General features: G+C 41.2%; 3 protein-coding genes across 5 annotated transcripts in view; all 3 read right to left on the bottom strand.

The window, feature by feature from the left end:
- Positions 1-56,873: 56,873 nt before the first annotated feature.
- Positions 56,874-104,219, bottom strand: LOC311039915 (liprin-beta-1-like). 2 transcript variants are annotated; one of them, XM_084049929.1, is made up of 26 exons: positions 104,070-104,219; positions 89,894-89,970; positions 87,572-87,777; positions 86,050-86,139; positions 85,689-85,802; positions 84,890-85,000; positions 83,516-83,608; positions 79,466-79,574; positions 76,514-76,575; positions 76,291-76,357; positions 75,900-76,036; positions 74,852-74,925; positions 74,018-74,075; positions 72,032-72,185; positions 71,383-71,415; positions 68,713-68,842; positions 67,949-68,077; positions 67,051-67,201; positions 66,328-66,439; positions 65,250-65,338; positions 63,624-63,746; positions 63,402-63,527; positions 62,534-62,722; positions 61,414-61,572; positions 58,248-58,313; positions 56,874-57,598 (listed from the first exon to the last, which is right to left on the bottom strand). In XM_084049929.1, the coding sequence occupies exons 2-26, from the start codon at positions 89,955-89,957 to the stop codon at positions 57,512-57,514; spliced, it is 2,733 nt and encodes a 910-aa protein (XP_083906055.1). In that variant the 5' UTR covers positions 89,958-89,970; positions 104,070-104,219; the 3' UTR covers positions 56,874-57,511. The 2 variants fall into 2 exon arrangements, with proteins under 2 accessions (XP_083906055.1, XP_083906056.1); XM_084049930.1 differs by lacking the exon at positions 71,383-71,415.
- Positions 104,220-111,044: 6,825 nt separating this feature from the next.
- LOC311039602 (hyaluronidase-1-like) lies at positions 111,045-119,852 on the bottom strand (the record flags this gene model as incomplete). The annotated part of the gene is made up of 10 exons (XM_084049542.1): positions 111,045-111,514; positions 112,690-112,779; positions 114,593-114,757; positions 115,903-116,121; positions 116,916-117,084; positions 118,099-118,265; positions 118,673-118,850; positions 119,035-119,111; positions 119,286-119,670; positions 119,836-119,852. The coding sequence occupies 10 exons, from the start codon at positions 119,850-119,852 to the stop codon at positions 111,068-111,070; spliced, it is 1,914 nt and encodes a 637-aa protein (XP_083905668.1). The 3' UTR covers positions 111,045-111,067.
- Positions 119,853-125,507: 5,655 nt separating this feature from the next.
- The window catches only part of LOC311040154 (uncharacterized protein), a 7,433-nt gene continuing 2,777 nt past the window's right edge, over positions 125,508-130,163 (bottom strand). For both annotated transcript variants that reach the window (XM_084050250.1, XM_084050249.1), the window contains 5 exons: positions 129,982-130,080; positions 128,980-129,153; positions 128,056-128,343; positions 127,674-127,763; positions 125,508-126,902 (listed from right to left, as the gene is read on the bottom strand). In XM_084050250.1, the coding sequence (XP_083906376.1) occupies positions 126,202-126,902; positions 127,674-127,763; positions 128,056-128,343; positions 128,980-129,153; positions 129,982-130,080 (1,352 nt within the window). In that variant the 3' untranslated portion in view covers positions 125,508-126,201. The remainder of the gene's footprint in view (positions 126,903-127,673; positions 127,764-128,055; positions 128,344-128,979; positions 129,154-129,981; positions 130,081-130,163) is intronic.

Genomic DNA, 130,163 nt, shown 5'->3' on the forward strand with positions numbered 1-130,163 from the left:
CATTTTTCTTTTCACCATTGTGTCACTACCGAAACGAAAGTTGGTCACTACCGAAACGAAAGTTAAATACGAAAAAAACGCTAAGTGTGGACGCCAAAATTGTCCCCCCAAAAACCTGTTAGGAGTACTTGTGCCACTTCAAAACTTCACACGTTACTGTTCTTTCCCTGAAAGTGCCCTGAAAAGGCATGTTTTCCTCCCTGTTCTGCCCTTAAAAACGCACTGTTTTGCCCCTGAAAAGACGTTGTCACTCCTCGACACTACCAGCAGAGGTGCTCACGTTCAGAGAATGGGTGAACACTAACTAAAAGAGAGAGAGGGAGAGATAGAGAGAGAGAGATGTGGGGACAGACCAGATAGAAAAAATATATATATTTTACCGAAACGAAAGTTAAATCCGAAAAAATCACTAAGTGTGGAAGCCAAAATCGTCCCCCCAAAAACCTGTTAGGAGTACGTTTCAGGCAATTTAGAGTTGATTGGTAGTACTTTGTAGTGACTTTTTTTTTTCACCATTGTGTCACTACCGAAACGAAAGTTTGTCACTACCGAAACGAAAGTTAAATCCGAAAAAATCACTAAGTGTGGAGGCCAAAATCGTCCCCCCAAAAACCTGTTAGGAGTACGTTTCAGGCAATTTAGAGTTGATTGGTAGTACTTTGTAGTGACTTTTTTTTTCACCATTGTGTCACTACCGAAACGAAAGTTTGTCACTACCGAAACGAAAGTTAAATCCGAAAAAGTGTGGAGGCCAAAATCGTCCCCCCAAAAACCTGTTAGGAGTACGTTTCAGGCAATTTAGAGTTGATTGGTAGTACTTTGTAGTGACTTTCTTTTTTTTCACCATTGTGTCACTACCGAAACGAAAGTTAAATCCGAAAAAATCACTAAGTGTGGAGGCCAAAATCGTCCCCCCAAAAACCTGTTAGGAGTACGTTTCAGGCAATTTAGAGCTGATTGGTAGTACTTTGTAGTGACTTTTTTTTTTTCACCATTGTGTCACTACCGAAACGAAAGTTTGTCACTACCGAAACGAAAGTTAAATCCGAAAAAAATCACTAAGTGTGGAGGCCAAAATCGTCCCCCCAAAAACATGTTAGGAGTACGTTTCAGGCAATTTAGAGTTGATTGGTAATTTTCGTTTCGGTAAAATTTATTTTACCGAAACAAAAGTTAAATCCGAAAAAATCACTAAGTGTGGAGGCCAAAATCGTCCCCCCAGAAACCTGTTAGGAGTACGTTTCAGGCAATTTAGAGTTGATTGGTAATTTTCGTTTCGGTAAAATTTATTTTACCGAAACGAAAGTTAAATCCGAAAAAATCACTAAGTGTAGATGCCAAAATCGTCCCCCCAAAAACCTGTTAGGAGTACGTTTCAGGCAATTTAGAGTTGATTGGTAGTACTTTGTAGTGACTTTTTTTTTCACCATTGTGTCACTACCGAAACGAAAGTTTGTCACTACCGAAACGAAAGTTAAATCCGAAAAAATCACTAAGTGTGGAGGCCAAAATCGTCCCCCCAAAAACCTGTTAGGAGTACGTTTCAGGCAATTTAGAGTTGATTGGTAATTTTCGTTTCGGTAAAATGTATTTTACCGAAACGAAAGTTAAATCCGAAAAAATCACTAAGAGTGGAGGCCAAAATCGTCCCCCCAAAAACCTGTTAGGAGTACGTTTCAGGCAATTTAGAGTTGATTGGTAGTACTGTATCTTCTTCACCCTGAAGAAGCAAACAAGCGAAACGCGTTAATGCAAATAAAGAAAGCAAACTCAGTCCTGGAGTTGTGCGGTCCCTTCTTTTGAAGGTTTTTCCTTTTAGTTAGATACATCTCTTGCACTGACCTGCACCTCCAGTCGAGGTCTTACAAAGATGTGCACGAGTCTTATTTAGTTCATATATATATATATATATATATATATATATATATATATATATATATATATATATATATATATATATATATATATATATATATATATATATATATACATAAATATATGTTTTTTTTTGTTTACGTAGAAACTCATGTACATTCTGGGTTAAAATGGTTAATTTAATTATTGAATAAATAGCATTAAAAAATACATAATGTTAAAAGGTTTATATATTACAAAAAATGCTGTGCCCATTGCTGAGAGGATTTACAGTAATTGGGCAAAGAGTCACATGGTCAGAGTGAAGCTGTCAATCACAGTCAGAAGCAAGCAGAGTTGACACAAAAAATGCTGTGCCCATTGCTGAGAGGATTTACAGTAATTGGGCAAAGAGTCACATGGTCAGAGTGAAGCTGTCAATCACAGTCAGAAGCAAGCAGAGTTGACACAGAGAGGTCTCTCTCTCTCTACGTCGTCCTCAGGCGAGCCGGTGGCAGTGGCCGGCTAGTCTCACCCTCCTGAGTCATGTTTAAGAGAAACGTCAGAGAGAGAGAATAATATCGCTACAGTTCATGGTAAATGTGTGTCTGTTACATATTGGTCTGTGGATATGTAATGTGTTGGGAACAGGAGTAGAAGACTAGTAGCATAGATTAGATTAGATGTCTTTATTGTCCACAAGGGAAAATTGTTTTGCTCAGGTCAATGCATACATTCAACAAGACAATACATAAATAAACACCACAATTAAAACACCTAGCAAAGTACTTCAATTCTATAATAAAAGATAAAAAGTTCTAAAAATGTAAAAGAGACTTTAAAAGAAAGCAATGTCCTCTCCACACTTGTGGAGCACCCACCCCATAGGTCCAACACACAATACCTCGCAGCGCAATGCGAGGCGTTGTGTGCTTGTAGATCTGCTATTTTGGCTAATGTCCCCCTCCGAATAGAGATGCTAGGGTTCAAATAGTTAATGCAAAATAAAATAGTTCCCTATCACACAAATATTTGGAGGCCCCCCTCTAGTAACTCTGAGGACCCACTAGGGGTCCCGGACCCCCCGTTGAAGACCCCTGGTATAGAAGGTAAAGCCGGTCTGTTACCTTGTTGTCGCGTGCGCTCCAGAACCCAAGAAGCTTTGTTGGAGCAAAGAAAGAAACTATTATTCCTTCATTTATTTATTCATTAATTCTTATTCTATTTTATTTTATTGTGTATAGCACACAATATCCAGTTGAAACAAAGTCACAGCTATCTAACTTTGACTTGCCTATAATAGTGCGGTGGCTTATTTTGTCTTATTTTACTTACTGAATTGTCTTCGTTTGCTAGAACTGAACTAAACTTTGTTCAATTAAAACAAAAAGTATTTCTCTCGGTCGTTATTTATTACTCAACAGGTGTGCTTGCTTAACGTGTCAGACGGTCCCTAGAAGAAGGTGCTGTTTTCATCCAGGCTGTAAATAAGGTACCAGCTGAATGACAGTGTTACTTTAAAGCACCTTACATTTATGTCATATCATATACTCTATACTAAACATACTCTAAACGTCGTTTAACCACTTAGACCCCAGCATTTTCTGGGGGGAACATTAGCCAAAAAATGTACAATCTACAAGCTCACAACGCGTCGCAAGGCGACGCGTTGTGAGCTTGTAGATCGGCTATTTTTGTCAAAGAGATTTGTTGTACAGTAGATGGAAAAAGAACGCAGTGAGGTGAAGTGGTGAAACTGAAGTGATATTGATGAATTCCAAGTATTATCAAAGTATTCTGCAGCACCCCTGGCCCGGCACCCTAGGGTGCAACGGGGGGGGGGGGGGGGGGGGACTACTTTAAGGAACCCTGCTCTGGAATTGCTCCATACTCCCTAGGACAGTGGTTCTCAACATTTTCAGGCCGCGACCCCCGGAAATAATCATATTTGGACTGGGGACCCCCTGAAATAATCATATTTGGACTGGGGACCCCCCACAATAATCATATTTAAACTGGGGACCCCCCACCCTGACAAGCACTTGGAATTGTAGGAGTTGAGGCATTACATTTAGTTTGACTCGGTTCCACAGATAAATATTGTGAAAATAGCAGATCTACAAGCTCACAACACCTCACAAAGCAAGGCGTTGTGAGCTTGTAGATCGGCTATTTTGAAAAAGTTTGCCTCTGTCTTTATTCTATATTCTTTGACAATTTGGCCAATGATATGTTTGACTAGTTTATATAGTTTGTTGATTACTTTTGATGTAATAATGGTGTTTTTATTTTCTTTCTTACTTTGTTTGGTATTAACAAGGTCTTTAAAGTCCTTAAATTGTCACTTCACTGACATCTGGGACCCCCCCGCCTAAAAAATAAATAATCATGTGGGGACCCCCCTCGGGGTCCCGACCCACAGGTTGAGAACCACTGCCCTAGGAAGCAGGGAGGGGCGGGGCTATTTAAGTCCTCTAGTTGTCGCCCCTCCCCCTCTCTCACACCCCTACCAGCAAACACAAATGTTTGTGGTCCAGACATTGTGTTTGTGTGTAAAAACAAACAGACTTATAGTGAAATAAACAACTTATAATGTAACATTACTCTACATGGGCGTTAAGTTCTCAGTGTTTTAGCAGGCTGGTGAAACAAGCTGCTACTAAAACACTGTGGAAACATTTCCACCCATCCAGACCAGACAGGTGAGTTTTCTACTGTGTGTTACTGTAGCTACTTAGCTAATTAACTGCTCAGTATTAAGGAATTGATGAAATTGCGTGTAATTTCACTTTTATTTGACTTGGTAAAAAGCAGCAACTGGTCAGATTTCAATTATAAAGTGCTTACCTCATGATCACGGATGTTATAATTATGTACGGGTTCTCATAAGTACCTGTATATTCCGTATTGTTCAATAAAAAGCATTTTAATCCGATCGGTGGCCATTTTCTCCGTCTTTTTGCCATGTGCTTCAAACCTCGCTAACCTATCGGTTGGGAGGTGTATTGCACTCTGCTACAATATAACTCTATGAGGAAAATGGCCACTGATCAGATTAAAATGCTTTTTATTGAACCACACGGAAGATACGGGTACTTATGAGGACCCGTACATTATTATAACATCCGTGGCCATGAGGTCAGCACTTTATATTATAAATATGAACGTTTATGTAGATGTACGGGTTGTAAATAGAGAAAGTGCAAACACCAGGTTGAAGTTACTCCATGACGGTCGTGATGCTGACAGTCCATGTAGGCCTAGTCAGTGGTGTAAAGTAACTAAGTACATGTACTCAAGTACTGTACTTGAGTACAATTTTGAGGAACTTTTACTTAACTGGAGTTCCAATTTTCAATGCTTTTACTTCTACTCCACTACAATCATATGAAAACTTTATATATATATATATATATATATATATATATATATATATATATATATATATATATCTCAAAAATAGCAGATCTACAAGCTCACAACGTGAGCACGGTCTGAGCTATTGTCACAATATTTGTATACATTTTGGAAACTTTAAAAGAGACATTTCTGCATAATGAGTACCCTTACTTTGGCACTTTGAGTATATTTTTGATGCCAATACTTTTGTACTTTGACTCAAGTATGTTTTTAATAGCCTACAGTGCTTTTACTTGTATTTCTACATTGTGGTATTGATACTTTTACTTAAAACATGCAAGTACTTTTTCCATCACTGGAAGTTGGAGTGTCTGTCTGTTTAGTTGTAGATGGAGGTTGAGTGAACAGTAGATGAAATGTCTATTGAATAGTATCCATATGTTCTGAGTGTTTTTAACTACTTTGTTAGTGCTGTGGTTTGTCATGTTTAGAGGTAGTGAGGAAGACAGCAGTGCTGGCAGTGATGATGAGTTACATTTTTTTTTTACTTAAAGGGCAAGACCACTTTGGTAGAGGTTTGGGTTGTGTAGTTACCTTGCCATGATGTAACTCCAAAGGTGGGCAAGAAATAAAAAAATAATTGCTCCATTGATTAGAAATTGATAATTCAAAATATGCTCCTCATTGACTTACATTGTACGGTAAAACTGCTCTCAAAGTCACTCTTTTAGCACAAAAACGAACGCAAACAAAGTTGATTCAGACAATATAGAACATCACCAAACCCAGTACTGTTTTTTTTTTTTTATATAAATGTCAACTTCCTGTTGATTTTGCCATTTTTAGTAGTAGAAAACCCGTACTGGATCGGCGGATCTGGATCCAGATCTTCAAATTGTAAAATCAACAGGAAGTTGACATTTTTATTTAAAAAAAAAACAGTACTGGGTTTGGTGATGCTCTATATTGTCTGAATCAGCCACGTTTGGGTTCATTTATGTGCTAAAAGAGTGACTTTGAGAGCTGTTTTACCATACAATGTAAGTCAATGAGGAGCACATTTTGAATTATCAATTTCTAATCAATGGAGCAATTTTTTTTTATTTCTTGCCCACCTTTGGAGTTACATCATGGCAAGGTAACTACACAACCCAAACCTCTACTAAAGTGGTCTTACCCTTTAAGTACAAGTATCAATACTGCAATATAGAACTATTTTATAAGTCCGGAATTAAAAATGTACAAAAGTATTGGCATTAAAATGTACCAAAAGTAAAGTACTCATTGTGCAGAATGTCCCATTTCAAGTTCTCAAATGTATAACAATCTCTTGAAAGACCTACAAGCTCACAATGCATATGTAGCAGGATGGGCGTTGGTTCCCACTCTGCTCACGGCCTATCCTCCGCCCACTCATCAGTGGGCTGATTGGCAACAGTATTAAAGCAACGCACCTCCAAACACAGTTAGCTGTCTGTCTGTCTCCACCTGGTCACACTATTCATGCCAGGCTGGCCTGTTGGGCTCGCCTGTGTGTCTGCATCGCGCATCAGCGCAGGTATGTCTCTCCGTCTTGCTGTTTATGCTATTGTCTTATACTGCGTAGTGTATGGTCTTGAACTTGGTCTTGAACTTGACCATGACCATTTGTGTTCTTTGTAGCCCTGTTGTGTCTACCCCTCCCGTTTGCGCCGAGGAGCGTGTGTTGCTTCACACTGCACAACGGGTACGTTGGTGGTACTTCCTCTCCACAGTATAACAAGTAATATATATAATTTTATGTCAGGCAGACACTATAATAATTATGGCCTTTATTATTACTATAGTTATTCCTACCGGTGTCCGCCGCTGCAAGCGGGCCATGGTGGCTTCCGCCTTTGCTGCACCGCGGTACGTGACTGTTTGTCTCTCTCTGCTCCTGTCTTAGTGAACATTAGTATTATAAATTGGTAGAATGACACGGCCATTTATCGTTTCAGGCACCGTGATACCTGCTGCTGCTTTGCTGCTTTTGAATTACCCACGCCTTACGAATCTTTCACACTGACTGACGCTCCACGCTGAGGTTCTCCTCCCCCCCGTTCCTAAACGGCTGTGGAACAACTTGGTTCAGCTGAGCTCACGCCCTTATATGGGTTAAACGTATCATTTTCTGACTCATTGGTCCACAAACTCAGGCTCACTGCCAGCCTTTTGGTTTATTTTGTTATTTCGCATTCTTGTTTCTGTTATTTGCTTATTATTTATTTTGTGTTATTGCTTATTTTGTTTGGTTTATTTTGGTGAGACTAGGCCTAACAGGCGGCATTCTATTATGATATATTATATATATTATTATATTATCTAATACAAGTTAAATTAGTCTATTTTCTCTGCATTACCTAAAACCCTATTTCCTGTCTTACAGGCCTGTAGCTGGGGACTCCTCGGTGTGAGAGAGCAGGTGGCGGCCGCCCAGTTGGGTTGTGGTAATCCCCCCCCCCCCTTTGCTGTGCTTTTATTGTGATAGTGTTTAATTCTGCTTGTTGTGCTATACTGGGGTGCCCTTCCTCTGGGTCGGACGGCCTGCTCCTCCTCCCCCTTAAACCCCCAGCACTGGCCCCATAGGCTGATAGGTTTTATCATTAAGTGCATTGCCTGATTGCTTTTAGCTTATTAAATGTTTGATACTTTTATTATTGATGAAATTAACTCGTTATTATACAATAAAGCTTTTTGTAACTTGATCTAAAACACTGTTTCTGCCTTTTAATCATTTATTGTACAACGAACTTGTGTAAGGAGTAATATATGTTCAGGTGGTTGTTTAACACTATAAATATTTCCTGGGGTGCAACTCCCCAGGTGGCGTAGTTGGCTACATTATATAATTAAATATACCGCCCTGCTACAAATTGGCGTGGGTCGGCAGGACGTACAGATTAAAGGCAGAGACGTGTTTAGTTTTATTTTTGTATTTTTCACTGTGTTGTATTTTTCTGTAGGAACTGTATGTGGGGAGTGGTTGCGTTGCAGTGCATTTCTTTTGTTAACTTGTGTTTCTTTTGGGTTTAAGGCAGAGCAGCAGTGGGTATCAGTGGACGTGAAAGGACTCATTGGTCGCCTAGACGGGCTCCCTGGTCTCCACTTCAGGACCTGGGTTGTGTTCTCAATTTGGTCTTAAGTGTGGAAGTTATCTGTCCCCGCTATGGAGGCTGAGCTTCAGGAGCTCAGAGAGCTAGTGGCTCAGCTAAGGGCAGATAATTGTTCATTAAGACAGGAGCAGAGAGATACACAGCCAGGTGCTAGTATAGTTCCCTCTGACGTGTCAGTCCCACCTCCTCCTGCACCGCCGTTGGGTGGGGCCAGGGTTATTTCACCAGAAAGATTGGTCTTTGTGCCGCGAGATAGAAAGTGCCCTAATTTCAGTGGCAAGTCTGATGTAAGTATAAATGAATGGGTGGAGGAGGCACAGGCTTGCATGCGCACTCGCTATCTCTCGGCCTTAGACCAAGCTTTCTTCCTATTTGATCATCTAGAGGGACAGGCACGAGAGGAGATAAAATATCGCCCTGCTGCGGAGAGGGAGGATCCCAATAACATCATTGGCATTCTAAAAGACCTGTATGGGTGTTCACAGTCCTACGTAGTTTTACAGGAGGCATTTTATAGCAGAAAACAGCAGGATGGAGAGACATTGCAAGAATTCTCTCTCGCTCTGATGAGCTTGATGGAGAAAGTCAAACAGCGGGCTCCGGCCAGCATGTTTAATGCAGAGGTTGTGTTGCGGGATCAATTCACAGAGCACGTCATGGATCGAGCCCTTCGACGGGAGCTGAAGCAGCTGATACGCGGTCGTCCCACCATGACTCTGCTGGAAATTAGAGAGGAGGCTGTTCATTGGGAACGGGCAGGCAGGCCCCTTGGTACAAAGCGTGGTAACGATTCCGTTCCATCGACGTATGGTACTCAGCATGTGATTCACGGCAGGGCACACCCGGCGAGCGGTGACTCGCCGCAGGGTCCAGAGTTAGGGGCCATAACAGAGATGCTAAAAGGGCAACAGGATCAATTGAACCAGCTAATGCAGGTTGTGGCTCTCTTACCAAGTACTCGTCACTTCCCCCGTGCTGGTCCTGTAATCTGCTGGAGGTGTCAGCAACCCGGCCATATAGCTAGGAAGTGTAGGGGTCGACGGGTTCCCCTCTACCCTGTACAGATAGCAGTTCCACCAGAGCCAGCAACTCTGGCTACGCAGGCCACCATTATAGCATTGCCAGGTCATAGCTTGTCTGACTTGAAGAACTTACAGACTGCAGATGTGGTCCTCCAAGAGGTTCTGGGGTATTGGAGGCAGGGGACACGTCCAAACCCTACGGAACGTAAACGGCTGTCCAAGACAGCGTTAACACTACTTGGTCAATGGGACCGCTTGGTTGCGAGGGAAGGGGTACTCTACCGTAGGGTTTTCCGCCCGGATGGAGCGGAAGAGTCATTCCAATTGGTCTTGCCTATTGTCCTGAAGGACAATGTCTTGACGCAGTTACATCAGGAACATGGGCATCAGGCAGTCGAGCGCACCACCGAGTTAGTGCGTCAGCGGTGCTATTGGCCCGGTATGTCCGCTGATGTGTCCCGCTGGTGCCTGGAATGCGAGCGGTGTCAGGTGGCAAAGGACACCCGACCGCCTGCAAGAAGTCACATGGGTCCCTTACTTGCTTCCCGGCCCAACGAGATTGTGGCTGTTGATTTCACAGTGTTAGAACATTCTCGGACAGAGTTCGAGAATGTTTTGGTTATAACCGACGTGTTCAGTAAATACACTTTGGCAATCCCCATTAGGGATCAACAGGCATCCACTGTTGCCCAGGTCCTTGTAAAAGAATGGTTCTATAAATTGGGAGTCCCTGGGCGCATCCATTCTAGTTGGGGCCGAAATTTCGACGCGTCCCTATTCCAACAGCTGTGTAGCCTTTATGGAATTGAAAGATCCTCCACTACTTCGTACCACCCTGCTGGTAACGGTCAGGGCGAGCGCTTCAATCGAACTCTACATAATCTCTTACGCACTCTGCCCTCTTTCCGTAAGAGGGACTGGGTCGATTATCTTCCCCAGATGCTATTCTGCTATACCGGAGGGACGTCCTGTTGGGGAGGGTCCCGGTAGCGGGTAGTGTAAATGCCTGGGTCATTGAACATCAGACCCGGCTTCAGATAGCTTTTGAGGGGGCCCGGGACCGGTTGAAGGTTGCGGCAGACTGCCGAGAAGCACATCATGGCCGCAGGGTAGTCAGAGCTCCCAAGCCCGGTGGCGCTATGTACACCATGGCACCGGTGAGCGAACCAAGCAGAGTGAAGCATGTTCATCGCACCAAACAACGGGTTGGGCGAGAGTCTCCGGTCGGGACTTCCCCAAATAACCAACGGGTCGAGAGGTCACCACCCTTGGTGGACGAAGACCAGAACGAGGGTGACTGGTTTGTTCTTCCTTCAAAAATGCCCCAGTCCCATCTGGCTTTGCCTGCAGATCCACTTCTAGCGGGGTCTCCCCTGCATCCTTCTGGCCAACCAGACTACGCCTCGGTTGGGCCTGTGACCCCGGATGAACACCCTACTGCACTAGTAGTCTTACCTTCAGAATCCTCCGTTTCTCGGTTGGATGAACCGCCCGGCAACCGAGACAGTGATCCACAGATGAGTCCAGAGTGTGGGGAATCTTACGATGATGATTCGGTCCCCATTGTGCTGGTGGCTCTCCACCCATCTGCGGTGGTGCCGGTGGACTCGTACACCCCTGGTCAAAGGGACCGTCCCTTGATCATACCTTCCATCTTAGTCGAGTCCAGCATGGTACTGCCACTCTCTACATCACTGGTCTCTCAACCTGATGACACACCCGGTAGTAGTGAAGTTGTCCAACGGAGAACCTCGAGGTCTACAGCTGGCCACCATTCCAACCCTTACCATCTCCCTCCAGCAGTAGAAAGGGGGCTTCATGATTCCCCTAGTTTGGCATTGAATGCGGTCTCGGCCTTGTATAGACCCTGGAATCAAGTTTCGGATGTAACTTGTGTGAGTCATCGTCGGGCCGACGATGCAATTGGTGGGGATGGATTGTAGCAGGATGGGCGTTGGTTCCCACTCTGCTCACGGCCTATCCTCCGCCCACTCATCAGTGGGCTGATTGGCAACAGTATTAAAGCAACGCACCTCCAAACACAGTTAGCTGTCTGTCTGTCTCCACCTGGTCACACTATTCATGCCAGGCTGGCCTGTTGGGCTCGCCTGTGTGTCTGCATCGCGCATCAGCGCAGGTATGTCTCTCCGTCTTGCTGTTTATGCTATTGTCTTATACTGCGTAGTGTATGGTCTTGAACTTGGTCTTGAACTTGACCATGACCATTTGTGTTCTTTGTAGCCCTGTTGTGTCTACCCCTCCCGTTTGCGCCGAGGAGCGTGTGTTGCTTCACACTGCACAACGGGTACGTTGGTGGTACTTCCTCTCCACAGTATAACAAGTAATATATATAATTTTATGTCAGGCAGACACTATAATAATTATGGCCTTTATTATTACTATAGTTATTCCTACCGGTGTCCGCCGCTGCAAGCGGGCCATGGTGGCTTCCGCCTTTGCTGCACCGCGGTACGTGACTGTTTGTCTCTCTCTGCTCCTGTCTTAGTGAACATTAGTATTATAAATTGGTAGAATGACACGGCCATTTATCGTTTCAGGCACCGTGATACCTGCTGCTGCTTTGCTGCTTTTGAATTACCCACGCCTTACGAATCTTTCACACTGACTGACGCTCCACGCTGAGGTTCTCCTCCCCCCCGTTCCTAAACGGCTGTGGAACAACTTGGTTCAGCTGAGCTCACGCCCTTATATGGGTTAAACGTATCATTTTCTGACTCATTGGTCCACAAACTCAGGCTCACTGCCAGCCTTTTGGTTTATTTTGTTATTTCGCATTCTTGTTTCTGTTATTTGCTTATTATTTATTTTGTGTTATTGCTTATTTTGTTTGGTTTATTTTGGTGAGACTAGGCCTAACAGGCGGCATTCTATTATGATATATTATATATATTATTATATTATCTAATACAAGTTAAATTAGTCTATTTTCTCTGCATTACCTAAAACCCTATTTCCTGTCTTACAGGCCTGTAGCTGGGGACTCCTCGGTGTGAGAGAGCAGGTGGCGGCCGCCCAGTTGGGTTGTGGTAATCCCCCCCCCCCCTTTGCTGTGCTTTTATTGTGATAGTGTTTAATTCTGCTTGTTGTGCTATACTGGGGTGCCCTTCCTCTGGGTCGGACGGCCTGCTCCTCCTCCCCCTTAAACCCCCAGCACTGGCCCCATAGGCTGATAGGTTTTATCATTAAGTGCATTGCCTGATTGCTTTTAGCTTATTAAATGTTTGATACTTTTATTATTGATGAAATTAACTCGTTATTATACAATAAAGCTTTTTGTAACTTGATCTAAAACACTGTTTCTGCCTTTTAATCATTTATTGTACAACGAACTTGTGTAAGGAGTAATATATGTTCAGGTGGTTGTTTAACACTATAAATATTTCCTGGGGTGCAACTCCCCAGGTGGCGTAGTTGGCTACATTATATAATTAAATATACCGCCCTGCTACACATAGCGATGCGACTCATTGTGAGCTTGTAGATCGGCTATTTTCAAATGGCCGAAATGTATATAGGGCTGAAGTTGGATGTATGTTTTGTAATAATTAAATGAAAGCTAAAGTAAAGTGTTTTTTGTCAATATATCATCTGCTTTTAGAAGCAATTGAAAATACAAATTACAAATAATGTTGAGTACTTTGTTGACGCCCCCTAGTGGCCAAGTTGAATATTTGCCAGCTCTCCATGATGATCAGAAGCCTAAGACTTAATGACACTTTAGTTAATCCACTTGGAATGAGATTTTTTTTTTTACTTTTCAAAGAATGTTAATTAATCTTAAGGAATAATCAGAAAATGACAGTTGATAAAACCCAAAGTTTCTATTGTAACGCTGGGGTACTATTACACATGTGTGTCCTGTTGCTTTGATTGAGGGAGGTGTCACTGATTTGGGGGTTGGCTACACGTGTGCCGGGGAGGTAAAAGAGTTAAAAGAGAATTTTGGACTAAGGTTTTCTTACCTTTTCTATGATGTTATGATATCTTAGGATGAATGGTACAGTAGAAAAATAATTTGTAAACTTTGTTGAGGTGTGAATTTAAAGTAGTTTTAAATCTATGTGTGTGTTCCTGGTCAAATAGGTTCCTGCACGGCGTGCAAGACGCCGCTGGAAGGCTCAACCAGAGGATGCCCGTAGAGATGGAGAATCTCTCTCTATCCATGGATTTGTCTGCATGGGGAGGATTCCTCCGCGCCGATGGCCTGGGTCTTCGGTGGTTCTGAGACAGTTTTTAAGTTGCTTGATTCAGTATTTAGATATTTGATATTCATTTAATCAGACACGCCCCCTTCCTATACAAACCCATTGTGACTTCAAACTCCATTTTAACCATGTTAGATTCATCAGAAACACCCGTCCTTGGTTCTGGTGACTGATATTGACCTTCTAGTGTGTGAGTAGACTGGGTTTTTGCAATAAGTTTTTTCATTTATTTCTTTTTTTTAACCGTTTTATTCATTTACTCCAAAAGATTTTGTAAATAAATAAAAAAAGTAATTGAAAAAACACGGTCCCACACTTTAGAAGGTTCACATCAGTCACCAGAACCAAGGACGGGTGTTTTCAATGAATGTAACATGGTTACAATGGAGTTTGAAGTTAACGATGGGTTTGTATTGGAAGGGGGCGTGTCTGATACAATGTATATCATCAAATATCTAAATACTGAATCAAGCAATTTAAAGTGTCTGAGGTGAATCACAAAAGCAGAGTGGACGTTAAAATGAACTCAAACAAGTTCGTAAGTGAAATATCCCTTTACGGTTATTTGTCATGTGCAATTTACAAAATACATCATCATTTTGGGGGTCCTTCACATGGAAAAGTTAGGATTTAGAAAACATTTTTTGATATGTATTTGGCCAGGGACCCCCATCTCAGAATGTTTTGTTCCAGACACCCCCAGAAGCAAAGATTTGAGTTACAGATGTTAAAAAACATGTATATATTCAAAGATTTGAACACATTTTCAGGATTTTTCAAAAATAGCAGATCTACAAGCTCATAGCGCTTGTATATCTGCTATTTTTGAATAGCCAAATAAATCTTACAATGACACAGATGCGTTCCCGGTCTTAAAGGGTAATAGTTCACCCCCAAAATAACTTATTTCTAACGATCAGTCACCCCTGAAGGCTTGAATTTATGGATATTTTGTTGTTTTTGTCTCATTCCTAAGCCAATCATTTGATGACCTGAATTTGATGGCAGCGGTTCCGGTAGGATACACAAAGAGTCTCCTTTGTTTCTCCTACCGGAACCGCTGCCTACCAGTCCGCTGGTCATCAAATTATTGTCTTAGGAATGAGACAAAAACTAAAAGATATCCATGAATTCAAGTCTCCATGGGGTGACTAATTGATAGACTATCCCTTTAATGGATTAATGTGCTGCCTGCTATTGCCACTGAGTATGCTGTGTAGGACAGGCTATAGGGCTGTGTCACCGTTATGTGTCACTGCTATGCTGTGTAGGACAGGCTATAGGGCTGTGTCACCGTAATGTGTCACTGCTATGCTGTGTAGGACAGGCTATAGGGCTGTGTCACCGTTATGTGTCACTGCTATGCTGTGTAGGACAGGCTATAGGGCTGTGTCACCTTCTCCGTTCTCTGCACTGGCTCCCCGTAGCAGCTCGCATTCAGTTTAAAACCCTGGTGCTAGCCTATAGGGCAGTGAAAGGAACAGCTCCTTCTTACCTCCGGGTTTTGGTCAATGCCCACACCCCTGCCCGACCACTCCGGTCTGCCACCTCGGGGCGACTGATTCCCTCGCCACTTAGTCTCGCGTCACCAGACAACTATTCCACAATCTCTGAATGCTAAAATAGAGTCTGGGACTACACTTCCCGAAAGCTGTGTAACGGAAGTTGTTCAGACCGGAAAAACATTCGACCAATCACGACGCGGTGCCCGCGGACCTGTAGTCCTAGTGGAAACAGAACCGAGGCGGAAGCATAGTCATAGGAGCGGTAGATTCATGTTATTTGTGCGAGGATTGTTTATCACAGAAAACTGAGAAAGGTATCATGGAATTAACGCCGAAAAAACTGTGAAAGAAGACACTAGTAGACATAAACGATATTTATGAGATTCGTTGATTCCAGTCGGACTCATTTGCGCCACTGCACAATGCTGAAACGGATGTGGGTAGGGGAGGGGCATCCGCTTTCCCCTTACACATGATCAGAGCTTCCGAGTCCCAGACTGTATGTCGGAAACATTTGTAAATTGTGGGAGGCAACAGTCTGGTGACGCGAGACTACTCGCCACTCAACGGTCCTTCTGGTCGATCGACACGGTCACGACTTTTTTCTGTTCTGGCCCCACAGTGGTGGAATGAACTCCCCACTGATGTCAGGACAGCAGAGTCACTGATGTCAGGACAGCAGAGTCACTGATGTCAGGACAGCAGGGTCACTGCCCATCTTTCGCCGCTAGCTGAAAACCCACCTCTTCAGGAAACACTACCCTTCCTCTTTGCCTGGCCTACTTGTTAACTAGTTGTACGAACTCTTGTTTTATTTTTGTATTGTTTTATTGGATCTTGTTTACTCGATACACTTATTTGTTTTAGCTCTTGCTCATTTGATTTTGCCATTTTTGTCTCATCTGTTTAAGAAAGTAGGTAGCTGATATATTGCACTTTTACCTTAGCGCTAGGTATACTCTTGGTTGCTTGTTTTTGCAGGAAATGCACTTAAAACTTCTGGTGATTAGTAGTTTTCGTTCCCTACCTATGTTGAATGCACTTATTGTAAGTCGCTTTGGATAAAAGCGTCTGCTAAATGACTGTAATGTAATGTATGTGTCACTGCTATGCTGTGTAGGACAGGCTATAGGGCTGTGTCACCGTTATGTGTCACTGCTATGCTGTGTAGGACAGGCTATAGGGCTGTGTCACCGTTATGTGTCACTGCTATGCTGTGTAGGACAGGCTATAGGGCTGTGTCACCGTTATGTGTCACTGCTATGCTGTGTAGGGCAGGCTATAGGGCTGTGTCACCGTTATGTGTCACTGCTATGCTGTGTAGGACAGGCTATAGGGCTGTGTCACCGTTATGTGTCACTGCTATGCTGTGTAGGACAGGCTATAGGGCTGTGTCACCGTTGCAAAACTTACGTTGACGATTGGTTGTCATACAAGTAATTGTGATTAACCATGAATTGTGTTTTTGACATTGAACATATGAATACAATGCCTTTCAGGCACACTGTGTATGAGGATACATTATACGTATACTAGGCTGTGTATGAGGATACAGTATACGTATACTAGGCTGTGTATGAGGATACAGTATACGTATACTAGGCTGTGTATGAGGATACAGTATACGTATACTAGGCTGTGTATGAGGATACAGTATACGTATACTAGGCTGTGTATGAGGATACAGTATACGTATCCTATATGTGGCTCTCGGTCACTTGAATAAATCTTTGTTTCTTTGTTTCTTTCAGATACTCAAGAATACATCCTGGCAGAGGTTCTTCACCCTCCTGTGAAACTACCCAGCCTGCACCCTCCAGTGACTCGTCTAAGCCTGCCTCCGCCACTGTCTACACGAGTCTTTCAAAGAGCTTCTGTCTACAAAGTCTTTCGAAGAGCCGCTGTCTACAAAGTCTTTTCGAAGAGGAGCCGCTGTCTACAAAGTTTTTCGAAGAGCCGCTGTCTACAAAGTCTTTCGAAGGGGAGCCGCTGTCTACAAAACAGCGGCTCCTCTTCGAAAGACTTTGTAGACAGGAGCTCTTCAAAAGATTGTAGACAGCAGCTCTTTCGAAGAGCCGCTGTCTACAAAGTCTTTCGAAGAGCCGCTGTCTACAAAGTCTTTCGAAGAGCCGCTGTCTACAAAGTCTTTCGAAGAGCCGCTGTCTACAAAGTCTTTTGAAGATCCGCTGTCTACAAAGTCTTTCTAAGAGGAGCCGCTGTCTACAAAGTCTTTCGAAGATCCGCTGTCTACAAAGTCTTTCTAAGAGGAGCCGCTGTCTACAAAGTCTTTCGAAGATCCGCTGTCTACAAAGTCTTTCTAAGAGGAATACAAAGTCTTTCGAAGATCCGCTGTCTACAAAGTCTTTCTAAGAGGAATACAAAGTCTTTCGAAGATCCGCTGTCTACAGAGTGGTGGTCTCCACTGGTGGAATTATTTGTACAAAGACCTTGGCCCGCCGGGGGTTTCCTCTGAAGACGCCTCAGGGTAGGAACCTCTTTAGGGCTGTCACGATTATGATTAACTTGAATGCTTGATTAATTGTCGCTCAAATAATTGCGTCGTAGTAACCTTTTTGAATACAACTTTTGTCTGAATTTGTGAACAAAAGCCGAACTACAAGCTCAAAACGCATCACGTCGTGATGCGTTTTGAGCGTGTAGTTTGGCTATTTCGACGATTATAACTATTATCCCCAAAATAGTATTGCGATTATCGCAAATACTTGCGATTATGTTATAATTGTGACGGTCCTAATTACTAACCCTAACCTGCTGCTTTTTTTTCAGGTTTTTAGACATAGGCCTCTGTAAATCCGGGCCCCTACCTGGTCATTTGAAAAGGTCCAAAAGACCTGGTCATTTGAAAGGTCACTTTTTGGTAGGTCCCAAAGGTGACCTTTTTTGGGTGTAAAGTCGGGGTGGGGGGAACTATGTAGTTCACACTAATCACATAATCTAAGTTTTTCATTTAAAAGTTTAATTTCTTGCCCAAAGAAGAACAAGAAAGAAGAACAAGAATCACATGAAGCTGCTACATTTTAATGAAGATGATCTGCGTTTTTCCATTTAAAAGTTTAATTCAATTTTAATTTCTTGCCCGAAGAAGAACAAGAACAAGATCAAGAACATCATGTCGATGTGTCCCAACATACCTGAACTGAGTCAACAAGATGTACATTTTTAATGATAAATTTCTAAGCAATGGAGCAAGTATTTTTGATTTCTCACCCACCTTTGGAGTTCCATCATCGCAAGGTAACTACACAATCCAATAGCTATACAAGTGATCAGCAGTCTACTCAAGCATACTGTGCTGTCTACCAGGACCCACTTCTTCATGTATGTTTTGAAGTGTCTAACCCCAGTACGCAGTCTGTTCAGCTAGGTCAATTTCCGGCATCGCAGATCTCCCTCCTTTGATGCCGTCTCCTGGGTCCCAGATGTAGCGGTGACAACGTCTGGGCCCATGCAGAAGACTCCCCACTCCTGCTTCCAGGATGCCTCCAGCCATGCCTTTGTAGACAGGTCCTCAGGGATGGAACTGAGCATCTCTTGTTGAATGGGCGGCGGGGCTCGAGTCAGTTTGGAGGCAATGCTGTCATAGTGTTGTCATGGAGGATATGCCAATCATGTTTCTGGGCTTTCCTTGGGGCCAGGATGCGAGGGTAGCAGCCTCTCGTTGGAGGCCGGTTGAGGCAATTCCTGCTAGGATTGGTAAGTAGAACATAGGGGTGGGATTCAGGCAACCAGTTATAATCCGGAGAACATTGTTAATGGCAGCATCAACGTTTTTGGCATGTGGGCTTCTACACCAGGCTGAGGCACAGTGTTTGGCTGCAGCGAAGACCAGGGCTTGCCTGGGGATTCGTAGTACTTTGGCAGAGGAATCCTAGGACGTACCAGCGAGACATCAGATTGGCGAGACCCTTGATGACACTTTGGCCTCTGGGTGTTGCTTAGAAGACAGTGTCCTATCCACGTACCTTGGGGCTTGCTGGAACTCCAGGTGATTGTGGTCCATGAACACGTCTAGTTCCCGTTTTGCTTCGCTGTTGTTGAGGGGATATGCTGCCAACACCGTCTTCCCAATGCTGAGCTGCAATTGCCACCTACGAAGGTAGGCTGCTAAGATGTCCATGTGGACATGATGGAGGTCATTGGGGTAGAGCGGATGAGTTGGATTTGACAGACCAGGAGTGTTGGTATAGGTAGAGGCATGGCCGAAGAGCTTTGCCCATCACTCACTTCTTGCTGATGCCGAAGTAAAAACACAGTATTTACCTCATTGTGATAGCTGTATAAGTCTGCAGTACACCTGACTGGTGGCAATAGCCTGGTCGTGATGCGTAGATGTGATCAATCAGGGTGTGCTCTTTGGTCGTTCACAAATAAATCACCACAAAATGCCTCAAAATTGTTTAAAAAGACCACAAATGCCGCAACAAATAACTCAACTGTCACAATACATTTCAAAGAACGCCATTAAAAAGTCACAAAGAAGCCACAAATAATTCCCCCAAAACATGACAATGACCACAAAATAATTCACGAAACCTCCACAAAATGCCACAAAAGAAAAGTCACCTAAAATAAAAAATATCACCAAAAAATCGCAAATACCAAATATGACACAAAATGTCACAAAAATGCCAAATAACAAATACACACATTAAAAACATGTCACAAAAAATGTCAAATGACACAAAAACTGTCAAATGAATGCCACAAAAATGTCAAATGCCACAAAAACTGTCAAATGCCACAAAAATATCAAATGCCACGCAAAAAAAATGCAACAACAAATTAGCTTATCTCCACTGCAACGACCAAAGAGCTTACCCTGATTGATCACATCTACGCATCAAAACCAGGCAATTGCCACCAGTCAGGTGTACTGCAGACATACAGCTATCACAATAAGGTATATACTGTGTTTTGACTTCGGCGTCAGCAAGAAGTGAGTGATGGGCAAAGCTCTTCAGCCATGCCTCTACCTATACCAACACTCCTGGTCTGTCAAATCCAACTAAGCCGCTCTACCCCAATGACCTCCATCATGTCCACATGGACATCTTAGCAGCCTACCTTCGTAGGTGGCGCCTGCAGCTCAGCATTGGCAAGACGGTGTTGGCAGCTTATCACCTCAACAACAGCGAAGCAGAAAGGGAACCGGATGTGTTCATGGACAACCACCTGGAGTTCCAGCAAGCCCCAAGGTATCTGGATAGGACACTGTCTTTTAAGCAACACCCAGAGGCCAAAGTGTCATCAAGGGTCTCGCCAATCTGATGTCTCGCTGGTACGTCCTGAGATTCCTCTTCCAAGGTACTACGAATCCCCTAGCAAGCCCTGGTCTTCGCTGCAGCCAAACACTGTGCCTCAGCCTGGTGTAGGAGCCCACATGCCAAAAAGGTTGATGCTGCCATTTAGCAACGTTCTCCGGATCATAACTGGTTGCCTGAATCCCACCTGAATGTTCTAATTCCCAATCTTAGCAGGAATCGCCTCAACCGGCCTCCAACAAGACGCTGCTTACCCTCACATCCTCGCCCTAAGGAAAGCCCAGAAACATGATTGGCATATCCTGCATGACACCTCTATGACAGCGTGCCTCCAAACTGACTCAAGTCCCGCCGCCCATTCAACAAGAGATGCTCAGTTCTATCCCTGAGGACCTGTCTACAAAGGCATGGATGGAGGCATCCTGGAAGCAGGAGTGGGGAGTCTTCTGCATGGGCCCGCACGTTGTCACCACTACATCTGGGACCCAGGAGACAGCATCAAAGGAGGAAGATCTGCCACACCGGCAATTGACCTAGCTGAACCAACTGCGTGCTGGAGTTCAACACTTCAAAACATGCATGGAGAGTGGGGCCTGGCAGACAGCACAGTATGCTTGAGCAGACAGCTGACCACTTAATCACCTCTCTGTGTCCTCTACAGATCACCATCGGAGGCCGGTCTCTTTGATGTGGGACCGTTGCTGCACGTCATTGAGCTGGACATATGATGATGATGATACACGAAAGAAGAAGACGCCCAAGTCTCGTACAATTATGTAATATCTGTTTGCTTATGTTTGTAATAAATGTTTCATGTTGTCTTGTCCCAATTGTTGATCCCCTCCCCCCCACCTTTGTGGGGGGGAGGGGGTGTCCCCACTCTCGGCCTGCACCTTGTCGTGGTGAGTGGGCTTTAAACCAAGACAGGCCATTTAACCACAGTTGTAAGGTAACTAAGTACTTTTACTCAAGTACTGTACTTAAGTAAAATGTAGGTATTTTTTACTGGAGCGCAATTTTCACTACCTTTACTTCTACTCCACTACATCTCAAATGTAAATATTATATTTCTACTTCACTGCAATTATTTGAAAACTTTAGATACTTGTTACTTTGTAGATTTTGAGCATTACGAAACATACATTAACCACTTCAGCCCTATATACATTTCGGCCATTTGAAAATAGACGATCTACAAGCTCAATACGCATTGTGAGCTTCGGTGTCATTTTGATTTTATTTATATATATATATATATATATATATATATATATATATATATATATATATATATATATATATATATATATATATAATTCAAACCACCTCTTTCCACCACCAGAAAACTCACAACGTGTCGAATCGCGCCGCGTTGTGAGTTTGTAGATCTGCTATTTTCAAATAGCCAAAATGTATATAGGGCTGAAGTGGATTATGTATGTTTTGTAATAATAATCAAAATTTACAAAGTAACTAAAGTTTTAAAATGCGTGCAGTGGAGTAAAAGTACAATATTTGCCTCTGAGATGTAGGGAGTAGAAGTAAAAGTATTGAAAATTGGAAATACTCCACAAGTAAAAAATACCTCAACATTGTACTTAAGTAAATGTACTTTACACCACTGCAGCTATGCAACACAAGCAGGTTACCGATGGCTCGTTGAGCCTGTGCATTTGACCCTGATTTGACCGCATAGGCAATCAACAGCAACTAATTAATGGCAGCAGTAACCGCTTGTGTTTTGTCTGTGTCTTGTGTGTATGTGTGTAGGCCAGTGGTTCTCAACCAGTGGTCCGGGGACCACCAGTGGTTCTTGAGGGGGTTCCAGGTGGTCCCCAGCTAAATAATGGAGAGTTGGTAACCAAATGGACCCTTATAGATCTGTAACTCTTGAGAGCGTAAAATGATACCAAATGGTCTATCCAACTGAATTGACTTCTAAGTTCCACTTCTCCTCAAAAGGACAACTTTAGTTTCCATCCTCAATGACAAGCCTAATATTATTATTTCATTTTGGCTATATGCAATAACTGCAAGCCAATGTTCAGAGGCATGTTCAGTATTTGGCTTATTTTCTTGAATTCCTATTTATTTTGTTGCCAATAATTCAACTGTAAGCCAGTGTTTTTGAGACATATTGTCTTTGATTGCTACACAATAAATAGTAAAAAGAAATTCTAAATAATAAGAATGAATAAAAATACAAAAGAAAATAATAATAAAATCAAATGAATGCAATTATTGTCTCCGCCAGGCCGAAAGGCATGGAGAGAGAGTATGTTTTGCATACACAAAATGACACACGAACGGGCGGACAGACAGGGGGTACAACATACTCTCGCCATACCTTCGGCCTGGTGGAGACAACAAACCAAAACAAAAGGCACTGGTCTGGTTCTCCTGGTTTTACTAAGACAGGGTTCAAATCCCTGTGGTGCCCTGCTCATGGTTTGTGTTGCATTTACATTTCCTTGGTTTATATGCACTCTATAGTTGATTGGTTACATTGTTACAGTTGGTGCCTACTGAGTTTGTCGTTTCTCACGCGACACATTTTTATCCGGCGGTGGGGGGGGGCAGCACTTCTTTGGGCTCTATCATCAGTGGCACGGATCACTGTCGGAGAACCGTCAACTTCTCTGTCTGTCTGTCAGCCGATGACGGATGGAGGGGGGGGGGGGAGTGGGGTGACGGGAGGGGTCGTTTCAGACAGGGAGGGTTGATGCGGGGGTTCTCACTGAGGGTTGATGCGATATTCTCTTACATAAAAACGCTAATAAACGGCTGACATTTGGGGAAAGCTAAAAACGGGCTTCGGTGTTCCGTGCACATGGTAATGTGTGTGTGTATGTGTAACAAATGGTAATGGTCAATGGCTGTGTGCAAATGCAGAGCAATTGCTCCAGCCACTGAACCGGGCAGAAGAGATTTTGGGCTCACCGCACAGAGCTTCGTAGAATTATAGGAGGATATAGGATTTTATCTAAACTATTCTGTTTGTTTTAATTTGTCTTTAGATTAGGGGTTGTAATATTATTCATTTTAACCCATTAAGACCTGGAACGTATCTCTGTCATTTTTTATTTGAGCTAAAAAGCATTATTTTACACTTTGGCTATTCAAAAATAGCAGATATAAAGCTTGTAGTGCGGCACCGAGTGCCGCGCTACGAGCTTGTATATCTACTATTTTTGAAAAATTGTGTGTGTGAGAAAGCACTATACTGTTTGTTGACAGTGAGAAAGCACTATACTGTTTGTTGACAGTGAGAAAGCACTATATTGTTTGTTGAGTCGGTTAATGTCATTAGATTGGGAGTTAACTGGGCTATTGGGATAGAGCTGTGCTGTCACGGTAAAAAGATAATCATTTTGAATGTTTACACACCATATGAGTGCTATCAAAATGAGGATGAATATCTCAGTAGATTGGCATTCATTGTGTCTTTTATTCAGGACAATCCTTCCACCTGCATATATGTGGTCGGTGACATGAATGCAGATGTAACTGATGCTAAATCGTTATTTGGTAAACATTTAATGGATTTCTGTTCAGACAGTGGATTGATTTTATCTAGCAAGGTTTGTCTACCAGAGAATAGTTATACCTATATCAGCGAGGCTTGGCACACGACGTCCTGGCTTGATCACTGCCTCTGTACAGTGGATGCTCACGACTCGATTGATACAATAGACATTGTTTATGATTTGGCTACCACAGACCACATACCCTTTCGTGTGGTGTTAAAAACAGGCAACTTACCTGTGTTGCCTGTGGATAACAGCATGAGTGCTGGGAAAATAGATTGGTCTAAATTAACCAAAAAAGATCTGGATAAATACTTGAGGCATTCTGATGCCTTACTGGGTAATATTGAAATTTCAAAAGATGTGGTCATGTGTCGGGATATGAACTGCAAGAACCCACAACACTGTGATTTATTACGTTCCCTGTATGAAGCTATTGTGGAGTCTCTGTGTATCTCCAGCAGGACTCTCTATAAGCACAGGGCAAAAGTGTTTAATGCTAAGCCAGGGTGGAATGACCATGTTGAAGAGCTTCATGCAGAGGCTAGAAATGCTTTTAAAATGTGGGCTGAGTCGGGCAAAGGTAGACATGGACCTCTGTTTGAAAAGAAAAAACGCACTAATGCTGATTTTAAATATGAACTTTATCAAAAGAAATGAAAACACTATGAGGTCAGATTTTCTAGCAAGAAAGTTGCATAAGAATAATGTAAATGACTTCTGGAAGGAGATAAAAAATATGAATAATTGCAAAACATGTCTCCCATAGATGGTGTGAGTGGGTCCGAAGCAAATCTCACAATTATGGCAGAATCAGTATTTTGAACTGTTTAACTGTGTGAAAAGTAACCTGTTTGTAGTGGATCAGGTAGATTTCAATGATGATGTGATTGTCACTCCTGGTGAGGTCCATGAAGCTATTCTGAAGCTTGGTGATAATAAGGCCTGTGGGCTGGACAATATAACCGCTGAACATGTTACATTTTCCAGTAAGAAACTGTGTCCTGTAATTGCGATGTGTTTTACAGGTTTCTTTGTTCACAGGTTTTTACCTGATTCTATGCTCTCTGTTAGCTAAACAGCTCAGACAACTATAGGCCTATAGCCCTAGCCAGCGTGTTGTCCAAACTTATGGAGACAATTATTCTGAGTAGACTTGAGAAGTACATCAAGTCTATTGACAACCAATTTGGCTTCAAACGTAAGCATGGCACTGATATGTGTATTTTTGCACTAACAAACATTGATTGATTGAAACCTTTATTTCAGGGAAATCCATTGAGACCAGGGTCTCTTTTTCAATGGTGCCCTGTGTACAAAAATACATTTACAACAGTGGTTTTACAGATGTGACAAGGACAACAATGTACATATAAAAATAAAAAAGGTTGCAAAAGTTGTATATTAAAACCATCTATTACACCAAGCAGGTGCATAGATCTTCTTCCAATATAAGGTCAGCTAAAAATCTTTTAAAAATAGCATAAGAAACAAGGGCCTCTAACTACAGCTTTTCTTGACATTCGTTCCATGTATATGGAGCATATACACTGAAGGCTGTATCTCCCAGTTTAGTACTGGTTGTGGGCACCTTCAGCAAAATGTTATTATCTTGAGATCTGGTACCATGACTTGAGGTATTGGGCTCTAACAGGTTTGTCAAATACAGGGGCAGTTTGCCAAGTATTGCCTTGTATGTAAACAGGGTGACATGTTGCTTCCTTCTAAGAGCCAGGGAAGACCATCCTACTGAGGTGTACAATGTACAGTGATGAGTCCTGAAACCTGCACCTGTAATAAAGCGGAGTGCACTGTGATTGCGTCCAAGGGTTTTAAAGTGCTGTCTGCGGCATGCATATATAAAATATCTCCATAGTCAAGTATTGATGTATTGATTGATTGATGTACTTTATTTAGTAAGACATGAGAACAGTACATGACAGTACATAACAGTACATGGAAGTACAAATTCACAATACAAGGTCTACCAAACTGGAAAGCTCAGTAAGCACTAAGCTTGTTTAAGATGAGATCCCCACGCACACAAATCATGATGACATATAAGAGACAGACAGATATACACTCTACTATACAGAATGTCATACAATCAGTTTACAGGTTACTGGTATGAAGAGTGAAAAATATGTACAAGAGAAGGAGAGAGGGGGGGTTAGGGGGGGTAGGTTAGGTTAGGACATGGGGTAGGTTAGGACTTGGACAGGGGCCATTTTTGAATTGCAGCCTCCTGAAGGTGTATCTTTAGGGCAGTTTTGAAAGTGAGTAGGGTTTTACACTCCTTTACTCCTTTTGGTAGGGCATTCCACATTTTTGATGAATAGCATGAGAACGAGTTAATTCCCTTTGTTGAGCCAAATCTGGGTTGAACATGATTTGTGGAGCTGCCTCTGGTGTTATGATCATGGACTTGATTAACATTTTGGAAGTATTTTGACAAATACAGGGGGATGCTGTACTCTGTCCTCAACCCTAAGCCATCCAATCCTAGCAAAATGAGCAGGGGTTAGATGGGTTTTGTGATTGAGGCCAAGAAGTAGCCTTACAAGTTTGTTTTGGGATGTTTGGAGCCTTGTTTTTAAGGCCTTGGAGGTGTTGTGATACCATGAAGTGCATGCATAATCATAATGACCTTGTATGAGGGCCCCTGCAAGAATCTTCAGAGTATTCTTACTGACTAGACGATCAATCCTCCACAAATAGCGTGTTGTTTTGTTGACCTTTTTGGTCACTCTTTCTGCGTTTTTGTTACCGGAGAGGTTTGCCTCCATTGGCATGATTGTAGCTTGAATGACCCTATTTCTGTTTTCTTGAGAAAAGCAAGATCTATTTCGGTAGAGGAAGCCAATTTTAGGCTTAATTTTCTTAGCTAGATTTGCTAAATGAGTTTTAAAAGAAAAGTCCTCATCTAGCCAAACCCCTAAATACTTATAAGATGAGACTTGCTCAATCTGTTCCCCGCTCAGGGACAATATAGGGTCACTTGTTTCCACCTCATAAACTTTGTCTTACCTATATTTAAAGACGGTTTAAGACCAGCTAGAGCTTGCTGAATAATATTGAAAGCAGATTGTAACCTTGTTATAGTTTGGCTGCTGGTTGGTGCTGAGGTGCAAAGTATTGTGTCATCAGCATAGAAATGTGTTTTGCAATGTTTTATATTCTTAGAGATATCATTTATGTAGATGGTAAATAAGATGGGTCCAAGTATAGATCCTTGGGGGACTCCTTTTCTGGCTTCTAAGAAGTTGGACTTAGTATCTCCAACCATGATAGCCTGGGTCCTGTTGGACAGGTAGTCGAGTCAATATCACCATAAGGTACATTTGGGACTTAGCTTTTTTTTTTTTTTTAAACTGTGATTTTCCATTTAACTTTTTACTCATTGTATTACGTGGATGTTGTACAGTTAGAAATGCATGTTGGTCAAGCTCCCACACTTTTTATGAATTAACTGTAATATATGTCAACATTAAATTATGTCCACCCTGTCAGGAAAAATTCAAAGGGTGGACAATGACAGGGTTGGGTCAGGGTTGGGTCAGTTTTAGGATTTCATTGGCACATGCTGGACCTTCTGTTAGCAACTTAGCTCAGTTAGCAAGGTGACTCTATACTTTTTAACAGATATATTTCAAATTTCAGAAAAGTTTTTATATTCATTGATATTTCAGTATGACAGAGTGGACATGCTAAGCTTGACAACATACAACTACACACATAAACTATGAAAAATACAATATATATAAGTGTAAATATTTACTGGCAACTTGCCACAGCTTCAGCCTCCATTGAAGTAAGACAGGAAGAAGACAACAAGGGAACTTAAACTTAAGTAAGTTTCTTAAAGGGCCAGTTTACCCCCAAATGACAGGGTGGACAGCAATGTCAGGGACACACAAAAAATGTTCAATATGATTATAAAAACAGACTATATCATATGATTTAAGATCAAAATGACTTGTTTTATCAAATAAGGTGTTGTGGACAATCAAACTATGTAAAAAATAAAAATAAGAATAAAAACATTAACCACTTATTAGACACACTGTAGTTAGCAGAGTGGTGTGTGGGACATGCCAAAACCATATACATCCAATGTTACAGATCTGTATAAAATGAAGGAAACACATTTCCAGAGACTCATCATTGTACTGATAAGTGTGTAAATGTTTGGCCATTCATAATAAGACCTCAGAGTTTCATTATTTTGTTACATTTTCATGATATTTGAGTGATTGTGGTGAGGACACCCAAATGTACCTTATGGTGATATTGACTCAGTCCTGGAACCATGAACAGGCCATGCCATCTAGTCCAATGACCAGGTAGATAAATATAATAGGCAAAATTCTACAATGTTTATGTGTTTTATTGATGCGTCACGAGCGTTTGACCTCATTAATCATGAGAAATTATTTTAAAAATTGTCACAAAGAGGGGTCCCTAGTTTTCTAGTCAGAATCCTGGTCTTCTGGTATACTCACCAGACGATGCGAGTGAAATGGGGGAGGTCAACCTCTGCTCCCTTTCGTGTGAACAATGGGGTACGCCAGGGGGGGATTTTGTCCCCTTTTCTCTTCAACGTTTATATGGATGATTTATCTTTGATTTTAAACACATGTGATACAGGGTGTAGGGTTGGCAATTCGCTAATTAATCACCTTATGTATGCGGATGACCTGGTCATCTTTAGTCCTTATAGTGCTGGTCTTCAACAGCTTCTGAGTGCATGCTCACAGCATGGTGTTGATTTTGACTTTTGATTAAAGTGCAATGCTAAAAAGAGTAAGATAATGTTTGTCCGAAGCAGAGAAGACAGACAGTCAACTTTTCCTGACTTCTATCTCTCAGGCACTGCTATGGGGGTACTGTATACTGCCCACCTGTGGTGTCGCTACAAGCAAGGCAGCATCAGACGACTCACAGTGGCTTATAATGACTGTATGCGGCTGCTGCTGAGAGCTCCAAGAAGCTCCAGTGCAAGCCAGATGTTTGTCAGTGTTGGGGTACCCACCTGCTCTGCTGTGCTACGCAATCTTATGTATAGATTTATGTGTAGGGCATCTGAGTCAGTAAATGACATAATTTCTGTCATAAGTAACCTGTTACGTAGTTCTGTCAGGTTCTCTACACTGTGGAACCATTGGCGCACTTGTCTGTATGTTCGAAACTGAACATGGTGGAATTCTTTTTATTGTATTTCTTTTTCTATTATTGTTATATTTTGTATGGTGTTTTTATGTGTGATATAGATCGCCCTTGGGTCTGAAATAAAGATAGAATTGAATTGAATTACCATCAAGGACTCCATTCGACCCCTCTGCGACAATTCCAGCCTCTATGCATATGTCCTTTAAACCAGCATCCCAAAATTGCTTTCCTAGTATGGATAAGGCATTACATATGGTATGGAATGCCCCCATCCTGAGAACAATGTTTGAGAATCGCTCTTTGTGCTTCCAGGCAATTTCAGTGGCTTTTGCATAGAGTGCTTGATCCATGACTACCACAACTGCTTCTAGATGCAGTTCCTTCCTAATTAGCTCTGATTGGTTCAGGATTTCAAATACTGTGGTCAACTCTGTGGCTGGTGACTTGATGGTTGGCAGATACCCAACAATATCTTGTAAGATTGGTTCTTGGTCCCTAGTGAGAATATTAAAGCCAGTCCAGCTTGGGATTGCCTGATTGTCTGAATCAGTTTGCGTTGCAAGTGTCCACACCAGGTTCTTCTTGCAGGCACACAGAGAAGCTTCCTTCATTCCCTGGACACAGTGTTCCCTGGTTGGGAGAGGCTGTGGGCCCACACGTGCACCTGCTACATATACTTCCAGTGCTTGGCCCTCAATGGTGACTTACGTTTCTCATATGTGGAAGCTCTGCTCTTGGCAGATGTGGTCCATAGACATCTGCCTGCACCACAGTGCCATTGACTCTATGTGATGTATCCTTTCCAGTGAAAGTTTCCTCTAGTCTATCAATATTGTCCCATGCACGATTGGTGAAGACTTGAGGCTTGATGGAGGCTGGAAGGACAACTCTGGGTGGATACTGCTGCTAGCTTTTGGAGACATAGAGCAGTGTCATTCTCTTCAAATTGGGAGTAAGACACCCCATGCCCAAACCTATTCAGTGTCTGGATTAGCTCAGTGTTACCTGTCAGTGTTTTAACTGCATAAGGAAGTAGAAGGTGCTTTGGTGGCTTATGTTGACCACAGGTCAAAGCATATATTATGTCCTTACTAAATGACTGAACCAGAACAATGACCCTCTGTGTCTGAGTCTTGCTGTCAGGATTTCCAGTAAGCAGTTGCAGTAGATCTGGTATGGAGATATAGTATGATCACTATCTTTCACATCAGATGAATGGAATGGCCAGGGAGTCACAGTCATCTCCTGTCTAATGATTGATCTGATATGTGATGTGATGAAGTCTGATCTATGATCTTGTTAACATTGGTTGACTCAGCCCTCCAAACTTTGACTTCCCTCTGGAGAGTTTGATTTTCCAAGACAACATCCCTTAATGATACACTTTGTGGTACCATCAACAACCTTCTTGTTTCATCTGGAAATATATCAACTACATTGCCCAGCTCAGATTCAGGATTCCTGCGAATATTCTTCCTTGTATAATCTCGCAAGAGTGTAACTCCACCAGAAACATGAAATGTGACCACATTTGACTGGGAGACAGTCATCTAGCATTTTTTTTCAGTTTCATTTTTTGATGTCATATGAAAGCAGGGAATCATAGCAAAATAATGATATATTGGTTAATAAGATTGAGTGAATAGTTTTGAAACTACAGCTTATAGAACTGAAGTCAAGTTAAAACTCTTCAGAAAAGACCAGTTGAATGGATCTCATTCAAAGATAGTAAACAGGGCTATCAATCCCATCATGCATAGTGGGATTAACATATCCTTTGTTTAATGGTTTAGGGTTAGGCTCTCTTTGTTATGTATGCTCTCTGAGACCAAGTGTTTGCCACTGCCCCCTGCTGGAACCGGCTGGTTCCAGTGGGTGCAATACGTTAGTCCGACAGCGCATTCCTCCGACAGCGCAGTGCTCCGACATTAAACAGTAAACCCGAACCAAACCCGCACCCTAACCCTAACCGCACGCGGATGCCACATAGTCGGAGAAAAGGTCTGTCGGATTAACGCATGCCTCCCAGTTCCAGTGACCAGGAGGACTTAACCAAGATATATTTTCACAACAGTTTTAACAAAATATGATTGTTTATACATCTTTATTTGACATTCTCATTAGACACAAGCCAACAAACTAGTGATACCTTTCAAAATGATTGGGTAGAAATAGAGGATTTTACCGCGATTTCGCGATGTTTGGATGGAAATTGAGGATTTTGTTAGCAATGCTAGCACATGCTAGGTCTAACCTTATATTTTAATACATGTTTATGCATTTATTTCATATTTACATGTCGATTTAAGCTCTGAAATGTATGTCAGACATACTCTGGTATGTGAGTCTAACTGGGCCATAAAATCATTTTGTGTAAAAAAAGAAAAAAGTTTTTCTCCTTTCCTGAACAATGGGCACCAGCAAGATGACTGTCCTCCAGTCAAAAATGGTCACAAATGTTCAAGTTTCGTGACCAAAGAAGTGACTTGTACAATGTTCTTATTGTCTCCGCCAGGAGACTATGTTTTCACTTTCCGTCCCCCGTCCCCCTCGGCCAAGCTAACATTGGTCAAGCCTCACGTGACACGTGACAATACATTGAAAGAGTGTGCTCTGATTGGCTAGTGAGACGCATGACGTATAGCGGCCTATAAATAGATGTGTCACTTTGAAAGAGTCTTCGCCTCTTTCAAAGTGAGGTAAGACAGGAATAATCACGAAATGGCTGAGAAATGGCGGAGCAATACATTATGTAGACACACTGGTGTCATCACAATATGTAATATAAATAGCTTAGACAGGATTAATCAAGAACAGTACATTCCAGTACAAACTGAGATCACAGTTGATGACACAGTGCAACTATGGGCTAACAACTTATTACTGGATGCCATACCCCGAGAACTGCAGGATTTGCACCCGTTAGAGGAAAGGTTGATAAGTCAACGTATTGCCTTCATGAAACTTGTTGGCTTGCCAAGAAGTTGCCAACAAGTTCAAGGCAATCCACGGTAATGCAGTCAATGTGCCATCTGACGTACACACTATAATCAAAGTTCCAATCTTGAGCAAATATTGGAATAAATTCCAATATTTGCTGGCGGAGACTTGTGCTCCGAGGAGCACATTTTCTAGTTGGGTATGATATCAGTTCTGATATATTTCAAAAGATCACTATAGGCTTCCCTTTCAATCCTTTTATACAGTTCATCACCATCTGTTTCCTCATCCTTATTTTTGTACACCTGGTCCTTTTTCTTGATTCTTGTATAAGACACATGATAGTGGGCCTCTGCAGCAACTATGTCTCTGCTTGTTACTGCTAGAAGGATTGGTCAGCTCTGAGTTGTACAGCTTGTGTAAGGTTGACTCAGGCCAGGTGTGACTAGGTAAATCAGTAATACCCCACCCCCCACTGATATTCATGTCTGATAAAATACAATATATTTAGCCTATGCATTAGTTACACTATATTTTATTTATTAAAATATTTAGGTTAAGTACAAAGTGAACCTTTGTGTTACATCTTTCATGAAAACCCAAGTACATCTTATGCCATATACAGTCACTATGTTGTCACTGCCTGTAATAGAAAAAATAAATCTAGATATGCTAATTTTAACAACCTTTCTGAACAGTATATAGTCTGAGCCTTATCCCAACAATGTTTCAAAGAGAGAGGGTCAATAAGGTGTTCACTCTCCATTCCGACATCTCACCACTCCGACTAGTGGCTTTCGCGTGCGGTTAGGGTTAGGGTTAGGGTTAGGTATAGGGTTCGTCAACGTCGGAAAGGCGACATGTCGGAAAGGAGAAATGCACCCGGTCAATAATAAGGGAGAACCATCAGTTTGAAGAAGAATGCTTCATTCGGATTTTGAAAACTGTTTTGGCATGTGTTTAACGGAGTGATAACACACAGAAAGTTACCACCGATGCAAGGCTATCACATTTTTCCTAGCACTAGGGGTGTATACCTACTCAAAAATCACTATGAGAATTATTCCCCCCAGATGATACTGATGACCCCGTATTTGGGGTCCTGGCTCACGGACTCATTTGGGGGTCCTTGTTTCAAGAACATTTTAAAATAGTGAAAATAGCCGATCTACAAGCTCACAACACGTCTCATCGGAGTGTCTCTAGGTAAAAGTTGAAATATAAATGAGTGTGAACGTTAATATGTGATTTATTGAGCCTGTAAATGAGTCAAAGAGGTAAAAGACACTGGTACGGTTCACTCCTGGCTCACTAGGACAGGGTTCAAGTCCCTGCGATGTCCTGCTGATTGCATGTATTTATAGGCGTCACTTGGTGCCGTGCTATGAGCTTGTAGATCTGCTATTTTTGAATAGCCGACGGTAACATCTAAAATGACAGATGTTTTCCCGGTTTTAAATATGTGATTAAATATGTGATAAATATTTGCATAGTAGGCCTTTATACATACAGTACGTTTCAGGCAATTTAGAGTTGATTGGTAGTACTTTGTAGTGACATTTTTTTTTCACCATTGTGTCACTACCGAAACGAAAGTTGGTCACTACCGAAACGAAAGTTAAATCCGAAAAAATCATTAAGTGTGGAGGCTAAAATCGTCCCCCCAAAAACCTGTTAGGAGTACGCTTCAGGCAATTTAGAGTTGATTGGTAGTACTTTGTAGTGACATTTTTTTTGGTAGCACTTTACAATAATGACCCGTTATAAAGCATTTATAAACGTTTATAAGTAGTTTGTAGACTATTAACAAATCATTAACAACCTGTTTGTTGACATTCGTAAATGATTACTAAAACCTTTATAACTACAGTTACAAATCATTTGTAAAGTATTAGTAAGTAGTGAACTATTCATGAATAAGCCATTTATATACATCTGTAAAAGATTATTAAATCATTTGTAACGACCCATTCTAAAGCATTTATAAACGTTTATAAGCAGTTTGTAGACTATTAACAAATCATTAACAACCTGTTTATTGTCATTCATAAATGATTACTAAAACCTTTATAACTACGGTTACAAATCATCTATAAAGGTATTAGTAACTATTCATGAATAAGCCATGTATAATACATCTGTAAATGATTATTAAATCATTTGTAACTGATGTTACATAATATATACAAGCTTGTTCATGTTTAACATATGCTTTGTTAAACATTCCTAAAGTATCTATAAATCCTTAGTACATGTTATTATGTGCCCTATAGTAAAGTGAAGACAGTTCATCATTTACAACTGTCTGTTAATGTGTTTGTTCATGTTTAACATGCTTTGTAAAACATTCCTAAAATATCTATAAATCCTTTGTACATGTTATTATGTGCCCTACAGTAAAGTGAAGACATCATTTATGACTGTCTGTTAATGTGTACTTTCTCCTTACCTGTTGCAAACTACCTGGCTTTCATGAATGCAGACACCAAACAATTACTAGAATTATCATTCATGTTAAGCAAATGATGCGTAAGACATTCGTAAAGAGTATGTAAACCATTTGTGGTGTTAGGGACCAAAAAAGTCACTACAAAGTACTACCAATCAACTCTAAATTGCCTGAAACGTACTCCTAACAGGTTTTTGGGGGGACGATTTTGGCCTCCACACTTAGTGATTATTTCGGATTTAACTTTCGTTTCGGCGGTGACCAACTTTCGTTTCGGTAGTTTGATTACAAAATGTAAGTTGTGTAAAAAATAATCTGACTATACTAAGTTGTTATTTGTTTGTTTAAGTCAGGCTATACTCTACTCAGAGTCATACGTTTACAAAATGTACTAAAGTACAGTGAACGTCTGTGCGGTTTGTCTTCATCACTGAAAATAACGTACATGTAAACTGACGTCATGTGCAGTTGGGGTGAAGAAACACAACCATTTCACTCCTAATAATACCAATTTGATTTGACATCCTGACTTGCTGCTGTAGCTGAGGCTTGAACCTGTTACCTGCGGCTCACTAGTCAGTGACTCTATCCATTCACCTACAGCTGTTTCCTTGGAATCTGTGGTTCTGAAACGTTTTGTTGTCAACCCCCCAAATTGACATGTATTTGGGCAGTGGACCCCAATGTGAAAAGATGTAGTGTCAGGGCCCCCCATGAAAAAGATTTATATTTATGTTGTAACACATTTTTTTAAAGTTATTTGTCTTGTTTGTTGTTCAAGTCAAAGCACCAGGAAGGCTGTACTTGTCAGCCATCTGTTAGCTCAATGGGTTGAGACGCAGTATTCATGATCCAGAGGCCATGAGTTCAAATCCCATTGATGTCTTTCCTATGATTCTTTCCTTTGCAGACTGGCTTCCAGAAGATCAACTGAAAACTACCAGGAAGGCTATATTTGTCATCCAACTGTTAGCTCAATGGGTTGAGACGCAGTATACATGATCCAGAGGCCATGAGTTCAAATCCCATTGATGTCTATCCTATGATTCTATCCTTTGCAGACTGGCTTCCAGAAGATCAACTGAAAACTACCAGGAAGGCTGTACTTGTCAGCCATCTGTTAGCTCAATGGGTTGAGACGCAGTATTCATGATCCAGAGGCCATGAGTTCAAATCCCATTGATGTCTTTCCTATGATTCTTTCCTTTGCAGACTGGCTTCCAGAAGATCAACTGAAAACTACCAGGAAGGCTGTACTTGTCTGCCATCTGTTAGCTCAATGGGTTGAGACGCAGTTTACATGATCCAGAGGCCATGAGTTCAAATCCCACTGGTGTCTTTACTGTGATGCTTTCCTTTGCAGACTAACTTCTAGAAAAACAAGTTAAAACCACCAGGAAACCTGTAACTCTCAGCCAACAGCTTAGCTCAACTGGTAGAGCGTCTGTCCAATAACATGACTTGACCTGACTTGAGTGGGTTCGATTCCCACTCCGAGTCATGTGTCCCCGGTAACTTAGTGGGAATCGAACCCAGGACCGCTCGGTCCTGGGTTGTACTGGATTTGAACCAGCACACTCCTACAAGTTATTCTACGGATATCAGTCAATTTATCCGTTGCCCCAAGTTACCTGGGACACTTGACTCGAGTGGGAATCGAACCCAGTCAAGTCAAGTCAAGTCAAGTCATGTTATTGGACAGACGCTCTACCAGTCGAGCTATGCTGTTGGCTGAGAGTTACAGGTTTCCTGGTGGTTTTAACTTGTTTTCTAGAAGTTAGTCTGCAAAGGGAAGCATCACTAAGGATATCAGTCAATTTATCCGTTGCCCCAAGATACCGGGGACACTTGACTCAAGTGGGAATCGAACCCACTCAAGTCAAGTCAAGTCTTGTTATTGGACAGACGCTCTACCAGTTGAGCTAAGCTGTAGGCTGAGAGTTACAGGTTTCCTGGTGGTTTTAACTTGTTTTTCTAGAAGTTAGTCTGCAAAGGGAAGCATCACTAAGGATATCAGTCAATTTATCCGTTGCCCCAAGTTACCGGGGACACTTGACTCGAGTGGGAATCGAACCCAATCAAGTCAAGTCTTGTTATTGGACAGACGCTCTACCAGTTGAGCTATGCTGTTGGCTGAGAGTTACAGGTTTCCTGGTGGTTTTAACTTGTTTTTCTAGAAGTTAGTCTGCAAAGGGAAGCATCACTAAGGATATCAGTCAATTTATCCGTTGCCCCAAGTTACCGGGGACACTTGACTCGAGTGGGAATCGAACCCACTCAAGTCAAGTCAAGTCATGTTATTGGACAGACGCTCTACCCGTTGAGCTATGCTGTTGGCTGAGAGTTACAGGTTTTCTGGTGGTTTTAACTTGTTTTTCTAGAAGTTAGTCTGCAAAGGGAAGCATCACAGTAAAGACACCAGTGGGATTTGAACTCATGGCCTCTGGATCATGTATACTGCGTCTCAACCCATTGAGCTAACAGATGGCTGACAAGTACAGCCTTCCTGGTAGTTTTCAGTTGATCTTCTGGAAGCCAGTCTGCAAAGGAAAGAATCATAGGAAAGACATCAATGGGATTTGAACTCATGGCCTCTGGATCATGTATACTGCGTCTCAACCCATTGAGCTAACAGATGGCTGACAAGTACAGCCTTCCTGGTAGTTTTCAGTTGATCTTCTGGAAGCCAGTCTGCAAAGGAAAGAATCATAGGAAAGACATCAATGGGATTTGAACTCATGGCCTCTGGATCATGAATACTGCGTCTCAACCCATTGAGCTAACAGATGGCTGACAAGTACAGCCTTCCTGGTAGATTTCAGTTGATCTTCTGGAAGACAGTCTGCAAAGGAAAGAATCATAGGAAAGACATCAATGGGATTTGAACTCATGGCCTCTGGATCATGAATACTGCGTCTCAACCCATTGAGCTAACAGATGGCTGACAAGTATAGCCTTCCTGGTGGTTTTCACTTGATCTTCTGGAAGCCAGTCTGCAAAGGAAAGAATCATAGGAAAGACATCAATGGGATTTGAACTCATGGCCTCTGGATCATGTATACTGCGTCTCAACCCATTGAGCTAACAGTTGGATGACAAATATAGCCTTCCTGGTAGTTTTCAGTTGATCTTCTGGAAGCCAGTCTGTAAAGGAAAGACTCATAGGAAAGACATCAATGGGATTTGAACTCATGGCCTCTGGATCATGAATACTGCGTCTCAACCCATTGAGCTAACAGATGGCTGACAAGTACAGCCTTCCTGGTGCTTTGACTTGAACAACAAACAAGACAAATAACTTTAAAAAAATGTGTTACAGCATAAATATAAATCTTTTTCATGGGGGGCCCTGACACTACATCTTTTCACATTGGTGTCCACTGCCCAAATACATGTCAATTTGAGGGGTTGACAACAAAACGTTTCAGAACCACAGATTCCAAGGAAACAGCTGTAGGTGAATGAATAGAGTCACTGACTAGTGAGCCGCAGGTAACAGGTTCAAGCCTCAGCTACAGCAGCAAGTCAGGATGTCAAATCAAATAGGTATTATTAGGAGTGAAATGGTTGTGTTTCTTCACCCCAACTGCACATGATATCAGTTTACATGTACGTTATTTTCAGTGATGAAGACAAACCGCACAGACGTTCATTGTACTTTAGTACATTTTGTAAACTTATGACTCTGAGTAGAGTATAGCCTGACTTAAACAAACAAATAACAACTTAGTATAGTCAGATTATTTTTTACACAACTTACATTTTGTAATCAAACTACCGAAACGAAAGTTGGTCACCACCGAAGCGAAAATTAAATCCGAAATAATCACTAAGTGTGGAGGCCAAAATCGTCCCCCCAAAGACCTGTTAGGAGTACGTTTCAGGCAATTTAGAGTTGATTGGTAGTACTTTGTAGTGACTTTTTTAGTCCCTAACACCACAAATGGTTTACATACTCTTTACGAATGTCTTACGCATCATTTGCTTAACATGAATGATAATTCTAGTAATTGTTTGGTGTCTGCATTCATGAAAGCCAGGTAGTTTGCAACAGGTAAGGAGAAAGTCCACATTAACAGACAGTCATAAATGATGAACTGTCTTCACTTTACTGTAGGGCACATAATAACATGTACAAAGGATTTATAGATATTTTAGGAATGTTTTACAAAGCATGTTAAACATGAACAAACACATTAACAGACAGTTGTAAATGATGAACTGTCTTCACTTTACTATAGGGCACATAAACTTATGACTTATGACCCCAAGCTACCAATAGCTTGTATATATTATGTAACATCAGTTACAAATGATTTAATAATCATTTACAGATGTATTATACATGGCTTATTCATGAATAGTTACTAATACCTTTATAGATGATTTGTAACCGTAGTTATAAAGGTTTTAGTAATCATTTACGAATGTCAATAAACAGGTTGTTAATGATTTGTTAATAGTCTACAAACTGCTTATAAACGTTTATAAATGCTTTAGAATGGGTCGTTACAAATGATTTAATAATCTTTTACAGATGTATATAAATGGCTTATTCATGAATAGTTCACTACTTACTAATACTTTACAAATGATTTGTAACTGTAGTTATAAAGGTTTTAGTAATCATTTACGAATGTCAACAAACAGGTTGTTAATGATTTGTTAATAGTTTACAAACTACTTATAAACGTTTATAAATGCTTTTTAAAGGGTCATTATTGTAAAGTGCTACCTTTTATTTCACCATTGTGTCACTACCGAAACGAAAGTTGGTCACTACCGAAACGAAAGTTAAATCCGAAAAAATCACTAAGTGTGGAGGCTAAAATCGTCCCCCCAAAACCTGCTAGGAGTACGTTTCAGGCAATTTAGAGTTGATTGGTAGTACTTTGTAGTGACATTTTTTTTTCACCATTGTGTCACTACCGAAACGAAAGTTGGTCACTACCGAAACGAAAGTTAAATCCGAAAAAATCACTAAGTGTGGAGGCCAAAATCGTCCCCCCAAAAACCTGTTAGGAGTACGTTTCAGGCAATTTAGAGTTGATTGGTAGTACTTTGTAGTGACTTTTTTTTTCCACCATTGTGTCACTACCGAAACGAAAGTTGGTCACTACCGAAACGAAAGTTAAATCCGAAAAAATCACTAACATTGGAGGCCAAAATCGTCCCCCCAAAACCTGCTAGGAGTACGTTTCAGGCAATTTAGAGTTGATTGGTAGTACTTTGTAGTGACATTTTTTTTTCCACCATTGTGTCACTACCGAAACAAAAGTTGGTCACTACCGAAACGAAAGTCAAATCCGAAAAAATCACTAAGTGTGGAGGCTACAATTGTCCCCCCAAAACCTGCTAGGAGTACGTTTCAGGCAATTTAGAGTTGATTGGTAGTACTTTGTAGTGACATTTTTTTTTTCACCATTGTGTCACTACCGAAACGAAAGTTGGTCTCTACCGAAACGAAAGTTAAATCCGAAAAAATCACTAAGTGTGGAGGCCAAAATCGTCCCCCCAAAAACCTGTTAGGACTACGTTTCAGGCAATTTAGAGTTGATTGGTAGTACTTTGTAGTGACATTTTTTTTTCACCATTGTGTCACTACCGAAACAAAAGTTGGTCACTACTGAAACGAAAGTTAAATCCGAAAAAATCACTAAGTGTGGAGGCCAAAATCGTCCCCCCAAAAACCTGTTAGGATTATGTTTCAGGCAATTTAGAGTTGATTGGTAGTACTTTGTAGTGACATTTTTTTTTTCACCATTGTGTCACTACCGAAACGAAAGTTGGTCACTACCGAAACGAAAGTTAAATCCGAAAAAATCATTAAGTGTGGAGGCTAAAATCGCCCCCCCAAAAACCTGCTAGGAGTACGTTTCAGGCAATTTAGAGTTGATTGGTAGTACTTTGTAGTGACATTTTTTTTTCCACCATTGTGTCACTACCGAAACAAAAGTTGGTCACTACCGAAACGAAAGTCAAATCCGAAAAAATCACTAAGTGTGGAGGCCAAAATCGTCCCCCCAAAAACCTGTTAGGAGTACGTTTCAGGCAATTTAGAGTTGATTGGTAGTACTTTGTAGTGACTTTTTTTTCCACCATTGTGTCACTACCGAAACGAAAGTTGGTCACTACCGAAACGAAAGTTAAATCCGAAAAAATCAGTAAGTGTGGAGGCTAAAATCGTCCCCCCAAAACCTGCTAGGAGTACGTTTCAGGCAATTTAGAGTTGATTGGTAGTACTTTGTAGTGACATTTTTTTTTCACCATTGTGTCACTACCGAAACGAAAGTTGGTCACTACCGAAACGAAAGTTGGTCACTACCGAAACGAAAGTTAAATCAGAAAAAATCACTAAGTGTGGAGGCCAAAATCGTCCCCCGAAAAACCTGTTAGGAGTACGTTTCAGGCAATTTAGAGTTGATTGGTAGTACTTTGTAGTGACATTTTTTTTTTCACCATTGTGTCACTACCGAAACGAAAGTTGGTCACTACCGAAACGAAAGTTAAATCCGAAAAAATCACTAAGTGTGGAGGCTAAAATCTTCCCCCCAAAACCTGCTAGGAGTACGTTTCAGGCAATTTAGAGCTGATTGGTAGTACTTTGTAGTGACTTTTTTTTTCCACCATTGTGTCACTACCCAAACGAAAGTTGGTCACTACCGAAACGAAAGTTAAATACGAAAAAATCGCTAAGTGTGGAGGCCAAAATCGTCCCCCAAAAAACCTGTTAGGAGTACGTTTCAGGCAATTTAGAGTTGATTAGTAGTACTTTGTAGTGACATTCTTTTTTTTCACCATTGTGTCACTACCGAAACGAAAGTTGGTCACTAAAGAAACGAAAGTTGGTCACTACCGAAACGAAAGTTAAATCCGAAAAAATCACTAAGTTTGGAGGCCAAAATCGTCCCCCCAAAACCTGCTAGGAGTACGTTTCAGGCAATTTAGAGTTGATTGGTAGTACTTTGTAGTGACATTTTTTTTTCCACCATTGTGTCACTACCGACACAAAAGTTGGTCACTACCGAAACGAAAGTCAAATCCGAAAAAATCACTAAGTGTGGAGGCAACAATCGTCCCCCCAAAACCTGCTAGGAGTACGTTTCAGGCAATTTAGAGTTGATTGGTAGCACTTTGTAGTGACATTTTTTTTTCACCATTGTGTCACTACCGAAACGAAAGTTGGTCACTACCGAAACGAAAGTTAAATACGAAAAAATCGCCAAGTGTGGAGGCCAAAATCGTCCCCCCAAAAACCTGTTAGGAGTACGTTTCAGGCAATTTAGAGTTGATTCGTAGTACTTTGTAGTGACATTCTTTTTTTTCACCATTGTGTCACTACCGAAACGAAAGTTGGTCACTACCGAAACGAAAGTTAAATCCGAAAAAATCACTAAGTTTGGATGCCAAAATCGTCCCCCCAAAACCTGCTAGGAGTACGTTTCAGGCAATTTAGAGTTGATTGGTAGTACTTTGTAGTGACATTTTTTTTCCGCCATTGTGTCACTACCGAAACAAAAGTTGGTCACAACCGAAACTAAAGTCAAATCCGAAAAAATCACTAAGTTTGGAGGCCAAAATCGTCCCCCCAAAAACCTGTTAGGAGTATGTTTCAGGCAATTTAGAGTTGATTGGTAGTACTTTGTAGTGACTTTTTTTTTTCACCATTGTGTCACTACCGAAACGAAAGTTGGTCACTACCGAAACGAAAGTTAAATCCGAAAAAATCACTAAGTGTGGAGGCCAAAATCATCCCCCCAAAAACCTGTTAGGAGTACGTTTCAGGCAATTTAGAGTTGATTGGTAGTACTTTGTAGTGACTTTTTTTTCACCATTGTGTCACTACCGAAACAAAAGTTGGTCACTACCGAAACGAAAGTTGGTCACTACCGAAACGAAAGTTAAATCCGAAAAAATCACTAAGTGTGGAGGCTAAAATCGTCCCCCCAAAACCTGCTAGGAGTACGTTTTAGGCAATTTAGAGTTGATTGGTAGTACTTTGTAGTGACATTTTTTTTTTCACCATTGTGTCACTACCGAAACGAAAGTTGGTCACTACCGAAACGAAAGTTAAATCAGAAAAAATCACTACGTGTGGAGGCCAAAATCGTCCCCCGAAACACCTGTTAGGAGTACGTTTCAGGCAATTTAGAGTTGATTGGTAGTACTTTGTAGTGACATTTTTTTTTTCACCATTGTGTCACTACCGAAACGAAAGTTGGTCACTACCGAAACGAAAGTTAAATCCGAAAAAATCACTAAGTGTGGAGGCTAAAATCGTCCCCCCAAAACCTGCTAGGAGTACGTTTCAGGCAATTTAGAGCTGATTGGTAGTACTTTGTAGTGACTTTTTTTTTCACCATTGTGTCACTACCCAAACGAAAGTTGGTCACTACCGAAACGAAAGTTAAATCCGAAAAAATCATTAAGTGTGGAGGCCAAAATCGTCCCCCCAAAAACCTGTTAGGAGTACGTTTCAGGCAATTTAGAGTTGATTGGTAGTACTTTGTAGTGACATTTATTTTTTCACCATTGTGTCATTACCGAAACGAAAGTTGGTCACTACCGAAACGAAAGTTAAATCCGAAAAAATCACTAAGTGTCGAGGCTAAAATTGTCCCCCCAAAAACCTGTTAGGAGTACGTTTCAGGCAATTTAGAGTTGATTGGTAGTACTTTGTAGTGACATTTTTTTTTCACCATTGCGTCACTACCGAAACGAAAGTTAAATACGAAAAAATCACTAAGTGTGGAGGCCAAAATCGTCCCCCCAAAAACCTGTTAGGAGTACGTTTCAGGTCATTTAGAGTTGATTGGTAGTCCTTTGTAGTGACTTTTTTTGGTCCCTAACATTCATCGAGCTCTGGACTTAGTACATTTCACCATTGTGTCACTACCGAAACGAAAGTTGGTCACTACCGAAACGAAAGATAAATCCGAAAAAATCACGAAGTGTTTGGTCCCTAACATTCATCGAGCTCTGGACTTAGTAAATTTATTTTTTCACCATTAATTATGTTACGACCCCCTGTCTAGGGTAGGGGAGGTGACATAATAATGGAGAACAAAGTCGCTTTCAAAAATGAATTGATTTTATTTTCCTTTTTTTATGCAGAGATTTCAAACTCTTTTTGTCTTTTTTTGTAAAATACAGAAGCTTCAGGGTGCCGGTTTACATTTGCGAAAACTTCTACCTAATAAATAAAATTACCCCCTAACCTAAACCTAACCAAAGAAAAATATACATTTACTAAACTTACTTACCTAACTAAAGAATGTACAAAAACAAAGTGGTTAAACCAAACAAAAAGACCAAACACCCCTACAAGGCGAGTGAATAGATAAATACAATAATTAATGGAAATGGACAAATAGATACAAGATAATTCTTAACTCAAAATAATACTGGGCAAAAAGCAACAAGTTTAACTATAATGTAATTATAGATTAAACTTAGAAACTGAAATAAGTATAACTGAAGGGCAAACCAAAAATAGCTAAAGAACAAACAAAATAACTGATTGAATCAAAAGTCACTGATGGACAAATGAACAAACAGAAGGCAAAGAAAACAGAACACAACAGAACAGAAAGGCTACATGGGTTCGGAGAGACAGAGGGATTGAATCTCTGCAGCTCTTTCAAATGAGAGCAACCAGTCCCCCTGACAGACAGAGCAGAATGAGCTTTTGTAGGTGAGCTTCAGAGAACAGCCAGCCCTGGTTAGGGCGGAGACAAAGGGGCGACGAATGGGAGCAGGAGAACAGGGCCAGAGGCTGGACCTGTCAATCTGGACAGCTGGAAGTCAATCACTCACTCACTCATACCAGCACCACACCCAGACTCAGACTCACAGCTTCCACCACCACTCATGACCTATGGAACACAGAAAGACAACAATATAACACAAGCCACAAATAATACCACAATATTCCAAAACTTCATAATTATACCAAAATAAACCAAATACAAATATATAATAATAAATACAAATACGGCTGGCCGTAACAGTGTCACTACCCAAACGAAAGTTGGTCACGACCGAAACGAAAGTTAAATCCGAAAAAATCACTAAGTGTGGAGGCCAAAATCGTCCCCCCAAAGACCTGTTAGGAGTACGTTTCAGGCAATTTAGAGTTGATTGGTAGTACTTTGTAGTGACATTTTTTTTTCACCATTGTGTCACTACCGAAACGAAAGTTGGTCACTACCGAAACGAAAGTTAAATCCGAAAAAATCAATAATTGTTGAGGCCAAAATCGTCCCCCCAAAAACGTGTTAGGAGTACGTTTCAGGCAATTCAGAGTTGATTGGTAGTACTTTGTAGTGACTTTTTTTTGGTCCCTAACATTCATCGAGCTCTGGACTTAATACATTTATTTTTTCACCATTGTGTCACTACCGAAACGAAAGTTGGTCACTACCGAAACGAAAGTTAAATCCGAAAAAATCACCAAGTGTGGAGGCCAAAATCATCCCCCCAAAAACCTGTCACAGTCAGTTCACCTTCTTTTGGATCTTGAGTCGAACCAATTACTCCCGCGGAGACATCAAATTTCTCTTTTGGGCCTTGAGTCCCTGAGTCTTGGGACTCAAGGCCCAAAAGAGAAATTTGATGTCTCCCTGGGAGTAATTGGTTCGACTCAAGACTCTTTTGGGTCTTGAGTCTTGGGACTCAAGACTCAAATCCTGGAAATCAAATCCTGGAAATGGCAAATCAGCATGTGTGGGATTTGAAGGTGCAAGAGTCAGGTAAAAGTTGGAAAAATGTCCAAGTTGGATTTGAACTGGGAACCTTCCGTTTGTAAGCCCTGTATATTAACCACTGCACCACAGTGATTCTTACTGACTTTGTTCACTTGCGTGTTGTTCACTAAAAGATTAGACAAAGGTGCAGGAGTCAGGTAAAAGTTCAAAAAATGTCCTTGTTGGATTTGAACCAGCAACCTTCTGGTTATAAGCCCTGCATGTCAATCACTGCACCACTGTAATTCACCCTAATTCTATTCACTTGCATGTTCTTCATTGAAAGGTTAGATAAAGGTGAAACAGCCACGTAAAAGTTGGAAAATATTCCTTGTTGGTTTTGAATCCAGAACCTCATGTGTCCAAGGCCTGTATCCTATCCACTGCTCACCATGGTTCATAGTTTCTCTGGTCTTTTGCAGGCTGTTCACTGAAAGATTAGATACAGACCACAAGAGTCAGATAAAAGTTGGGAAAATGTCCTGGTTGAATTTGAACCAGGAACCTTCTGGTTGCAAGCCCTGTATCTAAACCACTGCACCACAGAGGTTCTTATTATTCTGTTAACTTGCATGGTATTCACTAAAATATTAGATAAAGGTAAAAGCCCCGGGTAAAAGTTGGAAAGATGTCCTTGCTGGTTTTGAACTCAGGACCATCTGTGTGCAAGGCCTGTATCTTAACCACTGCTCCACCATGGTTAATACTTTTTTAGGTCTTTTGCACATTCTTCAGTGAAAGATTAAATAAAGGTGCAAGAGTCAGGTAAAAGTTGGAAAAATGTCCTAGTTGGTTTTGAACTATGAACCTTCTGGTTACAAGCCCTGTATATAAACCACTGCACCACAGTGGTTCTTACTCAATCTGTTCACTTGCGTGGTCTTCAATGAAATATTAGATAAAGGTAAAAGCCAAAGTTTGTACTTTTCCCCCTTTAAATGTCCATTGCCATTGACAATGCATTGGGCGCTTAAAGTTAAATATTTCAAAAACTACAAATCATTTCAAAGTAAAACATCTCAAGGATGCATGCCCACAGTAAGGTGGAACCTTTGAACTGTGAATGGAGTTTCTAGGTGAAAGTATTTTTTTGAGGTCCCAAAATCTTCCATCGACCTCCATTATAAATCTCTGAACTTTTAAAGGAGTACTATTCTAAAACAATGAAACATTTCAAAGATCCATTTTCAGGCAAACATGTCCATATTAGGATGAACATTTTAACGTTTGAATGGGGTTTCTATTCTATATATGACATTTTGAATCATTACAGTTAGTTCACCTTCTTTTGGGTCTTGAGTCGAACCAATTACTCCCGCGGAGGCATCAAATTTCTCTTTTGGGCCTTGAGTCCCAAGACTCAAGGCCCAAAAGAGAAATTTGATGTCTCCGCGGGAGTAATTGGTTTGACTCAAGACTCTTTTGGGTCTTGAGTCTTGGGACTCAAGACTCAAATCTTGTGATTTACAGTGATTCTTACTGAATTTGTTCACTTGCGTGTTGTTCACTAAAAGATTAGATAAAGGTGCAGGAGGTAAAAGTTCACAAAATGTCCTTGTTGGATTTGAACCAGCAACCTTCTGGTTATAAGCCCTGTATCTCAATCACTGCACCACTGTAATTGTCTCTGCCAGGAGACTATGTTTTCGTTCTCGTCCTTCCGTGTGTCCACCAAGCTAACATTGGTCAAGCTTCACGTGCCACGTGACAATATGTTGAAAGGGTGTGCTTTGATTGGCTAGCGAGACGCATGATGAAATAGAGACTTATAAATATGTCTGTCACTTCAAAAGATCATTTATATCTTTTGAAGTGAGGTAAGACAGGATTAATCAGGAACAGTACTGGCAGAGACCTGTGCTCCGAGGAGCACATTTTCTAGTTTATGTTATTTTTGTAGAGACCTTTTCACACCTTGTTGGCTATACTGCCATTTGAACAAAGACAATTTATTGGATTATAAATGCAATAGCAGTGCTGTGCATGCATGTGAAAAAAGGCTGGAAAAGGCTTAATTGTTTTGTTCACAGCTAAGATGAGTGACTTACCGGTACATTTGGCTACAATATACAGTAGTTAAATAAAATGGTTGTAATGTGATGCATTTGTATGTGACTTTATTATGGTCCAAATGTACAGTATGACAGTTCATAATGGCCCCTTTTGAAGAAGGTTTGGACACCCACACCCCTGTGGTACAGTAGGTGGAGCTTGGGCCATCACCTCTGATCTACTTGGACCTGGTACTCTCAAGGCCTTGAAAGCAGTTGTCATGATCCATGTCATGTTCTGTCTCCCTGCATGTTGTTTTCTTGTTGTGTTCCTTGTTTCTTAGTTATACTTAGTTTTTTGCAATGCAGTTGCGTTCCTTAAAACGCATTGAGGCGCATTTATGTTTTTTATTTTTTATTGAGGCACATTCATGTTTTATTGTATTACATCATCAGTTGCATTTGGTTTGTTGTTTGTTGTTGTTATTTGAGTTTTTAATTGAGTTGAGTTTTGAACCCTAGACTTTCGGTTAATAAACCCCTGATGTATTTCTTGAGCCACGCTGGCATGAAAAATGCAACTGAGAATGTAATACTTAACACACCTTTTAGAATTTAGATGAGTGAAAAACATTCATAAGGCATACCTGCCAACCTCTGACCAACTTCTGATAACAGGAGATTTTTTTCCCAGGGGGGGACGGGGACGGGGGGGTCATACAGACCACGGCCCCAAGCGGGGGGTCTGGGGCCCCCCGCTTGGGCCCAGGACATTTTTAACATGCAGAGTATATGTAATTTCCAGTATTCTGGTGGATTTTGGGAGTTCGACACTTTAATCAGCCTTTGCTTACATAGGATCCATTAAAAAGTTAAAAGTAGCAATAAAAGAGCCATATTTAATAATAACCACTAGCCTAATTACTTAAAAATGACTATCTTTTTAAAATTGCATTGGACTGGAGTTTAGACATAAAGTGACAGTAAAAGAGTAACATTCCCACTCACACCTTCCAACAAAAAGAACAATGAAATACTGCCATTGTGATTTGCATATCAAATTAACATGAATGGCCGTGGCTGCATATCAGTGAGGGGCCAAACAAAAAGGGTGGAATCCCCAAAACAGGATAAGAACAGGAGAAATGGAAGAACAGAAGACGTCCGGTAGATGGGGTCAAATAACAGGATTCTCCTGGTGAGAACAGAAGGGTTGGCAGGTCTGTTCATAAGGAGTTTGGAACCCTATACCTTTGGTTAATAAAGCCCTAATTTATCTCTTGAGCCACACTGGCACGAAGTTAAGTGGGTCATTCCAGAATTGGAGGACATTTGGGCTTCCGAATTAAAAAAAAAAAAACCTTCTATTTGACAATTTTCTGTTATATATTCATCAATAATAGGTAATATACTATCAAAAGCTTGATTAGCTCAGCTCAGGCATCAAAGGTATTTTTTATTACATGTTTTATATGGTTTATAGTAACAGGGCTGCAAGTAATAGTAACAGGGCTGCAAGTAACAGGATTGCAAATCTATGCTAATGTTAGCTTTTTATCAGGAATAGAAGCTAGCTGTTTAGCTAGATGTTAGCATTTACCAAGAGGACAAACTCACATAAATAAATAAGTAAATATTTTTTCGTCAAGTATTTATCTTATTCTGGAAATATGCATAACAGGGTTGCGTGAGGTAGGTTGAGACATTCAAGTAAGGCTGACAATGTTATAAAAATATGCATAATAGAAGAGAGGAGATGCCTTTGCTCTACCCATGATGTTAGGAAAGTGTTTGATGATGTCACTTCTAGTGTGTCATGTGACTCACACCTTTCTTCTTCTTTTACCATGCTAAAAGGTTAGAGGTAACAGGGTTGCATGCAAGTTGTGGGACACAGGTTCCTTGCATAATAATACTTATTTAAAATATTAGGTTAATTAAAACATATGTGTCCACATCTACAAGAGACATCTATGAATAAAATAATGCAAAAGAAAGTAGATTTAAATGTCATTTTAACAGTTTTATCTGAGATTCAATTTGGCAACCAAGGGGGTGGGACAAGAGAAAACTTGCATTTTAGGGGTACTACAGACTTATTTGGTATTTTTAAAAATATGTTTTAAAAAAGTATCTCCAAGTTGATTTAGATTTGGTCTCAGGACAAGTACAAGTTACACGATAAATGCATTATTTAGTATTTTGTAAATGGATTATTTGACATTTCTTGGGTGGGACGTAAAATGTCCTCCAATTCTGGAATGACCCAAGTATTACATTGATTTAGTGATTTAGTTCTTTAAATCCCTTTAAAAAACTAAACAACAACAGCGACATGACAATAAAATACATTTATTGTTTGGGGGAACCATACAGAATCCACAGTGCACCAGAACTTTCACATACCTTACGTAAACAAAATGATATGCCGCCAATAGGCGAGCTACTGCTCGACAATAGCTCCAACTTATAACAAGACACTTAAATAAATGGCAATAAATAAATATGGTGGTGGTGGGAACGCAGTGACTGGGTTATTTTGTTATACACTATACATACAGTGTGGTCACAGCAGCTTACCAAATAAAAGTGACAATGTATGTACAAGGCGCAACACTGCTGCAAGACAAAAACAACCTACTCATTATAATTTCACTGAACAAATGAAAATATTTCATATAAATAGGGACATGCCCTTTTTTTATTTTTATCTCAAATAATTTTAAGCAAAACAACATGACTGCTGCAGAAAATGCCCACAAACTCATCTCCGCTACAGGAGATACCAGTTAACCAGTTAAGTATTTTGCTGTGCATTTTCATATGTACAGTACTATTGGTAAATGCAAGCATATCTGTAAGCTCCTCTAACTATCAGTCATTTAGCTGGTACCCCCTCGAGGACCCCGAACCCCACATTGAGAACCAGTGCTTATACATTAAACTAAACATGGTTAACTATCAGAACCCATTCCAGTGCATTTGAAAAGGCTGGAGTGCCATGTTTATTTGTATGTTTGTTTTATTATTTGTTCTGCTAAAGGTAAAAAGTGTCGATCATAAAAAAGAAAAGGATGGAGTGCAGTCGGTTAGGCATGGTGATTAGAGCTGAAGACAGATGAGTTGGTTTCTCACCACAGGTGGGTTTCCCTGATCTCAGCAATCACCTGACTGGCCCGCTGCAGTGCCTGCAAAACAAGGGACGAAAATTTCATTGGAATATGGCATCAGTGACCAACCCGATAACTACGCAGAACTGGGAAGATTAACCTGTTTATTCCTCGTCTATTTTTTGTTTTATTTAGTGTAGCCAATTATTTATTTTTATCCCTAATTTAGTAGTGATGGCAATGAATTCCTTCCCACACCCTACTGGCACACCTGCTAGTGAGGAGCCCCCACCGGGAGGACGTAGCGTCTCCATCTTACTCCTCCCATTCAGCGTTCCCCGCTGACAGATGCTGCCCCAGCTGTAGGACTACACGTACAATGACAAATATCGCTCTCCCCGCCCGCCCTCTCTCCCCCAAATATGGCCAAATGTTTTTGCATAGACACATGGACAAACCGCATTCCTTCTCTACTTAAAGTGAAACTTTAACGATTTTCAACATCATTTATGGACCATTCTACCGAATTGGTTGAAATTGCAGTCCCACAATGAAAAAACAATTTTAAAAAACAATGAAGTAGTCAGACCTTACATGTGTACTAATATCATCTTATGATCTATTTAATCACAATACATTAATTGAGATAGAACAAAATGTAATATATAATAAAGAAATACATCACATGGATGCAACTGGGACGCATCATCAGTGTTGTAGCCTGGGGTCATAGGGTGTTTCGGGTCTCGCAACATACAACATACACCCTCGCCCAGGTGACCCAGCCAGGGTTGATCAAGCCCCGACTTACGTCCCAGTAGCACCCACGGTCAGTCCTATAGGGAAAGACAGGGCCAATCAGTCCGCTTCTCCAGAACTACTCTGCCGGAACTCGGGGGAGGCTCTGGCACGTGGAGGGACTAGGCTCTGTGGTTGGCCTCCTGGCCGGGCTCCTCCTTCGTCTCACCAGGTCCAGGACCTGAGCGCTGTACCAGATCCTCCGCACCATCCCGATCCAAACATTTCCTTCTGGCGTGATGGTTCCTTGGGCCGATACCACTAGATTGGGCCGTCTAATGGTATTAGCTCCGCTTGCGGTACGCTGGAATGGAATGGCCCTCCTAAAGGCCTCACCGCGGGTTTGTTGGGCTTCTTCCTCACGGAAGACGCAGCATGGGGCGCTAACCCATACTGCTCCCGGGATACCGTCTACATTCCGGCTGTCAACAGTCTCTCCTGTGGTCACCAAACTATTCCTGGTTGTCACGTAGTCTATAAATTCCTATGAGCCACTATAAATAGAATAACTAATAAAGAAATACATCACATGGATGCAACTGGGACGCATCATCAGTGTTGTAGCCTGGGGTCATAGGGTGTTTCGGGTCTCGCAACATACAACATACACCCTCGCCCAGGTGACCCAGCCAGGGTTATCAAGCCCCGACTTACGTCCCAGTAGCACCCACGGTCAGTCCTATAGGGAAAGACAGGGCCAATCAGTCCGCTTCTCCAGAACTACTCTGCCGGAACTCGGGGGAGGCTCTGGCACGTGGAGGGACTAGGCTCTGTGGTTGGCCTCCTGGCCGGGCTCCTCCTTCGTCTCACCAGGTCCAGGACCTGAGCGCTGTACCAGATCCTCCGCACCATCCCGATCCAAACATTTCCTTCTGGCGTGATGGTTCCTTGGGCCGATACCACTAGATTGGGCCGTCTAATGGTATTAGCTCCGCTTGCGGTACGCTGGAATGGAATGGCCCTCCTAAAGGCCTCACCGCGGGTTTGTTGGGCTTCTTCCTCACGGAAGACGCAGCATGGGGCGCTAACCCATACTGCTCCCGGGATACCGTCTACATTCCGGCTGTCAACAGTCTCTCCTGTGGTCACCAAACTATTCCTGGTTGTCACGTAGTCTATAAATTCCTATGAGCCACTATAAATAGAATAACTAATAAAGAAATACATCACATGGATGCAACTGGGATGCATCATCAGTGTTGTAGCCTGGGGTCATAGGGTGTTTCGGGTCTCGCAACATACAACATACACCCTCGCCCAGGTGACCCAGCCAGGGTTGATCAAGCCCCGACTTACGTCCCAGTAGCACCCACGGTCAGTCCTATAGGGAAAGACAGGGCCAATCAGTCCGCTTCTCCAGAACTACTCTGCCGGAACTCGGGGGAGGCTCTGGCACGTGGAGGGACTAGGCTCTGTGGTTGGCCTCCTGGCCGGGCTCCTCCTTCGTCTCACCAGGTCCAGGACCTGAGCGCTGTACCAGATCCTCCGCACCATCCCGATCCAAACATTTCCTTCTGGCGTGATGGTTCCTTGGGCCGATACCACTAGATTGGGCCGTCTAATGGTATTAGCTCCGCTTGCGGTACGCTGGAATGGAATGGCCCTCCTAAAGGCCTCACCGCGGGTTTGTTGGGCTTCTTCCTCACGGAAGACGCAGCATGGGGCGCTAACCCATACTGCTCCCGGGATACCGTCTACATTCCGGCTGTCAACAGTCTCTCCTGTGGTCACCAAACTATTCCTGGTTGTCACGTAGTCTATAAATTCCTATGAGCCACTATAAATAGAATAACTAATAAAGAAATACATCACATGGATGCAATAAATATATACATAAAAATATACACTTTATATGTTACTTCATATTGGGAGGTGGCTGTCCCAACCCCTAACTCCTAAATTTCAATTCATGAAAACAATATCTAAATTATTTTTGTCAATTTATTACATTTTATTACATCCTTTATATTTATCTTAAAGGGAAGTTGAAATATTAAGATTGATTTTGTGGATTTTCTTTAAATTAAAAAACATTATATAAAAAAAGCTGTCCCATGTTTTCATGTCACTACCGAAACACAATGAGTTTTAGTCCATAGGTGGAGCCTGGTTTTAGCCACACTCCCACACTTTCCACCAAGAAATGACATAGACTTCCTGTTCATCATGGCCACCTGGTGAGTAGCTAGTTTACTTCAGTCAGAAGTAAATGTCTTCCAAAGTCTGAAAATCAGTGTGTATTTTTAAGGATTGTCACTACCGAACACATCATTTCTGCAATTATAAACTCCTTTTGGGTTTTACTTCAAATGTGATGTTTTTTATCCATGTACAACTGCTCAAAGCTGTGTTTGCAAGCCATGTCTTGCCTAGCATTGTTGAGTTAAGCTAAAAACTAGCTAAAATTGTCACTACCAAAACAGTCACTATCGAAACATTATGCTCAAGTTTCGGTAGTGACATCATTGTTTCGGTAGTGACAAAATTGGATGTTCATGCTTTTGAGACATTATTAAAGTACGTTTTTCAAACATGTACATAATTGTAACATGTACATTCTATTTCATCATGTGGTTTTGCAGGGAGAGATAAAACACCTAAATACCAAAACAAAATTTGGGGCAGGGGGAGACAGGCAAAGGAGATGGAAAAGTTTTGTTGGGCTTCCAAGCGACCTAGCACCAAAGGTGATCAGACAGTAGTTATTAACTTGAAGAGCTTGAGCAAATTTGCAGAAGACCTACGCTGTGACACACAGGCTAACGTCTCATATATAGGAAGTCACTCCAACACACCACAAGTGCATCAGGGACTGGAGTCACATGGTGGTACCTAGGCTGTGGCTCATGAAGTCAGAGGACTATGAAAAAGGAATGCATGAGCATTCGATCTTCTCTACTATGAGAAGTAGAGGAGATCAGTGTCACAAAAGCTGTGATACAAAGATGTGGGCTAGAAGTGTTGTCTGTGTACATCACATATGTGTGTCTGTGTACACGACATGCACTCACAATGTCTTATCGCCTTCCATGAAACATGATCATCCTACTATTTGTGTTCAACTTCAACCAATTATTTAGTTCCTGAAGGACAACAATCCAAACACCCAAAAACGTCTTCATCAGTGATGGGCCGACCGTTCAATATCAAGGAAAGAACCTTCCATATGGGATTCACTGCTGTGAATTGGAGTTAGGTACCTGGAAGCTGGTCACAGAAAAGGGCCTGCTTATGGAGTTGGAGCCACCATGAAGCTAACTGCAGAATCACAAGTAGCTAGGGGTACGAGTCCGACAAGCCCACAGCTAAAGCCCTTTATAGCACACTCCTACCTCTTAAAGTCAAGCTCATCTACGTGGAAGAGGAACATATATGCAGAATAAGCGCAATCCTTCCAAAAGAGCTGCCCACTAACAAAGGTACACTGAGCATTCATCAACTTATTTGTACTATCCACAATCCAGCCACGCTTCTTTTACAGCTGCGAATGGAGGACAATATATGGTACTGTGCACCATGGACACGGTCATCAACTTAATCCATCCACCTGAGAAAGTCACTCAGAGGCATGTCCAAGGAAGCCCAGCAGTGTCTAAAGCATTGTTCGAAAAGCCAAATCTGTGAAAATATTGATGCATGCTCAAGTGACTTGTAAATGTTTTAGTCAAGTGTTTCAGTTACAAAATACTTAATTTCAATATTAATTGCAAATATTGTTTGTCCTTCCAAATAAATGTATATGGAAGATGAGACCTACATGTATTGTTATTGCTTCAATAATGAATGACTATATTTTATTGATCATTTTTCATCATATTTCTAACAAAGCAAACATATTCACTCATAACATTGGTATGAGTGAATATTTAGCTAAAAGAGTTAAGTGACTATGGCACCGCCTTGTAAACAAAATACTATGGTATGTTGTCAAAAATCAAAGATAGTGAGTTATCAACCAAATGTTATGATAATGATTGGTTAGGTGTATGTGTTATGTCAACAATGAATGTTTAGCAAAAAGAGGTAAGTGACTATGGCACAGCCTTGTAAACAAAATACTATGGTCACTACCGTAACAATACAGTCACTACCGAAATAGTGCAGTCACAACCGAAACATCAGTTATTTTGTCAAAAATCAAAGATAGTGAGTTATCAACCAATATTTTATGATAATGATTGGTTAGGTGTATGTGTAATTTCAACTATCATTAATTCTGAAATCAATATAAACAACTTTATACATTTTACAAAGAAATATAGCGTTGAATTTTGATAAATCTTAAGAATTCAATATTAAAAAATCTGTTAGAATATTCATTTTAATGTATTTGATTGTAAAAAACACCTACATTAATTTTTAGAAATAGTCTGTACAGGGGAGGATGAAAAAATAAATGAATACATTCATATAAGTATCTTTATTCTAAGGTAATTCTACATGTTTCGGTAGTGACACATTTTGGGAGAGTTAAGATATTCCAAAAGATTATGAAAATATATGATAATTGACTGTACTTTTACCAAATATGTGTCCCTTAGATCTGGTGCAACGTGGTCAAAGTCTTTCCAAAATAGAATTAATATTTCACACAATTTCCAACTCTGAATTTGAACCAATTCGGTAGAATGGCTCATATACATTTCTAAAGCAAACACTTTTACCTCAAATCTTTGCTTCTGGAGGTCCCTGGAACTAAATATTTTGAGATGGGGGGTCCGTGGCCAAATACATATCATTTTGGGGGTCCTTGACATGAAAAGGTTTGAGAACCACTGATTATAGAAACATACGTTGCTACTAGATGGAGACTGAAACCCTTAGCTTATGGAAGTGACTTGAACTTCAGGTGATCTGTTCAAAGTTGTCAACTGTTGTGCGTTTCAGTGAAATTGTTAAGATAATTAATCAGTTTGAGAGTGAATAATATGGCCTTTCATGATCAGCAGGACACCTCATACCCACACTGCCACAGACAGCACCATGGTCAAACTTTGCAATTCCTCACACTATAATCATGGGAATCATGATTCTGTTACAACTCATGATGAGTTCTATGAGCTTGTAGATTTGCTTTTTTTTATAGCCCAAAGAGATAAAGTGACACAGATGCGTTCCCGGATTGAAGGGAGCTCACGCAGCCGTTTGGCACAGCATTGCACTGCTTGCAAATATCCCAAAGGGCCTTCACACCAGTGACAGAGGCTAATGAGATAAACTGCTGCCATTTTTGTTGTAGTAGCAAAGGTGACAGACAATTCTCTGGAGAACCCAATTATGTGGGTTGCTGCAGGATGACAGCTTTGTCAAAATAGTCCCAAAATAAAGTAAATGTCAAATCTGCCCATTATTCCATTTGGAAGGGTGTATGAACAGGTCAGTGGATACCCACACTTTCTATGTTAATGCTAGTAGTCCACCACCAGTTAAACCAATAACAGGGAATACATAATTAAAATATGAAACCTTGTAAGTGGGTGTGTTGCCACGGCTGAACAAAAGGCAATCTTCTAGATATCCTAATGTCTCCATTAAACAAGTGAAGCCAAAGCAGGCTTGGCCGAAGAGATTGTTTGTTGCTGTGGTCTTTTCTGGTGTAAACAGCAAGGTTTAGCAATCTACTGTAAAAGCAAAAAAAACATAACAGTTAAGGTTAACCTGTCAAACAACCAACTATAAAGGCAGTTTAGCAAAACAAAACAATCTCCTTAACCCTTCCCGGCTACTGTATGTAAGTAATGGGCAGATGATTCAGTAAATATGCATTTTCAAATTTTTATTAACAAAATCTTAAAAAATAGAACCGTACATTGTCTTTTATGATATGGCTATGGCTTACATAATAATACCTTTGGTCTATAAAGAGTAAGAAAAACCTACTCGCAATCATCACATTTCCGCAATAACGCAGGGCAACTTGAGTACCAGAAATCATAATTCATGTGCCTGGGACACGTGAAAATAATGTGTCCAATACATTTGAACAAGAACACTGATATTGTCACAGGCACAATACTGAGGGCGAATCTGTCATAGAGTAGTAAAAATAAGTCCTAAATTGGGACGATGCAAAAGAACTTACTGTATGTGAATATAAAAAAAACAAAAAAAACAGACACTCATAATTAAAATCGATGCGCGAAGACATACATAAATGTATTAGAGGCTGCGTTTTAAGTTCATGCAGTACACTTTCTGACAGCTTCAATAAATATAAATGGTCAAGGCTACAGTTGTTTTTGAGAATGCTACATGACAGCAGGAGAGAAATTATGATAGCAGAGGTCTCAAAGGTTCTTGAAAAAAATGTGTCACTAATAGGCAAAAGGGTTTGGGGAATGGTTTTGGCACAGTTTCACAATGGTAGGTTAGCATAGCAACTGTGGCTCAGTCTGTCCTTCACACTTGGCAGGCATCCTGCACCACGCTAGCCTCAGGAGGGCAGTCAGGGATCTCCCGGAAAAACTGGTCGTCTGTCAGCATGCTCTGCAACACATAGCGGGAACTCAGACCTCAACTAAAACCACTGTTTCCCAATCCCTGACACTACATCCATACCTGTATCAGTGGTGGAAGAAGTACTCACATTTTTTTTTACGAAGGTAAAGTATCAATAGCGCAATGTAGAAATACTCTGTTACAAGTAAAAGTTCGGTATTCAACATTTACTTGAGTAAAAGTACAAAAGTATTGGCATCAAAATGTACTTAAAGTAAGAAAAGTAAAATAATTCATTATGCATTTCACAAGTTTTCAAATGTATAAAACTCCTTTGAAAATGGCAGATCTACAAGCTGACAACACGTCGCATCGCGACGTGTTGTGAGCTTGTAGATCGTCAATTATCAAATAGACAAATACAAATAAAAGTTTAAATAGGGCTGAAGTGGTTTTGTAATAATAATCAAAATCTACAATTTAACTAAAGTACCTCAGAATTGTACTTAAGTCAATGTACTTAGTTACTTTCCACCACTGACCTGTAGTTATGCAGGTTTTTGTTATTTGACTTTCGTTTAGTTTTCTTTTTGCTATACATTATTCAAAACAAGTGTTAAGTGTCATGTGCGAGTACGTGAGAGCATTTTAGGGTGTGTGAGTACAGTATGTGAGAGAGCATTTTAGGATATTTTACCGTCAGATTGTTGATACCCTCGGAGAAAGCTCCTATCTGTCTAACTGTCCCCTCCGAGTCTTCCATCTACACAGGAACACACACAGACTTCGGCATCAAAACAAGTGCAAAAATGGAGAACACTTGTTACAAGAGACAATTCTTAGGCAAGAGTACTATGTGAAAACCATCGTGCATCAAAAGCACATAATAATTATTAGTGGTGGGAAATATCGTTCGTTTCAGTGACGACTCAAGTTATTTTGTGATCCATTCGACACTTCCTGTTCCGCCCTCCTCACGTAGTTTAGTCCAATGACGAAAGAGGAACGTCTCTCTTCAGCCAGTTAAAATGTTGCATTTTGCCACCAACTGACTGAACCTCACATCAGTGTTGATTTTGACAGCACATTTTGATTTAGTTTTAGCCAGTCTTTTGAATAAAATTCCATTTAGTTTTAGCCATATTTTAGTCATCTGAAATGTTTTAGTTTTTGTCTAGTTTTAGTCGACTAAACATCATAAGATTTTATAGCGGTTTCACATTGGGTGCGTTTGAAGCGAAGCGTTCCTCCTCCGTTCCCGAGTGCGCTTGTTGGCCAGCATTCACACTGGCCAAGACTCGACACCATTTCATTTAACAGTAATGGTAAATAGGTGCCTCATGGGGCCGCTGTGGACTATGACGCTTTGGGAGAGCGAATGTCATTCACAGAAGAAAAGTCATTCTAGAGTGAATAATAAAGTTTGACTGTGTTCCTGACGTTGTCTTGAGTTATAATAACAACAGATCAACAATACACAACCAAAGCAGTGTGTGCACTGGTCTCGAAATGCACTGTCGTCTGTTAATATGATATTGGCGTCACGGACGCATCCTTTGTAATTTAGCAGTGACGTCACGCCACGGACTAATCCTTGGTGTATTTATCCTTACAAATACGTTCGCCACACATGTGTTTTTTGTTTATTATTTTTCACGGCTCGCGCTACTCAAACACTAGCGGGATTATTATTTCTTGTCAACATTCAAGTATAACTATGAGAAGGTATAACCCAGCTAAAATAATGTGTCATTATAAAAATATATAAATGATATATGATTAGCAGTCCACTTCCTTATCTTGGTACGGATGGATTCACACTGCCGCGTTCCGTTCCCGACTCCGCAGCAATCGGACCCGAGACTACCTCCCGAGGTGGTTTCGAGTACGGAACGGTGATGCGTTACGGGGAACGGTTCGCTACGTTCACACTACCACAACAGCAGCCAAGTGGTCCAGGGTGCGCACCCGGGACCATAGTGTGAAACCGCTCTTAGTTGACTAAATCTACAGTTGATTTAGTCGACTAAAATATTGGCGGTGCCTTGAAGGTGTCGTAATGGCTGATTTTACACTTGGTTGCATGCTGAAAATAGCCGATCTACAAGCCCACAACGCGTCGCAGCGCGACGCGTTGTGGGCTCGTAGATCTGCTATTTTCAGAACGCAACACCCGAGCGCAATCAAACATAAAATGTCTTAGTTCTACTGGATCTCTTCTCCACTAGTCCCTCTCATTTTCAATATATTTAGTCTTAGTTTTAGTCATCATAGCTTCATTTTCATTTAGTTTTAATTTAGTTTGTCAGTGAAAAAGAGTAGTCGACCAACATTTTTCATCATAGTTTTAGTCGACGAAATCAACACTGCCTCGCGTCACCCGGCCTTCCACACTGAGGAAAATGAACGACTCGAGGAACGGCAACGTTTGAGGAAGTAACCGAGATCGTTCCCATTCACACAAGTGACAGAATCTTTTCGAGCGAACTCGGTCGCGAATGTCACAACACGAATAATTACTAATGCTTTGACCTGTTTTTATAGGCGGTCACACATTGAACATCTACAGCCCAATTTATACTTTGTTTGCGTTCTGTGGCACGAGAAAAGAAATACGTTGTTATTTTTGGTGCACAACACCGGTGCACACCCAAGCATAAACCACCCTTAAAGGACAACTCACCCATTTTCAACCTATCCTCATATAGTTGGTCCTCACTAATGCTCATGATAAAATGGTTCCATTTTTTCCTACTTGGTCTGTGTCTCATAGGAGGGCTGTGAACACTTCAGAAACCTGCCTACCAGTGACATCATCGTTAGGCAGGTTTTTTATTTTCTTTTATTAACGCGAGAACAATTGCTTCCATCATAGCATGCCAACTTTCCAGGAATAGAAAGCCCGCCGTTTCTATTAGCTTGGATTCCCCATCGATGATGTCACTGGTAGGCGGGTTTTTGAACTGCCCATGGTCCTCCACAAACCAAGTCAAAAGAAATGGTACCATAATATAATGAGCATTAGTGAGGACCAACTATATGACGATAAGTTGAAAATGGGTGAAGTCGTCCTTTAACATTGGCCATTCCCCAGATGGTACCTGGTTCATTCCGTTACAAATCAGTGTTGATTTTGACAGCAAATTTTGATTTAGTTTTAGTCATATTTTAGTCATCTGAAATGTTTTAGTTTTTGTCTAGTTTTAGTCGACTAAATATCATAAGATTATAATTGACTAAATCTACAATTGATTTAGTCGTCTAAATTGTATTTTGGCGGTGCCTTGATGGCGTCGTAATGGCTGATTTTACACTTGGTTGCGTGCTGAAAATAGCCGATCTACAAGATCTAAATAGCCGATCTAGCGCGACGCGTGGTGAGCTTGTAGATCTGCTATTTTCAGAGCGCAACACCCGAGCGCAACCAAACATAAAATGATCTCTTCTCCACTAGTCATTTTAGTCTAGTTTTTATTTGTTGACGAAATTGTCAATATATTTAGTCATAGTTTTAGTCATCGTAGCTTCGTTATATTTAGTTTTTATTTAGTTTTCGTCAGTGAAAAAAGGTAGTCGACCAACATTTTTCGTCATAGTTTTAGTCGACGAAATCAACAACTGCGCTCAGGGCCGGCGCACCCATAGAGGCGACCTAGGCGGCCGCCTAGAGCGGCAGTTGGAGAGGCGGCAAAAAAAACTCGGGAAAAAAAACATAACCCTAACCCTAAAACCGAAATAAAGTAACCAAAGACACAAAAAAAAGCATTATAATCCGCCCATAACCGCGTAAAAATGTCGCGCGCGTCCCCTGAATCTCGCCTAGAGCGGCGATCAGCCCTCCACCGGCCCTGACTGCGCTGTACCTGTTCCAGTCGGTCAAGGTTATCATCATAGATCCTCTGACCCCTCTGGAAGCTGCTGCTCTTGGGCATCTCCACGTTCATGGGGCAGACGTACTCCTCACTGTCCTCCTGCCGCTTTCTCCTCAGGGTTCCAAAGCCACCGAAGGAGAGCCTTCTGGGCTGAAGAAGCAGAGGGAACGGAATTCAATGGAATGTCTGAGAAACGGAGCCATAAAACCCGTTCTCATGCGGTTGACATCAATATATACACACACACACACACACACACTGGGGTGAATATAGAGCAAAACGCCAGTCTTCAACTGACAACTGTGGAAACCAAAAGGCAGGGAGAGCACTGGAGTACAACAGGAAGTGTGTTGTTCTTGTGGTTAAGTATAGATTATATTCTTAATGATTATTTGATGTCAATAACTTTTGAAGTGTGATTTTTTCTATATATAAAAAAATATATATATATATATATATTATATACTGTATAAAAAATATCAATTTGGTTCATTGATAAACTGACTAAATTCATTAGTCTGATTAAGTATTTAAGCCCCAAGCAAAAATAGCCGATCAACAATCTCACGACAACGCGTTGTGAGCTCGTAGATCTGCTATTTTCGTTATTTAACCCATTAAGACCTGGAACGCGTCTGTGTAGTTTTTTTATTTGAGCTAAAAAGCATTATTTTACACCTTGGCTATACAAAAATAGCAGATCTACAAGCTCATAGCGCGGCACTGAGTGCCGCGCTATGAGCTTGTAGATCTGCTATTTTTGAAGAATGTGAAAATGTGTGCAAATCTTTGAATATATATTATTTTAAAGCGAAAAAATATTTTGAGAGGGGGGGGGGGGGGGGGGGGGGTCGGCGGCCAAATACATATCATTTTGGGGGTCCTTGACATGAAAAAGTTTGAGCACCACTGATATAGAAACATAACGTTTTTTTCAGAATACTGTTGGGATTTAGAAGACATTTGTAGAATCGGCTTCAGGTCTTCATGGGTTTAAACAAACTCAAAAAGACGGAAATGCCAATTTTCCGGTCTTTCCCCCCGGAAACGATATTTTATATATTTTTTTATAATCGTTTAATTTAACAGTTGCACCCTTCGTTTTACATACCTTGACTTTGGCGGTGGCTGTGAGCACGGCGTAGTCTGGGTTCTCCAGACAGTCCTGTTTGAGGCGCTGGGCCTCGGTGCCGATGAGCAGGTGGAAGTGCGTGGCCAGGTGGCGTCTCAGCAGGGTTTTGTTGGGCGGGATGTTGAGCAGCAGCGCCAGAGTTTCCACATTAAAGCGGGGCTCCAGCACCTTGGGGTGCAGGTGGACATGGGAGAAACCGGTCAGCACAACGCAATAATGATAAAGTGCTTGAATGCCTATTACAAGGGGTTAACACTTAACCGCTTGTGTCATATTCAGATTTCGTTCGGCTATTCAAAAATAGCAGATATACAAGCTCATAGCGCGGCAAATGTTCGCTTTAAAAAATATATAATCCAAGATTTTGCCACAAATTTTTCACAATCTTCCAAAAATAGCAGATCTACAAGCTCGTATATATGCTATTTTTGAATAGCGAAAGAAATCTAAAAATGACACACAGATGCGTTCCCGGTCTTAATGGGTTAAGCCCAATATACATTGGTGCACGATGAGTAGCGAAAAGTAGCGCGCTGCACGGGCCCTAAACTCCAGCCCATGGCCCTGGAACGCGCGGTTCGAGTCCGGCCCAAACCCGACAAGGGTCTGCAATTCATTAGCCCGACACTAAATTAATTTAATCTCTCGTGCGCTTTCTATGATGCGCAAAGAACGCAACTCTTTGACGAGTGCTCACTCGAAAATTAAAGCCCTTCAGGGTGATTATCCTGTCGGGCTTTAAATTTCAATAATGACTACCTCCCCATACATTATCCCTTGCTTAGGCGATGAAATAATAATAATAATAATAACAATAATAATAATAATAAGGGACAGGCCCACTCACCATGAGCCCTCCGTGCACACCACTGCCCCTCAGATTGGGGGCGTATTCTGCCAGGTCCACCGACCGCAGCCATTCCATGACTCTGTGGTTGGTCCACTGGGAGATCTCCGCTGGCGTGATGTTGTTCTGGATGAGAGACATGAAGTGAATATAAAGCCAAATGCAGTCTCAAATGCAGGCGTGTTTAAATAGGGGTTTAAATGAGTTTTTCGTTGGCCATACCTCATCAGAGGGGCGGCGCCGAAGACAGCTGGGGTCGTAGGAGTTGAGCCGCAGGACCTGAACGGCCCTCTTGAAGCTGAGGTGATGGAGAACACTGCCTACCTTCAGAGACAGCAGGTCCTCCTGATATAGGCACAGGAACAGAACCACAAAAAACATCCATTGTCACAAAAATGATATAATAACAAGCTGGTCTCCACAGTTTCCCCCTACTGATCCGAGGTTAAATACAGCTTGGAGCCTCAGTGTTGATTTCGTCGACTAAAACTATGACGAAAAATGTACCTTTTTTCACAGACGAAAACTAAATAAAAACGAAATAAAAACTAAGCTATGATGACTAAAACTAACACTAAATATATTGACAATTTCGTCAACAACTAAAAACTAAACTAAAATGTTAGTGGAGAAGAGATCCAGTAGAACTAAAAGACAAGTCATTTTATGTTTGGTTGCGTTCAGGTGTTGCGCTCTGAAAATAGCAGATCTACGAGCTTGTAGATCGGCTATTTTCAGCATACAACCAAGTGTAAAATCAGCCATTATGACGCCATCAAGGCACCGCCAACATACATTTTAGTCGACTAAATCAACTGTAGATTTAGTAGACTATAATCTTATGATATTTAGTCGACTAAAACTAGACAAAAACTAAAACATTTCAGATGACTAAAATATGACTAAAACTAAATCAAAATTTGCTGTCAAAAACACCACTGTGGAGCCTTTCTCCTGTAGTTCTGTTATTATAGTTTGGTGTTTGTGGTGGTGGTGTATTACTGGTGTATTTCAGACGACAGTGTGCAGGGAGACAGTATGCAGGTGTTTATTTATCCACCACTAAATCAATGTTTAGATAAGTGGGCTAGCCTGGAGTAAAAGCTACTCAACTGGTAAACAATCTAATGAGAGCCAGTGTGTAAAGTAACTATGTACATTTACTCAAGTACTGTACTTAAGTACAATTTTGAGTTATTTTTACTTTACTGAAGTATTTTCAATTTTCAGTACTTTTACTTCTACTCCACTACATCTCAGAGGCAAATATTGTACTTTTACTCCACTACAATTATTTGAAAACTGTTGTACTAGTCACTTTGAAGATTTTGAAAATCCACCCGTTCACCTCCATTGACGGATATGTCCGTCATATCCAAAAAAGAAAAAGAAAATGCTGGCAGAAGCTACCTGCCAATAGTAGAAAGCCCCTGGCAGTGAATGTGTTTTAGGGCTAAATGTATTTAGCCCTAAATACATGTCATGTCATTTGAAATTAGCCAATCTACAAGCTCACAATGCGTTGCATCGCGAGACCTTGTGAGCTTGTAGATCTGCTATTTTCAAAAGATTTTAATACCTTTTATACATTTGAAAACTTGAAATGGGACATTCTGCATAATGAGTACTTTTACTTTTGGTATATTTTGATGCCAATACTTTTGTACTTTTACTCACGTAAATTTTGATTACCAGACTTTTACTTGTAACAAGAGTGTTTCTACATTGCAGTGCAAGTACTTTTTCCACCACTGATGATAGCCAGTACTCCACACACAACAGGAGAGAATTGGCTTGTTTTCATCTCACTTTTTAACACCACCAGTTCAAGATGAAAGGAAAGCTCACCACTGTCATGTAATGCAGCATGCGTCCATCGACGCGCCCCTCGTCAAATTGACTCTTGTACTGTGGCAGGCCAATGTCATCCAGCCATCCTGACAAAAACAAAACATTGTCTTCTCAGAACATCCATCCATGTCATGTAGAACAGGGGTCTTCAACAGGGGGTCCGGGACGCCTAGGGGGTCCTCAGAGTTACTACAGGGGGTCCGCCAAATCTTTGTGTGATATGTTTTATTTTTACCGTAACCACTTGAACCCTAGCATCCCTTTTCTTGAGGAGAACTTTAGCCAAAAATAGCAGATCTACAAGCTCACAACGCCTCGCAGCTTGTAGATCGGCTATTTTTGGCAAAGAGTTGTAGGTGAAGAGGGAAAAAAGAGCAGACCAAGTAAACAAAAAAAGTTTAATCTGAAACAAAATTGTATACAATATAGAGGGGGTCCCTGCTTCATCTCTCTCTCAGCTAGGGGGTCCTTGGCCTGAAAACGTTGAAGACCCCTGATGTAGAATATACAAACACACTCCTATACTGTAGATCTTGTGGCGGTAGTGGCAGTTATTAATTGGGCTGTTGTTTTTGTTGGGTTAGTGCAGGGGTCAGCCAGTAAAGGCCTCAGATGGTTCAGGATAAAATAAATGGCTATTTTAAGAACTGTATTTTTACACCACTACAATTATTTGAAAACATGAGTTACTAGTTACTTTGAAGATTTTGAATATTACTACAAAACATACATTAACCACTTCAACCCTATATATACTTTTTATATACTATTTGAAAATAGCCGATCTACAAGCTCACAACGTGTCGCTTTGCGACACGTTGTGAGCTTGTAGGTCTGCTATGTTCAAAGCATTTCTATACATTTGGAAATTAGTGAAATGGGACATTCTGCAAAATGAGTACTTTTACTTTCAGTACTTAAGTATATTTTAATGTGAATACCTTTGTACTTTTACTCAAGCACATTTTGAATACCGGACTTTCACTTGTAACAGAGTGTTTCTACATTGTGGTATTGGTACTTATACTTAAGTACAAAATGTGAGTACTTCTTCCAACCACTGAAAGCCACTCACTGTTCACCCAGCTGTGGTCCAGCTTGCCCATGAGGTCCTCCTCCTCAGAGCCTAGAGCCTGCAAGGCCAGCTGCAGCTTCTTCCTGTGGAGGGGGTGTCTGATCCCCAACTCCTGGTGGGGTTAAATAAACGGAAACACATTATAAACAGTGCTGGTAAAAGTACTCACAGTTTCTACTTTATAAATAAAAGTATCAATACTGCAATGTAGAAATAAAACTTAAAACTTTACTTAAAAAAGTATTGCCATCAAAATATACTTAAAGTACCAAAAGTAACCCAGCCATTTCACAGGTTTCAAATGTATAAAAAGTCTTTTGAAAATAGCAGATCTACAAGCTCACAACACGTCACATCGCGACTTGTTGTGAGCTTGTAGATCGGCTATTTAATAGCCAAAGTTTAAATAGGGCTGAAGTGGTTAATGTATGTTTTGTAATAATAATCAAAGTCTACAAAGTAACTAAAGTCTACCAATATTAATTGCAGTGGAGTAAAAAGTACAATATTTGACTCTGAGATGTAGTGGCGTAAAAGTAAAGTATAGACATTTTTACTCAAGTACAGTACTTAAGTAAATGTACTCAGATACTTTCCACCACTATTATATTATTATAAATATACAGTACACACATACACACACACTTGCATAGACAGAACTAAGTAATACAAGACATCTGACAATCTAGATTCAAAATATATATTTTTCCCATTGTCTTGTACCTTCTCCAGCTCATGCTGTGAGGCCCGCAGCAGTGTTTGACCAGAACGGATCCAGCCCTGACCTTGGTTGGCGTACACACCAAGGCCGTGCTCCTGCAGCCACGCACACACCTGCTCCTTATTCCACTGGGCAAATGGAACGTCCATAGCACTTAAAGAGTGACAGAGAGAAAGGAAAAGGATTGACAAAGGACTGAAGAACACCAGTAATTGCAATTCAGTTGTGTTGCAAAGGAGAAGCCTGAACTGGAGGGTTGTCTCTGGGACCGATGCGTGATTTGGAAACGTACGGCCGTACGGCGTACGGCAAATCCCGTCCCCCGAGTGGAATGAGGAGATTTTAGACTGCAGGAGCAGCTCTGTTAACCCCCGCATCCCTGTGATAATGGTATAGAATATACATGATATATAGAATATACTGAGATAATAATTATTCTGGAACTGGTCGCTTTCATTGCCGTTTCCTCAGCAGAAAACCATCCGTTCCTTTTCTTCCCTTTCAATGGATTAAGTAACAGCCGTCTGCCAGCCTAAAGATGGATGGATCATGGATGCTATATTGATCATTCTCAACACCAAATGCCTAGTCTCAGTAGTCTGTACTGTCATGTCTCACGTGAGTAGTAAGTACTAACTGTACTCGACTATTCCGCCAAACATCCGAATGGTACATACCACAAACTGTACAGGAAAATAGGGCATGTGAGAACGCCTCTCCTACTGCACAAATGCACTTATATATTGTGTTTTTTTTAGTAAGTGTCCTGTCACTAACTAACATACAGCAAGCCACCTATGTACCTTTCAAGCAGGCGTGATTCAGCCAGTGGAGACAGTCGGGGGCGGGGTTTGCCAACCGGTCCCGTACGCTCCAAAATCACGCGTCACTGATACCTACTTGGTGTCGTGCTTTACGTCACGTGACCATCCAAGGCGGGGGCCAGCTGTGGCCCTGACTCCTCCCCTCCTGAACTCCATCTCCGAAGCGTCGTCGAGGTTGAAGGAGGTCGAGTGACTCCTCTTTAGTCTGCAAAGGTAAATACCAGCAGTGGTGTAAAGTAACTTAAGTACATTTAGTCAAGTACTGTACTTAAGTACAATTTTGAGGTATTTTTTACTTTATTGAAGAATATCCAATGTTCTGTACTTTTGGCAAATATTGTACTGTTACTCCACTACAATTATTTGAAAACTTACTTTACAGATTTTGACTATTATCACGAAACATACATTAAAGGTAGGGTAAGTGATATTTTTTGGTTAAAACAAAAAGTATTTTGTTAAAAGGTTAAAACAAATATTCTGAAAGTAATCATTGCTATAGAGTGTTTTTTCAGTAACAGATGTCTCCTTGTTTCTCCAGCTCTTTAATAAACAGAAAATAAATTTTCCGGTAGGTGTCAAAATCTCAGCCAATCAGGAGAAAGTACCCATTTTTAAGCTTCATTTGTATAGTGTTCCAGTTCCAATTTTGTCTGCTCATTTCTTATTGTCATCACCTCCAATTTCACTTGTTTAATCTGTATCCTGTTTGTTTAAGCTGATACTTTTACTTAAAACATTTTAGTACTTTTTCCACCACTGAACACCAGCACGAGAAATAACCAGCAACACCCTTTTTATGTCCGGCGAAATAAAATACTAATAAAATCTGAGTCTTACCTGCCAAAGAATTTCTTGAAACCTTTAGACTTCTTTTTGACCCCTGACGGCGGAGTCGCTTCATCGGGGGATTTACGCTGAGGGACCCCAGCCAAGTCCAGGTGTTCTGTGCCCTTATGTTCCGTCTCAGCTGTAAATACATTATGTATACATTAGCATGACAGCACACACGTTTGGCCCAACACCGCAAACCCATGGCCATGGCAAACAGACGTCGGTTGCTGCTAGCCCAACACTCAAAGACTGCAACGATGATAGTCTCTACGCACTACGTACACATCTACTGATCTCTCAAGACAGACATGTTTGCTCCCACAATTTTCAAATACTTCAACAGTCCATACTTCTGAAGTTCTGAATTCACCTTTGGAGTTGCGTAAATAACTCCAACTGGAATTGGAAATCAAATTAGTCAAAGCCTATCTTATCTACTGTAGCCTGCTGCTTAGCATGGAAATTTACAAAGATGTTTTTGTAAATATTTTTAAATATTATTTTATGAACACCACGGTCATGATGATTGGTCGATTACCCTTCTGGTCGGAAAACAATTTCCTGTTCTCAACTTTTACGGGGCGGAATTGCATTCAAAGATTGTGGAAGAGATGGTCTGGCTTGAGAGACTACACAGTTAGTAAATAAGCACCACTACAACCCAATTGTATCAAAACTTAAAGAAACACACAGCAGCCCAACTCAGTCTTCACATGCAATGGGACTAGTTGACTTGTAGACAGCAGATTCACTAGCAGGAGGGATCAGGAAATTGGCCTCATTGCAGACGGTGTCTCATCATGGATGAGGGACAACTGGATATTATTAAGCCCTTAAGACCTGTGGCCGATTCTGCAAATGCCTTCTAAATCAGCAGTTCTCAGACGTCAACATTTTTCAAACACTTTCAAGATTTTTTCAAAAATGTTAAAAAATAGTAGATGTACAGTACAAGCTCGAGCTTGTATATCTGCTATTTTTGAATAGCCAACGCAAAATCTTAAATGCCACAGATGCGTTCCCGGTTTTAAAGGACAACTTTGTTTGTTTGTTTTACAACCAAGGTTTATGTTTTAGCTTGTAATTAAAGTAAATAAAAGATGAGTGTTTACATTTTTTCATTTACTGCTTTCTATAGTTTTAGCAATTTTCGCGATCCTTTTTACAGTGGGCGGGGGTATTCGGGCAGGTGGCTAAATATGTATTTTTTACACAATAAAAAAGGTCCCGTGGTCTTTGATGGCCAGATGTGAGTTATTGGGGGCTAGAAGAGCTACTGTAAATAATAATGAAGAAATTGCTGGGTTATTGTGTAAAAAAATACATATTTAGCCACCTGCCCGAATGCCCCCGCCCACTGTAAAAAATATCACGAAAATTGCTATAACTATAGAAAGCAGTAAATGAAAATCATCATCTTTATTTACTTTAATTACAAGCTAAAACATAAACCTTGGTTGTAAAAATAAAAAAGTTGTTCTTTAACCCATTAAGACCTGGAACGCTCTGTGTCACTTTAGATTTCTTTGGCTATTCAAAAATAGCAGATCTACAAGCTCATAGCGCGGCACCGAGTGCCGCGCTACGAGCTTGTAGATCTGCTATTTTTGAAAAATATGAAAAAATATGTTTTTCGTTTTTTTTCCAAAAAATGTTAGGATTTAGATTTTTTTAAAGAATCGCCTCACGTCTTAATGGGTTAATGGGTTATGGGAGACCATTTTACTGTCATTGACAAATGACAAATTAGAACAAAATTGACAAGCACCACACCCCCTAGGGAGAAACACAACCACACAGACACCTTAAACACCCAGAGAGAAAGGGAGAACATGGTTAGATCTAAATTACAGGATAGCAAACACAACAATGTGATCATTTACCATCTTAACTTTACAAAGATATATATAAACAGGCTGTGTATACTTCATTGATCAGGGTCCCCCCCAGGGCTCCATCCTTGGCCCCCTCTATTCAGTGGTGGAAAAAGTACTCAATTATTTACTTAAAAGTAAAAGTATCAATACTGAAATGTAGAAGTACTCTGTTAGAAGTAAAAATCTGGAATTAAAAATGTACGTGGGTAAAAGTACAAAGGTATTGGTTTCAAAATGGACTTAAAGTACCAAAAGTAAAAGTACTAAAACGTTTGAGAATAGCAGATCTACAAGCTCACAACGCGTTGTGAGCTTGTAGAACTGCTATTTTCAAATAGCCTAGGTATACAATAGGGCTAATTAAAGTGGTTAATGTATGTTTCATAATATCATAATTTCTATCTGAAAAGTAACTAAAGTTTTCAAATAATTGTAGCGGAGAAAAAGTACAATATTTGCCTCTGAGATAAAGTGGAGCAGAAGTAAAAGCATTGGAAATTGGAAATACTCAAGTAAAGTACAAATGCCTCAAAATTGTACTTAAGTACAGTACTTAAGTAAATGCACTTAGTTACTTTCCACCACTGCCCTCTACTACACATGTTATGACATGCCCGCAGTATAGGGACGCTAAGGTCCAAGTGGTTAAGAAATGCTGTTATGGAGTTAATGGAAGGTGGATGATCACACTGTTGGGTCTGTAGGATCCCTGCACAGAGAGAGCACACAACCAGCTGTATATCATCCAGGGCCGCCAGCCATGATACTGCAGGCCTGACCTCGGGTTTCAGTACTGTACCTAACGCAGGCGCACTCGCACTCCGGCTGCGATCTTCACAATTTACAGACAGCCGTGGGAGACAAAGCAGCAGTAAAACAGAACACACACATGTCAACACAGAACGGCTGTAATAAACCATTAAAATCTCTACAATGGTGGGATTTATATCCCCAGGAGCCATAGTTAGTCTATCGACTGACCATCATGTGGTTAAGCACTCTTACTACTAGCGTCCCTATTTTGGGCATAATAGGCAAACATTCCAATTGGTGAAGATTGTGAAAATATACCCGATCAACAAGCCCACATATTGGGAGCTTGTAGATTCTGCTATTCTTGCGACTTGATGTACAAGTATATAAGGTTTAACTGCTTGAAATGTAAAATAGGGAAAACAATAAACATGGCTATCTAGAATTAAAGACATTATGCGCAGACAGTGGAATCAGATGGCTTTTAGGGTACAGAGTTCACTACATTAATTATGGATATCAGTATCTTTGAGAGATAGAGGGGGGGAAATGTGTTTGATATCAGCCTGAATTCCTGTTCTCTAAAACATCGGAATCAGTGAAAAATTCAAAATGAGACACCGATGACCACCACCAGGGGGCCAAACCACACTCGTGTGAAGGAGGTCTATCTGGGATTCGATGTCCAGACTCACCCAGGTTCGGGGCGCTGCCTGTCCGCTTGCCTCCTGCACGTATCTTGAAGAAGCCGCGGCCAAATGAGGAGCGAGACTTCTTGGTGCCGAAACTCTCTTCACCTGTGGCACTTGGTTTAGGGGAAGAACAACTGGATCCCTCTTTGAATTTGGTCTATGGAATGAAAGAACATAATAATGAAAAATTATAATTAACCCATTAAGACCGGGAACGCATCTGTGTCATTTTTAGATTTGAGCTAAAAGGCATTATATGGCTATTCAAAAAGATCTACTAGATCTGCTATGTTTTTGAAATTGTGAAAATGTGTGTAAATCTTTGAATGTACATATATTTAAAGCGAACATTTGTAACTTAAATGTTTGCTTCTGGGGGTCCCTGGAACAAAATATTTTGAGATGTGGGTCCGCGGCCAAATACATATGATTTTGAGGGTCCTTGACATGAAAAAGTTTGAGAACCACTGACATAGAAACCTAGTTTTTTTTTCAAAAAACTGTTAGAATTTAGAAGACATTTTGTAGAATCGGGCTCAGGTCTTAATGGCTTAAGAATGTCATGTTTTCCTTGAAAAATAAATGAATACCGATAAATATGTATTAGAGAAAAAAAAAACATGTATTTGTGGTTTTTGACCACTAGGTGGCACACCTCAACAGCCTGTGCTCACAAGACCGGTTGATTCCCCTCAATATTCACCCAAGCAAGCCGATCCACTCTGACAGTCATTCATTCATAACCGGGGAAATCCACTGGGCCGAGAGAGATAAGAGGGCGGCTGGCCTTCTGCATCGCTGGACTGTGTATGGGCTTTTTTTTGTGTGTGTTTATGTATAATCAGCAGTACATGTGTGTAGTCATGTTTCTTGCACCTTTGACCTCTCAATGTGGGAAAGTTATGAAAAGCGACGATGCGAGACTCATCATGCCGGGTAGTGCGGTGTTCAAACTGCTGGAAGTAATGTCATTATTTCAAGTCTCTGTGGTCATTTTTGCTGTAAGCTTGTGTCTATGCAGTTTGCGCGCTAGGCTTATGTAATATACACACACAGAGAGAGAGAGAGAGAGACACAGAGAGAGAGAGGGCCCTATATTGCCGCCGTACCCCTTATGCCTAAACGTTTTGGGCATCTTTTTTTTTACCATTTTAAAAAACATTTTAAAATAGTTACAATAGTCGATCTACATCGACACGTTGTGAGCTTGTAGATCAGCTAATTGAACAATTTTAACCCATTAAGATCGGGAACGCATCTGTGTCATTTTAAGATTTCTTTGGCTATCAAAAAAAAATGAAAATGTGTGAAAATCTTTGAATATATATATATTTTTTATTTTATGCCAACATTTCTCTCAAATCTTTGCTTCTGGGGGGTCCCTGGAACAACATATTTTGAGGGCCAAATACATATCATTTTGGGGGTCCTTGATTACTGAAATTATAGCAACATAATTTCTTTTAAAAAAACTGTTAGGATTTAGACGACATTTGTAGAATCCCCCAGAAGCAAAGATTTTACCGTAATTTTCGCACTATAAGCCGCACCTGAATATAAGCCGCAGCAGCTAAATTGAATGATTTGTACATATATAAACCGCACTGGACTATAAGCCGCGGGTGTAAAATCCCTAGATTTAGGAGGTCCCCTAGTGGCCGTTAGCTATAAAAATACATAGATAAGCCGCAACGTTATATAAGCCGCAGGGTCGAAAAATGGGACAAAAGGCGCGGCTTATAGTCCGAAATTTACGGTAGTTAAAATGTTCAAATATATATATATATATATTCAAAGATTTGCACAAATTGGCAAGATTTTTCAAAAAATTAGTATAGTATATAGTATAAAATATAAAAGTATTAAAAATAAATGATATAAAAGTATAAAATAATGGTTAAAGTGGTTACACATATGCGTTCCCTGTCTTAATGGATTAAAAGGTTTAGGCGTAAGGGGTAAGGGGAGAGTGTGTGTTTGTGTTCTCACCTGGTCAGTGCTGATGGTCATGTGACCCAGATCAGCCTGGTGTAGGGCATCTGGGGAGCTGTGAGGAGGAAGGAGGTATGTTGTAATGGTAAGTCAATCACAGCTAGGCTCGCAATTAGGCTCGCAATTATTTGAGTTAATCGCAAACATTTTGCATAATCGTCATAATAAAAAATAAGAGAATGTCAAACAGAAATGACTAAAGTACAAGATTACTCAACCCCGAGTACTTGAGTCAGAGTTTAGATACTCCTGGTCAAATGAGCTTATAGATCTGTTATTTTCACTGTAGTTTAAATAGGACTAGGTTAACCCATTGAGACCTGAAGCCGATTCTACATGTCTCCTAAATCTCAACAGTATTCTGAAAAACGTATATTTCTATATCAGTGATGCTCAATCTTTTTCATGTCAACGACCCCCAAAATTATATATATTTGGCCACGGACCCCCATCAAAATATGTTGTTCCAGGGACCCCCAGAAGCAAAGATTTGAGTTAAAAATGTTCGCTTTAATTTTCACTATTTTTCAAAAATAGCAGATCTACAAGCTCGTAGCGCGGCACTCGGTGCCGCGCTACGAGCTTGTAGATCTGCTATTTTTGAATAGCCCAAAGTGTGAAATAATGCTTTTTTAGCTCAAATCTAAAAATGACACAGTTCCGGGTCTTAATGGGTTAAATAGGAGTGGTTAGTTCATAATGTTTTATGAATTAATGTATTCACAATTATTTCCCCCTTCCTAGAATTGTAGTGGAGTCAGTGCAATATGTACAATCATTTGGAAGTAAATGTACTTATGGTCACTAGTGTCCACCACTGGTGAGTTTTACCTTTCTGATGCCTGGAGCTGTCTCTCCCTGTCCAGTTCGTTCATTTCCGAGAGCACCGCTATACATGGAATAGACTGGGACAAGGCAGAGAGCCGGGGACAAAAGAGTTAGCTTGTGGACACGTTGGCTCAACGGCAAAACACAGCCTATACAAATTTAAAAGGAGCACGTCACCCATTTTCAACCTGATCTTCATACAATTGGTCTTCGCTAATGCTCATTATAAGCAGTGGTGGAAGGTCTTTGTACTTTACTTGAGTATTTCCAATTTGCAATACTTTTACTTCTACTCCACTACATCTCAGAGGCAAATATTGTACTTTTACTCCACTACAATGATTTGAAAACTATCGTTACTAGTTACTATTTTACACCTAGGCTATTTTCAAATATTTTAGTACTTTTACTTTTGGTACTTTAAGTACATTTTGATGCCAATACTTTTGTACTTTTACTCAAGTCAATTTTGAATTCTGGACTTTTACTTGTAACGGTGTATTTCTATATTGCAGTATTGGTACTTTTACTTAGTAAAGAATTTGAGTACTTTTTCCACCACTGATTATAAGATGGTACCATTTCTGTCTGCTTGCTCTGCGCCTCAGGTGGTGGGCTGTGGACAGTTCCGAAATCATTCTATTGATCTGTCTATTTGACATCATTGGTTTCCTCCAATGGCATCATCGGTGGTAATGTCAAATAAAATCTCAAACTTAAAATAGGTTGGAATCTACATCGATGATGTCATTGGTAGGCAGGTTTCTGAACTGCCCATATAGCCCACCTCTGAGACACAGAGCGAGTGTGGGGGCGGAAATTGTGCCATCTTACAATGAACACGAGTGAAGACGAATTACAGGAAAGTGAGGTTGAAAATGGGTGAATTGCTCCTTTTAATGGCTTTCTGCTGGAGTAATAGCCTAAACAGGACCGCTGACCTCCTGGATTCCTGGGAGCAGAGTGGGAGGCTAAAATAGTGTTTTCTAAGGAAGTCTCCAGTCTGGGGTCCATCCTGTGTGTGGATTGTTTTGACAGAGGTGGTGTTTACCTCACCAGAGCTCCTTCCTGTCTCCTCCTCCTCGTCCTCGTCCAATGAGAGGGTTAGTGTGACTTTGTCTGTCGCCACGGAGTTGGGACTCGAGGGATCATCTGGGATGTCGTCATAGTCGTCTTCGTTCAGCTTCTCTGTGAACAGAAAGTCACGCATTTGTGACAAATGTTCTGCTTGCTTGACTCCATTTCTATAAGTAACTTGAGCCTAGGAATGGCACTCGATTGACTACAGATTCTAATGACATGATTATACAAGCATCTCTTTAATTTCCGTTGCAAATTATGAATACACACAGTAAAATCCTCAGTGTTCATTTAATTGATTGTAAAATAGATTACTTTTTTTTTTTGCTGTCTAATAATAGCAGTAAACAGTGGAGCCTCACCTTTCACCAACTCTTGAACATTCCTGTACTGCGTGAGAGATCTCTGAAGCCCCTCTATCCTCTGCTCCTGTATGCAAAGAGGATTGTTTCAGTTCAAATCAGAGACATGGTCCCTTCCAACACGCTGTTTCCCATGGTGAATCCTTTAAGCGTATCTAAGTGGAAACCGAACTAATACTGTACATTCTAGGAGAGCAACAGCATCACAGTACCGTAACTGTACCTTCTCATTGTTGGCGGACATCAGGTTCTGCAATGCCATCTTCATCTTCAACATTTCTGCATCTGAAAACAAGGTACATTCCATACCGTTGTTGTTGTATGTAAAAGTCACTTTTCAGAAAAATGAACCTGTGTTCCAATGGATCCAGTGAGTTATTATTTAGTTACAAGCTCTTGTTAACCCGTTAAAACCGGGAACACATCTGTGTAACCACTTAAAATCATTATTTTTTTACTTTGGCTATTCAAAAATAGCAAATCTACAAGCTCATGAGCTTGTAGATCTCTGAAGATGAGCTTGAGCTCATGAGCTTGTAGATCTGCTATTTTTGAAAAATCGTGAAAACTTGCATGCAAATCTTTGAATGTATATATTTTTTTAAAGCAATTTTTTTTACTCAAATCTTTACTACTGGGGGTCCCTGGAACTAAACATTTTGAGATTTGGGTCCGTGGCCAAATATATATAATTTTGGGGGTCCTTGACACGAAAAAGGTTTGGTTCCAGGGACCCCCAGAAGAAAATATTTTAGTTAAAAATCTAAAATATAAAAATATATATATTCAAAGATTTGCACAAGTTTTCAAGATAAAAAAATAGCAGATCCACAAGCTCATAGCGCGGCACTCGGTGCCGCGCTATGAGCTTGTAGATCTGCTATTTTTGAATAGCCAAAGTAGAAAATAATGGTTATAGTCTATAGCTAAAAAAATAAAATGACACACAGATGTGTTCATTGGTTCAATATTTATAAAACCCACAGACAGACTCAACCACTTTGAGTTTTCACACTGTTGTGTATGAGTTTACACACAATCTATGCATCCCAACGAGTCAGAGAGCAGTGCATTGGAAATTACTTCCAGTAATTAAGTCCCTTGGGTTCGTCATGGTTGTATTGTGGGCACGCCGTCTCCAGCAGATAACTCCTGTCTCCAACCCTGTGGAAACTGAAGCTGCAAAACGGCTAAATCTAATTTCCCAGAAGGCAGCGTTGCACTAAAAGGGCAAATATAAACATCCCTGGTACCTGAGGGATAAGTGCGTTAACAGGTGACAGGGCTGAGTTGCATTATCAAGTTATTTATATGAGTCTAGTTTCAATGTGTGCATCGGCAGTGTTGATTTTGACAGCAAATTTTGATTTAGTTTTAGTCGTAGTCTTTTGAATAGAATTCCATTTAGTTTTTGTCATATTTTAGTCATCTGAAATGTCTTAGATTTTGTCTAGTTTTAGTCGACTAAATATCATAAGTTTTTAGTCGACTAAATCTACAGTTGATTTAGTCGTCCAAAATGTAATTTGGCGGTGTCTTGATGGCGTCGTAATGGCAATTTTACACTTGGTTGTATGCTGAAAGTAGCCGATCTACAAGCTCACAACGCGTCGCAGCGCGACGCGTTGTGAGCTTGTAGATCTGCTATTTTCAGAGCACAACATCGGAGCGCAACCAAACATAAAATGACTTGTCTTTTAGTTCTACTGGATCTCTTCTCCACTAGTCCCTCACTAACATTTTAGTCTAAAATGTTGATGAAATTGTCAGTATATTTAGTCTTAGTTTTAGTCATCATAGCTTAGGTTTTATCTTGTTTTTATTTAGTTTTCGTCAGTGAAAAAAGGTAGTCGTCATAGTTTTAGTCGAGGAAATCAACACTGCACTACACTGATAATTTGGTCATGGGTTCACTGCAGAATAAACGAGAGCCATGTGAAGCCCAAATGCATTCGTAAATCATCTGTTTTTGCAGTCTGGTTCAGACTCTCTGCGAGGAGCGCTTCCAGAGGCCTCGTGTCTATCTGTGCAAGAAACATGCATAGGGTGGAGTCTTAGAAAACATTTAGATAATGTGGGATCATCTCCATATTGTTTTGAGTGTCGTGAATATTGCAGAATGTACGACAAACCTCTAAATAAATGGCATTGCTCCAGCTACAAAACGTTGATAAGGGAAAGTCAGCAGTGCTTTGAAGGAGTACATGATCCTGTTCAAACATGTGTGGTATGAAACCTACACAGTAAAATTCTAAGTGTCAATTTAACTCAGAATAATGTACAAATGGAACCACCATTTTGTACAACACTAAGGATTTTACTGTGTTCAGACACATAAAGAACTGAGCAGAGGGAAGAACCTCTTCTTCAACTCATTACAGTGTTGACTACGACCGGTGGTGGAAAAAGTACTCAAATGTTTTACTTAAGTAAAAGTATCAATACTGCAATATAGAAATACCCCGTTACAAGTAAAAGTCCGGAATTCAAAATTGACTTGAGTAAAAGTACAAAAGTATTCGTATCAAAGTACCAAAAGTAAAAGTACTAAAATGTTTGATAATAGCAGATCTATAAGCTCAAACGCGTCGCATCGCAACGCGTTGTGAGCTTGTAGATCGGCTATTTTCAAATAGCCTATGTATAAAATAGGGTTAAAGTGGTTAATGTATGTTTTATAAAATAATAATTGATGATTGCAAAGTAACCAGTAACTAAAGTTTTCAAATAATTGTAGTGGAGTAAAGGTACAATATTTGCCTTTGAGATTTAGTGGAGTAGAAGTAAAAGTACTGAAAATTGGAAATACTCCAGTAAAGTCAAAAATTCACTTTAACTGAAAAAAACTCAAAATTGTACTTAAGTACAGTACTTGAGTACATGTACTTACAGTAGTTACTTTACACCACTGACTACGACAGCGCATGACAGCATGAAATTATTATTTATTATTTTTTTTGGGGGGGGGGGGGGGGGGAATTCCATCTCTCAGGTCGGGTTGAAAGTGCAGTCAGGATAATTACTTCAGAAAGGGACCCTTAAGGGGGAATCTACCAGTTGCTGGAATGTCAAGTCTCTTTTAGTCTAATCCTTATAAACCCTACTGAAATATTACGATTTGACTCCCCTGGATAGACGAGGTTTCCAGACCAACCGTTAAAAGAACGTCTCCCACCTTTCTCTTCGACGTCTTGGCGCTCGGCCCCGAGTCTGGTCTGGTCTTTTAGCCTGCTCACCTCCGTCTCCCTCTCCTCCAAATGCCCCTGCAGAAGCTGCAGTTCTTCCTGCGAGGGAGAGAAGACGTGAGTCACGACTTTTCAACTCAATGACTTTTAACCCATTGAGACCTGAAGCCGATTCTACATGTCTCCTAAATCTCAACAGTTTTCAGAAAAACGTACGTTTCTATATCAGTGGTGCTCAATCTTTTTCATGTCAAGGACCCCCAAAATTATATGTATTTGGCCGAGGACCCCCATCAAAATATTGTGTTCCAGGGACCCCCAGATCAAAGATTTGAGTAAAAAAATGTTCGCTTTAAAAATATATATATATTCAAAGATTTGCACACATTTTCACGATTTAAAAAAAATAGCAGATATACAAGCTCATAGCGCGGCACTCGGTGCCGCGCTATGAGCTTGTATATCTGCTATTTTTGAATAGCCCAAAGAGTAAAATAATGCTTTTTAGCTCAAATTTAAAAATGACACAGTTCCAGGTCTTAATGGGTTAAAATCAGCCTTGGGAGAGGAGGGGAGGATGTGAATAAATGATTTTGATAGACTAACCAACTCCAGCTTTGTCCAACATGAAGAATAGTAGCACGGTCAACTCTATGTGTTCAGTATTAAACCATGTTAAACAATGTTTACTTGACTACCACATACCAAAGTATTATTTTACCATGACACATTACCCACCTACAACACAAATACTGTACCCTGGTAACTGCTCTGTATCTTGTCTCATAAACAAGATGGTACTTTTATCGTTAAAAGGGATATTTCACCCCCAAAATGACTTTTTTTCTATCGATTACTCACCCCATGGAGACTTGCATTTATGGAGATTCTTTTGTTTTTGACATAATTATTCCTGAGCCAATAATTTGATGACCGGGTGTATTTATATACATTAGCATCTTTCCACCGGTAATCAAAGTATTGAATGCGACAAAAACAAAACAATCTGCATGAATTCAATGCTTCAGGGGATGTGTATTGTGTAATTGATAGAAAATAAGAACATTTTGGGTAAACTGCTCCTTTAAAGAAAGTATGAAAGTATCTAAACTAAAGGCCAGAGCTTGCATCTGAAATAAGGCACACATACTCTTTACAACAGGGGTCTTCAACACGGGGTCCGGGACCGAGGTACTACAGGGGGTCCGCCAAATCTTTGTGTGATATATCATTTATATATATAATTATATAACTTTAGCCAAAAATAGCAGATCTACAAGCTCACAACGCCTCGCGCTGCAAGGCGTTGTGGGCTTGTGGTATAGAGGTATAGGTGTAGAGGGAAAAAAGAGCAAGACCAAGTAAACAAAAAAAAGTTTAATCTGAAACAATTTTATACAATATGGAGGGGGTCCCTGCTTCATCTCTCTCTCAGCTAGGGGGTCCTTGGGCTGAAAACGTTGAAGACCCCTGCTTTACAATGATATGTCACTCACTCATACAAGTACAAGCAGAGAAACATTGGTGTGGCATGCTCCGCAGGCAATAAACAAAATATATCGCCCTGTAATAGCCATCCTTTGCTTCAGCCTTAGGCAGTGGTGTAAAGTAACGAAGTACTTTTACTCAAGTACTGTACTTAAGTACAATTTTGAGGTACTTTTACTTTACTGGAGTATTTCCAATTATCAGTAGTTTTACTTCTACTCCACTACATCTCAGAGGCAAATATTGTACTTTTACTCCACTACAATTATTTGACAACTTTAGTTACTAGTTACTTTGCAGTTATACATTATTACATTATAAAACGTACATTAACCACTTAAGCCCTATTTTATACCTAAGCTATTTGAAAATAGCAGATCTACAAGCTCACAACGCGTTGCATCGCATCACATTTTGATACCAATACTTTTGTACTTTTACTCAAGTACATTTTGAATTCCAGACATTCACTTGTAAAAGAGTACTTCTACATTGCAGTATTGATACTTTTACTTAAGTAAAACATTCGAGTACTTTTCCCACCACTGGCCTTAGGGCAGAGGGTACATCCACACATGAGCGTACGCTAACGCGCGACGCTACGCTACGTGGCGCTAGCCCCATCCACTCTCATGTTAAGTTAAAAAACGGAAGTTCCGGTCCGTTTTTTCCTATAACATGGGAGTGGACGGGACTTCCGACTTCCGGGGCGTACATTTGCACGCTAGCGTACGCTCATGTGTGGATGTACCCAGTGAAAACTCCACAGTGACAGGTTAACGGGTACGTTAACCCATTGAGACCTGAAGCCGATTCTACATGTGTCCTAAATCTCAACAGTTTTCTGAAAAACGTATGTTTCTATATCAGTGGTGCTCAATCTTTTTCATGTCAAGGACCCCCAAAATGATATGTATTTGGCCGCGGACCCCCATCAAAATATGTTGTTCCAGGGACCCCCCAGAAGCAAAGATTTGAGTTAAAAATGTTCGCTTTAAAAATATATATATTCAAAGATTTGCACACATTTTCACGATTTTTCAAAAATAGCAGATCTACAAGCTCATAGCGCGGCACTCGGTGCCGCGCTATGAGCTTGTAGATCTGCTATTTTTGAATAGCCCAAAGTGTAAAATAATGCTTTTTAGCTCAAATCTAAAAATGAGACAGTTCCAGGTCTTAATGGGTTAACGGGTACGTTAACAAGTGCGCGAGATGATCTGAAGCTCCCGGAACGGCCGTAGGGACGGTGGAAGCACTTACAGGAAACGTGGTGAAAGTCAGGAAAAGCAGTGTGTGTGCAGCGGCAGACAGAGAGGAGGGTTTAGAAGACCGTTAGGGAAGAGAGGAGCGGAGCAACGGCTGCAGCTTTAAACTTCCATCGCCTCGTCATCTCCAGCGATGAACCGCTGTGAAAGTGTTCCACTTTGAATGCTTAGCAGGTTAGCGTGTTGAAAGAGACATGCCGGTCAGAAGAGAGAGAGAGAGGGACACGTTGGAACGGAAAGGTAGAAAAGGAGGGAAGGCAGGAATAAGCAGTGGTGGAAAAAGTACTCAAATGTTTTGCTTTAGTAAAAAGTACCAATACTGCAATATAGAAATGCTCTGTTACAAGTAAAAGTCCAGAATTAAAAGTTTACTTGAGTAAAAGTACAAAAAGTATTGGCATCAAAATATACTTTAAGTACCAAAAGTAAAAGTACTAAAATATTTGAAAGTAGCAGATCTGCAAGCTCACAACGCGTCGCGGTGCGACACGTTGTGAGCTTGTAGATCGGCTATTTTCAAATAGCCTATAGGTATAAAATAGGGCAAAAGTGGTTTATGTATGTTTTATAATATCATAATTTATATCTGTAAAATAGTAACTAGTAACTAGTTTTCAAATAATTGTAGTGGAGTAAAAGTACAATATTTGCCTCTGAGATGTAGTGGAGTAGAAGTAAAAGTATTGGAAATTGGAATTGCTCAAGTAAAGTACAAACACTTTTTACTTAAGTACAGTACTTAAGTAAATGTACTTAGTGACTTTCCACCACTGGGAATAAGTAAAGTAACATAGTGTAAAGCACAAAGGAAACTTAAAGGTAGGGTAAGTGATTTACTTTGGGTAAAATAAGTGTTAAATAGCTCTATATTCTGATAGTACTCATTGCTATAGATAACTTGTTCAGTAAAAGGAGTCTCCATGTCTCTCCAGCTCTTTATTAAACAGAACATGCATTTTCAGTGCTCTCTCCTGATTGGCTTAAATTGTGTCACCTACCTGAAAATGTACTATATTCTGTTTACTAAAGAGCTGGAGAGGCCCCTGTGACCGAACAAACGCTCTGTAGCAATGATTACTATCAGAATATAGTACTTTAACCTTTATAACCAAAAAAAAAGATTACAAAAAAATATCATTTACCCTACCTTTAACAATAACCATCCTGTTATAACAAGGCATGTCGAAAAGCTAAGTCACTCGGTGTACTTTTGTTATGCTTGGTCACTAGTGAAACTTGGCATACTGTAACTATATAACTTTAACCAGTGGACTGCACACTCACTTGGGAAGCGTTGAGTTTCTTCTCACACTGTAGCCTTTCATGCTCCATATCAGTCAACTTGAACCGCAGGTCTGTCACTTCCTGGTATAAGCCCTGAGGAGGAAAAAAAAGACCCCCTTACTCTTTAGCCACTTAAACCCCATTAACTTCATTGTACGTCAATAGAGAAAATAGAAAAAAGCTTACAACCTGTTGACCTTGTAGATTTGCTATTTTTTGCCAAAAAAAATCACCAAATTGGACGCTTTTTGCAACTATTACTGCAACTACAGAATATGGACGCTAGAGTTCATAGTATATTAAGCAACTTTGTCAGAGCAATTTTCACTGGGGAATTCTGCAGTGTGTGGGGGAGAGGGTATTATCATTTTATGACAATAAACAAACAATACAAATTGGGCAATACAATGACAATACAGCATAGCTTTGATTCCTATTGGAATCAATGTTGACGCACTAGTAGCCAGCTGAGCCACCAGAGTATTATTATTATTATCATCATCATCGTCATCACCACCACCGAGGTAGCATTCCTGTCGAAGACACCACATAATACTTTCAGATAAAAGTCCCCCTGGAGAGACGGAGCAGCCCACTCCACACATGGACACAATTCACAGACAAGGAGGAAACGTCACGGTCAATTAGCGCACAGCTGCCTTTACCCCAATCAGCGATACTGTAGGAGAGAGCTGCAGCTTGGAGCAATTACAAGTACACAGAGAGAATTTGTGAAAGATGTGTCGTCAGTGAAGAGAGTCAGTCTCACGTTCGTCTCTAGACAAATAACGCAAACCACAGTGCATCAACAATGCTGACACGGGGAATAAATGTAATGTTCTGAGCCCGGCCTTGATTTGTAGCTATTGGTATGGGAAAAGGAGACGGAAAGGAGTAGGGGAGTAAATATAATGCAGTTTGGCTCCGGCGTCTAGTCCCCATGGGTAATAAGAGTCTGAAACCTACTCCACACAATATCCTCCAAATTTATGTCCAAGCTGGTGAAGGGTGCATGGAAAATATAACTCTCACAGTTCTCTCTCTTAGCCCCCTCAGAGGGGAGAGGAGAAGGGAGAGTTTATAGGAGGAAACAGCTGCTGGAGCAAGGGGGGTGGGGGAGGGGGGGTGGTAGTGGGTGTTTTGGTCCCTTATATGACAGTTCACCCAGAACCACAGAAGTCGAGTCCGACAGACCCCTGGCCAGATTCACCATCTTTAAACAATGACTGGGGTGGCTGCCAAGACTCGGGATCATGCATATCAAAGCGAAGGTACAGCAGCCACTGCAACGTCCAAACGTTCTGGAAAATATTCAGACGTTTCCATGTGAGGAGGTGTGCGTGTGTGTGTATACTTCTTAAAATGTGTGTCTACCTCGACCTCCTTGTGATCTCTCTCCACAGAGGAGAGCTTCAGTTTCAGACTGGACACCTCTGTCATCAGTTCCAGTTTGTGAGTTTCCAGCGTGGTCCTGTTCAGCAGCTCCTATGAAACAAGACACGGCACACTTGGTCAAGGCGCACAATGGTGTCGTGTGTATAGGCCACATTTCTTGAGATTAGGTGGAAGGGCAGATGGATTGTGTCGTTTTATACTTAAATCCGATAAATTGTATTTGTAAAGCACCATTCACACATAATGTAGTTTGAGTTCAAGGTGCTTTATAAGGTTGAGAAGACAGAGGTCGACACAGTAAAAACAGCCGTTTACAGCCACTTCTCAGCCAAAACTACTAATAGCATCAGCTGGAGCGCACGTTTGCATGTGTGTGTGGGTGTGTGTGGATACTGTGTGTATTCTTAGTAAAACGGAGCTGGGTTACTGTACTTCGACCGCTCTTTTTCCGTCAACTCTACACCATGTCTTTGACCCAAAAAAGCCGATCTACAAGCTCACAACACAGCTTGTAGATCTACTATTTTTGCGGAATGTTCCTCCCAGAATAGGCATACAAGTGGTTTAAAAGGGGGTAAAGGGACACATTCAGTTCAGCAATAGGAGAAGTGAGGCATTAATGTATAGGAGTACAGTAGCTGCTTCAAAGCTACAGTATACAGCAGATTACATTACTCAATACAACTACAATATCAGAGAACAAATACCAGAGAGAACAAATAAACAGGAGCATCTGCTTTCAATGGAAAACCTGTGATATCCTGCTGAAGGGCCTCACCTGCTGGAGCAGATCCTCGGTGACACTTAACTTCTCCCGGTGTTCTTCCAGGCACATGTCCAAGTCCCGGATCTTTTCCCCTTGCACCTCAACCTGGTCGCTTAGAACACTAACCTGGAAGATAGTACGGCTTAATTAATATTTTGTCACTCAACCAAAAAAGGTATTTTCTTTCAGTTGAAAATCCATCATTTTTGATGAGCGACACAGTATAAATTAGCCATAATACCCACACCAGAAAAATAACTATGGAGTTTCAAACGCAAGCACAGTACAAAGCCTTTTACATGAACACCATTTTTCACTCAATTGCTCTAAGGTCATTAACGTGTGAGGTAGGTCCGCTCACTCACAAACACACCTGGAGAACAAGACACTCCTTGTCACTTTCGAGCCGGGAGAGACGGTCCTGATAGACTGCTTCAGTGCTCGCTGAACCGTGTCCATTCGTCTGAAATGACAACCAAGACTGGCCTCGTCAGAGGGCACAGCTTTATCTCATTGGTTTGCTATGGCATTTGCGTACATTCAACCTTTATTTATTTTCTCAGGAATACATTGAGGGCAGAGCCAAGATTACAGAAAGAAATACAACTCGGCCGATAATGGTTAAAAAAATGCATTTCCGGCTTTCGGCCAAAAGGGTTTTAACGCCGAAAAAATATCACCGAAAGACACCGAAACATTTCAGCCGATAATGGTTAAAAAATGCAACGGCGAAAAAAAAAATCACTGAATAAGTGAATAAGTCACAGAGTAAGTGAAAGCAGGTAAGAAGAGAAGTATGCAAAGGGTCAACAGTACTCTCACATGCAATCGATTTGGCATTTGAATCAAAAGCAAACTACTCTCTCACATTTCAGACATGGAACGCGAGGGCCGTGAGGAGGGTAAGAAAAATACAGACTGAATCAACTTTTGCTCCCGAGGATGGAAACGTCTTCCAGCATGGCTCCTACAGAAAGTCCCATCACTCGCAACGCACGTCATAACAATGCTCTTATAATAAACAGAGTCGAGGTATCAGTAACGGGTCAGTATGAGAACAAGAGGCAAAGCAGATCACATCACCATTGGGTCTCAAAGCAAAGGACAATAGGATGATAGGGAAGGGGGGGGGCTCTAAAATTAACAGAGAAACATTCAGACTACAGAGCAAAAAAAGAGTCAATTTCATTACACTCTCAGAATGACATCTTTGAATACCTGGAGTTACCATGACTGAATCATCGACAAACCATTTTATAGGTCAACAGTATCGTCAACATTTTTTTTTACTGCACATCAACACTGCACACACACACAGTACAAAAGTGCAGTGGTGCTCAAACTTTTTCATGTCAAGGACCCCCAACATTATACGTATTTGGCCACAGACCCCCATCTCAAAATATTTCGTTCCAGGGACGCCCAGGAGCAAAGATTTGAGTTACAAATGTTCGCTTTAAAAAGAGATTTGCACACATTTTCACGATAAAAAGAAAATAGCCGATCTACAAGCTCATAGCGCGGCACTCGGTGCCGCGCTATGAGCTTGTATATCTGCTATTTTTGAATAGCCAAAGTATAAAATATGGATAAAAGGGGTTAAAATGATTGTGACACTTTATTAACCCATTAAGACCTGGTCACTTTAGATTTCTTTGGGCTATTTTTGAAAAATCGTGAAAATTATTTTTTTATATTTTTTTCCGAAAAATTGTTTGGATTTAGATTTTTTTTAGACACTGCCTCAGGTCTTAATGGGTTAACAAATTTCGCTGGGGAGCCCCTGGCACCCCCCCACAAGGACCCCTGGGGGTCCCCGGACCCCACTTTGAGAACCAATGCAATAGTGCACACACTGCTCAGAGTGACCGCCCTCCCCGCTCCTCCTCTCTCACCATTCGTCCCTGCAGCCACTCCGCCAGACCCTCCGCCGTGGAGTCGGGGATCTGACAGCGCAGGTTGTCGCGCTCCTCGCCGTCCATCAGCTCCAGAGCCGCCCGGAGGTCCTCGAGGAGGTGCAGCGCCCGCAGGCTCCCGAGGAACGGGGAGGAGGGCGACTGGCAGTGAAACAGCCCGTTGGAGTAGTCCATGGCCTTGGAGCCTGAGGGCATTCAGAAGAGATACAGTATGTGTGTGTGTGTGTGTGTGTGGGACAGATACGGAAGGGTTAACCCATTAACTCATTCTGTGCCAAAAGACGTCAAAGACGTCACGTGGCCTGACGCCCTGAGCGCCAAGACGTCATGAAAAGACGTCATGAAAAGACGTCATGAAAAAAAAAAAAAAAAAAAAAAAAAACATATATATATATATATATATATATATATATATATTTTTTTTTTTTGAAGAACATGTTCAGAACCCAAGATATGATGATTTGAAGATTTGCTGCTCCATCCACTCCTTGTTTAACCTATAACTTAAAAAGGCTGTATCTCGCTTCCTAAGCACTTTTTTTTTTACAATGAATTTTGGCTGTGGCACTCAGAGCCAAAATTCCAAAAATGAGCATGGCATTGAATGAGTTAAGACCTAGCCTCGCGTGGCCAGACTATATCACTGCGTGGATATGAGTCTGGTGCTTCTATGAGGTTTTTTTTTTCCCCCCAAGGGGGCGGGATCAAAAGAATGGCTCGGCACGCAATTGGTTAGACACTACAACCAACTACCAATTACAGTCCCCCATATTTGAATACTGGGCCCCGATTGGTCACCCCAGACTTCGGGAGCAGGAAATGGATTCACAAGGGAGCGGTGCCAGACCCAATTTTTTTTTATTTTATGCACTGGCAGATTCGTCTGGTCCCAGGCTAATTAAGACCTGAGGCCGATTCTACAAATGCCTTCTAAATCAGTGGTTTTCAAACTTTTTCATAATTCAAAATTATTCACAATTTTTTCAAAAATGTGAGCTTGTATATCTGCTATTTTTGAATAGCCAACGCTAAAATGACACGGATGCTTTCCCAGTTTTAAATGGGCTAATAGAAACATATTATGAATAATACGTTACACACAAACGTACTCTTTTTATATATTTGTATACGTTATGCACACACTGCTTTCATGCTTGCTTGAAGGCAGGATATGACCATTCCTGGAAACATACTGGCAGCTTCGGTCAAGAAAGCTAAAACATCAATTACAAGTACAAAAAACATATAGTGACAATCAAAGTTTCCTAATCTCTCTGAACCAGCCTTAGAAGTGAACACTTGTTTACTGAACCTCTGTGCATGGCTGTAAAACCCACTGTGTAGCTGTAATCTCCCCGAGACTCCTAGACACCAGCTGTCTGACAGCTTAAATGTCAGCCCTCGTATGAAGATGTCCAACAATAATGAAGAGAGGAGCTAGATAAATATCTAAATGCGGCAAGGCAGTGCATGGAGGGAGTCGGGCTTAATGGGAGGAGGGGGGGGGGGGTGTGTGTCATGTGATCAAGGGGATGTCATGTGATCAGCCATCTCTTCCCCATTAGGAAAGGTCAAATGCTATAATTACACACATCAGCGGAAAAGTGAGGACAATCAAAACAAACGGTCTGGTCGGCTCGTCTGCAAAGCATGGAGTCAGACCCAAACGTTCCCTAAATGTGTACATTTGTGTGTGTGTGTGTGTGTGTGTGTGTGTGTGTGTGTGTGTGTGTGTGTGTGTGTGTGTGTGTGTGTGTGTGTGTGTGTGTGTGTGTGTGTGTGTGTGTGTGTGTGTGTGTGTGTGTGTGTGTGTGTGTGTGTGTGTGATATTCCAAAATCCCATACCCAGAGCTTGAATAATCATTAGTTTCCTACACTGCTGGGACAATGGAAAACTCACTTTATTTCTCATAGCAGAGGAATGCTCTCTCAGCGTGTCAGCACCATTTGAGCACAAGTATTATTCCATAATGCTGCAGTGCATCTTCAAGAGAACCGCATTAACTACTTAAGCCCCATTTTAAAAAATAGCACAAATAGCAGCTCACAACGCGTCTCTACCCATTGTGAGCCTTGTAGATTTATTTTCCAAAATCTTTGACATTTTGACAAAACCTCAAAATAGGGAGGGCAGGTTGAAAGTGGTGTGAAGGACAAATTGTTTACAATCTGCCGGACTTATCATTGCCTCCTTCTAATGCAACGCTTTCCAGATGTGACTCACTAAACCCCACGGTATGCTGTGTCCACTTAAAACATGCTATAGGCTGGATTTGATGCCAACGCGTGCACTATGGTTACCTGCTATGATGCCATCCATTTGTTCCAAGGCAGCTGCCAACATTTCGCTGGCGTCAGACATCATCTTCTCAACGGATCTGAAAGAATAAAAAGTAGTTGAGTGAACAGCAGAGGAGAGGGAAAGCAGAAGACCCGAATAATATTATTCTCATTTATAAATGACGTAATAGGAATACAATCTTCACTTCTGTGCATCATGCATAATAATCAAACAAAATTGAGTAAAACTCCCAGTGAGACATCAATGCACCTCCATGCTGTTCATAATCAGCTGTAATTAAAATCCACGGCGAGCACCGTAATAAAAATTACTTTGCTCCATCCGTTTCATTATAAGTGGGCTTTGATCAAAAGGTTTGTAGGGTCCACAAAACAGCACGGTACCCTTATAAGATGTTTTTAAATGCCGTTCCTCCAACCGAAAGCCCTCAACTCAACAACCCAAAGTAAACAAAATCATCAGCCCCATTTCAGGCTTTTCATAAAATGTCTACAGAAAGACCACAGAAGCAAGCTTTGTAGAGGTTATAAGTGATGCCCCATTACCGGGCTATTCCTAGAGGAAATCTAGGTCAGTGCTTCACAATCTACCATCTTCTTCCTTCAGCTGAGTGATTCTCCACCTTTTTTATTTTATTTCAAGGACTCCCCGTTTGATATACACGGACCCCCATTTGATACGTTTAGGTTTTTTTTATATTCGGGACCCCAGTCTACACTGTAAAAAAATCCTTAGTGTTTATTTAACTCTGAAGAGTGTACAAATGTGCATTTGGTCACTCTCTGAGTTACAGACCTGTAAGGGTACATTTGGACCCTTTGTGACCCCAACCCAATCCTGACATTGGGAGACTGGCTCACTTAACAGTCTTGTATAAATAAGTATACCATACGCTATTTAATATAATACATGTACAAAAGGGCAGATGATAATTGTGTTTTTGCTGGTAATCACATTAATGTGCAGGGCTCAAATTTCTTGCCTTTTTTTCCTTTTTCTAAATAAATAAATACATCTACCATGGGGTTTGTGAGTCAGTCAAAGAGAGCAGTAATTTGAGAGAGAGGTATAGCCTAATTTCTACAACTGCAGCTCCAGCCCAGGGCTTGTTTTTCCGGAGGCCATGCGGCCCAGTCAAAGGGGTGGAGTGGAGGGTGGGCTCCTATCTGCAATAATGGCACCATTCTTTCTCCCAGGGGTCTGAGGACTTGTAGCCCTGGCATGCTTGGAATCTCAAACTTCCATAACAAACCTGAACAACAGTGGCAATGAGCTGAGCTATCTCTCGCTTGACGGCTGAATTCAAACAGAAATCACATGCTTCTCATTTAGATTCAGGCATACCTAAATTGACCACACATCACTTAGTTATCACCTCAAATAAGATCTGGTTTTAACCCATTAAGACCTGGGACGCGTCTGTGTCACTTTTTGACTTGAGCTAAAAAGCATTATTTTACACTTTGGCTATTCAAAAATAGCAGACCTACAAGCTTGTAGCGCGGCACCGAGTGCCGCGCTACGAGCTTGTAGATCTGCTATTTTTGAGAAATCGTGAAAATATGTGCAATTCTTTGAATATATATTGTTTAAAGCAAACTTTTTTAACTCAAATCTTTGCATCTGGGGGTCCCTGGAACAAAATATTTTGAGATGGGGGTCGGCAGCCAAACACATCATTTTGAGGGTCCTTGACATGAAAACGTTTGAGCACCACTGATATAGAAACATCGTTTTTTTTCAGAATACTGTAATACAAGACATTTTGTAGAATCGGCTTCAGGTCTTAATAGGTTCAAAAAACAAACTGTCATGAGATAGAGTTTAAATTAAGGGCCTTGCTTGGTCTACAGGAGAAAAAAAACTAAAACAAAGAAATCTCTTTAGTAGCTAACAACACACACAGACTCTAGTTGTCCAGGTCTCATGGTATGTGGGGCAGGGACTTGGGGGTGAAATGCGTATTCTGGGGGGGGGGGCGGTCGCCGAAAATAGAGACAATCTTCAAGCTCACACCGCGTCGCATTGCGAGCTTGTAGATCGCCCCTTTTTCGGAAAAGAGATTTGATGTAGAGGGGGAAAAGAGCAGACCAAGTACAGCGCCAACCCCGATCAACTAAGTATTATTCTAGAGGGTAATACTACAAAAAAAGTATTAAAGGGATAGTTCACCCCCAAAAATACTTTTTTTCTATTGATTAGTCAACCGATGGAGACTTGAATACCGGCAGCAGTTCCGGTAGGAGACACAAAGAGTCTGGCTTAGGAATGCGACAAAAATAAAAAAATATCCATGAATTCAAGTCTCCATGGGGTGACTAATCAATAGGAAAAAAAGTATTTTTTTGGTTGAACTATTCCTTTAAGTCTATAACTAAACCACTGGCCTCCATCTCAGCGGGAGGGGGGTCTCTTGACAACACAAGGGGCTTTGAGTGCTCTGTTGCCCCATTTCAATTGCAGACCCATAGAGTAACACTGGATACGGCTTCCACCAAAACATAGTCACACTTACATTTCCATGTAATTGGCACTACCCTATAAACCTGCCATTATCGGAGCCAACCATGAATCGCATCCAAAGTTATGTATCTATGCGCACATGAAACAATCCCTCCATTATAGAGCCCACCACCACTACACACAGCACTAAATGGAAATTATGCCCTTTAAAAAAATAACACAACAAAACTATTGTTCAATGAACATTCCAGAAAATAGCCTATCTATGACGCTTGAACATAAAGACACTTTGCTTTGGCATTTATGTTTAGCAGCTGGCACACAGATTTAGGGTGGAGCAGGGCCACAGGGACCTTAAGAGACATTTTCTTTCAAAAAGGTATTTCCTTAGTAGGACGGCGAGCTATCCTTACACCAGGGTAGGGGCTGTATTTGGTCAGCTGCCTGTCTCAGACTGTGGGAGAAACCCACTCAATAAAAGCAACAGATTAGTTTTTTAAAAGCAGTGGTTGTTAAAGTGGGGTTCGGGGACCCCCAGTGGTACCAGGGGGTCCCCAGCAAAAGTAGTTAATCATCATAATTTTAACCACTTTAACCATATTTTATATTTTGGCTATTCAAAAATAACAGATATACAAGCTCATAGCGCGGCACCGAGTGCCGCGCTATGAGCTATGAGCCCCCGGGGGGTCGGGGGTACGCAGCCAAATACATATCATTTTGGGGGTCCTTGACATGAAAAAGTTTGAGAACCACTGTTTTAAATAACCTAAATGCATTCATTCTCTTCCCATGTCAATACTACTGTTAATATTAGTCATTACCACTACTTAACTGTTATTGTTATTAGAGTAGCTAACCAGGTGCAGATTTGTTCCAGGGACGAAAGTTTCAGCCGATCATAATGCGTAAAACTCTTTCTTCACGTGTTGACTTGTCCCTTTGCCCCCATCATGTGATTCATGTTTTTTATTAAGGTTTCGAGGCCAATAGGCTCGAAGCCTTATTACATCTGTAAGAGTTCATGATCTTCCGCCGGTTTTGCCAGTTCTGGCCTAACCGCGTGGTCACTTTTTATGAAATTCGGCAATATGGTAGAGGGCTATGCCAAACGGCGAAAACCCGAAACTCACAAACATTGGCCAAAGGGTGGCGCTGTAGCACTCAATTGAAAATGCCAACTTTGAACAGGTACAGCTCATGCCCTGTTTCACCTACAGCCATGAAACTTTGATACACACATGCGTCTCCTCATGCCTAACAACTTTCACTGTTTGACTTTTGACCTCTGACCTTTAGATCTCCCACCATTTCGAATTCTATGAAAAGCAGTAAAAAGCAGTAAAAAGCCTACTCCTCCTGGGATTTATGAGCAATCTGTACGAAACTGTATACACATGAACTTTGGACCAATTCCGACAGACGTAACCAAGCGGATTTTCCATAAGTGAAAACGTTAAGCTTTTATAAGCCAATGAAAATTGCAGCTTTTTTTAAATTATTCATCTGCCCCTAACACATACATGCAGACTCACATTTGTTTGACACTTTGCAATATTGTAGAGGGTCCTTCCAAGTATCACTGAAACCAATCTTACTCCAATTGGTCAAAGGGGGGCGCTATAGCAATTTTTTGAAAATGCAAACTTTAAACAGGCAAAAGTCATGCCTCGTTTGGCCGACAGCCGTTAAACCTGCTTACACATGTGCCTTGACTCATGAGGAACACATGTATCACTTTGACCAGTAAGCTCTGCCCTTAGATTGTCTGCAATTTTGAGCAGTTTGAAAAACATTTAAATCCAGGATTTCTGAGCAATTTGCATGAAACTGTGTCAAATACATGTTTGAGGCCCTTTTTCACAGGTTCAGGTGTGTTGGTTCAATAGCTTGATCGCTTAATCATCTGCCTTGAAACCATAGGGTAGCCGGTTCGAATCCCACCTCAGGTAGACTTAATTATAATTGCATTGCACACAACATGACTATATCAATGAATACATGTGCAATTGTTAAAGATGACGAGAAATGCATACTTGAAAGTAGTTATTTTCAATGTATGACGTACTTCATTCGCGCTTTTGTTTTGTTTTGTTGGATTCTCCCTTTTCACTGTCTAAGGCTGTGTATTGGATAGCTCCACCAGTAGAGTGTGAGTCTCATGTGCCGAAGGTCCCTGGTTCGAATCCCACTTATTACAGTTCACATTTAAATTGCATTGTACAAAACATGACCCTGTTAATTCAGACAAGTGCAATGTTTAGACAATAACACGAAATGCTTTTGAGAGTAGTTTTTTTTTATGTATGACATACTTTCTTGTGAAAATAGCCGATCTACAATCTCACACCTTTTTAGATAGCAACGCGTTGTGAGCTTGTAGATCGACTATTTTCCACTAGTTTCCATTCCGAAATATATTGAGCAGTTTGAAAAACATTTAAACCAAGGATTTCTGAGCAATTTGCGTGAAAGTGTGTCATGTGTGTGAACTCCCTTTTCACTAGTACAGGTCTGTTGGCCCAATGGCTTAATCATCTGCCTTGAAACCACAGGGTTCCTGGTTCGAATCCCACGTCATGTAGAATTCATTATAATTGCATTGCACACAACATGACTGTATCAATGAATGCATGTGCAATTGTTAACCAGTAAACTCCGCCCTTAGATTGTCTGCAATTTTGAGCAGTTTGAAAAACATTTAAATCCAGTATTTCTGAGCAATTTGCGTGAAAGTGTGTCATGTGTGTGAACTCCCTTTTCATCAGTTCGGGTCTGTTGGCCCAATGGCTTAATCATCTGCCTTGATACCAGAGCGTCGCCGGTTCAAATCTCACCTCATGCAGACCTCAACTCAATTGCATTACACACAACATGACTGTATCAATGAATAAACATGCAATTGTTAAATGAAACGCTTATTGAGAGTAGTTGTTTTCAATGTATGATGTACTTCATTCCCTCTTTTGTTTTGTTTTGTTTTGTTGGATTCTCCCTTCTCACTGACCAAGGCTGTGGATTGAATAGCTTGATCAATACAGTGTTAGTCTCATGTGCCAAAGGTCCACGGCTCAAACCCCACTTGTCACAGTTTACATTTAAATTGCATTATGCAAAACATGACCCTGTTAATTCAGACATGTGCACTTTTCTCTCTCTCTCTCTCTCTCTCTCTCTCTCTCTCTCTCTCTCTCTCTCTCTCTCTCTCTCTCTCTCTCTCTCTCTCTCTCTCTCTCTCTCTCTCTCTCTCTCTCTCTCTCTCTCTCTCTCTCTCTCTCTCTCTCTCTCTCTCTCTCTCTCTCTCTCTCTCTCTCTCTCTCTCTCTCTCTCTCTCTCTCTCTCTCTCTCTCTCTCTCTCTCTCTCTCTCTCTCTCTCTCTGCCTGTCTGCCACTCTGTCACTGTCTGTCTGCCACTCTGTCACTGTCTGTCTGTCTGTCTGTCTGCCAGTCTGCCAGTCTGCCAGTCTGCCACTCTGTCACTCTGTCACAGTCTGTCTGTCTGCCTGTCTGCCACTCTGTCACTGTCTGTCTGTCTGTCTGCCAGTCTGCCACTCTGTCACTGTCTGTCTGTCTGTCTGCCAGTCTGCCACTCTGTCACAGTCTGTCTGTCTGTCTGCCAGTCTGCCACTCTGTCACTGTCTGTCTGTCTGCCAGTCTGCCACAGTCTGTCTGTCTGCCAGTCTGCCAGTCTGCCACTCTGTCACTGTCTGTCTGTCTGTCTGCCAGTCTGCCACTCTGCCACTCTGTCACAGTCTGTCTGTTTGTTTGTCTGCCACTCTGTCACAGTTTGCCAGTCTGCCAGTCTGTCACAGTCTGCCACTCTGTCACTGTCTGTCTGTCTGTCTGCCAGTCTGCCAGTCTGCCACAGTCTGTCTGTCTGCCAGTCTGCCAGTCTGCCACAGTCTGTCACAGTCTGCCAGTCTGCCAGTCTGCCACTCTGTCACAGTCTGCCACTCTGCCAGTCTGCCAGTCTGCCACTCTGTCAAAGTCTGCCAGTCTGCCAGTCTGCCAGTCTGCCACTCTGTCAAAGTCTGCCAGTCTGCCAGTCTGCCACTCTTGTCACAGTCTGCCAGTCTGCCATTATTCTCGAAACCGCTAATTGCTGCTTGCAGCTATATTTTCTATTTTATTTGACCTTTATTTATACAGGTGAGTCCCATTGAGACACAAGATCCCTTTCACAAGGGAGCCCTGTTCAGGGTAGCAGCAGTATAAAGTTACATTAAGCAGTGGAGGATAATAAGTCTCATGTGAGTTTTCCCATTTCATAAGATAAAATCTTAATAGTCATCATGTGATCGGGTATTCGTCGTAAATGCAATTTGCAATGTGCCAAATTGTTCTCTTCCATTCAAACGCTAATGAAATCAGAGGGGCAATACAAATTATAAAAAATGGTATTAGACATTTTTAAATACAGGAATTGTGTTATTGTTTTCTTTCAAACTCACAAAACCAGACCTTGCACAAGTAGAAGGCTGGTCTGACTAAAGACGTTCCCAACTTAATTTACCATCAATGACAGACTTGTATCCTCTAACCACCGTTTGCATTGAAATGCCTACAGAATGCTAGTTAATGCTTAATGTAGAATAGAGCTGGGTGACTTCAAATCAATATCAAAATATTTCTAACTTTTGTGAACAATGAATGAACTATTATTTTATACACTTTTTACTTCTTACACTTTTGGCCGGGGGGCAGGCTTCGCCACCATTACATTACACACGATGTCACGGCGTTGACTGCGGGGGGAGGGAACTACTTTCAACAACTACTTTCGCCTACGCACTTCACCGGGTATGGTGTAGTAGTTATAATATATCTAGAGGGCGGACGGCCCCGCCCCCACCTATTCATTTCCTTTTTTTATCCCACGATTTTGCAACCCCATTTTTTTCCCCCTGTGGTGCCAATTGTCTAAGTAATCCTGGGCGCTATTCTCCCTCTGCCAGCCTAGGGAGAGCCCAGAGCTGAGCTGAGCTCATGCCTCCTTCAATGCATGAGAGCTAACAAGCCTTCTTATCACCCGACGGGGGGGGGGGGGGGACGTCCCCAGTTGGACGTAGCGCATGGAAGGAACACGTTATTCCAACCAGTTCCTTTCCCCTCCCATCAGGCGCCCCGGCTGACCAGGGGGAGGCAGTATAGAGACCAGGATTACTGCATGTTTTTGTGAGGGTACCTACTAGTGATGAGCGGGCAGACCCGTAACCCGCGGGACCCACGGGTCAACCCGCGGCGCAGGTGGGTCGAGTCAGGATTTCAGAGGCAATTATGCGGGCTGCGGGTGAGCGGGTCAGCCGCTCTCACACGCAGAAAAAAATAAGAATCACATGCTCTTGTTTTGTCTTTATTCCTAATAAGAATAATAACAATAAAACAGTTTGAATACACTTGGGGTGTATACTTGAAGATTATTTTCCTTCATGATTTTACCGATTATTCTTTTTACCGCGGGTCGCGGGGCGGGTTGAGCCATAGATTTATATATGGGTTCGCGGGGCGGGTTGGGTTCCGTGGCGGGGCGGGTCATGAAAAAACCCGCCCCGCACATCACTACCTTAGGGGACACGGGGAGAACATGCAAACTGTCAGATGGGGGAGGGGTGGTCTCTGTAAACTGTGTTGTTTGGGCCATTCATCAATCAAATAAGACGGCTTATCAGACAACGTCACACTGATAAGTAGCAGTATGTATGCGGCTATGCTCACAGTTTAAACAGAGCGTTCTGTTTAACCGTTCTGTCCGGGTTTCTGTCCGGGCAACTACTGAGCAACATCTGACACTATGGCCACTAGGTTCTACATGTTGGTTGCGATACATTTTCGGTTAATTGCCCAGCCCTGGTGTAGGATAGGAGCAGTGGTGTAAAGTAAGTACATTTACTCAAGTACTGTACTTAAGTACAATTTTGAAGTATTTTTTACTTTACTGGAATAATTCCAGTTTTCAGTACTTTCACTTCTACTCCACTACATCTCAGAGGCAAATATTGTACTTTTACTCCACTACAATTATTTGAAAACTTGAGTTACTAGTTACTTTGCAGATATGAATTATTACATTATAAAACATACATTAACCACTTTAGCCCTATTTTATACATAGGCTATTTGAAAATAGCAGATCTACAAGCTCTCAACGCGTCGCATCGCAACGCGTTGTGAGCTTGTAGATCTGCTATTTTCAAACATTACAGTACATTTACTTTTGGTACTTTAAGTATATTTTGATGACAACACCTTTGTACTTGTACTCAAGTAACATTCTGAACACAGGCCTTTTACTTGTAACAGAGTATTTTTTTATTGCGGTATTGCTACTTTTACTTAAGTAAAATACCCAAGTACTTTTTCCAGCACTGGATAGGAGGGAGTCCTACACAGACATTCCTGAGCAGGTTCTCTCTCTCTCACAAACCTCACAGTGGTACCAGGAACTGACATCTCCCTGACCTCTGTGACCCTATACTCCCTTCCTCTCCCTCCCTGCTTCAAATCCTACTAGAGGCACATTCATCAACACGTCATTCAGTCATTCAGATTGAAACATGTATGTTCATGTCGCTTATTCAGAATCTTGCACTTTGTCCGACGCTCTGAATAAGAGCGCCTGCTAAATGCCAACATTTTAATTGCAAATAACTTGTATGCCACAGGGTCAAAATGTATTCAATGCATGTGTGTGTGGAGTGAAATGGTAAATACACAGCTAGATACTTTTCTTTTTTTGCTTTAGAAACTAATGTGATTCAGTACTGTTCTGTCCAATATTTCAGTGGTTTGATTAGATTAGCAATATTCTACTGTAACTCAGGCAGCTAAGTAACGCAGAGGGAATAACCCCAAGTAATGAAAACACATTAAGAATACATCTTCTCATAAATAGCCTTGTCACGTCAAAACATAAAACGGTATGTGCAGTATGTCACTGAGAATACATAACCATGGCACATTTAATTCTCTGTTGGCAGAATACATATTTTTATACGGGCCAATTATATGAAAAAGAGAAACCGCCCCTGCACTCGAAAATAACACATTTTCAAGCTAACATGGTTAGTGTCATGTGACGAAACCTCTGCAGTGAGTTGGCCTAGGGTTGAAGTTTTCCTTGACCCCTAGCTGATGGAGGGGGGTGGGACACTTATTCGAAAAGAAAATAGGCCTGTGTTGCCTGAACACACACACACACACACACACACACACACACACACACACACACACACACACACACACACACACACACACACACACACACACACACACACACACACACACACACACACACACACACACACACACTCTTAATGACTCCAGTAGCCTTTAGGTCCAGCTGTGGTACAGATGTGCCTGGCAAAGTGCACCGGCCGACACACTTGTCTCTCATTCAAGAGATATATATGGCAGGGAGACAATACTGAGTACATCATACTCATTACTCAGATGTCTAGATTAAACATAATACCGTAGGCTGGCTATGAATATCCGACAACTGTCTCAGCTGGCTAATACGATATCAGTTTACACAAATACATAAATTAGAAGAACTAGACCATACCCGTAGGGGGATATGAGCACCCAAGCCCCGGTGAAGGGCGAAAGCACAGACCTTGCTGCTTGTTTCTCGCGCGAAACCTGGCAACGTCATCTCCCATTGTTTGACACATAATGGCTAATAAAAAGCTGAGATTTGATGAAATTGAGAAACGGACTTCGCAGTTAAGTTCAGATGGTAATGGTCAATGGCTGTGTGCAAAATCAGAGCAATTGCTCCAGCCACTGAGGAGAACCGGGCAGCTTCACCATGAGACCACTACAGTCAAATTATAGGAGGATAACAAGTTGAATCCAACTCCAGCAGGGGGCAGCAGGACTGGGGGCAAGAATGAGACTTTTGGAAATCAATTCCATCTGGAAACCGACCCAGCCTCTTACACACACGCAATGCTTTTGTTTACACTCCCCCACCCCCCCTGAAGGATGGCCAAGATGACGTTTTGTTCTTGGCTGGAGCCAGGTCAGGCTGCTCTGCATGAGTGAGACATCAGCCCTAGACTCAAACTAGTAGGCCATTCCCCACTGTGGTAGTGGTAGGCCCACTCAGATTCCAAACACAAACAACTCTTTGTTCTTTAAAGTCACATGGCAGTGAACTGGTTACTGATCCCAAGGTACTGCCGTTTTTTTCTTCCACGTGGCCCAACCAAATCATGGCCAAAAACACATAAGAGAGAGAGAGCTGGGGGTGGAGGGGGGGGGGCTTTATGATGAAAAAAGGACTGGAAGAATTGAGTAACGGGCAGCACATCTAGCCAGCAGAAAACGGTGAGATGGTCTGTTTGAGATCATAATATCATGGGAAAAGTGACAACGTGCACATTGCATCAGGCCCCGAAGAGAGAACCATTCGAGCATGGACTTTAAAACCAAGACTCTAAATCCTCATTTGCCACGGTAAAATGAAGCTACAGTATATCAGCATATGAGAAATACATAAGTTTGTCTAGAAGAATCAGTCGTGAAGAAGAAAGAAAATAGAGCTGAAGCAACCCCTTCCCCAGTCAAGAAGATGACCTTCTCTTGTCCTGTCAGGAAGCATTTCCTGGAAGATTCTTTGAAAAATGTCTTCCTTTTTAAGTCATTATGTGCCCATTTCCCTGCAGAGTACTCACACAGATCAGTCTGAATGCAATGACTGCTGAAAATTACAAAACATAATTTTCTTCCTTCCTTTCTTCATAGAAAGGAAAGGACTTTGAGTAACAAAATAAATCATTTCAGGAACAATGTGTGCTACTGATGTTGAAACAAACATATATGCACATTTGGCATGTCCAGGCACTAAGCCAGTGGTTCTCAACCTGTAGGGGGGGGGGGGGGGGCGCAGCCTGAAAAGATTGAAAACCACAAACCTATTGCAAAGGCAACCTAACAACAAATAATTGCCAGTGAGGGATACGGTGTCTGTGAAGCTTTTCCAGACGCGTGGTAGTAAATCAGGTCTTCTCTTGAGTGCATTTAAGATGTTTATTTATGATTGCAGGACGATAACAGCCAAAACAAAGGCGAGTGTTTAACGGATAACTAAACAACTAACTGTGATAAGAAAACAAACCGAAAATAACTCAAAAACAAACTGAAAACAAACGAAAACACGCACGGTTGGAAAAACTGTATGGCCTCCCTCTGTGATTCCCAATCCCTAATGCTGTGCACCTGTGACACCCCCAAATAGGCTGTACCCCAAAATTGGCCGAGTCCCCGCCTATGCCCATGTCAATTCAGTAGTATCACAGCACCTTCACAATACAAATATTAAACCACATCAAATTGGCTGCAACACCTATCACATAACTTAAATAACTCCATGCAAAAGCAGCTCAGCATTAGCCTCGTTCCCAGCCTTACTCATCTGCGAAGAGAAAAGCCTGGTCATGACCTAAAGCAGAGAGTGTCTATAGGGGCGGGACTTACGTCGTACGCATTTCCCCCGAAAACGACCAATCAAAACACTCGTTTCATTCACAGAAAATGTAAACAGATTTGTGAAGCGTCAACGTCATTTCCTTGGGCGATACTTCCGCCAAATTCCGGTGCTTCCGTTTAGACACTCGACAGGCTAGGTCTTGCCCAGTGTGCCTCAGCATCACAATACAAAATACACCATGAGTGTTTATGGAATGTAACCATCAGACACAATAGGCCTCCAAGAGAGTAGAGTTCAAGTGAACACTTGGCTTCACAAAAAAGTAAAAGTCTGCCCAGTACAACTTAAGCCATTAAGACCAGGAAAGCATCTGTGTCATTTTAGATGTCGTTGGCTATTCAGCTTGTAGATCTGCTATTTTTGAAAAATCGTGAAAATGTGTGCAAATCTTTGAATGCATAAATGTTCGTCTTTAAAGCGAACATGTTTTACTCAAATCTTTGCTTCTGGAGGGGATGGGGGGGGGCTGGAACAACATATTTTGAGACGGGGGCCCGTGGCCAAATACGTATCATTTTGGGTGGTCCTTGACATGAAAAAAGTTTGAAAACCACTGATATTATAGCAACATACGATTTTTTTTTAACTGTTCGCTTTAAATATATATATATATATATGTATATATATTCAAAGATTTGCACAAATTTGAGATTTTTCACACAAATAGCAGATCTACAAGCTCATAGCCACACTATGAGATTGTAGATCTGCTATTTTTTGAATAGCCAAAGAAATCTAAAATTACACAAATGCTTTCCCGGTCTTGATGGGTCTGTGCTGAATTATTGTACTGTAGGTGGAGTCTGCTGTCAGTACAAACCAGGTCCTATCAATGGACTTTGCCCCTGTTGGCTCCTATTTGCCTGAAACAAACACCCAACAAAGAATATGTGTTTCCAGAGACACACATTTTGAGGGTTTTCTTTGGTAAAAAATAATTAATTAATTAAATAAAACTAAGTAAAATGCATAATTCTTACCTACTTATAACGTAGGCCTTCAAAACCAGTCAGCAACATCAACGGGTGTAAAAGTGGCTTTACTACAATAATGTTCTATCAAGTCAAGTTCAACTGTGTGCAGTCAGATACTTTGAGGTATTTTAACTTTTCTGGAGTACTTCCAGTTTTCAGTACTTTTACTTCTACTCCACTACATCTCAGAGGCCAATATTATACTTTTACTCCACAACAAATTACAATTATTTGAAAACTTTAGTTACTTTGTAGATTCAAAAGATTGTTATACATTGTATGCATTTGAAACTTGTGAAACGGGACATTCTGCATAATGGAGTACTTTCTACTTTTGGTACTTTAACTTGCATGACTTACATTTTTTATACCAAATTACTTTTGTACTTTTACTCAAGTACATTTTTAATTCTGGACTTCTACTTGTCTACATTGTCTACATACATTCTACATTGCAGTATTGATACTTTTACTTAAGTAAAACATGTGAGTACTTTTTCCACCACTGTCTGAGATTGATTTTCATTTCTCGTGTGGAATGCTGCCAGGTCAGACAATGCCTCCGCAGGGAGGGCTTTCCTGACAGCCTGACTAGAACAGAGTTTACCCAAACAAAGCCTGCAGCCGGTTATGATGACAATGAAACAGTTGACATTAAGTTCTGTTTAATGTCGGGCTTTAACAGAAGCATTTCACAGAATCACAGTAGCCTAGCCCACAACCTTAGGCTATGTTTTTTCTTCTCCTTCTTCTAAACCACTCGGTTATGCAGTCAGTCGTTTAAAGGGAATTTAAGAATGAACCAAATGAAAACTCTAAACTTAATTAAAGTATCAATGTAGAAATACTCCGTTAAGAGTAAACGTCCGGAATTCAAAATTTACTAAGTAGTAAAAGTACAAAAGTATTGGTATCAAAATGTACTTAAAAGTACCAAAAGTAGAAAGTTTATGCAGAAGGACAAGTTTTCAAATATATAAATTGTATACAATTCTTTTGAAAATTAAATACATTTCAAATTGTAATGGAGTAAAAGTATAATATTTGCCTCTGAGATGAAGTGTAGCAGAGGTAGTACAGAAAATTGGAAATCCTCCAGCAAAGTAAAAGTACCTCAAAATTAAGTACAGGCTACTTGAGTAAATGTACTTATTTACTTTGCACCACTGAGTAGCAGTGATCACAAACTATAAAGAGAAAACTTAGTGAAATATCGGTAAAAAAAATAAATAAATAAAAACTTACAGTTTCTTCAAACAAAGCAGGTAAAGGAGTGGACTGATCGCAGCCTTCAGCAGTAGTAGTGTGTATAGTTCCGTGCTGGCTCTAGTCTGGCTCTACCTTCATCACAGACACACTGCACCTTTCCATTGACTCTCATATATAGTGAACTCTCTGTTCTGTTCCTTCTCTCTACTTCACTGGAGTTAGTTAGTCCTACTGGGATTGTTTAGCGTTCGACTTCAGAACTTGCAGGGTTGCCAGATCCACTATGAAAACAAGCCTTCCCCAAAATAAGCGACCTCCTTCGCCCTTTAAAAGCCACACATGTCCCTAGTCTCCCTACTACTAGTAGTAATAGTAGTGCCCAGATGGTTTTAGTGCCCAGTTGTCCAAGTGCCCACCTCTCCAGGTGCCCACATGTATCTAGTGCCCAGATGTCTCCACCCCTAAGTGCCCACTCGTCCAGGTGCCCACATGTCCCTATAGTGCCCGGTTGTCCCTAGTGCCCAGTTGGCCAGGTGTCCACTTGTCCCTAGTGCCCAGTTGACCAGGTGCCCACATGTCCCTAGTGTCCACGTGTCCCTAGTGTCCACATGTCCCTAGTGCCCAGATGGTTTTGGTGCCCACTGCCCAGTTATTCCTAGTGCCCAGATGGTTTTGGTGCCCACCTGGCCGGTTACCCTTTATAATTATACATTGGCTATTTATAAATTAGCCGATCTACAAGCTCACAACGTGTCACGATGTGACACGTTCATGTTGTGAGCTTGTAGATCTGCTATTTTCAACAACAACAAAAAACTTAGAGAAAATTAGGAAAACGTGGAATATTTGTTAAACATTTTAACAACACACATCTTTTACGGGGGTACCTGGCTTTAATTGATTGAATACTTTATTTAGAAGTTTACAGAGAAAAAAGCACATGGAAGTAGGCTACAGTTCAATTACTAAATCAGATTGAAAAAGACCAGAAAAGCCGCAATGGCTTGTTTCAAATGGCATGAAATATTTTCAGATGGGGGTCTGCAGACAAATACATATTAATTTGGGGGTCAGGCAGATAGGCCCAAATAAGTAACCACACTTTAGAAACAAGCCCAAAAAAACACAACCCGCAACAACCAACGACCAGTTCAACCCAGATTTGTCTCAACAAAGGGATTGGGAATGAACTCTTTCTCATGCTATTCATCAAAAAAATGTCACTCTTCATAACAGGTACCTGTAAGCTGTCTTACTAAATAAAGTAGGCTACATCAATCAATCAATCAAAACCAATATTTACAAGCGACTTTACAGAAGAACAAGCCCAAAGTTGCTTATAATAAGCGGACATGGCAACACAAATTCAGAAGCTCTTCGTAATACTTCGTCGTACTACGGTGTCGCGCGCCGAAACCTATGCGATCTACAAACTCGCAACGCCGTCGCGTCGCAACGGTCGCTCAATGCTGGTGAGCTTGGAGATCGGCTATTTTAGGGCGGAACACTGCGCATGCACCAAGGACAGCCAATCACGAATCACACAGGTCCTCCAAGGCTCATTTGCTAGTGATTTGTAGGAGTCATTAAACCGCTGTGCAATTAACTTTTGTTGTCCTTTTAAACAGTGGTGGAAAAGTACTCAAATGTTTTACTTGAGTAAAAGTATCAATAGTGTAGAAATACTCTGTTACTTAAGCAAAAAATACTAAAAAGTACAAAAGTATTGGTATTAAAATATACTTGTTTAAAAGTAAAAGTACTCATTATGCAGAATGTCCCATTTCACAAGTTTTCAAATGTATAAACATCTTTTTAAAATAGCAGATCTACAAGCTCACAATGCCTCACATCGTGACACATTGTGAGCTTTTAGATGGGCTATTTTCAAATGGCTGAAATGTAGTGGTTAATGTATGTTTTGTAATAATAATCAAAATCTACAAAGTCACTAGTAACTAGTTTTCAAATAATTATAGTGGAGTAAAATAATAATATGTGTCTATAGATGTAGTGGAGTAGAAGTAATAAAAGTATTGAACATTGGAAATACTCCAATAAAGTAAAAAATACCTAAAAATTGTACATGTAGCAGGCTACTTAGTTACTTTCCACCACTGGTAATACCATGCTTCGTTGCAGTGGTCTGTGGGTGGTCGCTAGAATGGGGCTAGAATTAAATGTGCCAGTGAACACAATTGATAATTGAAAGACAGATTGTATAAAGTTAATTCATTACTTTAAAGACTTAAAGGGGAAATCCACCCATTTTCAATATTTAACTATGTCAATAATATAGCATAAAGGAGTTGTGTGGAAATAAGAAAAAAGTTCCCCCCTTTCTGTGTTGCCTTGAACTGGAGGATTGATTGTGGGTTTAACATTGCAAATTACAACATGATGACTCATCATGTTGTAATTTGCAATGTTAAACCCAAAATCAATCCTCCAGTTCAAGGCAACACAGAAAGGGGGGAACTTTTTTCTTATTTCCACACAACTCCTTTATGCTATATTATTGACATAGTTAAATATTGAAAATGGGTGGATTTCCCCTTTAATAGCCTACTTGCTATTTTCGGTGGAAACTCTGCTTTCCATTGGGGGGAAAAATAGAATTCCCATGCAGCCGCAGTGTCATTGCTTTTCCACTTAAAATTGCAGCTTAATAGCTACATTTATGCCTGTACAAATTAAAGGTCAGTTACTCAGTTTATTTGAACGGTTTGCCTTAAACAGCTGGGTTCCCAATCCCCAACATGTTTGACCAATTCGTCTTCAACTTGACCATGGTCCCAGTCAGCTCACAGTTCATTCTGATCATGCAACAGCAAAGGAATCTAGGACAAAGTCTCAAATATAGCTGATGCCATTAGTTTGGAGAGAGTATCTGGCTATTGTAGCCTATTGCTTAAGCTTACCAGTTTTATTTGAGCAGTTATAAATTCAATTCAAACCACTTATAAAAGGCACTTGGTTGGTTCCCTTCATCAATACAAGAGCTACATCTGGCCTTCTTCTGGACTGTTGCACTACATCAGGGCAGGGTCTTCAACGTTTTCAGGCCAAGGACCCCTTGGCTGAGAGCAAGATAAAGCAGGGACCCCCATTATATATTGTATAAAATATTTTTTTTTTCATATATTTCATACGCAGCTTCACAGCACTGTCATGTTTGATTCATGTTGATGTGTATTTCCAGACATTTAACCATGCACTTAAAAAATACTTAGTAGGACCTATACCTGACCTTTCACTCTGTACTTAGCCTGCTCTTTTTCCCCCCTATACTAAACCACTTTGCCGAAAATAGCAGATCTACAAGCGCACAACGCCTCGCAGCGCTAGGCGTTGTGTGCTTGTAGATCTGCTATTTTTGGCTAAAGTTCTCCTCAGAATAGGGCTGCTTGGTTGAAGTGGTTAATGTAAAAATCACACAAAGATTTGGCGGACCCCCTGTAGTAACTCTGAGGACCCCCTAGGAGTCCCGGACCCCTGCACTACATCAATGAATGTGAATGGATGTCTGAATGTCTGACACAATAAATATTTTATTATGAAATGTTCAGAGACATCTACTGGGTTTAAGGTAGTGCATCCAATACCAACATCGTTTCCTACTTGAACAATTATAGTCTATGATGGCGTGTATGAAGTATGGTAGCCTATAATCAAAGTTGAGAATTATAAAACTGCATTCTCAGATGTATACAACACTGAAAATGTGAAGATCTTTTTATTCACTTTGTATAACTAACACCACCAAATCCTGTAAATTCATCTGTGCATATTGATTGATTGATTGATTGAATACTTCATTAACAGTTTATTTAATAGCAAAATAACAAACAAGGGGCAATAGATTTGGTTAACCACAGCATGTGATCACATTAAGGGTCTGCAATAATAATGCCAGTATTGGGAATATTTGCAATCACTGTACTATATTACACCCCAAATGCCAAACAATGCTCCCATTTTGCAAGCTATATTCAGCCTTAACATTCAATATTAAAATAAAATGATCCAACTGTAATTCCAAATCGTGTAGTGCAATTGCTACTGCAGCTGGAAGAGTGCTTAATTGCTTTAGGGGTAAACATGTAAACCACTTGGGCAGACAGATAAATGTGCGATCCCTAGAAGTAATAACAATGGATTAGTGACAATGTGCCCAAAAGTTACACAAGTTATCAGCCAGAGACAGGCATGATAGGCCTTTAAAACATGTCCTGGGCCCTTCTATCACATCGAGAAACAGGGCTTACTTTCATATCAGATCCACCAGCAGGTGGAAGTAGAGTTCTTAAAATAGTGACTGTATGTTTCTGGCTGATCTTTATGTAATGTACCTTGCAGCAGTGGTTCTCAAACGTTTTTGTGCCAAGGACCCCCCAAATGATATATATGTGGCAGCGGACCCCCATCTGAAAAAGCTTTGTGCCAGGGACCCCAGAAGAGAAGATTTGTGTCAAAACAAATACAGCACTTTTCATATTTTTCACAAAAAAAAAAAAAAAAAGAGCAGATATACAAGCTCACAGCGTGGCACGAAGCGTGGCACAATGCGTCGCAAAGCGACGCGTTGTGAGCTTGTAGATCAGCTATTTTCAAATGATTTTTATACATATTATACATTTGAAAACTTGTGAAATTGGACCTTCTGCATAACGAGTACTTTCACTTTTGGTACTTTAAAGGAGAAGTTCACCCAAAAAATTACTTATTTTCTATCAATTACACACCCCATGAAGCCTTGATTCCATGGATTCCAGTGGCATTCCTAAGACAATAATTTGATGACTGTGTGTATTTCCGGTAGGAGACACAAATAATCTACTTTGTGTCTCCTACCGGATACATTAGCCGGTAGGAGACGGGAATCAAATTATTAGCTTAGGAATGCGACAAAAACAAAAAAGAATCCATGGATTCAAGGCTTCATAGGGTGTGCAATTGATAGAAAATAAGTCATTTTTTGGGTGAACTCCTCCTTTAAGTACATTTTGATACCAATACTTAAGTACTTTAACTCAAGTACATTTTGAACTCTGGACTTTTACTTGTAACAGAGTATTTCTACATTGCAGTATTGGTACTTTTACTTAAGTAAAACATGTTAGTACTTTTTCCACCCCTGACAGTGTGTCCCTGACCCCTCCATACAGTTTCTCCTCGGTTTAATAATTTACACTTTACAATGTATCCCATGGCTGTGGAATGCACAAGGCCAGTACAGCAGGCAGAAATAGATGTTCCTGAACAGAGTTAACACACATTAGATAGTTTTCCACAAATGGAAGTGTATTCTCACCTGTTATTAATCACAAGGGTCAAACAAAGCTCATAATCCCATAAGCTATAAATGGCACAAATCTGATGTGTGGCTTGTGAATGTATTGATTGGCTTTGGATGCTGAAGCTGCTGCGTCTTGTGTTTTTCAGTGACGTGTCTCCTTTTGTTGTTTATTTTGTTTCTTATTTAGCTGTATGTTTTTGCTGCTGTTTTCTGTGTTTTAGCTTATCCAGTGTATTTGGTTTTTGATTTTCTGTCCAGCACTTTGGAAACCCTGACAAAGTAGTAAAATGTAATGTATAAATAAAGTGGATTGGATTGGAGACTTGAGACTTGGTAGCCTCGCTTAGCCACGTGATCACAGATCTCCACCTACCTTTGAGGCAGACTGACATGCGTTCGAGGAGTCTCAAGGCTCAGGAAGAGCTTCTATCCGACAACTGGCCATAAACAAGGATAAAAATACAAATCAGACTGACTGATCAGCTGACTGATGTGCTTTCACTACTTTATTATTTTTATATATAAAAATGATCAAGAAGTGAAAGCACATCAGTGACTAATATGAGGGTCACTAATTTAGATACATTTCCAGGCTGATTTTAGTTTCCAGTCTGCCCATGGCTGCAACAGTTATTTCAACCACTTAACCCCACACAAATGCCTAAATTATACATGTTGAAATTGTTGGATTTTCTTTCGTTTTTACTTTGGCCTATTTTGGATACCAAAAATGGGATACCGGGGTTAAAATGGTTAACAATTCTTCATGGACGTGCATTCCATGACTGGTTTTAAGTCCTCCCCAGTAAATGAGGAGGATCCAGTTAAGTGTTGAAAGTAGAAGCATAAATCATCCATCACACAGTCCCAGCTTTGTGGAATATCATCCATGATCCAAAAGGAGGACAACCCGCCGTCGGACAAGCTGAGGAATTCATCTGTCTTTTTGCATGGAAATACCCCCCGGTTCAATCCCCGGCTCCCTCTGGGCTAGTGTCACGATACAGAAGCAGGTTTGTGACCAGCTCTACCGTGAGAATCCTTACATGGGTTTGGAAAAAGCCTCCAGCAGAAATGGTCAACGTTCTCATCTCCCACTACTACAGTGCCTTTGGGCAAGTCACTTAAAACTTCTATTTGCTCTAGTAGAGCCGCTCTGTCGCCAACAGTAGGACGTCATGTCTCGAGCAGCTCTGTTCGAGTATTTTGTTCTAAAGGAGCATTCACACTCACGGTGAGGTTTTAAATTAACACAACCGCACAGACATTTTGAGGGGCAGGTGCTCAAGTAAATTATACTTTTTTTTGTTTACGTGGTCTGCTCTTTTTTCCCTCTACACCTATACCTCTTTGCCAAAAATAGCCGATCTACAAGCCCACAACGCCTCGCAGCGCGAGGCGTTGTGGGCTTGTAGATCTGCTATTTTTGGCTAAAGTTCTCCTCAGAAAAGGGATGCTAGGTTTCGAGTGGTTATGGTAAAAAGAAAAATCATATCACATAAAGATTTGGCGGACCCCCTGTAGTAACTCTGAGGACCCCCTGTTGAAGACCCCTGCTGTAAACTGGAAGAAAAAAAAAACACGTTTTTTTTTTTTTCTCAAAAGGGCACTTCTGGTCAAGAGGGCAAAGGGCAGGTGCTCTAGCGCCACCTAGAGTCTATCTGTGCACGTCCCTGAAAGGAGCATTCACACTCACGGTGAGGTTTTGAATGAACACAACCGCTCCCAAACCAGACTATACTTTGAAGGTCCTTTTAACGGTCTCTTTAGCAAAACTGGACTGCTCCATTATTATGGCATTCAGAGAGGCTTCGTTGTTCAGAGTCTGGGCCTTGCTGTACAGGCCCTGTTTCACACGGAACGCCAGGGCTTTGACCAGCTCCCTGTACCTCCTGGGAGTGCAGGCGAGGCCCTCGTAGCACCGGCAGGTGAACCGCCGCGTGAACAGCTTCAGGTCGGCCGGGCCGGGCCTGCCCAGCACCAGGAAGCGGCCCCGGACGCGCGCGATCCGGAAGCGTCCGGGGCTCAGGTGGAGGTGGTGGTCCGAGTTGTAGTTCTTGCGGACGCAGCGGCCGTTCCCCTGGCACAGGAGGTCGGAGCAGAGCTGGGCGGCCGCCGTCACGTTGACCACGTACGGGTTGAGGGTGGAGGAGAGGTAGGAGGAGAGAGCCTCGCACGAGGTCTGCAGGGAGGGAGAGATGAGGAAATTTACATTTCGTCACTGTCGGGCAGAAATCTCCATATTTCAATGTGTCATTACGATGTGCCACAATGTGATCTTGTAGATGTGCTACTTTCACTATTTATCATACCAAGAAGTATTGTTGCCGGGCAGAAAACTCCAATCTCCAGGTTTCAAGTGTTTTTGCATAAATGAAAGACCTACTTCATCATACAAAAGTGTCGCACAAAACTAGTGAAAAAAGCCAAACTACAAGCTCACAACACCTTGCATTGAGAGCTTGTAGATCGGCTATTTTCACAATTGTAATTTTTATTTATTTAATAATAATAAAAAAGAAACAGTTTGGACATACAAGGTTTCCACCCGACATTGACAATATAGGAAACAAATGGAACCTTTACGGTAGCAAGCGCTAGCATCCGTCAACATCCCCAGCCACTAAGCTGTTGTCTGTCAGTCAGAGAGTATCTGTCTCTCCACCACCTGCTGGAGAGTCTTTGTTTAGCGGCTGAGTGACGACACAATGACCTGATCAAATCTTTTTTTGTATGTGTCCCCTGCTAGTAGCCAGTACGTAGCCAGTATTACTGTACTGTACGTGCTGAATGATCTGTCTGTCATGGAGGGCAGAGCATGGTTTCCGTCCAAACAAACGCTGCACCAGATTCATACAAGACAGCATGACGTCACCTGGTTTGCTCCAAATCCACCAGACTCGCTAAATAAAATCATACTAGGGAAAGAGGAAGCACAACCTTATGGCTTTCGTCGAGGGCGCCATATATTTGTCACTCAAAGCGGTTAACTGAGGCTCTGCGCACTTGTCAGAAAGTTGAGCAAGGAAAGTTGGGTGCAGCACTGTGAGTGAGTGAGGCGTGAGTGCTACATGTGGGCAACAGAGTGTGTGTGTGTGTGTGTGTGTGTGTGTGTGTGTTGCTGAAGAGTGAGAAAAATGCAGGTTGACTTTTCCACAAGGCATAGATGAGAAGAGTCAAAGGTGAGCGGTTTCCAAGGCTATGTTATGGTCTATGTACCATTGACAGTTATTTTTTTAGGCTTAAGCCCGAAAAATAGGCGGTCTATGAGATCTATAATAGTAGATAGACCTGCTGTTTTCGGTCCCTGACGTTCTCATATGATGAAGCCTAAGGATGTGCAGTGTGTGGAGATACCTTGTCGTTATAGTCGGCGCTGGCCCCCCACAGCACGGCCCCCGAGGCCCCTACTGCTGCACTCTCCCCTATGGTCCTGACCAGATCCCCCTGGGAAAACACACACAAAAGTGTTCTCACAATTCATGTCTATTTCTCACATTTCTATACTTCTTCTACTAATACTTAATTTCTAACACTCTCATAAGTATACAGTAAAACAAGTACTCTCTCTCTCTCTCACTCACACACACACACACACACACACACACACACACACACACACACACACACACACACACACACACACACACACACACACACACACACACACACACACACACACACACACACACACACACACACACACACACACACAAAGGATAACGGTTTCTTTCTACGGTGAAGGTTACATCACAGAATCCACAGTGAAACCAAACAAGAAGGAGACACAAAATATCACTGATTCTCAAGGTTGGGTCCGGGGACCACCAGGGGTCCAAAATGTTGTCCACATGTTGTCCAAAACACTGTACACATGTGTATACCACATTTGTACACTCTCAGAATCTATACAACATCGCAACATTTTTGCTTATAATAACATGTGTAAAAATATGGACGCCACTTTCAAAGTGGCTAATTTCACTAGCTAGAAGTTACCCTAATCAGAGAAGAATGTAAAATGATGACAGTTCAGATCATACTGTAGGTTTCTCTCTCCCCAGTCCCCACCAACACTATAGACAATTGTATAATTCTGTACGAAATCTAACAGCAAATATCTTCTCTTATGGGGGGTCCCTGGCACAAACATTTTTCAAATGGGGGTCCGTGGTCTAATACTGTACAGATCAATTTGTTGGTCCTTGACAATATGAAAAGTTTGAGAAGCACCGTATAGACAATATTCAGCCACTAGATGGTGCACTAGTACAATCCACATGTCAACACCTCTTGTTGATATGGTCCTTATTTCCCTGAGTTATTACTGTAATGTCTATAAGGCAGCACTCATGCAGTTTGAAGAACCATTGTAAAGTGGTGATTGCCTCTAAGCTTCTCTTTAGGGAGAAAGTATTCCGCGATCTCCAAATGCTATAGAGTCTGGGACAACACATCCCGAAAGCCGAGAAAGGAAGCCGTCATCTGATCTGCATTTCCGAAAATATATTTAAAAATATCATATATATCATATCATAACATTTTATTTCTTAATTTACATTTCGGATAAGCAGCAAGCTATACAGGCTTTGATTATTTGTATTTATATTAGGACAAATGAGTGCGACTGTAAAGCCGAAACGGAAGCGGGGAGGATACTGTGTCACATCTGCTTTACCCCCGGTTCATTTTCAGAACTTCCGTGCTCCAGACTGTGCGACAGAAGCATTTGAAAATTGTGGGAAAAAAACAGGAAGCAACATGGATAATGGCAGCCGTTAGCCTCATAACATAATTGCCTAACTCATATTTGTAATGTTTTCAGGAAACATAACAAAAAAAAAACACTTTTTGCCTAAGTCACCTAGATGACTTCTGCCTACTCTCCTGACACTGCTGATTTATCCTGCCTCCTGTTCTGAGCCTATCAGAATGCTTGTAACAAAAAAAAAACACTTTCTGCCTAAGTCAACAAGTTTTGGTATGTAACTAGCATTCTGATTGGCTTAGGACATTGGCAATAAGGCACAATGATGCAGCAATGTTAAGAGAGTAGAGCTAGGCAATGTCAATTTTAAAAAAAAGTGAGTTAAACAATTATGCTATGAGGCTAACGTAACTCAGACAATAATTGTACACTTTTCAAAGTACAGATGTAACTCAAGTCCAGTTCAGACTACAGCGGTTTAAGTGGTTAAGTAACAAAACACTGTTCTAGGTTGCCTAGATCCACCACACACATTCTGCCCTAGTTATCCACCTGGCTGAGGAAGCGTCGGTTCTGGTCGATGAAGACCGGCCGTGCGTAGACGAACACCGGGGCAGCGGCCGTACCGTTGCGTCTGGGCAGAGACGACACCCTCAGAGCCTCCTTGACCCGGTTCCGCACCATCAGCGCCGCCTTGTGGCTGTTTCTCAACGAGGCCTGAAACAACAATATTTAGGTATTACGTTTAGGTATTTTTAATTTTATTTTTTATTGTTTTCACCAATATTGGCGTTTGTATCTTTATCTGATTCCCATTAGTTCTTTGTTTTTATCATTGAGAATGAGGGTCCACTCCTCAATGTATTTGTGAAAAAAACTAAGGGTTGAATCAATATTTTGTTGTATGACAGCAAAAGTAGCAGGAAATAGCTCACAACACGCCACAATGCCATGCATTATGATCTTGTAATCTGCTATCGACCAAATCATTATGAACAGAAATGTATTTACGGGTACCAGGGGGTCCCCAGCCAAATTAGTAACAAAAGCATCACAATTATTTTAACCACTTTATCCATATTTTATACTTTGGCTATTCAAAAATAGCAGATATCAAGCGGCACTGAGTGCCGCGCTATGAGCTTGTAGATCTGCTATCTTTTTTTAAATCTCGAAAATGTGTGCAAATCTTTCAATCTTTTTTTTAAAAGGCGAACATTTTTAACTCAAATCTTTGCTTCTGGGGGGTCCCTGGCACAACATATTTTCAGGTGGGGGTCCGCGGCACCAAAAAGGTTTGAGAACCACTGGTGTAGATAGTGTATTCTTGAGCACACGGCAGCAGTGGTGGAAAAAGTACTCAAATTCTTTACTTAAGTAAAGGTACCAATACTGCAATATAAAAATACTCTGTTACAAGTAAAAGTCCAGAATTAAAAATTTACTTGAGTAAAAGTACAAAAGTATTGGCATCAAAATGTACTTAAAGTACCAAAAGTAAAAGTGCTTAATATTTGAAAATAGCCGATCTACAAGCACACAACGCGTCGCGATGCGACGCGTTGTGAGCTTGTAGATCTGCTATTTTCAAATAGCCTAGGTATAAAATAGGTTTAAAGTGGTTAATGTATGTTTCATCATATCATAATTTATATCTGAAAAGTAACTAGTAACTAAAGTTTTCAAGTACATGTAGTGGAGTAAAAGTACAATATTTGCCTCTGAAATGTAGTGGAGTAGAAGTAAAAGTATTGGAAATTGGAAATACTCAAGTAAAGTACAAATACCTCAAAACTGTACTTAAGTACAGTACTTAAGTAAATGTACTTAGTTACTTTCCACCACTGCACGGCAGGACGTACCTGCAGGTATATGGAAGGGAAGAGGGCCGTACTGGTCTCCCACAGCCACAGGAGCTTGTCGTTCTGCAGCCGGACCTCCCGGGAACAGCGGCCGTTATAGCCAGGCTCGAGCCAGCCGTAGTTGTAGCAGTTGGGGAACAGGTAGAACCCCCACAGGTAGTTGGGTCTCATGGCTCTGCCCAGAGACAAGGTGGCCGACATGAAACTCCTGGACGCTTTCTGGAAGGAAGGGACGGACGGACAGTGGGGCGGGAAGGGACTAAATAAATAACTGACGTGAATCCATCGGAACACATGTTTTTTTTTCTTCAATTTCCTGTAAGGCTAACAGTTTTGGACATTTTGTGGTGGAAAGTAACTAAGTACATTTACTTAAGTACTGTACTTAAGTACAATTTTGAGGTATTTGTACTTTACTTGAGTATTTCCAATTTTCAATACTTTTACTTCTACTCCACTACATCTCAGAGGCAAATATTGTACTTTTACTCCCCTACATTTACTTGAAAACTTTAGTTACTAGTTACTTTTCAGATATAAATTATGATATAATGAAACATTAACCTGGTTTATTAACCTATAATAAACCATATCATATACATTAACCACTTTAGCCCTATTTTATAAATATGCTATTTGAAAATAGCCGATCTTCAAGCTCACAACGCGTCGCATCGCGACGCGTTGTGAGCTTGTAGATCTGCTATTTTCAAATATTTAGTACTTTTACTTTTGGTACTTTAAGTACATTTTGATGCCAATACTTTCGTACTTTTACTAAGTAACATTTTAACTCTGGACTTTTACTTGTAACAGAGTATTTTTATATTGCAGTATTGGTACTTTTACTTAAGTAAAGAATTTGAGTACTTTTTCCACCACTGTGGACATACGTGGACATACACTGTGGACATACGTGCTGTCGGGTTTGTCTCCAAACCCGACAGCAACAAATGGTTAAAGCCGTTAACCATTTAACAGCTTTACCATGAAGGGGATCTGAATGAACAGACCTGGAAGTGGTGTTTAGCCAGCGCCGCGGCCTGCCGGGCAGACAGGAAGGGGTACCTCTGCAGCACCAGGCCTATAGACAGGCTCTGGTAGATCCTCTTAGAACCCCAGTTCCTGTCCCACAGCGGGCGCCATTCCTCCCAGTCCACGACAGCCAGACCTCGACTGGACCTGGAGGGACGGAGGGAGGGAGGGAGGGAGAGGTAGGAGAGATTAGTACTGTCACGATCATGACATTTTACTTGATGATTAATGTTCATAGTATAATTGCAATGAACAATGTAGTTCTGTTTTTGGCATTGAACATTGGAACATATACATATAAATGTGTAAACAAAAACTGCACCGGGCAGATAGGACAAATAACTTGTGTACAAAGAAATGACTGACAATGACCAACAGAGGGAACCCGTCTTGAGAGATTAGACAATGGCCGATACCAATAATCAAAATAAAGGATGTACTATGTATGTAAGCAGCATTTCATTGTACGGTATATGGTAAAAAACATGGGGGTACAGGCCCAGTCTGTCTGTGTAAAAGAAAAGGAGGAAAAAAAGAATAGAAAGTCCATTAACCCAATAAGACCGGGAACGCATCTGCGTAATTTTTTTAATTCTTTGGCTATTAAAAAAATAGCAGATATACAAGCTCATAGCGCGGCACCGAGTGCCGCACTATGAGCTTGTAGATCTGCTATTTTTTTTTAAATCGTGAACATTTGTGCAAATCTTTGAATATATATATTTATCTAAAGCGAACATCTGTGACTCAAATCTTTGCTTCTGGGGATTCTACAAATGTCTTCTAAATCTCTAACAGTTTAAAAAAAAAAATGTTGCTATAATATCGGGGTTCCCAAACTTTTTCATGTCAAGGATCACCCAAAATGATTGTATTTAATGTGATTGTATGATAAATGTATTTGGCCGTGGACCCCCCATCTCCCCCCATCAAAATATTTAGTTCCAGGGACCCCCAGAAGTTGTAACAGAGTTAAAAATGTTTTAAAAAAACATGTTCAAAGATTGGCACAAATGTTCACGATTTAAAAGAAAATAGGCACAGAGTGCCGCGCTATGAGCTTGTAGATCTGCTATCTTTTGAATAGCCCAAAGAAATCTTAAAATGACACGTTCCCGGTCTTAAAGAGTTATTCTATGCCCGAGCTCCTGACTGTCTGACCTGGAGGGGATATAGTATGTGATGTCTGCTCTGGCCTTGGACATGCTGGCCCTCAGGTTGCCTTGCTGAGGTATTCCACCATTCAGACGTTTCCTGCCGGTGCGATCCACATGGGGGTACAGGCCCAGTCTGTCTGTGTAGAACAGAGACAGGAACTGACCGGGAACCTGCGGGGAGATGAGGCTCGTTCAATACATTGTTTGATTGATAATTCAATCAGGTGAATGGCTGCGTTGCCACAGACCGACGAGGCACAGAGAGAGAATCGTGCTTCTGTGCAATGACGATTAAGATGCAGAAATCAAGGTTTCCAAGTTATAAGAACCATCTGGGTTTGTACGACTAATAGCGATAATAGCCGATCGACAAGCTCACAACGGTTCATGTTTCGGTGCGTGAGCTTATAGACTGGCACTGTTTTTAAATTAAAAAAAAGACAGTTTGACAAATTTAGAAAATGTGCCCAAAATAGGGATACCAGGGTTATGTGTTATTTTTTTTTTTTATTCTTACATTGTGATGTTATTTTCCCCCATCCCCAAAGCCAATCAATCAATCAATCAATCCCTCCTACCTTAGCAGGTGTGGCCACTCCTCTGAAGGTGGAGGTGTCCAGGGAGATGTTGTACCTGTTGCACACCAGGTCAGGGATGTTCCACGTGACGATGAACGGCTGACGATCAAACAACGGACGAGTGGCGGGAGGGAGGCGAGGGGGAGGGGGCGGTCTGGCATGGCGGCGGGGGGGAAGCCTTTTAGGGAGAGGAGATGCGACGGCTTGAGGGCGAGGAGAAGAGGAGGTTTGTGTGGGAAGGGAGGAAGAGGAAATGGGAGAAAAGGGAGTTGAGGTTGTGGAAATGGAAGTGGGGAGATTGCAGGGAGTCTGTGTGGGTCTCGAGGAATGAGGGAGAGCAGTTTCAGACGGAGGTGGAGAACTTGTGGAGAAAGGAAGTATGGAGGTCGTGAGAGAAGGAGGAGGGTTCGAGGGCGGAGATGGCGATGTCAATGATTCGCTGCCAAGTTTAGTGTGAGGAGACTGTGAGCTTTTGGGAAGCGGGGACCGTGAAGGAGGAAGAGAGGGTAAATCTGAACGGGAAGTTGAGGGTAACATGTTGAAAAACTTTCCAAAACGTTTAGCCGGTTTGCCAGTTTTGGGGAACAACAAAAGTAACGTTTTGGAGGTTGACCGTGAAGTTGGGGTTAGGTATGGAGCTGTGACGGAGGTTTCTGGTGAAGAAGTCGGGGACATTGTTGCAACAGAAGTAACCGGGGCATAGGTAGAGCTCTGAGGAGACAAAGAGGTTTCTAACACTGTAGGACTGTAGGTAAGTGTGACAGGGGGGATAGTTGTGTGGGGTATTGACTGTGTGGTTGTGAGGGTAGAAATGGTGGTGGTGGTGGTGGTAGAGACAGCAGGAGTAGACCAGAGAGAGGATGTGAGTGTTGGGAGGACAGAGAATATGAGCGTAGAGAAGAAAGACAGCGTCAGAGACGGGAGGAGACGTCGCCTGAACGACAGAAGTAGCAGTGAACAGCCTCCGCTCTTGTGAGTGATGCAAACCATCCTTACCCCTGAAAGAGAGGAAAAGGAAATACAGTCAAACCTGAATGAGAAGTTAGGGACCAGAAAATGAAAGCACAGTATCTAACAAATACCACACACCAGTAAAGGTCTAGTGTGAGAGGGATTCATTATACTAGCTACTGTCCTTTCCGTTGAGGAAGACAAATATTTACTTGGTTGGTACGAGCATTGTTTTACACATTAAACAAAGGCTTCACAGTCATGCATTAAAGGAAAGATGATTGGCAACTTTAATGTACTGACTATACACTATGTAGTATAGCACCTTATAGAGCACAAAATGTAAGACACATACAGTACAGCCACAAAGATTGATACTGTACAAAACCTTGATATGAAAAATGGAATGAACACAATGAAATCATCATGTCCCTAGACATCATGCCAATAAACTCCATACTACCATCTATACACCCTGGTGTCATTTCTTTCATTTAAACACATGAACCCTAGCGTCAATATTCTGGGCATGTCATAATAGGCGAACATTCAGCAAAACTACAAGCTCACAACACGTCACAACGCAATGCGTTGAGAGCCTGTAGACCAGCTATTTTCAGTGAAGAGATTTGGTGTAGAGGGAAAAGGGAGAGAACCAATATAGACCCCTGGGGAACCCTGTCAACAAAGTATATTGGGGTTAAGTGGTTAATACTGAGTGAAGACAGGTATTACCATGAATGGCAAACGCTACCAAAGAAAATCGACTCCAACCTCGCCAGGCCTAAACAGACATAAATCCAACCTGCCAACACCAAAGAGATTCTCCACAGCCAACTCAAACTCACAGATTCAACCTACTGTCAAGGTCATGGCCAACTCGATCCCACAGGCACACTCCGTCAAGCACTTGGTGACAAGGTAAAGAGCTGCGTATTACCTGGACATTTCTAGTGACACCGCCTCGCCTCCTGATCCCGTTGATGCTACGAGTCTACGACGATGTGTTGCTGGATTAGGAGCAAACTCACAACCTCAGGCAAGGAAAACTGCTCTTCAGAGTGGACTGGGGCAAGAAAGCAGCCTTCGTCTGTACTGGGGAGGATGAGAGGGAAGACTGAGAGATAGAAAGAGAGAGAGACTGCATGCAGGGATGCATTCTGCTGTCCGTACACATCTAAGAGCGTCTTGTTATGATCGCTTCTGGTGCCAAGTTTGTCTTGGAACGTAGGAGGAAGCCTCACCTGGGTGTGAGGTTAGGGAACGTGCACGTGGAACAGCAGAATGCCTTGGACACTGACCCGGGAACGAGGATCAGACTGTTATTGCAGTGTTTGGCGCGCCGTGACCTCCCAGTGTGCCTATGTGGACTGGGATGACGTTTTGACTAGGGGTGCAATCGTTTTTTGTTTTTTTTTACCATAATTTGTCCCACGGAGGAAATTCAGTTTCAACTTCACCCAGCTGATGGCTGCTCAGATGGTCATGATGAGTGCTCGGGGAGTCGGGAAGGAGCTGTGGGTTAAGCGTCTTGCTAAGGGGCACTTGTGTGGGCCAGGAGGCGAACCGGTGACCTTCTGATTACCAGACGGCATCTCTACCCACTAAGCTCCAGGCATCCCTAATTGAACTTATCACCTATAAATTAGCGATTATATATCTTTTTATATTGATAATCAATTCACACACACACACACAGAAATATTTCCTAATTGTATTCTAAAACTCTTAACCATAAAACAACCATTTCACCAGGAAAAATGCCCTCAAAATGTCTATTTCTCACATTCTATTATACTTGCAGGGACATTTGGATTTTGGAGTATAGTAATATAAGCGCACACACACACACACACACACACACACACACACACACACACACACACACACACACACACACACACACACACACACACACACACACACACACGCGCACCTGTTTGAGAACATCTTGTGCAGCAGTGTCATGATGAATTTCTGAATGCGTTTGCTGTTAATAATTTTGGTGCGATATGCTCATCATGAATGACTCAAAGCCTCTGTAATGCTGAATTTATGCTCTGTCGTACGATAGTGTCACATCAAAAATATTTACCTAACACTGAAGTGCAACAGTCCTGCAAGAAGCCACGGTAAACATTTTTAGGATGCGGTGATGGGGACAGAAATACAAGCAGGAATATGCCTACAATCCCGACAGATTAATGTTGACAGGGTTAGAGTTTTACCACTTTAACACTATTTTATACTTCGGCTTTTTGAAAATGGCCGATCTACAAGCTCACAACGAAGTCCCTGGCGCCAAATCTTTTCAAATGGGGGTCTGTGGCCAAATCCATATCAATTCGGTTGCATCTCGCATTAAAACGTATGAGAACCACTGGTCTAAATATAGCAGTTAACCGTCATGGCTGGTGATGAAGTCCTTAAGCCCCGCCCACATGTTCACAGACTAAAGTTAGGACAGAATGGTTTCACACCCAAGTGACACGAGAGAGGAGCTGCATAATAAGAGTTAGAACTCAAATTCCCCGGTGGGAGTGCATTTATTACATAATGGTTTTAGGCATTTAGCATCCAGCGTAACATTTGGAGAAGGCAGTGGTGCTTAAACATTTTCGTATCAAGGACCGCCAAATTTGAAAATATTTGGTGCCAGGGAGGACCCCCATAAGAAAAGATGTCTGTTGTTAGATGAATATTAGTACATAATTCAACTGTCTATTCTGCAGGTGGGGAGAGTCAAACCTATGATCTGAACAGTCATTCTAATACAGTAAATTCTGTCATTGGATTACCTTCTAACTGGTTATATTATAGTGAAATTAACAACTTTCAACCTGCCGTCCCTATTTCTGCACATCATAGGCAAAAATGTACCAAAATAGAAAAAATAGCCTAAACAAACGACGTTGTGAGCTTGTAGATGGGCTGTTTTCACTATTTTTGAAATAGTGCTCAAATGGTTAAACCGTGCCTCATTTTGCTGGGGAGCCCATGGAACCCCCTCTAGGACAACTGGGGGATTCCCGGACCCCACTTTCAGGAGCACAGGGGATGAGGTTCGGCCCGTTATCCCTGGCGTTCCTAGAAGTGATACAAGGTCACTGGCTGCTGCTGCCCCATGTTTTCACTCTGCATTCTCACCAGTCTGTGAACTCTGCAACACCACCAAATGGGACAGACGTTTGTCTTTCCATACATACTGTACACGATATACTGTACTGTACACACATTCAACATGAACACTGCTACAATGTACACATTCTTAACCACTTGGTCGGCTGTTTTTGGCAAAGGAGATTTGGTGTAGGCCGAAAGGCCGTACAGAGCCAACTCGGGTCCTGTTTAATAAGTGCCAGGAAGCCCGTGCTGCCGGTCATAGCCACGAGACCATGCTGATTATCAATGCTGCCTTTGGCATCGATATACAACCCAACAGCCAAGTAGTTATGTTAGGCTCACCATATGGCCGCACTGACCACTGAGTCCCCGGTTCGATTCCCGGGCCCGGCCGGACCATTTACAGGATCTGTCTCTCTGTACTATCACTGACGAAATAAAGGCTTACGTAAAATAACTAAAATACTTAAAAAATAATGAAATACTGCGTTTGAAAAGCAAGAATGACACCTCTCAGCTCTCCTGTTACATGTACTGTTAGTCATGCTTACAGTGGAAACCAGAATGTCGTGCCTTGTGTTTATCCCGTACTTGTGTTTATGTACGTGGTCGGACAGACGCGCTGCGTACCATTTGGTGATGACCATTTCACGGGCTGGCGAGAGCTGTGTGAAGACTGGGATTGTAACCTTTGACCCCAGTGTTTTTGGGTCAAGATGGGATTAGAGTTGCTTGCGAGGCCATGCTGGGGGGGTTGGAGTATGAGTGTGTGTGTGTGTGTGTGTGTGTGTGTGTGTGTGTTGGGGGGTACAGGTGACCCAGACATGGCCCCATTGCATACCAATACCTGTGGGAGATGTCACCTCAAACCACAGACATGACGCTGCAACCAGCAGGTCAACTTGCTACTGCAATTGCTGTCGGGTGAAACCCTTGTCCAAAACCGTTTCTTTTCTATAATGATGAGAAGTGAAAATAGCCAACAACGCGTCACAATTCAACACATTGTGAGCATGTAGATCTGCTATTTTTTCAATTATTTAAGACCCATTAAGACCTGAGGCCGATTCTACAATGCCTTCTAAATCAGTGGTTCACAAACTTTTTCGTGTACTTGGCCGCGGACCACCGTCTGAAAATGTTTTGTGCCAGGGACGCCCAGATGAGAAGATTTGTGTTCAAAAAATAAATAATAATAATTCAAATGTCAACACACTTTCAAGATTATTTTAAAAATGATCAAAAATAGCAGATGTACATGCTCGCGCTGCAAGCTTGTATATCTGCTATTTTTGAGAACCACTGTTCTAAACCACTGTTCTAAAACCTAAAAGTTTTCTAAAACACTGATGTTGCTATATATATATATAGCTAAAATCTAAAATTACACGATGCTTTCCCAGTTTTAATGGGTTAAAAACCATTCAGTTTAAGTGATTGTGTGAGTGTGTGTGTGAGTTTCATAAATACTGAACCAATGAAAACTATTAACAAGAGCTTGTGACTAAATGATCCATGGGACACGGGTTCTTTTTTTCCACTTCCTGAAAAGTAACCGTTTTGGACAAACAAGGACATCCATCTTTAACTCTTGAGCTTAACGGGTCCATTTGGTTTCATTTTACGCTCTCAAGCGTTAAGCGTTAAAAATAATTGTTATTTTGATCAACGTTTGCCTGTTATCTCTCCTAAAAATCTCATCAAACAGTGGTCCGTGGCTCAAATGCCGAATAAATAATGGACCTTGATATGAAAAGGGTTGAAAACCACTGCTCTGCATCAAATATCTGGACCAGAATAAGCATGCAAGGAACTAGGGAGATAACTGCCATATTACACAGGATTATTACAGCACAGCTGCATCAAGGGAGGCTCCAGGTGTGTGTTGCGTACTCACCCAATAATTAACTGCTGTGAGTTTGGGTCAGCTCTCGTCATATACAGTGGATCAGGAGGTAGAGCGGCCCTTTCCGAATCGGAAGGTTCCCCGCTCGGCACCCGGCTCCCCCTGAGTTGGCGACCTCGGTGTCCTTGAGCAAGACAGTGAACCCCTAACTGTTCCTGATGAGCAGGCTGGTGCCTTGCATGGTTTCCTCTGCTGTCGGTGTGTGAATGTGTGTGTGAATGGGTGAACGGTATGCACATTGTAATGCATTTTGTATAAAAGGGTGCTACATGTACATAAATGCAGCATTTACCATTTATTTACCATTAGTCATGTCATATGAAATCTATTTGAACGTTTTGGCAGAAAACATGTATTTAGTCAAATATCTCCACTTTCCTACGAGATTCATACAGAACCACAATCTGTGTATGTGACGGGGTGGCATTCACAGCAGCACTAAACACATGAAAACTTCCTTTAAACCATAGTGACAGCACACAGTGTCCAATGTGCACAAGAGTGCAAAGTCCCGATGTCATCGATGCATAGTTACTTTTCATAATTGATTAGTTAGATCACCTGTTGCACCCCTAAACACATGAAAACATCCATATCGTCACCTTCTTGAAATAATGGCCTGGGTCATTTACAGAAAAAACTGAACCAAATACAGAATATATGATATTTCTTGACTATTGACATACAAATAACATTGTCTGTCAATTATGTAACATTAGAGGATTAAATGACTTAGGCCAATTTATGTTTGGCAATTGTAAACCTGACTTGTTTTGACTTGAGTAAGTCACTTACTGTAGTCTTTGGCCTAGGTCACACTCTTGACATAGGCCATTATGCTACTGTGGTGGGAACAACATGATCTTTTCAATAAGGATATAGGCAATTTTACCAGAGGTGGGTGAGAGAGAGAGATACAAGCAAATACAAGTAGTAGCAATAACAATAATAAACATAGTGTAAGATAGCATAATAATATAATGTAGTATAACAATAATGTTGAGTTGAATGAAGGTGCAAGGTAACGATCATTAGGGCTGCAACTATCGTTTTTTTTTTTGCAATTATCTGATTAATTGAATAGTCTTATAGCATGTTTTTCTGACATGTTATTTAGTATATATCTAAGAATCAATGAGAACAAAATGTAATAGATTTTTTAAATAATACATTAAATCGATCAGTTCAATTAACTGTTGCAGCCCTACTGATTATGGCTACTTACAAAATAATAATTATTATTATTAGTAGTAGTAGTCTCGCACAGCCCGACTTTCAGAGACCGCTATCTACTGAGAAGTATGGTGCCGTTTTAATTCTGTGGGTCACAGGTGACAATTCAGATAATAACTTTTTTTTAAAAGGATGCATGGCAGAACCAATACGAGGGACAGAGGGCGGTCCTTTGGAATCTGGACAGAGGCACAACGTTGTTGTGGTAAAGGATCGTATTTGGAATGGAATTAAATGTATCCACACGATTGGTAGGCGGAGAAATGTAGAGATATCCGATCGTCTGGCTGTGCAAGACTATAGTAGTATTATAGTGCTAATAGTTTATACATTTACTCGCTCGCATGTGCATTTTACAATAGTACGATTCCACAAAACCCTTGTGGCATTTGAAACACTCAAAAGGTTTTTTGTCGTTGTGGGTGAACATGTGTCTATTGAGGTATTTTCTTGCGGTGAAGGCTTTGGGGCACCGAGTGCAAACGTAAGGTTTTTCCCCAGTGTGAGTCCTCATGTGAACCCTAAGGTCTCGCGTGACAATGAACCCCTTCCCACAAAGCTTGCATGTGAACGGCCTTTCACCAGTGTGGGTTCTCGTGTGCAGCGTCAGCTCTCCAGATGCTAAAAATGCCTTCCCGCACTCTGTGCACAAGTAGTTCTTTTCCCCCTTGTGCATGAGCATGTGCCTCTTATGAGAAGACTGATGGATAAACGTCCTCACACAGATGTGGCACGTGTAACACTTTTTGTTCTTGTGCCAGCGCTCATGAGTCTGCAGCGTGTTGTAGAGGCGGAAACCACGGCCACAGTGCGTACAAATGAAGGGATGCTCACCCGTGACATGGGTATGAAGGAGATCGTCCTGTTTGTGTGCTGAGTCGGCTGCAGTGCTTGGCTCTCCGGCGATGTGCTCCTGTCTGATGTGTCGCAGAAGACCGTCTTCTTGACTGTGAGTGAACGAACACAGAGAGCAAGTGTGCAGCTCCGGTGGTGTGAGGTGACCAATGCCCGAAACACCTGAATACATTGCATGAAAAAAATAAAATAAAAGGACGCTGATTATGTGCTGCTGCAGGAATCAAGACCTCTGTGTTAGACCTCTTAGCGTTTAGTCTTAATGGTACCAAAAGTGACAAAGATTACATTAACTATGATGGATGCCTCAATAGTTAAATATCTCCAGTTTTCCACAAGATTCACACAGACCACATTCTCTGTATGTGACAGAATGGCATTCACAGCAGCACTAAACACATCAAAACGTCCTTTAATCAATGAGCACATATGTTATCACAATTACCTTCACCAACATGTCAGGAACATGATTTTGCATGATGTTATTTATTTGCATCATTGTAATGTTAAAATAATTAAAAAGCAAAACTCTCCCTATTAAGTAACTTGACATCCTTAATCTCAAACTTTAATGTACTAGTTAGTACAGTAGGTGTACACCAGGTAGCAGCAGAGACAAACTATTGGCAAATGTTGTTACTCATTTAACTTAGTTTCATTCCAACCTTGCTCACCTGTTAACCACGTTCAACCTAGCATCACTATTTGGGGAATTATAGGAGAAAAAGCTCTTGTGTCAAAAAGGACAAAAATAGACATTCTACAAGGTCATAGCGCGTAACATGGCGATGCATTGTATGCCATATTAAAGTGGCTAACTGAGGATAACTAGATAAATTCATAGAGCAATGATTAAACAGTATGCACAAATGTTGGAATGTTCAGCAAAGTGGTATTGTTGAATGGAGAACAAAAAGGGCTGTACGTTATTACCTGATTTGTCAAACTGTAGACAGGAAGGGCTGGCAGGCTGGGATGATTCCACAGGCTTGGACTCTGCATCTGTCTCCACAGAAACATCACCTACAGAAGGTGTATTATAAGGTCTATAAATCCTTTATGTAGACAAACCTGTACATGAGATTTCAAGTATAAGATGTTGTTTAATATAACGGAGATATAATAAATTCCTTTTTTTAGCAACTTCGTCCAGTGTTACTATGCTTTGTAAAATGTATACCTAGTTTTGACAGGTCTTATTAAGATTTGCATGTTAGATCACACTTTATACACACTTTGATCTATTTATTATGTTTGCATCAAAGCAGTGCAGTTAAATAACATGTAGCCTAGTTTACATTCCAACCTTGCTTACCTGTTGACTGATTTTTAAGCACACTGTCCATGATAACAAACCGATTTTTGTCTCGAGGCTTGGGCCCCCCTTGACTTTTTATTCTTTTATAATCTTCTTTCAGCTTTTTTATTTTCCGCCTACATTGTTCCGGCGGTTTATCAAAACCCAGGTTAGTGAGCTCAGAGCTTAGCTGGATAAAGATGTGATGATTTCTCGTTGATTTCTGAAATTGCTTCTGAATGTTCTGGCTGGCCCAAAGTTTTAGAAAGGCTTCAACCTCGTCTGGTGACCAGACCCACTGTCTACCTGTGGACACATGAAATCAGGTACTGCAGTGAAACGCTTGAAAAGAATCCACACTACCAAATGGGTGCAAATTATTTGATTTCCATTGTTATCCATTTAGCTGACACTGTTATTTCATAGTCACATACTGTATTTACACGGGTGCAGTTTTGTAGAAAATACTTCAATTATCACAATGGTAGAGATTGGTGAAATATACACAAACCTACTCTCTCCATGCAATTTTTCAGTTATTGCAATTAATAGATGTTTTCACTTAAAAAAAAAAAGAGAGTACTGTACATGTATTTTCCTCAACTAATGACACAGTAGTACACTAATAACATAAGTGAACTAGAAACAACATTTCTAAGACATTTTAAATGTGCCTGCCGCTCGTTAAGTGTTTTAACTTCCTTTGATTACTTGCTTACTTGCAGAGAAGTACTTTTACTCAAATACAGTACAGTAATAGTACAACACTGCATCTGGAGCAGCAACAGAATAAATATAAAATACTCAATGTATTTACTTATATAGATCAGTATTTTTACCAATTATAACAACTTTTAAGTATTGTTACTCATTTTATAAAATCTGCAGCATGTAGAGGCGGAACCCACGGCCACAGTGCGTGCAAAATGACAGGCTGCTCACCCGTGACATGGGTATGAAGGAGATCGTCGTGTTTGTGTGTTGAGTTGGCTGCAGTGCTTGGCTCTCCGGCGATGTGCTCCTGTCTGATGTGTTGCAGAAGACCGTCTTCTTGGCTATGAGTGAACGAACACAGAGAGCATGTGTGCAGCTCCGGTGGTGTGAGGTGACCAATACCTGAAAGACATTACATGAGAAAATAATAATAATAAAAGGACGCTGATTATGATGTGCTGCAGGAATCAAGTGTTAAGACCTCTGGGCCTTGAGTGGAGGGTTGTGGTTTGAGGTAGGGGAGAGCATTGCTGTGGATGCACTGGAGATCTCTATTCAGTCCTAAAGGTGATGGGGAGCCAGTGAAGTGAACAGAGGATGGGTGTGATGTGGTCAAAGTTTCGCACTCTCATCAGGATCCTAGCAGCGCTGTTTTGAATGTAATGAGCCTCTGCAGTCTCTTGCTAGGGATTGCGATGAGTAGTATGTTGCAGTAGAGCTCTTCACCGGGTCCCCCGATCCGTGTTTTACCATAATCGATCAATGGTGCGCCTCGCAGGTCCGGATGCTCCGGCTGTTATTAAGATTAATTATTATTAACTAGACCATACCCGGTCGGCGCATCCGTGGGGGGATATGCGCACATGATCTGGCAACCCGGGAGGCGACATTGTTTGACACATAAACGCTAATAAGAAGCTGAGATTTGATGAAATCGAAAAACGGGCTTCACAGTTAAGTTCAGATGGTAATGGTCAATGGCTGTGTGCAAAATCAGAGCAATTGGTCCAGCCATTGAGGAGAACCGGGTAGCTTCACCTACCACTACAGAGACCTACCACTACAGACAGACAGACAGACAGACAGACAGAGCTTACTAGAATTATAGTAGGATTAATATAATATTATCATGCTATTTTTGATGAATAATTGTATTCTCAATCGTTGATAAGATGGCAGCCTTTCAAGAGAACTTATGTAAAGAAGAAGAGAGAAGAGCATGGAACTTACCGTGGACCAGGTGGTCTTCAAGTTCAAGTTCAAGTTTAGCCTCAGGCTCCTGTTTGCTGTCTGGTGCTAGAGAATTCATCTTCACCTGCAGACTGGACTCTGGAATGAAGGAACAAAACGTTCTTAGATTATTTTTTTTTAATCTGGGAACACATTTGGTTTTTGCCTTTTCCCTGGGGGCA

This window comes from Gymnoscopelus microlampas, assembly GCF_963454915.1.
Source record: "Gymnoscopelus microlampas genome assembly, chromosome: 23".
Taxonomy (NCBI): domain Eukaryota; kingdom Metazoa; phylum Chordata; class Actinopteri; order Myctophiformes; family Myctophidae; genus Gymnoscopelus; species Gymnoscopelus microlampas.

Coding starts and splice junctions, on each gene's coding strand:
- LOC311039915 (XM_084049929.1), bottom strand. CDS start 89,957: ATGATGTCTGACGCCAGCGAAATGTTGGCAGCTGCCTTGGAACAAATG. Junction 79,575..83,515: donor AGAAACTCAACGCTTCCCAA/GTGAGTGTGCAG, acceptor TCTCCCTCGCAG/GAAGAACTGCAGCTTCTGCA. Junction 76,576..79,465: donor CCAAGACGTCGAAGAGAAAG/GTGGGAGACGTT, acceptor CCTTGTTTTCAG/ATGCAGAAATGTTGAAGATG.